Source organism: Hirundo rustica, chromosome 3 (assembly GCF_015227805.2).
Source record: "Hirundo rustica isolate bHirRus1 chromosome 3, bHirRus1.pri.v3, whole genome shotgun sequence".
Lineage (NCBI taxonomy): Eukaryota > Metazoa > Chordata > Aves > Passeriformes > Hirundinidae > Hirundo > Hirundo rustica.
The window spans coordinates 76,420,102-76,564,280 of record NC_053452.1 but is presented as its reverse complement, the minus strand read 5'-3'; the positions used below and the strand labels follow the sequence as shown (position 1 = coordinate 76,564,280).

General features: G+C 38.7%; 2 protein-coding genes across 4 annotated transcripts; both read left to right on the top strand.

Moving 5' to 3' along the window:
* The first annotated feature begins 58,251 nt into the window (after window positions 1-58,251).
* UFL1 (UFM1 specific ligase 1) lies at window positions 58,252-80,496 on the top strand. Of its 2 annotated transcripts, none has more exons than XM_040059494.2 (19): window positions 58,252-58,359; window positions 59,044-59,189; window positions 60,032-60,060; window positions 60,834-60,931; window positions 61,742-61,856; window positions 62,092-62,222; window positions 62,890-62,948; window positions 66,738-66,884; window positions 67,977-68,152; window positions 68,877-69,056; window positions 69,381-69,501; window positions 71,863-71,985; window positions 73,670-73,790; window positions 74,682-74,845; window positions 75,911-76,041; window positions 76,183-76,263; window positions 77,024-77,109; window positions 77,548-77,728; window positions 78,434-80,496. In XM_040059494.2, the coding sequence occupies exons 1-19, from the start codon at window positions 58,283-58,285 to the stop codon at window positions 78,644-78,646; spliced, it is 2,379 nt and encodes a 792-aa protein (XP_039915428.1). In that variant the 5' UTR covers window positions 58,252-58,282; the 3' UTR covers window positions 78,647-80,496. The 2 variants fall into 2 exon arrangements, with proteins under 2 accessions (XP_039915428.1, XP_039915427.1); XM_040059493.2 differs by having other exon boundaries at window positions 73,661-73,790.
* Window positions 80,497-83,761: 3,265 nt separating this feature from the next.
* FHL5 (four and a half LIM domains 5) lies at window positions 83,762-114,717 on the top strand. 2 transcript variants are annotated; one of them, XM_040060747.2, is made up of 7 exons: window positions 83,768-83,941; window positions 84,900-84,940; window positions 96,533-96,714; window positions 106,679-106,853; window positions 109,106-109,275; window positions 111,362-111,548; window positions 112,839-114,711. In XM_040060747.2, the coding sequence occupies exons 3-7, from the start codon at window positions 96,556-96,558 to the stop codon at window positions 112,988-112,990; spliced, it is 843 nt and encodes a 280-aa protein (XP_039916681.1). In that variant the 5' UTR covers window positions 83,768-83,941; window positions 84,900-84,940; window positions 96,533-96,555; the 3' UTR covers window positions 112,991-114,711. The 2 variants fall into 2 exon arrangements, with proteins under 2 accessions (XP_039916680.1, XP_039916681.1); XM_040060746.2 differs by lacking the exon at window positions 84,900-84,940 and having other exon boundaries at window positions 83,762-83,941; window positions 112,839-114,717.
* The last annotated feature ends 29,462 nt before the right edge of the window (window positions 114,718-144,179 follow it).

Here is a 144,179-nt window from a genome sequence, read left to right as displayed (position 1 = left end):
GTGGACGAGGTCAAACAAGTGTTAGGTACATACAGCAAAGAATTTAATTTGATTTATTAAAATGTTCTTTGTTTTCCTGGCCATCTAGCTCACAGTACAGGTATGTTTGTGGCACCTTTCTCAGGCACTGATCCTTCATTGTCCAAACTGGAGAATGTGGGAAAATGCACCATGGGTCTTAACCTCAGTAGTACAAACCTTCTTTTAATGGAAACCAGGGTCAGGCAGACGTATAATGTGGTTCATGCCTATCTCCTTTGCCAGCAGGGAGCAAGGTTGTGGCTTGGATGTGCATCTGCTCTGAGGAGCTGTGAACCTGTCCCAGATCCCACAATATTCATATAATGAAGTGTGAACTATTTTGGTGAGAGCAGAGAAGATTCTCTGGCACAGCCTGTCTCTTATCCCCCAACCGCATTTCATGCTATTTTGGTTTTTAAAAGGTTCTGTGAAACCTCAGTGTGTTGCATAATTGTGTTAAAGATAATGCAAAAATTAAAGCACACCAATTCTGAATTCAAAATCAAAGCAGCCTAATACTTAATGGCTTATAAGCTTTGACATTTCATAGGTCTTCTGGGACACTTATGAAATATCCACTTTCTTCTGTGAAACTCGGCTGAATATTTTACTGCTATTCTGTATTAACATTTGTACTATTTGAAGGTTTCCTCAAAGGATTTAAAAGGATTTCTGGTAGGCTGCACATATAATATTTCCTCCCCCATCCTTGTGTTTTATAGCTGCTTACAACCAGTGAAAGGTTTACACTAAAGGACACAATGGTCATAAAAAGTAATGAGCCAAAATTCAGAATTCCTCCCTACATAGAACCAAGTGCGTGTAGCCTAGTAATTACTCCAGTGCAAGACATTATGTCAAAGCTTCTAAGAGCTCCTTCTTGTAGCAGCTGCTAAATGATTAATATTCCATTGGTAGATTTCACAGGAGAATCTGCTAAATAAAGGAAAGTTCAGTGTATATGCAAAGTTTCGATTACGCACGATTTGGTTTAGAGTCAACATACAATATTGCATATTTCATGGTTCCAAGAGGAGTGCAGCATTCATTAAGAAAATACAGATGGTCTTCAGATAGCTAACAAGATTTCACAGCCATTTCATTTCTCCCTGCTGTGAAACCTGGAGAGAAAATAACAGTAACAATGAACTCACTACGGCTGAACCTCAAGGCTCATTCCTGCCAAAATATCAAAATCCTGAACTGATGTTAGCAGTCAAGTTCCACCAAGTTTAACAGAGCTAAGCTATTTGCAGGACTTTGAAATGTGTCCCTCTTTTCTCCAGCAATACTTTTCTCACCTTGAGAAAATCCAGCATTTTTTGAGGGTGAGACCGTCAATTTATTGTGAGCCTGAATAGCCAGCAGCGTGCAGTTGTGCTGCCCCAGGAGCACAGCAGCATGAATCTTCAGACTCAGGGAATGAGAATTCAATCCTTGAGAGATGTCTTGCTTTAGAAGAAAACAACCAAATTGGCACCACAGTCAGAGCCATGCACTGCCCTGCACTAATACAGGGTGGAGTGAAGGGATGAGGGTCAAACACTCCCTGCTGCACTGCTCTGCACAGCAGGACCTAATTGTGCCTGAAATCTGCATTCAGCAGGCTAATATCCTGTGGAATTTGGGGAAAAACAACAGATAGCAAGCATGGTTTGCTGGTCTGAATCCATTCAGGAATAACTGACTTCTCTCAAGTTTTCTTGGCTAAAAAATAAGGATTTTAGAATTTTTTCCCACATGATTTCTGCCTGCAGTAATAGAATGTTTGATGAATGATGCAAGTATGAACACTGAAAAACAAACAATGGACTACCGGAATTTAGATCAGGAAGTTAGTTTTACCTTCACATTGTACTCTTAAAAATATTATGCCTTCTGCCTCCAGTGTGTGTGCTTGACTTCCCCTCTGTTATTGTAATGCATTCACTATTTTTCTCCTGGAGCATCTAAGAAAAAGAACAAATACCTTGAACATGCACACAAAGACAGATATATATTACTGTCCCAAAAGACCTTCCACAATAAAATGAAATTGGGATATATAAAAACTTGAAAATATTTGGAAAAATTATGCTTGTTAAACCAAAGTCTCTTCACCACTGTGGTGAGCTGGTTTGACTAGAATGGAGTTAATTTTCCTCATAGCAGCTATATTTGCCTAAATATGGGCCTATATTTTGAATTTGTTCTGGAAACAGTGTTGATAAGACAGGAATTATTTCAGGATAAGACAGGATTTTATTATTTCTGAATGGTGCTTGCACAGAGTCAAGGCATTCTCACTCCATCTCACCAGTGAGGAGAAGCTGGGGGTGCACAAGTTGGGAGTGCACACAGCTGACCCCAACTGACCACAAGCATATCCATTACAACATGGTGTCATGCTCAGCTTATAAATCGGGGGGGGAGGGGGGGGGAAGGAAGGGATAGGGGACATTTGGAATGATGGTGTTTGTCTTTTCAAGTCACTGTTATGTTTGATGGAGCCCTGCTTCCCTGGAGATGGCTGAACACCTGTCTGTCGATGGAAGATGTTGAATTAATTCCTTGTTTTGCTTTGCTTTTGTGCATGGCTTTTGCCTTACCTGTTAACCTGTCTTTATCTCAGCTCATGGGTTTTGTCACTTTTACCCTTCCAATTCTCTCCCCCATTTCACTGGGGACAGGGAGGAAGCAGCTGCACAGGGCTGAGTTGGCCACTGAGACCACACCATGACAAGAACCCTCAAGTATACCTATGCTGTATTCACACTCCAGGATGCAGCACCGGGCCTACGCACAATTAAATGAAAATACTAGCTTAAAGCTACTGTTGCTCAAATAGAGTTTGGTCTCACACTTGCTCTCAAAACATGGGGCGTGAGCCATTATTTATGTCTTCAGTGAAGAGCTTGTAATCTGCTTAATTTCAGGATATGCTGGACCTTTTGCAGACAGCCCTGAGCTTGTTCTGCTTGAACCTGGAGCTGGCAGAATGCAAGCAAGGTCCCATGCAGAATTTCCATAGCTTTCTTAGCCAACACTTTGCTCTGAGCAAGGCTTACTGTATTAATCCAGGCATGGTGCTTTCAGTTTAAAGCTGGCAAGTACAATGTTGACTTATAGTACAGGTGAAACAAGCTTCTGTAAAAGTACAAAAACATCTCTGCAAAAGTATATGTTTATAAATATTTATGGTCTGACATTATTAGCCAGGCTGTCAGGCTGCAGGCTCTTACTGATATTTTCAAATCCTACTTGAATCTCAAGCTTAAGGGCTATAGCTGTCGTACAGAGTGTCACCCATGCAAATGCAGAAATTGTACTGAAGACAAGTTTTTCCATAAAAACAAAATCAAAATCACTGTCTACTTTGTACGTATTCTGAGTAAAATGGCTGTCTTTACATTACCAGGCTGATGTCTACATCTGCATTTATCCATATTGCCTTCCTAGGGGAACATTCATGCAGTGGTTCTGCAGGAGATATCCTGAGAGGCAGAGTAATTTTGAAATATGGCACAGATTTTTTTAGTGTCTGTGTGGACCTTGAAGCTCTGGACCCCATTGACTTAGGCCACTGGATTGGGTAGAGAGACTGTGACATGATCTTGCCAGCTATGTCAGCTTCTGTGTTCTACTGCAGGTTAGCATGTAAACCCTATATTCTTATTAGGTAATTCTATTTTAGCATCTCCACACTGAAAGAGTGAAAGGCTACTGCAGACTCTCTTACAACTGTCTATACATTAGTTATGGTTCTGGTGAAATCTCTATAGAGATTTCTCTATAGAAATGAAAGCCTGTCTTCTGCTGCAGTATTAATGCAACATTTCATATATAATATTAATTATATATTATACTAATGGGATATTTTATATGCAGCATATATATAGCATATACTTGGGATATGGTTCAATATTTTAGTGGAATATTATCATTTAACTTTACCTTTAAAGCCTTCTACTCAAAAGCAACTCTATTCACCTGGCAGGAAATTTAAAACAAACAAACAAACAAAAACAACAACAACAACAAAAAAAAACATGCCCAAACAAACTCACCTTAATGTTTAAATCTAAATATAGAGTGAATTCTTCATTGGTTACAGTGAAACACAGAATCACATTTCCTGTCTCTCTAACATACACATAAAACGTCACTTTGGTTAAAACTTCATTGATGAAACATCCAAGATTATTATAAGTCTGAGAGTGTAAGTATTGCTTTGGGACTTTTTTTTTTTTTCATTTTTGTCTTTTTGCAGTTTCTTTTGGAATTATTAGTTTGTATGGCTTGAATGTGAAAATAGCTATACCAGTGGCAACCACAAGTCTTCTTAGAACTCCTAAAAATCTCTGCAGCTTTCATTTCTCTGTGTGGTGTACTTTAACTCAGTGTGACCTGAGTGATTGATTTCTAGTCTGATTACTCATGTGGGATTCAAACACTAATGTTGCTAAAAACTTTAGACCTCATCATGCTACCATGCAGTCTCCTTACACACTTTGTTCTGATCTAGATGTAAGAAAAATCCTTTCAAAGAATAAAAATCCCATCACTTGTTGCCATGTCAAGTAGTCATGTTGTTAAAACCTTCCTCAGCAAGCCATGACAGGAATCGTGCCTTTGTAAAAAGGAAACTGAGACCAGAATGAAGCCAGAACTGCCAAGAGAGATCTGGTGTTTCAAAGAGAACCAGTCATGAATTCTAACTGTGCTGAATGAAATTACCCTCAGCCTGTCTTGCCTATGAAGCACTCCACTTACCTACAAAAATACTTTAGTACACTCAACAAGTATGCCAGGTTTTCTTCATCCATTTGTCTTTCCACTCAAAATACATGTCATCTTGTTATTACAGTAACAGTATTGCATCCTTCTCAAATAGACCCAAATTCTTAAAGAATAAAAGGAGTTTGATCTCAATAAATCCAGATAAAGGAGAATAACCCCAATTCAACTTTTGGAAATTACCCAATGAATAATGGCATAGAAGCAGCCTGGAATAAAGCAAGTAAAGTCACAGATTTTTCTGGAGCAACTTTGTGTTACTGTAATTTTTACTGTATGAAAAAAAACAAAAAACAAAAAACCAACAACTAAAACCAGCCACAAACAAACAACTAAACCCCAAACCAAAACCAAACCATTAATAGATGTTGTATTATATCAAACTTTTTGATTTAGCTCTTGTATGTTTGGCTAGCTCAATGAGTTCATCTTGTACTAGATTTACTAATATTTACTATTCAACAAATTGTGCAAGCACAAATCATTATCAGAAAACCCGAAATAATTATGACACAGAGAACTACAAAAATATATTCCTTGTTTTTGTTTCCCAGATTTATATAAGAACTCCATTGAAGTGCAAGATGCATTGACTATGTTCTGGAAAGACAATGAGGTTAAAGAACCTGTGTATGTGTATCGATAAATAATAAAGAAAACTATTAACCTCTGTTGTATGGGTCATTTTTTTCTTCAGTGATATCATCTGTGCATTTTTATTATGGCAGTTATGCTATTGCCACCAGATTTAAAATCCTATGTGCCTCATATCATTAATTATTTTTAATGACAATTAAATAAATATACATGAAGTTAGAATTACCAATATGTACAACCATAGCACTAACCATCAAGCTTATATAACTAACATTGTGAGTATGAAAGTTTAAGCTTCCAACAAAGGACAAATAATTTATATGTCTAATTAATTCTCCCTCAGCTTTACATGTGCATGAATACCACATAATACATGCGCTCTCCTACCTTCACAGGTTTTTTCTATACACACGCATGTTGTCTGTGTATATACATAAGTAGCTTGAAATAATTATGGACAAGAGGCCATAATAATAGTCTGTTCATCACTGGGTTATTTTTGTCAAGAGCAAAGAAATTGAAACTGAGCAGTCCTGGAATTGCTCGGAATGACTCATGACAGTGTGAAAGTAAATTATATTCTCCTCATCTATTGAAATGGGGGTAGTGATATTTACAGTGTCTGGTTTGGGGTTTTTTTATGAAGTGATTTGGAGATGAAAGGTTCAGTTTCACACTGACTCCTTCCTTTGTGCCAAAAAAGTGTCTTACATTTCCTTTCTGTGGAGCCATATGTCCCACAAGGACAAAGATTTGTGTGTCAAAGTGCTCTGCAGATGCAGTCCTTAACATGATTATTAGGTTAACAACTATGTGAAGCTGCTGTGACAAATTAGAGCACAATCTTTGGTAACATTATCCTGAGTGTCACTGTGTGTGTGTGTGTGTGTATATATATATATATATATATATATATATGTATGTGTGTGCGTGTGTGTGTGTGTGTATATATCCCTAGTGTTAATATTACCTTCCTGTCTGATGTAATTCTGTTACTGTGTTTTTGTTTAACTTTTAAAAAGCATCAGAACTGGGTTTCATAAAATCAGTGTCAGGAACATATCATCAATATATGTGAATTCTGATGTCTTTCAGCTCCAGGAACAGAAGTCTTCAAAACAATTTTAAGTGGAAAAACTTTCTGTAATTGTAAGAAAAAGTTGTCTCTTATCCTTTCTGTGGATAAAACGCCAGAAGGCTATATAGCACTTTCAACCATATAGCCTTAATTGCAACACATTACACAGTGGAAGTACTGGCAGCTGTACCACCTTCTCAGAAATTATGTAGTCTGTGTCTTTGTCTCAGCAGATGGTATTTTTATGACCCACAGTTCCTATCCTATGCTCAGAAAGTCTAGAGGAGAAAACAGAAATCAAACAAAATTGGGAATATAATTCTTGTTTTGCATTTCAAAAGACAGTAACCAAAGTTTTTCAATCTTAATAATAGCCTTAACATTAAGAATTATGGAATTGAATGCTCTGGTTTCAGAGACACACAGTAATAGTGACTGCCCTTTAAATACAGCTTCACATGGAAATCCTGTCAGTTCATGTAGGTGCCCTACCAAGTACTAGTGACTTGGGCAGAAGAACTTCAAGGGAACAAGCATTGTTTGCAAAGAAAGCCTGTATAAGATCCTGGAAAAACATGCCACTTCCTGCTATTCACTTTTTATAAGGCTGAGTTTTAGCAAGAGTTTTCAGCATCCCACATCAATTCTATATATTATGGTCATTTTAATGTATGAATAACAGATCATATGAGATTGTTTCACCTTTACAAGTATGGATTTAATCAATCAAGACTTCTAAAATATATGCCTTTTTTATCTTATCCCAACCTATATGTTTAATCAAATTTCATTTTGCGTTCATTTTGACTGGAGTGGAGCCAATTTCCTTTATAGCAGGTAGAATAGGGTATCATAGGGCATCATGCTCATCATATAAAGCTGAAAAAGGAAAAAGGAAGAAGGGTATGACCTCCAGAGCGATGGCATTTGTCTTCCCAAGTAACTGCTATAACTAATGGAGTCTTACTTGCCTAGGGTTGGCTGAACAGCTGCCTGCCCATGTAAAGTGATGAATGAATTCCCTGTTTTGATCTGCTTGAATGTGCAGCTTTTGCTTTAGCTGTTAAACTATCTTTATCTCATTCCCCAAGTTCTCTTGCTTTTACTCTTCTGATCCTGTCCCCATCCCACTGTCAGAGAAGTGAGAGAGCAGCTGTGTGGGACTTTGTTGTTGGCTACATTAAACCATGACACATTTTGAACTGATATTTTGAAAATGGGATAGATGATTCAAAATTAATCATCCATATATTCAAAGATAAGCAACTGAGCTTAGCTATGATAAACAGCAAAAAGACTTAAAACAACAAAAGACTTAAAGATAGCTGCATATCTTTTAGTTCATTATTAGTATGTGAATATTCTGGCTGATACTGTACCCTATTTAATAAATGCCTTTCCCTAGATGTACAAATACAGATGCACCATCACACATTCAGTTCTGGTCTTTATACTGCTGTAAATCTACCATAATTCTTCATTGGCAATCTCTTTGGATTTCCATCAGTACAACTAGAGGACAAATATGGACACCCTAACTGAGTACATTTCATAAGGTCCTCTAAAACTTCACTCACAAAACTGTGGACAGCTTCTACCCCTTGATCAGCTTGTGAGAAATAGAACAAAGCAAACAAGTAATTTCCCAGCTGTAAGGACACCTAAAGAAACTGTCATTCTGATAAATCCCAGAGTACTTTTTGAGTAAACAACTGTTTATGTTTAAAAGCCACAATGTCATTGTAAAGAATTCTTTCTATCCCACTCATTGCTCATGGTTAGAGCTAATTGGAAGCCGTTTTCTCAGTCTATTGATGATTAATGAGTGGCATTTTGTTTTTTTAAACAGAGTATTCTTTCATCCAATGTGGAAAGGCAGAAGAAATTAGTGGCTTCTTAACTTAGAATTTCAGAGCAGAGAATAATTTAAATGGTGAAAAGGCAAAGGAGGGGACACACAGCAAGCATTATTTAAACAAATCCCCCACTGAGATCTAGGAGAGTTTGAGACCACAAGTAGTAAGCAAAATCAATTAATTTTGGTCTAACTCAAGTAAAGTTATTGATTTTATTCAAGGATTTGATCTTCCACGCTTGTTAGTTGCCAGCATGAAAAATTAATCTCATTTGACAGGAGAGCATTTGATACAGAGATTTCAAGACTCTGAGTTTAAAAAGTAGAGGGTAAAAACACTCCGTATTTATATACCAGAATTGCTTGGTGGTGTGTAGGATGTCTTTCATTCCCTCTTTTTAAAAAATATAAAACCATGAATATCCATACAAAGTTTAGCTTTCTTGCCCAGCACTATACCTCTTTTCATACTGTAAGCACAAAAATTATGACCAATCCATGTGTTTGAATAGATGTCTTCATAAGCTCCTCAAAGAATGATGAATAATGCCATTCACATTTCTATAATCTACAACCAAACTAGAAAAACTGGTCAAAAGATATGTCCAAGAAGAAAAAGGACAATAAAGAAAAATAAAAGTAAAAAACCCAAAAATGTTAAGTGAACTAGATCTTGATGGAACTTGAGGGATGTTATTGCTTCTAGCTGTCTCTGTAAAAGGACAGTTCACTCTAGCCTTTATTTTGAAGTTACTGAAATTAGCAGATTTCATATCAAGACCTGGAATTTCATCTCCCAAAGATCAATAAAATTTGGGAATAGCCATCCATATCATACAGATCCTGGTTTGGATTTTCTGTACATCTTAAACTTGCCCTCCAGTAGCTCCGGATGATGTAGATTTTGAAGAGAGGTCAGCAACGACCTTGTCTTGAAGGAAGAATTAACCAGAGATGAATCTTTACATTTGTGCTTCAGGATTGTGGAGAGGCACGCTCCTCATTCTCTGCTGCCTTGCATTGTGTGAAGTCATCAAAATTCCACGTGTACAGAGCAATATGTAAATGTTCATAAATGATAAGCATTGATGAAACCCACCACTTGAACTAGGTATGAAAACAGTGAGCAGGAGGAAGCCTTATAAAGTTTCAAAGATAATATTGTTGCAGACTTTTCCACTTTAATTCATTAGTTTTTATCTGATCCAAGTAAATTATTTGTTCTGTGCTGTTATTGTGCTAACTTCCAAGGTTTATTTGAGAGCAGGCAAAGCCTTTCTGTCTTATCACCTGAAGTGTAGATAAAAGATTGTTTATTATCAACTTGAAAACATAAATGATAGCTGATGGTCTGAGAAATCACCATAAAGCAGGTATTCTTATGATAAACACATGCCCACATCAACCAGATAACAGTGACACCAGAAACCAGAAAACAGAGCTGAGTTTTCCCTCTCAATCCCAAACGCAACCTCTCCTTTCCAATGCTAAGGCAGGGTACCAGGCCACTGCCCAGGACCTCTCATCTACAGCAACTGTACTGTTCCAGTGTGAAGCAAAAATATCTCTCACTTCATGCAATCGGATCAGACCCAAGATGCCAAGCAGGCAGAGGTCCCAGGCAGCACACTGCTGAGAGTGGTCTGGATATGGCTCACTGCTAACCACAGCTATTCCAGAGGCCTGAAAAAAATCAGCTTTCTTTGCTGCTGCCAACCAGGAGAGGCTGAGAGGTGAAGGCCACTGCTTATGGTGCTCTGACTTCCATAAAAACTTCAAACCCTGTGCTCTGGCATTGCCATCCCTCTTGCTTCAATTGAAACAGCAAGCTGGTTTCCCCAGAATTTCTTCCTTGACTCCTCATCCACCTCTGTCCCCTTTCTTCTGTTTCTCGTGCTGCTGTGGCAGGAGTAACCTGGGGTCAGTCAAAACCTGAACTGCCTCTTTATAGCAGCATATTAAATTTTGCCAATAATGCTGAAAATCACTGCATTACCTCTGAAAAAACATAAGCTCAGAGCCATGACTTACTTCTCTGCAACACAGCACTGAATCCTGCCCTGACCTTAAAGTATGTTCTAAACCTCCTGCCTTCAAGCAGATTAGCTGGGTTTGAGCATACACTTAATTGCTGTCTTGAGCTAGGCTAGATTAAACCTCTAGGTCTGTCAAAACAGAAATATTTTAAAGAGCACATGAAAAAATAATCCAAAAGAGGGACACTGTGAAATTCCATCAGCCAGAATTAATTTTTTTTCCTTCTGTGTGTAGAAAGTGAACTGGGTCATTCCGCATTCAGTGACTTTTTTCTTACAAGCTTTACCATGCACAGCGATTACTTCTCTAGATTTAGATCACAGTCAAAGGAGGTTTAGTAATTTAATATTTTAAAATGAAGTGGCAGTTCAAATTAAAGGGGCACAAATACTGTTTGAACATGGCAAATGCTGATCATATAATTACATGGCAATTAATTTTCATGTGGTATCTGTGTTATTATGAGATAAATATATGGCTTTTCTGTCTTCCAAACAGCACAGCGGTTTACCAGTTAATTACTTTTAGATCTGCTTAGTGTAATTACACTGTAATCCACAAAAGTCTGTACATATTCTGTCATTATTTCTTGTTTACTAATAACAGCACACAACTGCCTTAGGTCAGATCTCATCCTTTCCTCTTCAGTATCCTGACACTCTGGCACGGATGTATTCTTCTGCAGAGGAAAAGGAATGCAGGAATTTAACAGGATTTCTTGGGTTCTCCACATCTTATATACAATGTGCAATTTACTCTAGTTCTGCTAAGATTTCTTGCTCTGCAATGTAATGAGATTTCCATTATTGCTAGAATTTGAATTTTCTTATTTTGGACCTAGGATGAAGAGAGGGGCTGAATAGCTTTGCATCCATCCAACTACCATTTCTTTCCTGAGTTGCTTTATTTAAGTACAACAACACTTAACTCTCTCTGTGCGTCTTCCAAACTTCACGTATCGCCAGTCATGAAAATATCTCTGTCTCAGACAAAGAAGTAGTTCAGTTGAAGAAAAAGAAGACAAAACTCATCAAGCAACTTCTCCATGTCCATGAGAAAGATCCTCCCACCTGCAGCTGGAAAAGAATCTAGGGAAGGGCAAGAATGTGCAGTTGTTCTCTGTTCTTGCTGGAGTTCAAATTTAGCAGGCTGCTGTTCCAGTATGAGAGATTACAATGATGAGCATTATCCCACATGAGATATGAATGGAGAAAAGACATATTAAAACTACAGTAGCTCTATATAAGTTGTGCCTTGTGGTTTGAATATCTGCTATGGGCTCAGTCTGTGTGTATTGTTCTTACTGCGCAAATGCAACTTTTTGTCAGGGGGAGAGAAAATGCTGCAAGGCATTTACATTTGCATTTACATTTATTTACTGGATCCCCTAAATCACACTCATGCTTAGATATGTAATTTAAGCTTCCCTCATTTCTGATGTCTTATCTAGGGCATTGTGCGTTACCATGTTTTGGTAATGTTGCTTAAACATTATATTAAAAAAAAAAAAAAAAAAAAAAAAAAAATGGGCTGAAAGACAGCATAACTAACAATGGGAATATTTAATCTATTATTAAATCGAAGGGGTAGTGTTTAGGAGGTTTAAGATTAAAATTTTAGAAGATACCCTTCCTGATGAAAGCAAATCCCATAGGAACAGATTTTCAACAAGCTATGTGAGAGAAATTATTTTCTCTAGAGTCATGATTCATAAATCATCTTCAAGGCAAATCATTGTGACTTCTCTGTGGTGGCAGTCCCAACATCATAAACTATACATCATCCTAAAACAAATGGAAGCTTGTCCTTGTTAATGGCACAATAATTCTAGATTTTTACTCAAATAAGGAATTTTCAATGTATCCAAACTTACAGCATCAGACTTCAGAAAATCCTTGTTATTATGTTTCACTTGCTAAAGTCAACAGTGTTTTGAAAAGCCTTTTAAAATGTTAATTTATGCACTGGAAGTAAGACATGATTCACCATCTGTCACAGAAGGTCACTGGTTATATTTGGATCCATTAATAAACTCATAAGTTGAAGATGAGTAAAGGTGAGCCACCCTCCCCCCCTACTGGAGGAAGCTGGCCCAAATCTTTGCCTTGTTTCAGGGCCAAACTGTTAAAGCTCATTCTGACTCGGAGAAATCGCATAGTATGGAAAAGATAAGTCAATCACTCTGTCCGCAAAGCAACCCAGGCAGATGGATCCCTGTTGGATTGCAGGTCTGGCCATGCCAAGCAAGCAGGATGACACCTTACCTTCCTCTGCCTGTGGAGTTCAACATGAGCTTCAGGGGACTCACAGAATTTAAAACCCTCTGAGGGCCTTTGTGAACAGCTCTTCACTTTTTAAGTTTGAAGTCTGAGCTAAAAGGTTCAAAGGCGGCAGAATTTCTGACCTTCAGCAAGGAATTGACATCACTTGTGTCTCTCCCTGACTTTTCCTGATTGCATCACTGTTAAGCACTTCTGCTTCCCTCCATGTTTCTAATTGGTTTGTCTGTTGGAGATATTTACACCAAAGGGAACTGCTTTTCAGCCTAGCATTATCTGAGCAGCACAAGAGATCTCGGACATTACATTAGGTTTATTTTTATTTTATGAAGTTACAGAAATTACAATATAAAAAAGTGGCTGGAAAATATACATGTGAGTTGACTGCTTACTTCTTTTGAGAGTTAACATTTCCTATTTGTACTAATCAAACAATGCAAAAAACCCTCAGTATTTGTAATAGTTTATTTTAGAGATTAGAAATAAAATTGTATATTGCATTGCTTTACATCTCATTTTTATATAAAAGCAAGAATGGCTTAACTATGAAGTATACAGGTGCTGTGAGAGAACTAGGGACAGTAAAAGCCTCAACAGAAAGGCAGGGAGATGTCAGAGGAGATGCCTTGGGAAGGCTGACCAAACAGAGAGTGGACAGAGACAGAGAATACAGTAGATATTTATTGTACACCTTGGGCAGGACAAGACCCTGACGAGGGCTACACCCAAGGTGGACTAAAAGTGGTCAAAAAAATGGATGACGAGTCACAAGGTCTCACGCTTTATAAGTTTTGGTCCATTTGCATATTGAGGTTAAATTGTCCAGTTACAGCTTCAGGTTGTGAAGTCTCATCCTTCTTGTTTCTGTCTTCAGCCCACTGTTGTTTATGCTTTTGGACCTGAAAGTTTTCCTTGGTCCTCAGTAGGAAAAGGATTTGTTTTGTCTGCCTACTCTGTGAAGAGAGCTTACTGGCACTTAATACGAGGCTCAGAACTACACACCTAGGCAGCACAGAATCTGGAAAACATGAAAGCTCAATCTTAAGGCTTCAGAGCCAGCTGAAGGAAAACAAGACTTGGTTCATTCCTCACACCCACATGCAATGACAGTTTATAAGGACTGTGATGTATTTCAATGGCTTTTCTGAAATTTGAAGAGGAGAGGTAATCTGGAGATAAGAGAAGCTAGAGAATCTGCTCAAAACCTTATCCAATCTTCTCCATGAGGAAATTGACAGAGATAAACCTCCAGTGGGAGAAAGCTAAAGAAGGATTTGGGTGGTCTGTTTTAGCATTTTAGTTTAAATCAGGAATGCATTTTTTAAAAAAAATCTCCAGATTATAGCCATTTACTATACTTTGGTTCACAATGCAAAGCAGACTCAAAATACAGGAACAGGATTTATTTCACTGTATGTCCAAAACAGGGATTTCTAAGTTTAAAGGCACAAGCTGACATCAGTCTGAGAAGGACTCATTACACTTAACAGACCACAAAAGCACACACACACATACACACAAAAGTATTTAGATGTATTTTAAATCATTCTTTTTTCTCCTCATGGAGAACATTCAAAATTAACTGGAAGCAGGAAGAGATCCTCAGCTTCATTATTCATTATTCAGTCCATTATTTTGGAGGAATTGTGCTCCAAAGTTAAGGAAACTGAAAGCTGGAGTCCATCAGGTAAGTAAACTGTAAAAAAGCTGGCAAATTTCCAGCTGATGGAAATTATCTGTCAAGAATAGCTCATGAGATCTATCCCACAGTTTCACTACAACTTCAGAGAAAGCATGATAGAGTATCTCAGTAGAGTTACTGATTCCACATGAAGAATAATGTCTGTTAACCTGGTATTGAAGAAGCATATCTTTCTAGTTTATATTAAACTGTTACATTATGAAGCTTTAAAATTTGACTATTTTCCCCCTGGAGTTACAGATACTAATACTCATACTCATACTTATACTCATCTGTTTGAGTATCTGGAGGCCTGTTTTAAGAAAACTTAAGGAGAATCTAGATGGAGGCAACTTGAGGTGACTGTGTTATGGATAAGGATTTATCTCACCCTTCTGTTTCCTGTGACCATAAATGACAAATCAAATTTAGTTTTTCCATGTTAATTTAACATGGTTGGGCATATCATAAGAAATAAGGATCTGTAGTTCCATACCGTGCCTGACACTACAGTGATAATATCAGTAGGATATCTCAGTAAATATAGACCTGAAAACTGTATTGAATTTAGTGTTGCTACTATTGAAAAATTCAATAAAAAATCAAACTGAAAATTTGCAAAGCATAAAACATTTTAGCTTAAAAGAGAATTAGCCAACATATTCTTTGTTGCTCTTCATCATCATTTTGCTTTGTCAGTCTTTAATGGCAATCTGTCACTAACAATATCTGGCATACAAAAACCTACCACACACTTAAATGTAAGACTGACTGTGCATGTGCATATATTGACATGAGTGGGAAAGAATCTTTTACACCAAAAGCCATATACACTCAAATATATAGGTACTCTGAAGTGATTCGACAAGACTGTAAATAAAGCGGTGTTTGCACATCCTTCACAGGAAAGAAAGAGTGGGAGAGATTCAGCCTCAGAAGTCTCTCTCACTACATTTTGTCTTCCTGTGAAACTCAACCAAAGAATGAAGGAAACAATTTCAGCCACTTTCTCATTTGCCATTTTTCTCACAGAATGCTTTGCAACCTGGACAAGCCCATCCTCAGAGATTTCTCCTCTTTAGGCAGGTACTATCAATTCCTTCCTCTCAAAGCTCTCATGATAACTATCACATTGCCATTAGGATTGATCCAGTCTTAATGATCAGTATCTAAGAATGGGTTTTCCTTCGCATCAAGGTTCATCCATTTCTCAGTTTCATTTTCAGAGGAAGAGGTTTCTGTGATCTTGTCTCTTTGTGTTCATCTGTGTACCTACCTTTGAAAAAAAAATCTCAACTCAGAGGCCAGTTTCTACCAAACTTAAAAAAGAGGCAAAAGTTCAAAGATACTTCTGACTTGCTTGAGGGTTGGGATGAGGACAAGGTAAATAGAGGAGACATTTCCCATTTCCACATCAAGGCAATTTATCCTGTATCAGATGTCAAAGCAAACAAACAAACAAAAAAAAAAATACACAGGAAATAGTGACTCTATTCTTATAAGGGAAACTTCTGTCACCAGAAAAATATAACTAATTTCCCTTACTGTAAAGAAGGGATTGTGACAATTTAGTTCTGAGTGCATAAAAAAAGAGACAAGCGATTATAGCCTTTCTCTTCATGGTAAAAAAACCTTTGTTTATCTTGGCCTGCATCTGCAATGAGAATCTCAGAGCATGAATTCTGCAAAAACCAAGGACCTTACAGTAAAAATCAAGTTCATACTGCTCTAGAGAAAGTGAGATTTTATTTTATGAAGACACAGAAATTACAATATAAAAAAGTGGCTGGAAGATATATATGTGAGGTCTCCTTTTGAGAGCTAACATTTCCTTTTTGTACTAATCAAACTATACAACAAAAAAAACAAAACCAAAACCAAAACCAAAAAAAACCAAACAAACAAACAAAAAAACCACCCTCAACATTTGTGAGTAGTTTATCTTAGAGATTAGAAATAAAATTGTATGTTGCATTGCAATACACTTCATTTTTATAGATAAGCAAGAATGGCTTGGCTATGTAGTATATAGGTGCTGTGAGAGAACTAGGGACAGGAAAAGCCTCAACAGAAAGGCAGGGAGAGGTCAGAGGCAGCTGAAGGAAAACAAGACTTGGTTCATTCCTCATGCCCACATGCAATAACAGTTTATAAGAAGGACTGTGACTGGCTTTGCATCATGTGTCAGTTTTCCTGCCTGCTCAGTCTTTATTGCTGTCAAATTTTATTGTTCAGACTGACATACAACTGAACACGACTTTAAAGGGTAAGGGCATTGTATTCAAGTGCAGTTCTAGCTGATTTAAATCAGGAAGTTGCAGCACCCCTGGTTCCCCCACCTGTTGTCTCCCCAACCCTTATAGCTTCCCAAGCACCAGTAGCACCAGAAGCAAACATGAAAACTACATGATTGCAGTCAGAAGATGGAACCCTGACATCCCTACTATAGCCAGTTTAAATTCTGGTGGAGACACTTCCTGCGAGCATGTTCAAATGCAGCTAAATGCAACAGAGAAGGATATCCAACATGCAAGGGCAATATTAGGTGCGCAAGCAATTATGCTAAGCAGTATTCATGTCCACTGACCATGGTCAGAGAATAATTGCTTTTCATCACAGATTTTTTTTCAAAGGTGTCTCATTCTTTTCCTCTACAATCGAGATCTCTCTCTAAGAGGCCCGTGCAATACGTGCAATAGTAGTTCCTTTGTGCTCCATCTTCATAGTCACAAGGTCTGGATGAAGGAGTTGTATGCTTTGATTGCTAGTCACACCCAGACATGATGTAAAAGACATTTTCCTTACATTTACATAGAGCCATTTGTGTTTCAGTTTGTGCCCCAGTGCCTCTGAGCACCAGTGAGAAGAGTCGGCTTTGCCTTCTAGCACTGTCCCATCAAGTACTTGCACATATTGCCCAACTACATCCCTTCCTCAGGGCTGACCAGCCCCCACTGGAAAGACCTTGCAATCTCAATCCTCTTTGCTACCTTTTTCTGGACTCTCTTCTGCCTGTCTCTTGCACTGTGGAGGGACACCTGGACACAGCACCCCAGATGTGTTTCACCTGTGCTAAGTAGAGGGGAAGGATTGCCTCCCTCCTCCTGCTGGCAGTGCAGAGGCTGTTGGCCCTCCTCGGTACAAGGACACATTACTGTCTCATGTTCACACTGTTATGCACCAGGATCCTCATCTGTCACCCAGACAACCGTCGATGGCAAAAGGCAAGAGCCTGCTCTTTGTCTGGGGTTGGAAATTATAGTTTTATTCGGTCCAGAGCTACTTTAGCTCCTTTCCCGTCCTCTCCGGTGCCCGAGAGAGGAAGGCCCTGCCCTTCCCAGGGCTTTTTCCCCAGGGGGGCCGGGCCCAGAGGCAGGGACAAGCCACTGCTCAATCAGGGATAAGGTGGGAGTGGAACAGAGTTGGGTTACATTCCAGTGTGGGGGATGGGCGTGGCCGAGCAGGGACAAACCACGGGATACAGTTTCCAAGGGGAACAGGGAAGAAAACATTACAAATCAAATTAAACACAATATAAACCCAATTAATGCATTACAACACTCATCCCTTCCCTGCAGAGCTGATCTCCATCTGGTCAGCCACCAGCATACACTGGGGCATAGAGCTATTCCTCCCCAGCGGCAGGACTTTATATATCCCATCAAAGGATTAGAATGTAAAAGAATTTAACACACAGAATAAGGCAGCTTTATGCACCTCGGAATATTACGTACTTGAGAGGGCAGATGCTGTCATGCTGTCATGCAGGTAATTTTCATACTATTAAATAAAGACGTCTCTTATGTTAAGACTGATTGTCACCTCTTACAGAAAACACAGAAATCAATAGAAATAGCTCAAATGTTGCCTGTCCAGTGTGAGCGCTATTGCTTTCTTAATGTAAGACTGAAGGGGGGAAAAAAGTGGTACTGCTTGACAAAATCCCAGTTTAGTTACTCAAGTTAAAATGTGAGAATATGTGCAAAATAATCTAATTTTTTAAATTTAAAAAAATTAGATTATTTTTCAATTTTCAAGACTTCCATTTGAACAGGCCTAAAATAACAGATTATTAAACAATTTTACTCTTGCCTTTTCCCAGACTAAAATGGGGTAACAGAACCAGAACTCTGATTCACTAAGATGGTTAATGCTTCCAACCCCCACTAAAATTAGCTTCTTACTAGATGGAGTCCCAAATGTTTTATATAGAATACCACAGAGGGAAGCTTAACTCAACTTGCTTTCCATATGGGAAGACAGACAGGAGACTGACAGAACATGATACACTGGGATTCATGTGGTGGTTGGTTTGGGGCTTTTTTCAAAATACAAATATGCTTTCTAACCGCTTTCTTTGGGGGTTTTGGGGGTTTTTTTTGTTTGTTGGTTGGTTGGTTGGGTTTGGGGGTTTTTTTTGTTGTTTTGTTGTTTATTTGTTTGTGTTTTGGATTTGTTTGTGTTTTGTTTTGTTGTTGTTTTTTCAAGGTAGATTTAATTTCAACTGTTTCCATCTGTGGTGCTTCATTCAGGACAGATATACCCACATCCATAGAAATGTTTAGTGTGAAAAGATATTAGGACAATTTAGATGAGAAAAAAAACACCTTGATGCTTTTACAATGAGCCTTGGAAGCTCAACCCTCAGTGTCTGAGACAGCACCTGCTGAGCAAGTGTCATCCTCTCAGGCACTTGGTGTGAAAAGTCTCGTGTTTAATCAGCCCTTTACTATGATAGGCATGGAAAAAGTTGTTTGTAACCACATGCAGAGTGATGCTTTTGACAACACACCCCCAGTTCCTTCCCTTGTTCCTTCGCTCAGAAATACCCAGCCACCGACCAGGACACACAGCGCTTCCTGCCTTACTCCTTGGCCTTGGAGAGTTGCAAAACCAGCTAGGAAAACTGTACAGAAAATTCCTGAATGCTGTCCCAGAAGCCTGAATAAAACATTTCCATGTCTTTCCATGTCACGACAAACCTGAATCCAGAAAGGGGAGGTATGAGCCTGGTGGTTTCCCATGGGTCTGTGGCCTGTCCATGACCCAAGATGTTCTGGAAACATGAATTCTGATAAAGGATTTTCCTGTATATTCCTGCACATTCCAAAGTTCATTCCTACATATTTATCCCATGTAGATCCTTTGGTGCATTTATTAAAGTTCATCTGTGGCTTTTCCCTTTCCTTTAATGCAGAACTAATCTGTTCACTTTCTTCACATCTTTCTATTTCACAAAAACTATAGAGTATATGTTTCACATCTTTATCTGTCAAATTTAGTTAAAATTTGCCACAGAGATTATGTGGGTTTGTTGCGGAGGAAGCCAAGAGCAGCTGACAACTAAGCATTTTCTGTGTGGAATCTGGATAAAAATATCTAAAAACATATAATACTCTCAGGAATCATGAAGCTTTACGTATGCTAAATGATGGAATTATCTAATTTTTACTTTTTTTACAATAAAGTTAGGGAAAAAAAAAAAAACAAATGCTCCAATTTCCCTATGAAAATACAACTTCGTTTATTTAATACTTGAAATTTTTGAGTGAAGACTCAATGGCAGGTTTATTTTTAAGGAAGGGGTTTTCTCCCTTTCTTATGCCAAACTGTAGAAAGCTACTAGTGTTAGAAACCTTTGTCCCTTTAGCTTAAGTACTGATCCAGAAGTCAAAACTGCAAATTGCAGTCCACTTACAAAGGCAGAACTGAACTGTGCAAGTGTTAAGCTTTTTAATCTCTGGAATGTCACACGCCAGCTCAAGTTACTATTCATTAAACAGGAGCTGTTAATGTTATTTGTTGACAACATGAGTTATCACTATTTGACAGTCATTATCTTGCAGCAAGGCTCTTTAGGCTTTTTTGGACCCTTTCTCTGGGATTATGTTGTATTAATCTTTTTCTGTAAGCAGTAGCTCATTTATCATTCGAATTGGGAATTACCACAGAAGCTTAGTTTCCTACTGAGTTATTAGTTAGGAAGTAAGAGGGATGTAGTAGTTTTGGATGAAGTTTGGACCACCCTATCTTTGAAACAGAGTAAAAAACTATATTCTCCACTATTGTGTGTTATTTGTTTTCATATTGTATTACATTTTTATATTGGGTTTTATGTTATAATGTTGTTCTGTACTCCCCTGTTCTCCTGGAAAATGTTATGTCCCAAGGTTTGTCCCTGCCCTTTTTCCCCTGTCAATCCTCCCACACTCCTCCCAGTCCCCTCCTACGGGCCCTGTCTGTCATTCAGCTGTTCCTCCCAGCTTCTGGAGGGTTCAGGTAAGGACATCGAATGATAGGGCAGGAGCCAAGGAGGTTCCTCCCTTTATGTTCCCACTGGTTTCCTTGAATATCCCTCCAACACTGTTCCACTCCCACCTTATCCCTCATTGGGTGTTGGCTTGTCCCCTCCATTAGCCCCTCCGCTGTAGATAAGCCTGGACCTTGAGGCTTGGGGCATGATTTGGTCTGAGCTGTGGACCGAGTCAGGCGTCCAAACAGGACGGGACAAAGACTGGAATAAAGACCTTGGATTTGCCCTCTGACCAAGTCTGACTCCTTTCCTCTGCCACCAACGGGGTATCTCTCTTGGATAAGGTGAAAAAGCCCCTTTGACGCTCCCCTGGTTTCTAGGACCCGGGGGAGTTTTCCTGTCTTGTTGCAGTCTCGAGCTAGCCTGGGCGAACGGAGCCAGCGGCTCTGAAAGAGACAAGCAACACTCCACATAGACTGGTAGCTCCCCTTAACAATGTTTTAAACACGGTTGCATTACTTTCACTGACCAAAGAGTTTTTCATAAAAGAAAGAAGGAAAGGAAGGAAGGTATGACTCCTAATGTCTGCAGAATTCATCCCTTAAGTAGTAGGAGGAAGAACAATGTTAAAAAAACATTTAGTGGGATGATGGAGAAGGCAGGAATAAGATGATCTAAGGTAGTCTGTGACTCAGGCTGCTTTTTCAGTAGGGTTTGTTAGCCTGTGAAGTATCACATTATACTGCAAAAATAATATAAGTGAAAGTTTGAATTTCTAATCCTTTAGCAAAGCAATTTCTTGTTCTAAATCAATGTCAAAATATTGAGGAATTTTTTTTTATTATAAAGTTCATAAAATCCCTGATTCACAAATAGCTAAATATTGTGTTATGAGTCAGCTTGACATTAATTTGGATTATCTGTCATCCCACATGGTCTCACAGGAGCTGTACCATCCCCAGTTCACAATCTACTCCATAAGCAGTGCTCAGTGTCAGGACTTCATCTTTCACAGCGCACTGACACTCGTGATTCTTCACAGGTTTCAATCAAAAGGCCTAAGGCACCACAGGAGTTATAATCCATCTGGGCAACACAGATTACAGAATGCCTGGAGGCAGGACTCTAACCACCTAATGGACAGATGTTATGAAATTTCACTGACAGGAGGAGATGTTGAACTGAAGCTACTATTCCAAATCTGACAAAAATAAGTGTTTAGGCATTCCTAATTGTTTTCTTTTCTTTTTTTTTTTTTAACTCGTCAACATGAAAACATGGTTTTATAGAAAATGTATGTTGTCTAGAAGTCAGCCTCCTCCAACTAAAAGAAATAAAACAAAATTTTCTTGTCCATCTCCCGGTACAGTGCAAGTTGATGATTTTAGACTAGTGCAAGAGAATGTGAGATAGTTCTAAAGAATGACAGAACTTTTTCACTTTGATTCTTTGGTTGTGTAGAGACTTTAGACAAAGCACTGCCACAGAGAGGCAGGACAGGCATTAATAGCTGGACTATTTAAAAAAGCCATTTGGCAGGATGTCAAGCAATGTCACTGAAGCATTCTGATGTTTGATAACTCTGTAACTGGAGTCATCTATTTAGGCTAGATTACAGACTGATTGAAAGCAGCTAATTCATCTGAGCAACCCATTTGTGTGAGCTACACAGAATCACATCAGCAAAGAACCATTTCATATCAAAGCATAATAAAATTGAGGGCATGTTGAGAACCAAGGGTCACTGAGGTGTTGCTTTAAGCTTTATCACCACTTAACAACAAAGGCAATGGAAGATAATCTTCTAAACAGTCCAATATGAAAATTGAAGATGAGAGGTCTTTTTATGCTCTTTGATACTTTTCCTAGGCAGTGCTTTTTGAATACCAAACTTCTTTCTCAGAAATTAATATACTTTACAGAATCTTTTTTCTGCTTGTTGTAGAGTTTTGTATGTTTGGGGTTTTTTCCTATTGTTTTTGAAAATGTGGATGATGTGATGTGAAAATGTTCTCTCCTGTGGAGACCATGAAAGAATCACATCTCTTTTCTTACACAGCATCCTTTTCTAAGCAATTTTACCCTTTATTGCACCACGTTTCCTATTTGATGTAATAAAGTACTCATTTGAAGTAATAAAGTAGCTCCTCATTTCTTAATCATGCCCCTTGCCTTTGCTGTTATGAAAAGGTTGGAACAAGACACAGGTAAGAGAGAATTAAATTATAAGAGTATACTTAATGTCCCTTGGCGTGGCCTCGTCAAACAAATAAAATTTCATTTTTGTTGAAATTACAGGTTTGATTGATGAAGATAATTGCACAAGTACAATTGAATAGCTAAGTATTGACATCTGAAATACTGATTTAAAAATCAGCTGTATTTATGAGCAATGAATTAATCATCCAACTAATAAACCTCCAAAAGTCAGTAGCTTAGCACTTCTACTAAAACAGACTAGCATAGTCTTTCCTGTCTGTGACAAATGCAATGCAATGCAAAAAGCATTATAATTTTGTGGTAAAAACTGTTACAAAATTAGAACATCTCACAACAGAGCATATTGTCCTTCTCAGTCAGAGAATATTTAAGTCTATACATAAAACAAGAAAAAGGTATTGAGACCATTTTAAGTATGACTGCAGTAAGGTAAGAGATTACATTGGGATATGAGAAATCTGGGTTGAAATCCAATTTTTAGCCTGAATAAAAGAGAGAAATTTGTACTTAGACTCTCACAGTTCCTAAGAGGTGGATTTAACAATACTCTGGAATATAATTCTGTCATCTGTAGTTTTCATTTTCACAGTTTTACACATTTCTGAATCTAAGAAACCTCTCTGTAATACTTATCAAAATCAGCACAATATATGAAGGACTTTTAATTACAACATATTGGTATAATCCAGTGAGAAAGGTCTTGAAAAATACTGGCCTATGACTATATTCTATGGAAATTTGCTTGGGTATGAATATACAGCTGGCACTAATTAGCATCTTCTTCAGTGATAAACTTATACCTAACAAAATTGTGTGAACTGATGCAAAGATGAGTGGAAGGCTAAATAATGGTCATGAAACACCATCATGGTTGGTCAATTGCTCAGTAAACTGAGTCCATTCAGGCAGAATATATTACACTAAAATATGTATGAGGCGTAATATAAGTAGTACAGAAAGAGGGACTATTCTGTGGCCTCAGAAGCTTTGAACAGGGCTTAGGACTCCCACTGAGTTAACTACTTCAGTTGAGGATGGACGCAGGCCCTGTTCAGGCTGCAGATGACTCTTTCAGGCTGTATGTGTGTTTCTGAACAATTATATTAATTACTAAAGATCTCTCAAACTGGACAGAAAAATTGAGTCATTCAAATTGGAAAAAAGTCTTACGTTTGTAATTATATAAACAGAGGGGTAGAAATGAATTCATCTCCCCTCACTGTCTTCAACTGAGCATTTAATATCTTCAAGAGAAATGTTTCAGCCCAACAGTTTTCTGTTTTCTTAGTAACATAGCTTCTGTGTCCTTGTTGCCAGATGAAGATATATTTGCACACCTGCTGGGTTAACACAATGCTTATTCTTCAAAACCCACTGGCCTGTGTAACCACACAATGCTTATTCTGTTGGATCATGTTAAACATTAACCAAGGAGAAGAATGGAATGTAACCAGCTCACTTATGCCGAATTTTCACCAAGCAGCCAAGTACGACTTGGGGTCACTGACCACCAGGGATCATGAAAGAGACCCCCCGGACAGGAAAACGCATGCACAAAGGGGGGGAATATATGTTGAAATTTTTGGGGAAATGATTATCAAATGTATGTTTATTTCAGGAAAATCAATGAATATGTATGTAAAACATAGTATAAAAACTAAAAGAAGTTTTTTCTGTACTCAGCATGCATGATATTTTGGAGAACATATCCCCTCGTGCATCCCGATAACTAAAGAATGCCTGCTTCTTAATGTTACCTAGGTGTTAAGGAGGGTTTTTTTACCGATTTTTGGTAAAAATCTAAACTTTGATTGCAATCCCGTAGCAAGGGAACAAGTTATTAGCCTTCAACACTTCCAACAAAATGAAATGTTGCCTCTGGCACTAAGAAAGCCTGGATTCCAATGGACTTTTAAGCTACATCATGGATTTCTGGTGTGTTAAAAAAAAAAAAAAAAAAATTAAAAAAAAAAAACAAAAACAAAAAAAAAAAAAAAAAAAACCCCACCACCACAACAACAACAAAACAACCACACCTAACTCCTGCTAGGTGTTCAAGCCCCTTCCCTTCCCATCTGAATTGGCTGGTGGCTTCAATGGATGTGCTCCTAGAGGTGACTTTGCTTCAGCTTTTATATATGCACGGTACTATTTCCTACACTTTCCAGCTGTTTTCGTGAAAGTAGAGAACTACCCTGAAGTTTAGGCAAGCAAATTGAAGCTGCCATTTGAACCTCAGTTTTAGACAACTAGTGATTCTGTTTCCGTGCTTTAGCACAATAACCACTAAATGGAAAGCAGTAGGTGTTTCTGAAGGCCTTCAGAAGTTATTGCCTAGCTTAATTTTGTGCCTAAACTATGGTCGTCAAGATCCATCTTCAGAGAGATCTCTAAAGCACCTACTTCTCTGCCTTAACTGTACAGGGAATTTAGCCAGATGCTTTAAGAACACCTCTTTGCTAGGAGTGGAAGGATAAACACATTATGAGTTTTCACTTAAATGGTTGTCAGCAGCAGCAGCTGTATGAAAAATTACGATAGAAGTGCAGAATCCTGAAGTCTGTATTAGCACTGAAACATAAATTTATCATAAGAGCCCAAGTATTTCTTTCCATAGCAAGCATATAAAACAAGCTTGAGCATATTTTAAGTTAGCTGACATCCAAATTTTTGGAACAAATTTCTATTGTAAGGAAAATTGTGTAAAAAGTTTTTCCCAAAATCTAGGGGCTTTTTATTATTATTACGTGAGATTATTATAGACATCTTTATTTGTCTAGAGAGCAGGGCTTAATAAGTATCAACACCACTTCATCACATTTTTTAAAGTTAATATTGCCACTTAACATTATTGCTGAGAGGCTATTGCAACTTGATGAACTGTTCCAGCAAGAATCCAACTGATCACTGAACTAGTCTTAAATATGTCAGAAGACTTGCTGACAGCAAAGCCCATGCACTGAGATGATATAAATCTGCTAGACATACACTTCTGTTCATTATATAGCTCCACATTTTCATTTAGTGTTCGTAGAGAATTTCTTATCCTTGGGCTACCTGCAGTTTAGGATTTGACTTGGATTTGTTTCCCTCTTTTGTCTGTGCAATAGCCCAGAGCACAGTGCTTTTTCTTCCTGAATTTTTGATGCTCTTTCCAGCACACTAGCCTACGAGGGTTATTTTCTCCATTATTCGATCTTTGTCCTATTTCTTGGCTTCCTCTAGCTTGATACACTTGTTCCAAACTGATGGCTGTTTTACTTCAGTGCTCCCACTGAAATTCAGTAGGAGATAACTTTATAGAGATAAAGCTGTTTCTCTCATAAATCTCCCAGCAAACTGGATTCACATAGTCCACAAGAGATTCAGCCTTTGATTAGGGATTTCTTTCTCTGATATCATATAGGAATATACAAATTCTTAACCATGCACATTTTCAAACATTTTTTGATCTACAGTTTTTCTCCCAGAACTCATCAAATTGCTCTCTCCTGTGTTCATACAGCATTTCTAACAATGGTGTCTCACTTACTTGCTTTCATTTTTGTCTCATGAAAATATTTAAAAGGCATTATCAATTTTTCAAAACTTTATCACAGGGAGCTCTGTATACACACTCAACTCTTTCATCCATTACTTTTACACAGAGATATTTGTATTTATGGTTCAGCCTGAAGCTGTGTGATTTTTGTTTTCCTCAGGACTGTAGTGTTCAGCAGTTTATCAGTGTCTTCCCAAGCAGGAACATCAGACAACTGAATATAGCTACTGTTTTGCTTGCATCACTTGTTAAGTAATATATAAGAAGATTCTTTTTTCTTATGGCCCATTGCCTCTTTATTAAGACTTGGGTATATTCTACAACAGTAGCCAGCATTCTAGGCACATGTCTTCTCAGTCCCTTTTCCAACAGCTTGCTTTTGCAAGCTGTATGGTTCCTTCCTCTAATGCCTTCCCAGAATTTGTAATTATTGCAAAGTTTACTAGAGGGTAAACAAGCAAGCAGCAGCTATGCCAGTATTCAGTAATTTTCATTCTCCTTATGGACCAATAATTTACTAATTCCCTTTACATTTTCAGTACATGACTTCTCTTCTCTAGTAGGAGCTGAATAGCAGCTGATAGTGGAAAAAAAAAAATTGAAACTCTCTGGAAATGTTAAAAACTCATTTGGAAGTGGGAATCTCAAAAAAAAAAAAAAAAAAAGACACCTTAGGGTATAAGGATCTACCAGTCTCTTGGTATCTTTTAGTGGATCTACAATTTCTCTTGCTGTTTCTGTACTTGGCACACAGATAACATGGACTGACTCACAAAAGAACTCTGCATTTCAAAAGCAGTAGAAATACAAGAATGCTATGATTTATAATTAGACCACACACTAGTGAGGTTTTACATGTAAGGTAATTGACTACTCTATGAGTGTTTGAAACTCATATGACTGAAGCCGTCAACACTTTCAACATTACTATTCATAGCATTAACTAACAAGTGAAAAGTACTGCAGGGCACTACAAATAAGTGTAAAATATCTTTAGTACTTTCTCAGTCCCTGCCTCAACCTGTCAAAGCAATGTGTATCTCAGATACCTGAATAAAATAAATGGTAATCACATATTATTAATAGTATAAAAACCAGTATAAACCCACCTGTGGGAAGTGAAAGAAGGTAAAATATGAAGAATTGACCAAGAACGGTGGTTTTTTTCACAGACAGGATCTAATTTGAGTTCATTAAATGGTACTCACAAATGGTTAGGAGGAACACAGGATTCCCATTTGGTAAGTGATGTTCCATTGAATGCAACAAGCAATCATACATGCAAATTGCAGCTTCATCACACCAGCACCCTTTCTCAGGTTGATGCTGTTCATTTGGCTGTACAGCTGTGAGACAGCACTACAGCATCTAAGCTGTTCACTGAACTCTGAAAATAGTCATCCAGCACACCAGCTCCTCAGATGGGATAAGCCACTGAGGGCCCTTCTCTGTGCTTCTGTTTTCAAACTAGTGGCTGGAAACTCTGAAACACTTTCATAAGTATTTCAGAGAACTTTCATAAGTTCTGAAACACTTTTCATTTTCCAAAAGTTAGAAAAGACTAGGTTTCTTTTCCATGCCTGAGCTTTAAACGCTTTCTTGACTGAAGATCAAGACAAAGAAGGGAAAGGCAAAAAAACAAAAACCAAACTCCTTTCTTTCTATCTATCTCTGTTCTCCTTAAGTTTGCTCAATGATATTTTTTGTTCTGCAAGTGAAACCACAACAGTAACCTTACTTCAACAAGAACCACCAAAATATTAGCACTGGTGACAGAAATAGAGCCTGAGATTTAGGAATAAATTCAAGATTTATTGTTCTGTTTCTCTTTACTCCATTTTTTATCATAAAATTGTCACAATCATATGTCTTTCCTTGAAAATATTGTGTTTTGCCTCCAGCAATCCACAAATCACAAACACAGATTGCTGAGGATGTTACTATCTTTCTTTCTTTCCTTCAGAAGTAAACTTTTTGTCTGATATTCTCTCCGCAAGAGAAATGATCTAGCAAGTGTGGCATGCATTTATTCTGAGTTAATATGATTCTATCATGCACTTTGCCCATGAATGATTTTCTGCTTCATTGACTTTGGGTTTTATGTTTTTTTAGAATTCCTAAAAGCTGTTGGTAATCATCAGAACTTTTTCATTACTGAAGATTCTGGTGGTGTAAATTATACTGAAATTCTCCTGGCCAGCGTTTTCCATTCCTAGCGGGTAGATCCTCAGAGATGAGTGGCTATTAGCCACTGTAAAATGAGCATGAAGTGGAATTCAGGTTGTCAGAACCCACATCTCTATGCTTGCAAACCTGAAGCCTCGAGCAGTAAGCTCTGTCTGAATTGAAAGGACTTTTTTTTCATGCACAATGGGTAGCACCCTTCAGAGTTAACTTACACATGCCAGTAACCTTCACCAAATTACATACCTTTTCAAGCTTCTCGTGGCAGATTGGCAAGGAGCCATAGACAGCTGCCTCTCTTCTGTATTGTCATACACTACTGGATAGCAGAAACAGGACCCCAAAGAGCTGGTCCTTTGTTTTGGCCACTGTGTGTGTCCTTATTGTGAGCTACCTCTATATTTGGGCATCTTTTTAACTTTTTTTAAGCTTTCAGCACATGAATGGTGATAAAGTTATTCTGGTTACTGACTAGTGTAATTTTCTGTGTAGGATTTGCTAAGGAAGAGAAGCAATGGGCAAATCTTCATAGAGGAGTGCTACTTCTATCAGCTGTACACAATGATGACCAATTCTATTTTTGATAGAAAGACAGTGACCTGTTGACAGTATTTTTCCCTTTTCATTCCTTGGTTGCTGAAATGGAAGAAAGTAACCAAAAGAGTTTAAATTGATGAGAGGACGCAGGATAAATGAACAGTTGTGATAACATATAAATTAATAGGATGTGCAAGACTTGTCACACACGGTGGAAATTCCTTATTTCTTGTCACACCCAATCATCTTTGTAGGCCATCACTGGACTCTCCAGTCTGCCCATGTCTCTCTTCCAGGGGCAAGGCCAGAACTGGACACAGTACTATAGATGAAGCCTCACCAGTGGTCAGCGGAGAAAGGGAAGGATCACCTCCCTCGACCTGCTGGTAATCTTCAGCCTCCTGCAGCACAGGATACCATCACCTTTCTTCCATGTCAATGCTGGAAAAAGTTAGAAGGGAATAAAATCCTTGTATCTTCTCCATGGAATACAAAGTGCTAGGTACTTAAATCTTCTCATGAAAAAGGAATGAAACATTAAGGAAAAACAGCTCATCAGTGGTCATTACAAGTGAATTAATCTTCTTTATAGCATCCATAAATATTTCTAATGCATTAGTGTTTCACACATTGAACTCAGAGATGAGAAAACATAAATCAGTAATACATCCACTATTTTCCAGTCATCTCATAACAAAAAAAAAATCCTGTGTACCTTACAAAAATTGTGAGACTCTCCACATCCTACAGGGTTGAGAGACACACATAAGGTTACTTGCAGGAGGTGGTAGGAGGAATTGTTAGTAAATTCAGTTCTCAAAGGACAGGTTTTACAGTGTTCCTAAGCCACCTGCCATCACAGCAGACCAGTTTGCTCCTCCATGTACAGTATGAACGGAAGACGTATTCTAAGGTGTGGTACCACGTAGGTGAGAAGGGTATGCTTGTACTCTTGAGGGGTCTCAGTCCTCCAGCATTGCCATACAACTATCCATATTTTACTTTATCTCATGTTTCACACTGTTTCTGCCTTGATTATTTTCATATTCTTTTTCATATCTCCATAATATGTCCTAATTGAGAATTCCTCTCTCCCTTTTTAGAGTCCTTTTGTTGTCTTTGTGCAGCTGATGAATGAGACAGATGCAGCAAGCAGAGAGCTGTCTCTTCACTTTGGCTCTAAGCACAGAGCAAAGGTTTGGAATTTAAAAGAAATTAAACTTAACCAGAAACTCCTGAATGCATTTCATATATATCCATAGTAACAGAGCTCACAGCAGATTTTTTCACTTGGTCAGCCACCCTGACAGTGGTTGCTATGGATGTTTTGATGGTTTCTTTGCAATTAAAAGGTTTTGTAGAAACTGATGTTTCTGACAGTACATTGTTTCTCTGAGGTGAATTTCACATTTGACTACCTGCTATTACATTATTCTACACGTACGAACATCCATGGGCACAAATCAAATGGCAGAAGATGCTTATGTCATTCAGGATGTTTCCAGTGCACAGTTAATGAAAACACTCCACAGGCAGATAATAACAAAAAGTGAATATGGGCAGCTTAGTTCAATGTAATTGCAACCCATCGCTACAATTACTGTCTACATGACAACAAGGTATCACACAGCCTTGCAGCAGGTCAGAATCTAAACCTTGCCTTTGAAGATGAGAAGGAAACAAAACAAAACTAAAAATTAATAGCACCTGATATTTTCACATTATTATATAGCACAATGGGACATTTTGTGGCTCTTCATTCCAGGGCAGGAATTAAACTGGAGAATGCTAGGTCCAAGTGACATGTTTCAGATTTGAAGCACTTATAGACAAAAACCAGCCTATATGGCTCTAGGACAAAATTAATGACTCCAAAGGTGCAGAATGCAGCCATTAAATAGTTGGTACATTAACAGATTAAATAAAATTTGAATTTATAGGACACACACCTTTTATTACTCCAAATCTCACTTGATTTTATTCATGTCTTTCTATGTAGCCATTTAAAATTATATAAGCAATTAATATTAATCAGGTTAAAAATTAATTATTCAATCAAACAAATCTTCCACATTTTTCTTCCCTCTAATAAGTCTTTTGTCCTGTATGTGTTTCAGCTGAAGAGCATAAGAATCATTTGGAATTCAAGCTTTGTTTCTCTTAAATATCAGGAAAAAATTACTTTTTTAATAATAAATAAATAAAAACTAATACCATTTAGGCATATGCAAAAATCAACAAGCAGTCATGCATGTTATTATGCAAATCAGAATATTTCCTCCCCATTTATATTTTAATCATCAATGACTAACTAGAAACACATTATGGATATTCTGGACACAAAATACCTTTTAGTACCAGCAATTTCATCATCACTTGTGGTCATAGACTAAAAATGAAGATAGAATATGGGAAAAAAGATTGCTTTGTGGAATCATTAGAACTGGTTATTGTGTGGATTACCTAATTAAGTGCTAGGTAGTTGCCTACTGATTGGCTTTGGACATTAGTTAGTGCTGGTTCCAATCAGCTCTTCAGGCACAAGTAGCTAGAGTAGAACAAGACAGTCATTTGGAAACCATCCTGTTGAATGGGAGCAAAATGAGTTTCTTTTTCCGGGGGGGGGGGGGGGGGGGGGGGGGGGGGGGGGGTGGCGAAATCAACCTAATATACCTGGGGAAATCCAATTAAAAACAGATACAGAAGTACTCAGTCTGGTGGAGAAGTGTAGGTAGGATTAACAACATAGAAGTCCCAAGGGCAAAATCTAAAAGTGAACGAGACAGGGTTTGGCAATGTGATATGGCTGCAAAACCAACTGTACTAGGGCTACAGAGGTTGAGGAGGGTCTTGAGGAGAAGCTGTATGAGGAGCAGCGGAGGTCACTTGGTCTGTTCAGCCTGGGTAAGGGAAGACTGGAGACCTAATGTCAGCCTACAACATGAGGGGAAGAGGAGGGGCAGGCACTGATCTCTTGTCTGTAGTGACCAGTGACAGGACCCAAGGGAATGGCCTGAAGCCATGTTAGGGGAGGTTTAGGTTGGATATCAGGAAAAGGTTTTTCACACAGAGGGGGGATGGATACTGGAACAGGCTCCCCAGGGAAGTGGTCACAGCACCTGCCTGACAGAGTTCAAGAAGTGTTTGGACAACACTCTCCAACACATGGTGTGACTTTTGGGGAGGGTTCTGTGCAGGGCCAGGAGTTGGACTGATAATTCTAATTGGTCCTTTTCAGCTGAGAATATTCTGTGATTCTGTGATCTATCTTCTGAAAATTATTAAGAATTGGAGTTATCATTTATATGAACTTCTACAAATATGATCTAATTAATATTTCAGACCATGAGAATGAATAACAGAGTCTACATTGCTATATGAACATAATTAGTGCAATTATATGTATCAATTAGTGCAATTTTGATACCTAATAACTTTGTCTTACCAGAAGAGACAGAATATAGATAATTCAAATGTATGAAGTTGTACCGAACTTTGGGAAAAGCTGAAGATCAAAATCAAGTGTAGAGAAGGCTAAATCCTCTTTTGCCAGTTTACTTAAAATTTTAATAGCAATGTGTGTAAAAAGAATTTCATCAATATTCTCCAATAAGTTTAAATAAGGAAGCAATCTTTCCTGAGTGAAACAATGGCTAATCAAAAGCAGCCTAAGTTTTCATCTCCAGGCACTGCATGAAATTCAGAGTGTAAATCTTTGATACTAAGTGAATGAACATACAGTGATGATACGGAACTTTCATGACAATGTTGAAACATTTTACAACAGGAAACAATATACAGTTGTAATTTGTTTCCCTGAATGATTACTCAACATACAGCAAGTTTTCTCTGAGTTATAGCTATTTTCTGATGAAATCATAACTAATACTGAAAATATCACAGCAAATATTCTCTTGATGAAAGCTTCAGATTATCTGTTTCTCAAGTGCTCAATCTATCTAATAAATAATCTTTGAGACAATAAAGGGCACAGGTATATGTGTCTTCTGTTGTTAGATTTTATTTTCAACAGAGAATCGTTACCTAAGATGATTTCAAGATGTAACATCAAGGAAAAATACACAGCATTCCCAATTTCCAGTAACAAAAGTCCAGGCTTCTCTTGTATTCCTTGAGCTAGATTTCTTCAGCTAATCATTAAAATATTTTCCCATATTTTCCAGCACCTGTCCATAAAGAAAAATGAACACTGTCTCATCATAGCTGAGAAATTGAACAGTGTATAGTACTTACAAGAATCTACATCATTCAGAAGAAAACACCTTCTTGCTCAAAATAATAATCTCTGCCAGGAAGTTTATATCACTGGGGGTAATATGCATGAAAATATGCAGGCATCTGAACAAGTTATGCAAGCATAGGCATGGGTGAAATGACAACTGATTAAGAAGGCACCTCACAATTTCTGAAATGCTGGATTCCTTATGACTATGGCAGCACAATACTGCACTTTCAGACAGGAAGACTGTATTTTGAAGGAATCTGAAGAGATAGGGAAGAGATAAGGGAGAGTGGCACAAAAAAGTGAAATATTCTTTATTTTAATTACCACTGTTCTCTTAAGAGTTTTGAACAAAAGAAGATAAATCATAAATGAAACAATACCCTCTCTTCAGTACAGTCTTAACAGAAATTTATTCCTGCCAATGACTTTATCTAATGATTAAAAGGAAAATTTCTTCAAATATGCCATCTAGCACAGCCATAGTCCAACCCACAATTCCCTTACAAGTTTGAAAGTAGTCAAGCCATTTAAATAAAATATGACATTCTACTTCATTATGTAGCCATGAAAAAATTTCAAATACTATCAATAAGGGCTTAACCAGAGAAGACTGTGTTATATGCCATTATTTCTAAACAATTCAGGAAAAAAAAAAAAAAAAAAAAATATTTGTGTGGTTATTTACTCCATCAAAAGCTTCTCCCCTCAAGTCAAATTGAATATATCATAGATTCAAATTCATGAATACTTAATCTGATTCTGTAGTGACAGCCCTACAAGACTGGACTTTCCTATGGATGTACATGTAACTTGCTGAGAGTTAAATAAAAAGTGCTACTAATAGCAGTAGAAAACTACTCATAAAGAGATTACAAATCTAGCAAAAAAGAACTGGGGTTTTATTGTAAGAAATGTCATTTTGCAAACTTCTCTATCCATGTATCAACGCAGCAAGTAGTGTTAATATTATTCAAAAAGTATCACTTGACTCAACACAAAGATGGTCCTTAAAACCATGTGTTGCAACATGATGGCCTCAAAACTGACTGATTTAAGGACCATGGGAATTACTGTTTTTCTTTTAGAGTGCAGCCCATTTTGGAATTCTGAAGGGCAAACATGCCCAACCTAAACCCATTCAGAAGAAAACACTTTCTTTCTCAAAATAATAATCTCTGCCAGGAAGCTTATATCACCTGTGGTAACATGCATGAAAATATGTAGGCATCTGAAGGGCAAACATGCCAAACCTAAACAGAAACCCATGTTTCTCCCTCAAATGTTCTTTCTTCAGTCAGTTTTCTTAACGTCATACAATATTGTCATAGTGCAACAGAAGTAACCTTTAAAATGGAAGTAAGAGCTTCAAACAAAGAAAAAAAATACCAAGAGATAATACAATATGATGATCTGTGACAAAGCTGGAGAAAGAAATTATGAATATATGTAAAATCCACACTTAGAGAAACTGCACACTGGGACAGAGTACGCACACTGGCTAGTTGGTAGGGTAGATTAACAAAGCTACACATTAAAAAAAAAAAAAAATACAACATACAGAGTTCTAGGTTCAAGGGGCTGAAAAATAAAAGTGTGAACTGCAAAAAGACCTCTATACTGAGAAAATCTTTTCTGCACAACAGAACAAGGGTTAAACTTCCTTGCCTATAAACTCCCTCTATTCTTAGGGTTATGGTTGGAGTTAAGACTAAAAAGAAACTCCAAGTTTCATTGACAAGAAGAAGATCCTACATTTCAAAGAGCTGAGACTGGATGGACAAAATGGTCCTCAAATATTAACACCCATGAGGTGAGACAGTGTCTCTGTACATAAGGAAAGAGAGGAAGGGAAACCCCAGAGGCACAGCCTTGAGGACTCTGGAAAAGCTCCAGCAAACCAAGGATGGGCTGATTCTCATATGGAAATAGTCAAGTCTGGCAGTGGAAACAGTGGCACAAAGGTCAGAATGAGGTAAGGTTTTAACTTGTGAGAAAGCTGATAGCACCACCTGCAAAGGGTAGGGGTTAGGTCCAAGAAAGAAAGCATAAAACTCTAATTGAAATAATGTTGCAAAGCAAAGCTAAAACAAAGGTGGTGGACAGCAGGGATGGGGTGGTAGAAGAATTAGCAAATTCCCTGAAAAATTTCTCAGCTTGGTCTTGTCTGGGAATATGGATGTGCCTAGGATTTGGATTATTACTCCCTTAGTATTAGGTGAAAGAGAAAACCTAGATCTCCCACTGGACTGTGGCTGCAAACAGGCTGAAAAAGTGGGGGAAAAGTTTTAAAATTAATTGTCCCCTGAGAACATGTTCATCTGGGCCATGACACTGGGTCTTAAACAAAGGCTCAGCTAAGGCCAGGACCAGTATTAAGGGTTAGGGTATTGGTTGGGAAAGGGACAAAATCTACAGCAGTGCTTAGACAGAGGCTGCAAAGGGGCTGAAAAACAAGGCTGTCAAAAGAATTGTTCCCTCCAAATGTGTTCATCCCTGCTGTGGCACTGGGCATTGAGCTAGGGTTCAGCTAAGGAGAAGGCTCAAGTTAGGGGAAAAAGTTAAGTTATTGAAAAGAGGGTCCGGAAAGAGATCCCCAGCTGAAAGTGGGGTGGGCATTGCAAAGGGGCCACCCAGAGAGGTGTAGGTTTCTCTCTTCTTCCTATATCTTTCTTGTGGCAGCCTCTTTGAAGCTCTCCTTCAACTGGATTTCTGTGATTATTTTTCCTTGACTCGTAAGAATCCCGAGTGATAAGGTGACTGCTTCAGACCCTGTTCCTGCTTCTATCAGAGGCTCCAGATTCCCGAGAGGAAAATTCAAGTCTCAGCTGTTCCCCTTCTTAGAAGATTTTTCAGTGTCCTAAACACAGCTATCCTACAGTTTACTGCAATTTTATTCCTAAATATAATCCCAAACACAAAATAAGTCTAGGCATTTTCCTTCTTAGCTATTACCCAGAAAAGGATTTACTCCAGGGGGAAATCAAACCTACAGGGTTTGGTTTGGGGTTTTTTTCAGACAGCCCTTCCTCTGTACCACTCAAGCTGTTGCTCTAGGCTTTTCCTCTCAATCATTAGAGTTGTAAAAGAAGTGAGTGGTGCAAAAATAATTGTTTCCTTAGGAATTTTTCATCTTCACTAGCAATTTTTTTTTTTCTGATGTTCATTTCAGGGTTTGGGTTAAGGTTATTTTTGATTGAAAGTCCACAGCTAAGTTTGGTCCCATCTGGACAACAGCTGACAAAGAAACCCATGAGCAGACTCTAATATTCTCCTTGGAAGAATACTGAATCTTTGCATGCAAAACTGTTTTTAGTTTATGCATCAGTCAAGCATTTGTATTAGTGCCAGAGGAGGTTTAGAGACAAAGAGATATCTGAAATGAAGTTATAGTGAGGCTGCAATGTATCCTCCATTGTTAAGTAAGAATTGATTCTACAGCTGGAGAACTGCATCATATTTATCTGTTTGTCTGAATAGAGAGGGATTCCTCTCCTATGTGCAGGCTAGGCTTAAGGCACTCTGTTATGCTTGTTGAGGAGAAGAATTAACCCAGAACTTCAGGGAGACAAAGTCTAGAAAGAGAGTTCCCAGAAAGAATTGTGAGTTTGAAAAAATAGTTTTCTTTTGGCCAGTTTTCAGTAAAAAGTCCATCTGGTCATTTGTGACACTCACATGACATGTAAGATTTGATGTTAGTGCTTTGGTCACTGTTGTGAGAAAGAAATAATCAAATGACACTTTGGAGATATCTTTTACAGTTAAGTAAAGGCTTACACGTAATTTTTTTTTTTTTTTTTTTTTAGAAATATTGGTTCTTTTTGTTTGAAATATTAGCCCTGTCCTAGATCAAACTACAGTTATTGTCTAAGGCTAGAGCTGCACGAAAGAAATATCAAAACTCCACTGTCAGGGGGGCTGGTAATGGATAGCAAAAGAAATCTGATATTCTCCCATGAGGAAATTTTTGTCACGACTGGGCTGGCATCCATTTTGCTGAGGTTGCCCTTGCATTGGGCTTTTGTTGAAAGAAACAGTGGATTTGCAGTAATTTTTTTGAACGTGTAAGATGTTTCCATTTTTACTCACCTCAAGTAACCAACAGAGTACTGGTGGATTCTTGTGCTTTGCATGGTACCATGAGTAAGGATTCCTTGCGCTAACCACAGACTTGCAGAATAGGCATATATTCACTTGGGCTAAGTGCAAAAATTGTGGTGGACAATGTTACAAGGTCCTCTTTTTACAATGGCCTTTTTTTCCCCCATTTTCCAACATACAGCATCAAATACCCTTATCTTGTTAGTATTCTTTAGAAAATGAAAAACCTACATGCTCTTGTTTTGTATTATACTGTTTTCTTGAGTATCTGTTGCATTACATGCATGTTCACACACAGGTCTGCTCCAGAGATTTCTGTTAAGATCTGTAACAACTGAAAAGCCTTAGAAGCATGAGTAGTGGTTAGAATGAACTGGATTTGTTTTCAGTGACTTTTGAGGAAATAAACAAATCTTACATAATTATTATAAATATTTTTTTTATTGTATAATTTCATTTACACTCAGCATCACAGTATCTATGTGTTTATGTTTGCTATATGCTAAAGCAAAGCATCAAACCAACAGCTTCATGTTTGTAAATCTAGCACACATGACATAGCTTATATTTGAGAGAACATAAATATAACATTTCTTTTGCTTCTGGCTACATGGATAATCTTCCATAAACAAATTGTGGATGAGTGAACAATGCTAGCCTGAACATGCCTGTTTAGGAGATTTTTTTGTAATAAACCCCTTCTTTTTCAGGGAGATGCTTATGCCTTAGGCTCTCTGCAGTAAGAACAAGAATTTAATTTTCATAACTTGAGGGAGCTCACATTCTGTTTTTCAGTTTAGTTCACTAAGAGCAAGAAAGACTAGCATCTAAATATGACCATAAAGATTAGTCCATCCATACCAGGACCTGATTGAGACCTACCACACCTTCCTGTCTAGGTATAAGCAAATGAGTGTAGGTGAAACAAGGAGCCTCTCTGAAAGGCTCTGACCTTAAATAAGAATGGTTATGGCAGCAATGGTCATGGGAATAATCCTAGCAGTATTGCAGTGACAGCTCATATTTAGTTTACTTCTTGAGACTACTTTCAACGAAGCTGACCCAGTTTATACCCATGTTGCTTCTGCTTTATGAGCAGAGCATCCATTAATCAAGCCAGAATTCAGACCACTGTTTTGCCTTCTCCATCAGGCATTACTCAAAATCCTCTTTCACATTCTGCTTACAGAACTTCAAAGCTATATTTTGAGTAAAGTACAGGAGCTTGTCTATGAAATGACTGCTATTTTGTATGACACTATTTTGCTGAGCCTCCCCATTTAACCTATTTTCATTATTATTTAAATGTATGCATATGCAAAGTTCTTAACATCCTTATCTTCAGTATATATTCAAAGGAAAGCATAATATACATGCACTGTGCTCCATGTATAAAATGAATCCTATAGAACTGCACGGTATCAATGGTCATATCACTAATTATTACGATGAAATTATTACAGAACAAGAAAACATGTCAAAGCAGCATTCACCTAGTTGATGTTGAAAAGATCTTCAGATTGTTTTCCTCTTGTCTAGAGGATAAGATTGAAGCAAATGCAGATATGCGGTGATGCCTTAAAGACCTAGGAATAAAACAACACACTTTTGAAACAATATTAGTATTCCAGGTAATATGAAGGCTGGTCTTTAATGGAGACCTCCAGGGGTAGATATGAAAAAGCCAGCCCACACACGGTAGATACAGTTTTATAAATTAGGAAAATTAGCATAATTGACAAGTATTCACAATAGGAAGCGTAGGTGATGAGGGAATTCCTCCTTCTGGTTAAACCCTTTCCTGGACACCCTCCCCACTGCCCCCCTTGGTAGTACTGTACTTTGTTTATGAGAAAAAGTCTGGGAAGAGTAGTTCATCCTTGCTTCCCAGGTAATTTAGTCTTGGGCCACAGGGCTTGGAGCCTCTGGAGGATGTATTTTGTCCTTCTGCCTATCAGAGGAGGAAAAGTAATGCAGTTAGCTAGGAACTATATAACTATACAACAATAGTCTACAGCGCTGTGAACATATATAAAGGCTACAAACATATAATACTTAAACAAAATACAAAAGCAAAAATAATTCTGGCAACAGTGGCACATTCTGTTGCTCTGACTGCACAGGAATTCTGAGGATTCTACTCTGTAAATGTATGCATACCCAGCCATGTGCTAATCATAGAAGCAAGAATATCAAAATGGAAATTCTAAACACAGGTTAACAGCTGGAAAAAAGTATCTGCACCATTATTTTCAAGTCCTTGTCTGTTTGGCATTAATGAGAAGAATAGATACCTCCTGAGACAAATTATATTTTTAAGGATATATATGAATTTCAGTACCTGTTATTTTTCACCTTTTGCAGGTTACAGAAAGTAACTTTCTATTTACATAGATGTGGAGACAAGTGAGCAGGAGTGTTAGCTGAGGGCAAACAAAAGGTAATTGATTTTGCTTACATATCAAGCTCACCCCTATCTCAGCACCCATTCTTGAACACATAGAAAGTAAATTTAATCCTCTGTTTTAATTATGTGTCTGTACGTGTGTTTACAAACATAGTTAAGGGCTTGGACTGGTGACCTAGCTACTCATCTTCAGGTTTTTATTTTCTCTGAGTAACAATAGTGCTGTGCTGCATTGTAATACCCAGAACTGTTACAAAATAAAACTATTTTGAGACTGTGCTCATTTCACTCGGGGATCCAATTGTTCAGGCCTCAGGCAGTATCTGTACAAATGATGTAAAGAAATGATTTAATCTCTACAAGGTATCACTGGAAACAGCTGGAAAAAGATTTTCCCAGGTAGTGAGAGTGGTCAGCTCATTCTGTATCAGGGCACAGGCTTGTCCATGTACTTGCCCTATGGCAATGGAGCTATAATTAGAGCTGTAGCTGCTGCATTAAAAGAGATGCTGTTATACTCAAAGTCCTGTTACGGGCAAAAGGGAACATAATATATAAATGGAGCTAAGAACCTGTTTTTATTCCATTTAAAGTTTTTCTGCTCTAATAGTCTGAGTTAGATAATTAATTGTCATGGTCCTCAGCACATCAATAACTTTTAATTGCTTTGACCTCCATCCATGCCCATTGGTCCAAGAGATGCTGTTAAGCTTCTTGCCTGAATTATGCTGTAGGTATGTTTGTGCTCAGCTCTGACCCTAGCTTGGTTGCTTGTTGCTTTGTGTATCTCAGATCATATTTAGTCTGCAGTAACGTCCACCATACCTATGCTTCTGTTAGAATGAATGTTGTCCCTCTGCATATCGTTATACCCAGCTTGAATATTAATTTTTTGTGGTGAAAAATACTTAAAGAGCTGTGCCCCCAGCCTGGGCTTTTATTTCCCTGGTAAGGTATCATCTGTTACAGCATAAGCAGCTGTAATAAGAGCCAAGACACAGAAGCACACCTTACCTTCTATGGCAGCAGCAAAAATGCACATTTTCTACCCAAACATTGTCTTTTCTGTTTCAGACTCAGTACCCTGTGCTGCTCTCCATCTGTGCCTTGAGCTACAGTAAAGAACTGAACCATCATGGAAGCTCTGTTAACATGCTGATATGAGTTCTTTCAACACCTGTACATTAAGTACACTACTAAGTTTTATAAGATGAAAATAAACAGCAAGAAGAAACAAACAAACAAAAAAGTGCTTTAAGGAAGGCTATTCTACAATGGTTATCAGCTGAGACATGTTTGAAATAAGCAGTTTAGACAAACATCTAATATTCACTCACAGATGCTGCCACCTAGAGTCTGGCATGATGACACTGTGAACACAAGGATTATAGAGAAACTTTCAGGCAGGAATGTTCAATTTGTGTGGAGGTGTTGGGTTTTGGGGGGATATGTAGCAGGAAAAGGCGAAAGAGTAGCCAAGCAAGCAGAAGTCAATTTTAGACCTTGAAATTTGTAAGTGTCTCCCTTCTGTAATGGTCAAAGTTGTATCTTAACACTGAAAGGTGGAATGGTGGCACTTAGCATGGGAAAACAAATTGAAGCTGCTATTCCATTCATTTATCACAATACTTAAAAAAATAGATTTATTTCCAGTTCAATTTCCAGGTCTGAAAAATAATGGTTAACAGAATAAGAGGTGTTCTAGTTGAGCAACCTTGCCTTCAATTTTGATGAAAAAGCCTGCCAGTTCTCAAAAAGTCATAGAGAAAGCATATCTAAGCTTCTTTCTCTCTCCATCAGTACAGTATTGCAGAAGACAAAATATCCCCATGAGGAAGCGTAACTGGAAATCCAAGGCAGACAGGAAAATGAGCTATCCTGCTATGCTTTAGAAATTGCAAATAGCAGCAACCCAGTTTCTCAGCTAACCTGAATGACCTGGCAACATTTCCTACAAGACGCCTAATTCCATGCCTGGACTCTCATACTGTGTTATTTGTTTAGAAATAAGCAACAAACCTGGATCTCAATTTGCTCAACAGGATATGGTTTGATTAAATATGTCTGAATGCATTTGTAACAGGATTATAGATTTCAATAAGGAGTAAGCAACAATCATTACAAAGCAATACTTTGTCATGCATACTTCAGCAAGCAGAACTGGGGCAAAAAACGGGACTGTGATGGAAAAGTCTCTCGTGTCTTTTTCCCTCCACAACATTGTTACTGCTTCTTCACACTCTGGTACTGTTTTTTTCTCAGGTTCATATTATGTTTTTTTTTACTTTCTCTTTGCTGGCCTGTTGTCAAATTGATAGCTTCTAGTTCCACTGACCTCTGAACGTAGTGATGTTCACAGTAACAGGCTGATCTGCAATTCTTCTGCCTGCTAGTGAATGACAGTGATTAGATCTTTTATTTGATTGCTGATGCAGAAGGGTAAAGCCAATTGTCCCCATGTTGGTAGGGTACAGCTTGACTGAACTAAACCAGTACTGCCTTACTTTGTGTCTGTGTTGCATGGTGGAGAACAGGCTTAAGAAGACAGTGTCTGTTCAGTGAGCCTCACGATCCTCCCAACTGGTGACAGCTGAAAGAGCCAAAACACAACATCTACTGCTCAACAGGTGAGTAAGCCTCACTTATATCTGCTTTGTCAGGCTGAAATAGTCCTACTGCAGAGCCATGCACACAAGGATTCTCTCGTCTCCAAGAAGCACTAGACCTAAGACTGGTTTGGCCCCTTTCTGTAAAATTAAGGGTTCACAACATGCTTTGTGGTTCAGTTCCCTTCTAATGAATGGATTCATATCTCTGCTGCCTGCAGTAGACACTACTGTCACAGAGACACGTAACAAAGTGCAACTTACAACCATGCACCTGCATTTTCTTTCCACCAAACAGGATGACCTCACTCAAAATGGAAATGCTGCATGGCCTGTACTGCTCTCCAGACTATCACCTGGAAATCTGAAAAGCTATCACCTGGCATGGACTAAAATCATGCTAGAAAAAGAGTTAACAGTGCTGGACTTCTCTTGGATCTGTGTCCCAGACTTTAATAGTTTTGTGTCCTCAGAAAGCAGGAACTCAAGACAGCGGTGAAAACAGATGTGCAACTGATTCTGAATAGGATGCCGGTTTAATCAAATACTGTTTGTTAACTATGGTTTAAGTGCTCATATCCTCCTGCAAAAAAATAAGAATGCTGAATGGCAAAGGTGAAAACAAGACAAAGCAGCTTATTTTCACAGGCTCCCTCTAAGGACATTGTTACTGAAACAAAAAATAATCACTTAGGATAGGCAAGAGAGTAAGGTCCTAAGGTGTTTTACAAGCATGCTGTCAATAAATCTATTCAGTCCCATACAATATCATAGAATCACAGAATCATAGAATGGTTTGGGTTGGAAGAGGATTTGGAAGATCATCTACTTACAACCCTGCCTGCCATGGGCAGGGACATCTTCAAATAGGCCATGTTACTCAGAACCCCATCCAACCCAGCCTTGAACACCTCCAGGGATGGACAACTTCCCTAGGCAACCTGTTCCAGCACCTCATCACCTTCTCAGTAAAGAATTTTTTCCCAATAATTAATCTAAACCTACCCTCTTTTGGTTTGAAGCCATTCTCCCTTGTCCTGTCACTACACACTCTTGTAAATTTTGCCCCGTCTTTCCTTACTGGGAAGAGATACCTTTTCTCCTTATCTATCATTGTGGTGGTTTGTGATGTCTATTATTAGATAGACGTCTGGTCTGTTAGTGTTATGATCTGGCAGTGGATTGCACTTGCTCAGATTTTATTCCAACCTACAGAACCAGTCTGCATCAGTTTGCACTGTACTGGAAACCCCGTTTGCATACACTGCTGTGCACTGGCACAAACAGCATGGAAATGACTCAGAGGCAACGCACTACTTATAATTTTGCCAAATGGGGCAGTGTATCGGCAATTTTGTTGCATCTGCCATAATATTCAGGCCAACTTTCTCCTCTGCAAGGGAAGGAAAACTGTATTCCAGACCAGATGAATTTAAAAGGAAATATGACAAATTCTGCCCATTCATTCCACTCACTCATTTCTATTCACTAGTTACTATTTTATTTATATCTTTTAGCATAGTGAAGATCTGGTGCCTCTTAGTTCCATTATTCTGGACAGCTATTACCAACCCATAGAATTAAATGCACTACTATGAGAAAACCTCATTTCTACAAGAACAGCACAAAAATATGCAATTGCTTAGCCTGGACTCATCACCTGGTTTCTTGTTAATCTTTTATTTGATGGAATTAAATTTAATTCTTTCAAATGTATGGGGGGAAAAAACCGTAAAAAACATGCTGGAATTTAGAGTATAGATAGAGAAATGGCAAACCAACTGAGAACAAGAACAAGAGAAAGTGAGAAAGAATTCCAAAACCTCACAGCAGACTCACATGATGAAGTATCACTAACTGCATCAGAAAGGAGCTGACAATATCCTACAGACATATCTGATTACTTCAGCAAATGAGAGAATAGGAAGACGGATTGCTGACAAGTTGCAGTGACCTGAGATTAAGTTATCCTGAAAATCACTCCCCATAGGGGAAATTAATTTTAAAGTTATAAGTATGTTCTGAAAAGCACCCACCTTTATGCCATTTTCCAGGATCACACAGATTGTGATGTTAGAGGTACATTAGATACAATTGTCAAAGGTCATAAGCAAAACAGGTCTTAGTTAAATAAAAGGTTATTAGACCAGACAATATCACTGAAAATATTCCCTTCAGAAGGTATTTTCCTTACATCTGAAATTGAAACCTGACCTGAAGATCCTCCATTCTGCCCAACTTCCTAACCCCTCTCTAAACCTCTCTGCTTCCTACTGGTCACCCACAGAAACCCTCCAGGAGAAGGACATCAGAAACCTACAGATCAGGAGCAAGACTAAGTATCTGATGTGTAGGGTGGCCTGTAGTGGTGTGGGATTTGGTTTTGGTTTTATTGTATGTGCTGTTAATTTGTGGTTCGTTCTATGTACCCCGGTTTGTTCCCCCCAATGGCCTTTCCCTGTTTTTCTCCCCTCCAACCATTATGTGTCAATCCCCCACTCCTCCTCCTCTGGGATCTGCCTGTCATCTCAGGGCCTTCCCCTGGAGCTAGAAAGTTCTTCCAAGGGCATTGAGAGATAGGTCAGATCCAGAGGGGGTCCCTCCCCATCAGTTATGTTTGGTTTATGAAAATACCATTCACGAGTGTGACCCCTCCCGGGTGATTTCTGATTTGCTCACCCACTGCCTCTTCTCCTTGTTCCACCCCCAAATAAAAGCTGCTGGCAAGCAGCCTGGGGGGCTCTGCCTGGGCAGTTACCTGGAGGTCAGGGGGTCCCATGCTGGGGCTCCAATAAACTCTTGTGACTCGCTCAGCAGAGTGCACCTCTCTATCTCCACCATCGCTGCCTGCACCACCTGTGCCTACTGCCGAGGTCGCGTGGAGCCAAGACCCCACAGGATCGGATGAGCTGGCACAGCAGCTGTCCATACCTTTCCACACCACGGTGCCTGAGCTAGCCCGGGCGAGCGTGGAGATCACGCTTAAGGCACCGCAACAGCGTTTAATGAGTTCAGGACAATTCAAGCAACCAGCAGATTGAAAAAGAATGCCTTAAATGGCCTGTGTGAGTCTTCCGTTCAATTTCAGCTAAGCTGTCTGGCTTAACATTGCTATACCATGAGGGAAAAATGTCAGTGGAGCCCATATTCACTTTATTTTCTCATCAGCCCCAAAAACCCATATTCCCTAAGGTTTTAATTTATATTGTAATACTATTTATAACAGTCTTTTTCTCCAGAGTTAAAACTAATAAACAGGGAAGTACAAATATGGTGGGATTCAGACAGGTATAGCATCAACATGTATAATCCAAAAGGTAGGTGCTTGGGAGAATTAAATGCCAGCACTCATCAGCCATAATAAATTATTCTCACAACACAGAGAAGTTTTAATGCTTTAAATTGGAATACATTCAAGTTTTAGGTGAGGGTTTTAGGCGGTCTTTAGGGGGCTGGGTTTTTTGCTTCCTTGTTTAGAGAAAATAGGAAGTATTTCCAAGACTGCATATTGGAAGAAATATTAATTTCCCTTCATCTTACAGGACGAGAGAAAAGAGTATCAGGTCTGTGTTCTCAGTAACACTCGTCTGCTTCCACTGAGTAATGCCAGAGCTGCTGTATTCCATGTGGCAGTATAACAAGATCATTGCAATGTCAAACGGCTCATATTTATTTCACCACCTCGTTTTTTAGTGCTAGTCTAGGTAACAGTTTTGATCTATAATTCCCTGGGTGGTTAAAAGCCACTGGTGTTCTCGTACTTCTCACCAGCAGCTGAAATCTACTAAACCAACAGCCACGGCGAGGTGTTTGCACGGCTGGGGTTTTTCAGCAGTCATCCTTTGCAACCTACCCTTGATTCAATGAAGATGAAAGGCATCTGACTTTCAGCTAACAGAGTGAGGCAGAGAGCATTTTTCAAGGGATAGGAAGGCAATCCCAGCAGGATTTCAGGCACACAAATGAAAACGTTACTGTGTTTTCTTTGGGAAGACAATTCGTTACGGAGCGAGGACATTTCACACAGTTCATGGACACACACTCCTCCACCCTACCCTCAAAGGAAGGACTTCACTGCCCAAATGGCTGGAAAAGCAGAGGCAAATACTACTCTGGGTTTACTGAGCCATTAGTCCCCAGTAAGCCGACACCCATAAGACTGTGCTTAATGCAGACACATGTTCACATGCAACCTAGCTCCATAAATAAAGGACTGTTTCCTTAGCGTGTCCTTATTAAAGCATTTTAATTGCTCTTTACCTGACATATCAGCTACTTGCAAAGATTCCAATATTTTAGCACATTTATTCTTTCCTTATATTAATATCTGTTTCAATTTTTTATTCAACTGAGAGCTGAAGAACAGAACAATGTTAGTGCCTTCTGGGCTTGCCATAAGGAGAACTGAGATGATCAGTAAAAAATTCCCAGTAAGCACCCTGCCAAGAACAGAAGTATATATAAAAAGGATGACCAACTTTCTGCTCTAGGCCAGCTGTGCCTCTTCAACACTTACAGCTTTACTACTGCTGACAATGCAGTACAAACAGGGAACAAACAGCACTTGCATCTCTTGGCTAACGGTAGACTGCATGATCCATACCAATTCAGTCCTGCTGGGAAGCACAGGCAAAAGACTTGCAAGAATTACAAATTCTGACTTTTGATTCAAAGGAATTTCTATGACAGGTCTTGCATTTTAAAAGATCTGTTCTCTGGGAATGTGACCCTTTCCATTGTATTCATGTATCATTTTGCTCAGCATCTGTGGTTTCAGATTTCCCTTTGATTCCTCTTCTACAATGTCAGTCAGTTTGATTTGGCATTTATTCTGCTCACCTCTGGAGTCAGAAATTCTAAGGCAGCTGGTTAGCCATGGAGAACATAATAAAATTAAAAACAGCAAACAAAATCCCAGAAGGGAATAGGTTCACTACTTCAGGGGTCTTGCATTTTATATAAATAAGCAATGCAATTTAGATTCATGGAATGTGAGAATCCAAGCTCTGACTCCAATCTGCAGATGTTACAGAAAAGAAACATGTTTAAGTGGGTAATTATTTTGATGTCAGAATTAACTTATAAATGCATAAGTTACTTGTCAATTTTCTTCTACTTTCAATCAGTCTTCACTACTGTGAATTTATTTTCTATAAGACAGATCTTAGAGTTTCTGAAATGTTTGGGAACAAAAGGCTGTATTATCAGTGCTAAGCTAAGCTACCCAAATTCATTGGCACTTATTTTACAGATTTCTTCTGTGAAAAATCCAGGAGTGAAATCATGATACTTACTTGTAAATCATTCTAGATGTTATCGGCTCAATGGTTATAAACATTACTTTGATCTCTGTGCACTCTGCTTTCCAGTCCTTTAAAAGTTATTGCCTCAGCTACCTGCAAGCTGTATCTTTGTCATGAAACCCACACACCACATAGCCTATTGCAGAATAATCAGAGGTTCGTAAAAGCATATTTAATCCATTGGCACACGTATTTTCTTTCATTAGGTATTTCGCACTTCATGCCATGAGGTTTTTTACTATATGGAACTAGAATGATGGCTTTAAGAAAGGTCTAGGCCCCTGATTTCCCTGGATGAAATTTGTTGCAAGGAGAGTACGAGAAGTTGCCAATTTCTGAGACTGGGAATAGATTTGAGTTCATTATACAGCACTTGGATTAAAATATCAGATTCTGACTACACAATTAAGTTTCTGTAAAGTCCGCGTCACTTTTTCTCCATTTTTTAAAACTCCATTCCCACAAGATGATTTTTTCTCCATATTATGGTGGATTGACCCTGGCTGGATGCTGGGTGCCCACTGAGCCTCTCTGTAACCCTGCTCCGCAGCTGGACAGGAAAATTTATTTAACAAAAAGCCCATAAGTCAAGAGAAGAACAGGGATCACTCAAAAAATTACCAGCATGGGCAAAACAGGCTTGACTTGGGGAAATTTGTTTCATTTATTACCAAAGAAATCAGAGTAGGATAATGAGAAATAAAGACAAATCTTGAAACACCTTTTCCATTTATGCAACCCTTTTTCTTGGGCTTATCTTTAATCCCAAATTCTCTTTCTCCTATGCCCCCCAGCAGCTAGGGAGGACAGGAGATGGAACTGTGGTCAGTTCATCATAGGTTGTCTCTGCTGCTCCTTCCTCCTCAGGAGGAATTCCTCACATTCCTTCCCTGTTCCAGGGTGGGGTCCCTCCCATGGGAGACACTCCTTTATGAAATGATGAATTATGAAAACTGGCATATTACTCAGACTTTAATTCCATTACTTTCATTTTCTATTCTTGATAGAATATCAACCTCCATAGCTTCAACCCTCGTAGCTATTGAGAACTCATAAGGAGTGAACCAAAAAAGCTGTCAAACAAGAAGGCAAATAAAGAACTGGAAAAAAAAAATTCTTTTAATAAAAAATAAATTTAAAAATACAGACAGAAAATTAAAACTCATCATTTTGGAGTCAAGTTCAGGTTCTGCTGAACATTACAGACAACTATTGCTCACCCATTTGTCAAGGAAGTTAAGTGGCAGGTCTCTGTTTGTGGCTCTTGCCTACAGCACTCCAGGTCACTGCTCTCCTGAAATGCCAATTAAAAAGCAAACAGGAGCCAGGTGCAGGCATCTCCCAGTCTTGTGGGAGATGACTTTTCCCAGCAGGTTCCTTCTTTTAAAACTAAATATGCCCCCCCAAAACCTCATGGCCACAGCTCACATGTGTAACATGTGTGTAACATAACACCATTGGTGCCACATGCTCACTCTGCCGATGCCAACCTCACAGCAAACTCAAGTAAAACCATAACTAGATATTGGTTACCAATTAAATAGGCATTTCTAAATTTTATCTGGGGTGACAGTCTCAGTGAGTGCTGAATAATTAAATGCATCACATATTTTCACTGTCCAAAATGCATTTAAGCTATTTTAAGCAGCTTTGTTATGGATTCTCATGGCTGAGGAACGGACAAACTCGAACAATTTCCTGTGATACTGTTTTGAAGGCAACACCAAAAGACCAGTAGAAACATCTACCATCTGTAAGCTAAATCTGAGTGTTCAGTGTTGGTGCAGATTCAATGAAAAGCTCAAGAGCTTGTTGGCACATTTACGGCATCCCACATTCCCATTACCAAAGAGAAGATTAATATCATCAACTTCAGTCAACTCAAAGTTGATTACCTTATAATAAGTAAACTTAAGCCCTATATGTACAGAGAATGAATGAGGCACCTCCAGTGGATAATTCATCTAACCCTAAATCTGGTGTTTTAGACAAGATGAACCACTCCGTGCAGACACTTAATTCCACTGACTCAAAACACAGTGTTTGAACTTAAACATTTTCCAAGATTATAAATCAGATAGGATTAAGGATGCATAAAACAACTATTTTCTGAACTCTGCCATCAGATAAATATATAGGCAGTTTCATTGGGAATATATGTCCAAAAACACCTAGAAAAACAGGCTTCATAATGACAGGCAGATTCCAAGTGCAAATATTTCAGAACTTAAAACACAGTCATTATATAGCATGCAGTTACTAATATCAATAGACACGATAAAGCACTACCCTATATATATGAGCCTTCAGTAAAAAAGATCCATGACTTCTCAGAATTCTGCTAATAGACTTCTCAAATATCCTGTCTGAAATGAACAAAATGAAATTTCCAAGGAGAGGAGCTGTTGACAAGGCTACAGTAGTTAGAAAAATGAAACTAAGCAGGAACCTGACATTTAAAGGGCCCAAATTATTTGTGGTTTTACTATTTAAATTTTACTATTCATTTTAGTATCATTGTGCTTGGAATTCTGCACACACAATATTGGACATGGTAATTGTCCAGTTTTCTTATTCAGCAAATGCAAAAAGTACTGATACTGTAAGTATTTCTCATGAGAAAGGGAATAAGCACATCACAAAAGAAAAGAGCACAGAGGTGCTACAGAAATAATGAGGCAGTTGGTTCATTAATACCTCAGACCAAAGTTGTAAACTCATGGTCAATTAACTGGTGATAGCCTTTCTGTTAAAAGGTTCATCACCACGCCCTGTCCCCCCAAGTCTTTTTTTGGCTCTTCAGGAATTGGAAATTCCACTTCTGATCACAGTATTTTGGGGCTATCCTAGGAAATATTTTCTTCTGTGTGTAAGCTGAAAATAATGGCTGGGATTCCACATGAGGTTAAGAAAGCTGGAGAGTAAGTACAGACATCCAATGCATATAAAATTCTTTCAGCTATTCAAACCACCTGCATAGGGCTCGTAAACATGACACGATCCTTGAGGAAGACACATATTTCTACAGCGGCTGTGAGAGAGCAGAAGAAATATCCCACAAAACCTAAATGACACTGGAGATCTACATATATGCAGCTGAATCCTTCCCAAAGGTACGTGGCTACTTACTTAGGGTCTCATTGCAACTAATAAAGATCTACCCAGCATAATCTAAGGAGCCTAGAAAGCATCATCTTACTGAGTAGATATTGACAGCTTGATTTCCTTGCCCTTCAGTAGACACCTAATATTATTTCTGATGTCATAAGCTATTCAAAACTCATGATTCCCAAATATGACACAGGACTTGGGGAACACCAGTGTCCTTCTGGAGTGGTGGCTAGAGGCCAGCAGGGTAGCTCTCAATATCTCAAAGAGTACTCAATATCTGTACAATCTCCTCTCATGTCTGGTCACCTGAAGCTTCCTCTGGGCTTCAGTGACTATATTGACTAGATGCTAAAAAAAAAAAAGCCCTACACTATATATATATATATATATATATATATATATATATGGGCCATTGATATTATATATATATATGTATACATAATTATATCAATGTAATTGCTGGCTCTTCCTTAGACAACAATCTAACAATGAAAATCTCTAAAACCCATCCTAAAAACTGAGGAACATTGTTTTGCTACTTTGTACTGTCGCAGACGTTTAGATATTCTTCCCAAACTGAACCTCCATTTTATTATGTGATATATATCTATAGCCAACGAAAGGTCAAATTTCTGCCCTAGGAACCTGCAGTCTAATAACAAGACAAGACATAGCAGATGAAGACCAGTGAAACCATGACACATTTTTATATGTCAAGCACTCTTTGCACCCTAGCAATTTATTAACTTCTGTAAGAAAACAAAATTTCCATGAAAAGTTCCTAGGTGGCAAACTGATATAAAAGCTTTTTCACTATTGGAAATTAAACTTAAAAATCCAACCTCAGAAACAGAGTTAAACAGATTGTTTTTTTAAATTGTAGATTGTATCTCAGTTGTACAATCTACTATTCTTGACAGCACATCCCTCTTGACATCACAGTGAAGGGATTAGTAACATGAATTCATTATTATTATTTTTTTCCTCCTTTTTCTTTTTGGCTTTTAATTCTCCTATTACTCACCAGCAGCAGTTTCTCTGTGCCCTTCCATTAGACTGACACTAAAAGATGGTGACTTCTGTAGGGAAAGAGTGAATTACTTATCCAAAATATTGAGACAATGTGCCATGTGGAGAAAACAGAAGAGGAAGATCTCTACAAACTAATTTTCTGAGATTTAACATTTACATCAGTCCTGAAAAAAAGCAATGCAATAAGAAATACATTGTGCAGAACACCAAAATCTAAGGCATATTTTTCCCCTAAATATCTGACTTCTTTTCAGTAGTTATCATTGGAGCACTTAGGAAGATTATTCTACTCAATTTTTGCAGGTTCACAGGAAGATTCTTTTTTTCCTCAAACCTAATATTTGCAGATGCAGATTTAGCAGAAGGTTTGAATCTTTTTTTTTTTTTTTTAAAGCTATGTTGTTTCTAGTAGATGGATGAATTCGCTTCTCAGTGTGCATTGGCATTTCATAAAGATCCATCTAAAAGATCTGTTTGCAGTGTGTGTAACACAAATGCACCCTCAAACAAAACAACATAGAACTGAATGAATTAATATGTTGAGCTAAAATAGAGTTGTTCTGCTTGAGCATGCCTATAATTTAGAGGTTTGGTGCTGCTCTAAGTTGAAACAAACAGAAAAAAAAATAAAAATCATTCTTGGAAGTTTTTCTCTGAAACATACTTCTACTTCTTCTTTGAGTCTGTTTAATTGATTTTCTAGAAAGATGTTAAAATTAACTTTTTCAAGTAATGTTATTGTTCAGTTCACAAAAGAAAAGCCAAAGCATGGGATTGTTTATTTCACTTAACAATGTAAATAAATTTTGGTAAGAGCAGTGAGGAGACGGATTAGCATAGTATGCAAGAACACACGATCAGGAGCATTTGGGCTACTGCAACCTAGCAGGTTACCACACAGGGAAGATCTCCTACAGTGATCCACACCCTGGATATTTTAGGCAACCGAGTTTCATCTCCTTAGAAAATTCCAGCTGAAACCCAGTTCAGTTGTTTGCCTCATAATTCACATCTCGAAGTAGTTACAGAACCTCATTGTTCTGTTGTGCCAAATTTGTCCCTAGCTTAATTATAGCTTTTCCCTGAAGATCAGTTTTTTACCTTCTGATAAAAGATTCAATCATAATTCAGGGTTTTAAAAGCAAAGATCCTTTGTGTAAAACAGACCCTCCATTCCATTGTCATAAACTGTACCTACACATCTCACAGGGCTTCTTTTTTCTTTTTAACTTGGACAGTTAGAATTGTACATGATACTGATGAGCACTGTTTTTCATCAGGGCATTAACACTCCCATCTTTACCAGAAATATCTGAACCCAACCATCCTTGCGTCATAGTAATCCTTCTCACAAATATTATACATTTTTAGGTCACACTCATTCCAGGGACTAATTCAACTGAACAGTGACACCACCTAATGCTCATTAGGTCAATCCGGAAATTAGATTAAATCATCTAGATAGACTGATTCCAAAACAGCTTTCCAGATGGAAGAGAACATGAGGGAAAACCATAGTTACTACTTGTACTTTGAAATGAGGAACACCTAGGCTCCTGTGAAGAGATACGAGCAAAGGCAAAGCAGCGATCTGAAGTTTCTATTCCCATTCAGGGCTGAAAACATCCCAAGGAGGATGGGAGAGTGAGAGAAACTGCAGTCAAAAGCCACCTCTCCTGTAAAGGGATGGAAACTACATGGTTCAAAGGGGCAATTTCAGAGGTCAAGACATGACAGGGAGACAGGTAGGCTTGAAACCTGGTTCCTTCCTTTCCATTAAAATTCCCCCTCCTGTGTGAAATACAGAATTCTACGCTTTTATTAAGTTCTCTCCCATTTTATGGCAATGGATTTCTAGCACCTTTAGTACCTGAATCCACACTGTGCTCTGAGCTGGCACTTCTGCTGATGTTTCAGTGCCTGTCAAGAATATGCAAAATCTCTGTTTCCTGCTTTAGGATGAAATTAGTGACAGCTCAACTACAACATAATTCTCATACAAAGGAAGCATCGTATAAAGGTATTTGAAAATATATCACTGGGAAAAAAAGCACTCTGGGGATAAAAAAAAAGTTTGTTTTCTTTTTATTTGCATATTTGTCCACAATGCATTTTTAAATTATATTAACAATAAATCTGTACTTCTATCTTTAAGGGCTTTTATTTTAATTCTCTGCTTTTAAGTGCTACTTAAGTATTTGCTTGCCATTGGATTTTGAGAGCTTCTGTCAACAGACTCCTTAAAATTTTCTCTGTTGCCTTTGATAGTATAAATGCTTGTTTATTTATGTAACATATATTTTGTATTGATTGCAATACTTCACAAGGGCTTCTAGCACACTATGAATAAAAATTTTATATACTACTTCAGTGCTTTGTTCCATGATAGCTCAGTATATCAGAGGAAGATATGTGTAATGCTTGCAGTGTCTTACTATGACATGTTATACTATTACTGACAATTGATCCTCTATTTAGCATTAATCAAAATATACAGCTGAATGATTAAATGTGGGCATTTACAGTGGCTTTTGGGTTTTTTTTTCAATTTGTTCTACAAACATTTTATTTTTAGCTGGACATATGGCTGAAAACTGCAAGAATACATGTCTCTTCCCTTGAATTATGTTCACAGATCAGGTCAAACAAATGGTTACTCTAAATTCTGCATATTAGGTTTAACCATTCCTCAGAAAAGATCAAAGGTAGTTTTGTCAAACACAATGTGGTAATTTTCTCATTTGAACACTTCAGTACATTTAGTCTTCTGATTCAAATAGAGAGAACTACCTTCCCAAACATGGAAATAAACTGAACTCAGTACTTCAAAGCTTAGAAAAATTCATTAGCTCTATACATATATTAACAGAAAAAGCTACTTAAAATAGTAAAAAACCCATGGTACTTATATGAATATAATTTTATGAGTACATGTCTGAACCACGATAATAAAGTGTATGAATTAGGCTGCTGCTGATGCATTTAGTACTCTTACTTGTGAGATTTTCCACATACACATGCTGTTTAATACCCTGTATCTCTAGAAATATTTTACTCAGGGAAGATTTTGTTATTGATATAAATATTCACTGCAAAGAAAGAACCAAATGAGTACCAGATTTCCCCTACCCACTGTTAGGCAGGTAATCACACCAATTAATTGAAAGTGCATTGTTTCCTAACTGAACCAATTATGCAGAAAAGGCTGCCTGAGGTTGAGCTAAGCACCCTCCCATTAGCACAGCCACAGTGCAAATGACAGGAAAAGAGAAAAGAGTGCAGTGAAAAGCAAAACTTTCTTCTATTTATAACTGTGCATTAAAAAGGGACTGTGGAAATGAAAAAAGCCAATGCTACTCATGACACAAACAGCCAGGGTGAAAACCCTTCTTCTAATGAAAGTCCAATAGCAGTTACTGTTTTAAAAAAGCTGGTGTTTTATCCTGCCAGCTCTCTCTGATAAATGAACCTTAGGCACATGTTTCTTCATCAGAATAATCCTTATGAATCACCACATCAAAATTGTTACTAATATTTTGTATACCAGCACAATAAAAGAGAAATGAGATGAGCAGCAACATTTTTCATTGCTAAAATCAAAGTAAACACATTAACAAGCAAAACATGATAGCTAAACAATTCACATTTACAAACTCACCTGTTTGGTAGGAAAATATGTCCAGCAAGTTATGAAGATAATATCATGACATATGTGGAAGGAAAGAATAATTTTTAAAAATTCTAATTTATACTGCATTTCATTCAGTTTACAAACCATTTTCAGACATCCCATTACACAATTATTTATTGATTTCTACCTGCATAATTTCTATTTTTTTCATCAAACCAGTGGTTACACTGCTATTTACTGTCTTTGTCTTAATTCCCCGAATCAAAAACACAAGACTGCACACAATTCCCATGTATATATCAGATAAGATTCCATTACAAGGTGTGACACTGCTCTTTCTGAGGGAAAGGAAAGTATACTGTGCATATCAGAATTCGTTCAATTCATTTTTTATGCCAAGGAAAAAGTTTTGTGATAAACCACACCTCTTAGAAACTTTTTTCTTCTCTATTTTGCATTACTATTTCTAAGTATTTTCTATATACTCCTAAAAATACCTTATGTAGTAAAAAAAAAAACCCCACACTTTATATCTATTATATTATAACATGAATGCTAGAATACAAACCTTCATAACTTACTTTATGTCATAAAGACAGCATTGATTCATTTTGACAGGAGTTAGAACCTCATCATTTGCTTTTATTGTCGCTGATTAAGAGAGGGTAATTGATATTCCTGGAGTGAATCAGTGCAATCCTGTGCATGCCTTTTGTAAGAAATTATTTGCTTTGTGTCAATGGAATATAGCCATCAATCCATATTATAATAATTATGTAAAAGTTTATTTAAACTTCTGCTGTCATTATAGCTACAAAAACCTTCACAGTTATTTTATATACCCACAACAATGAAACAAAAACATTTCTGCTACTGTGATAGCTCTGGAATCAGTGAACTCAGAAGGACTGCAGAAAAATAAATGGTATCAACTTCATTTTTCAGTATCATACACATGCATAAAATAGATGCTAACAACATTAGAGCTCAGTTAACTGCAAGAGGTTTGTGCAAGTATAGTAAAATGAATGTTACCCTATTTTTAAAACAAGATTTAACTTAAAAGCTCTCTAAAGAAAAATGATTTCTACAGAAAAAATAAAATAAATTGCTACTTGAATAGCAATTAGGTATAGAAAATATTAATGCATCTGTTGTGCATGTGTACATACATTGAAAGAAAAGGACTCAGAACCTGCAATTTAGAAATATCAAATGCTCATAACTGTTGGGCATGATTCATCAGCTCCTACTTTGCATGCTGGTGGAACATAATTCTAAGCTTAATTAAAAAAAAAAAAAAAAAAAAAAAAAAAAAAAAAAAAAAAAAAAAAAAAAAAAAAACCACCACAATAGTCCTTTTCTATTTACAGATGACTATTTCTAAAAATCTTGGAACTGTCTTGAACTGAAGTCATCCACAGACAAGTGAAGGTCCCAGCCACTATACATCACTTTGGGATCTAAACTACGATGCCCAACTTGGCCAGTCTGGTGATTCAGATTTTAGCTGAAAGGGATTCTCTATTGCATGGTAGAGTATACAAATAATTAAAGGACTTCAAATACATTTAAGATTAGGTAGGAGGAATTTAGCTGTGAGTCCCAAGTTCTTTTTCATCATGTCCCCTATGGTAGTTTATTACTATATAATCTTCATAAAAACTGCCCCCAAAGTTGCTATGACATTTTTTCCCTAGTCTTCCACTACACTACTCCTTCACAGAAATATGCCTAAACCAAGGACCTGGCTAAGCAATCTCCCTTGCTGTCCTTCTTTGCCTGCAGAGAAACGCAGACACCTCCCTGCTGTAATTAGTGAACTCCGTTTAGGATCCATGTTTTTTGGCAGAGGGACACTTTGAGGAGCCTGTCTCGCTGACTGCAAAGACTCCAAGACCAGTCCTCAACAGCAAACATCAGATGCACAAACAAAACGAATCCTGCCCCTATTTTTTTTTTTTTTTAATCTCAAAGAGAACGACCAGTAAAACTGAAGCCGCGTACTTTTCCCACTATAAATGCTGTTACAACTTACTATGCCAGTTGCAAAGTTTTTGCAAACTTAACCTGCACGCAGCACGACATGAACCCTGCCAGAGACATTTTCGTGTGTCTTTTGGAAGGCAGAGTCACAGAGCGGCTGTCAGGGTCAGTGAAAGCAGCGGCTACGCAGGAAGCAGTAAGAATTCTGCACGGGCAAGGACAGAGCCTCGGCAGCAGCTCGCAGCGTCCCGCTGCTGTCACGCCTGGGAGGTGCCAAGCACGGGTGGCTGCGCTCCCTGTGCAGCGCTCCCTGCCACTGCCACAGGCGACTCAGCTCCAAAAGGCCTTTAATCTGTGGAGATCACCTCCGCCCTGACAGCTAAATAAATTCAGTTTGCCCCTCGCTGCGTAACAGCGGTCGCGTTACGTGGCGGCGCTATTGACCTCATACCCAACTCGTGGTCTAAATTAATTTCAGGTTTCGGTAGCGGCGGCTCCTAGCGCGGTTCACGCTGAAAGCGGGGCTCGCTGCCCAGGCCCAGCTGCGACAGCGCTCGCCCGACTGCGGGCAGCACTGGAGAGCTGCTCCCGTGCCCGCCCCGCCGGGATGCAGCTGCCGGAGCCAGCCCCGACTGCGGAAATCGCTTTTTGTCCCTTTTTCCGTGGCTAGCTTTTGTTCCGTCCGTTTTCAATGACGGAGCCCGCGCAGGGGCCCCTCCGTGCCGCGGGGCGGCGCTGCGGGCGGAGGCCGGCCCCGCTCGCTGCTCGCCGCCGCCCGGCCGGGGCTGACGTGTCGCGGCGCGATGGCGGCGGCCTGGGATGAGATCCGGCGGCTGGCGGCCGATTTTCAGCGGGCGCAGTTCGCCGAGGTGGCCCACAGGTGAGCAGGGAGGCGCCGGCACCGCCGCCGAGCCCGCCTGCGGCTCCCCTTCCCCCGCGGCCCCCGGTCCGGGCACTCGGCAGGGTCCGGCCAGGCACGGCCCCTCTGCCTTCCGTGTGTCACTGCCGGGAGTCCCGCGGGCCCTTCTGGGACCCCAGAGCCCGGGCAGGCCCGCGGAGGCGGCTGAGTGTGTAGTCACAGCTAAGTTCGAGTAGCTCAAAATCGTCACGGCTCCACTGCTCGGTTTCTTCCTTCTGTCTGCTTGACCGGTTGAGGTCGGTGCCCAGAACTTGTTTTTGTTAAAGCAAAACGAATTCGAAATGCGCAAAAGTTTTTTTTTAAAAAAAAGCTCACGGTAGTGTTATAGACACGAATTATCTAATTAGTGTTGTTCCTAAGTTCACCAGCAGGTGCATTCTCAGAGCTGACAGGGCTGATAGCTGTTCAGGAGGCGGGTGAAAGTTTTGAAGAGATGACCCGCCTAAGTGAAGCCATATGGATGATTTGGTGGGTGATAAGCAGGATACAGACATTCATTTTTTTGTCCGAAAAAGTATATTTGCAAAAAACTGCAAGCAGTCTTCATTGTACTTCCTGTGTTTAGTATGTTTGAAACGTCAATTTAAAGGTCGTTTTAGCAAGTACTTCCTTAGAGTAACTGCTGACTCCTTCTGCTTTTGATAGATTGTCAGAACGGAACTGTATAGAAATTGTCACAAAGCTGATCACTGAAAAGCAGCTAGAAGTAGTGCACACACTTGATGGCAAGGAGTATGTCACTCCAGCACAGATTAGTAAGGAGATCCGCGATGAGCTTCAGGTTTGTGGTGGTAAGTGTGGCATTTTCCTTCTTCCTTTGGATTTGGAAGTTAAATTGGAGGCTACAGAAAGAATTTCAAAGTTTTCAGTACCCTTAATCTTTCAGAAAAAGTCAGTTTGCTTCATCTACACGTTAATTCACCTACTGCTCTTTTATTTTCACTTCAGATCTGTGTCAAGCTTTTAAGATAAGCATATCAAGATATGTTTTTTGGTTTATTTTCACCCATGTGGAATTTCTGGCATAAAAATTGTATAAAAATCCTTTTAAAGGAAATTTGGCATTTTGATATAGTTTAGTACCTGGCCAAGGTGTTTGGCCTTGTCTTGGAACTTCAAAGTCATTCTCCTCTCACACCATTTGTAATAATAATATTTGTAAATTGTCATCGACAGGTCTTTTATTTTGGCAATGTGAAGAGCCACCAGTATTGGAAGATGTTACTTAGATATATAGGGAAGCAAGTACTGTTCAGACAGCTTTTTATCGATGGCTTTAATGAGCAGGCAGTGTATTGTACTTTGAGTTATACTTAAGGGTGAATTTCACAGCGTCATATGTTCAGAAAAATCAGCTTCTCATTATGTCCATACAGAGTAGCCAATTTCAGTTTTGCCATTGTTTATGATACCGGTGGGACAGCTTGGACTGAATTAAAATTTGCTGTTAGTTTGTAGTTAGTAATGTCACGCAAAGGTAGAAAGTTTTCGCAATCTCTGGGTACTCGTGGACTAGTTTAATTGGTCTGCAGAAAAAGCAATTAAATATTGTGTGCACAATGAGCTGTACTATATTCTAAATCTGTTCAAATATGTTTCATGTACTAAAAGTGTGTTTTAACTTTTCTTGAAGGTCGAGTTAACATTGTCGACTTACAACAGGTAACTTTAGTAATAAAAGCTTCATACTTCTTTATTTTCTTTGTCATGTATAGTGTGAATATGGAATTCATTAGCTATACTCCAGATAAGTTGCTTTTTTAAAACAGAACAAATTTTATTAAGAACTGGTAGCTCATGTCAGGGTACTACAGATTACTTATTCAGTCCATTTATTGCTTTATTGAAACCTCTCTGTTTAGTGATAATCTAGGATTTCTGAAATCACTACTGATATGTAGAGTTTTTGTTTATGAATTCTTTCTTTGTAAACTAAGGAGGGCAGACAGAAAATAAATATGTTATCCATTTAAATTTAAAATTGCAGGAGTGTGCATAATTAACTTTGCTTCTCTCTTCTTTCATTATTTTTGAATCTTTTGAATCTTCTCTCTTCTTTCATTATTCTCTTGTCTCCACTAATCTTTGTCCTGGAGTAGTCTTCCTCTCTGGCTAATTTTCCCTTCAGGCTTGAACAAAATTACTTGGAAACAGAAAACCTTTCTGAAAGCCAGTTTCCTTTTTTCTCTTACTGCTTTCTGGGTATTTTTTTTATTATATAGGCCACTTTAAACCTTGTAACTGTTGCAAAGAGAGGGGTTTTTTTTCCCTAAAGCATAGCTACTTTATTCCAAAACGTAGATTAAGTGTGTTTATATGCAATAGTATAACAAAATAAAAGCAGCTTTCCTCAAGGTACTGGAATGTGTAATTAATATCTCAAATTTTGAGAATGAATTTCAATTTAAAGTTCTGATAAGAGGTGTTTTTTTTAGGTAATAAATGTGGATCTTCTACACATTGAAAACAGAGCTAACGACATTGTTAAATCTGAAAAAGGTATTCAGCTTGTACTGGGACAGCTTATAAATGAGTGAGTACCTTGAGGAGCAATATGTATAATTCATACCATATTTATTTTTTAAAACACAAACTAAAAATAATGTCCACCCTTTGTTGCTGTGAAATATATTTCTCTTGGCTGATCTTAGAGCTGCTTGGTGATGATCTGTGCTACTTTAGATAGGTAAGGCGCCTCTCAGCAAAGCATCCAGTGAATCCATGGTGTAAAGGCCCTACTGAGCATCTCTGTTCACTGTCCTGCATTTAAGAGGCTTCATTTCTTACCCAATGTCTTTGTGTACAGCAGCTAGATCTCATTTGCTCTCTGGTTTTGCTGTCTGCCTCAGCTATTGACAAAAGTTCTACCTCTTGTTATACCACACAAGCCTAAGATGTTTGAGCTAGTTATTTCGCGGCTTCCACTAAAGTAATACTCTCATGGGGTTGTCCTTTTTATTGATTAAGCTTCAGGATCTGTTCTTGTCAAAGAATCTGAAGTTCCTGGCTCTCTTGAAATAGTCAAGACTTGTCTTGCTTACTAAAGCTGTTTTCCAGTTTTTATTGACATAATGTTTCCCTCTTTCTCTTGCTTGAAATTTTCATACAAGTAGATAAATCCCCTCTTAATACTTGCTACGGTATGTGCTTAGCAGGCTTTAAAAAAACCCACATTTTCATTTACACTGTTCTCCTTTATTAATTTAAAATAGCTTTCAGTTTATTGTTGCAAAGATGTAGCAGAGAGGTATATTAAAGGAGGTCCGTTATTCAGTATGTTATCTTGAGGTTGACTTTGAAATGTCACACTTAATGTGTTTTCTTTTTCTTGTTTTTACAAAAGGAGTTATCTGGATCAATTAGCAGAAGAAATAAACGATAAACTCCAGGAAACTGGCCAGGTGACAATATCAGAACTCTGCAAGACATACGACCTTCCAGGAGACTTCCTGATACAGGTGATGAAAGCCACCAACCTGGCAAATGCAGAATTGGTTGTGACCACCTTCTTTCTTTGCAGTACCCATGGCTTTAAGTCCCTGTGTTGTGCAAAATTAATACTAAGGTTAATTCTTAGTTTTCATGATGCATCTGCAAACCATCCTTCTGTTTTCTGCAGTTTTCTGTCATTAGATACCCATATATCTGATGGAAGAAGGCATGCTTAGAAAAGCTCAATTCTTCTATTTACAGGCATTATCCAGGCGCTTGGGCAGGATTATTCATGGACAACTAGACCAGGAAAACCGTGGGGTGATTTTTACAGAAGCCTTTGTGTCCCGCCATCGAGCACGCATTCGTGGGCTGTTCACTGCGATTACTCGGTAAATTACAATGCCTGCAACAACATATTAAAATATTTTTGCCATAGGTCTTTATGGGCCAGATTCACTGCTGATTGAAAAAGGGAAAAAAAAAAAAAAAAAAAAAAAAAAAGACCTGTGGATGGATTCTCCTAAGTGTAGCTGAGTTCCTGGGACCAATTCTCAGTTATGTTAGACTCACTTGTTAGAAACGGGGACGCTCTTTTGAAAAAAAAAAAAAAAAAAAACCCGAAGTATAACAATATACACTATACAACATACCTTAGTGTTTTGGCTGAAGAAAACGTTAATCTATAGTTCTTTTGTTACTTTGTAGAATATCTGTCCTCTTGTCACTCCACTACTCCTTAGTCAGTTACATATTGATGTGGTTGCTACATGTGATAAGTTTTTCTTATTAAATCAATAGATTTTTGTGTCGCTTTTTAGGAAGAGGAAAACTTAACAAAACAGAAATTTCCTTACAATAATTATCATTGCTTTTGTGTTATCACTTCACAGTAATTCAAAATTAAAACCTTGTAAGCTGTTTTAAACATCAGTGTACCCTGAGGCTAAGATACTACATAGTTCTGTTTATCTGTACTAAGCTCTTCTATTTCTGGATTCTCCATGTCAGTTTCCTATCAATAATTTGTACTGTTTTGTTTTTCTTTTTTTCCCCAAGGCCTACACCTGTAAGTAACTTGATCACTCGGTATGGATTTCAAGAACATTTACTTTACTGTGAGTTTCATTCAAAATATTTTGTGTGTTTGTTAGGAAATCCCTTCTTCATTATTAAAACTGTGCTTTCAAAGAGTGTTTTTAGTATATAGCCTTAGTTCTGAAATAACAGAATAACGTGTTTCCCTTTAGTGTAGAAAGTATTAAACCCTCTGTGCTGTCCATAACTGAAGGGATGTTCTCTGTATCCAAAACAGTGAAAACATTTGTTGACAAGATGCCTCTGGGGGTGGAATGATGCAAGAAGTACAGTACTTATTTATTCATCTCTTTCATTATTTGCTCTTAGCTATTGGCAGTTTTATCAGTGAAGCACACAAAAGGGGACGGACTTTATGTAGCCAAATGGCATTAATTGCTCAGGATTTTATTTACTGACTTTTTTCTGTGATAATGGAGGCTAAGCTTTTGTTATACTTTTAGTTAAATGACTTTATATGCTGAGAGATAAAACGTATCTTTAAACCATTTACTTTTCTTTTCCGCAGTTCCTTTTCTAAATAGAAATGCATAAAGATTCTCTATTCAGCTGCTGACATCTTTAGGCTCTACGTGTTTGTCACTTTGTGTGCCCTCTCCTATCTCTCGAAATGCTGCTTCAAGCATCATTAGTCTTCTATGCTGGCTGACCAAGTGATGCTGATCTTCTAAAATCCTTTAATGGTTTTCTGTCTCTTCTTCTATCCCTTAATGCTTCTTTCGATTGGGTCTTTTTGCCTTCAGGGCATTGCTCACTTCAGCTCCACTGTAGCATCTCTCTGCCTATCCTGTTGTTCTCTGCCACAAGCTTATTCAATAACAATTAAAATCCTTAAATAAAATCATTTAAACACTCTACTTTCACATCATCAATTTAAAATTTCCACTTTTTTTTTTTTTTTTCCTTTTATATGCCATCCAGGTTTTTATAGATTAAAGGGAAAATCTGTGAAATTGCATAATAATATCTCAATACCCAGTAAATCTCAGTATTTGGTTACAGTCTATTTCAGATAAGTCCTTCAAGTGCATCATCATGCTTTGATGATATACAGTGTTAATGTGAATTGAAGTTCTCATGTTCTCCTGACGCTTACCTGTGATCATCACAATATGTACTTCAAGTACTTCTGAGTTTTTTTAGTGAATTCGTTCATCTTTTTCTTTAGTTTTTCTTACTGTCTTTCATTACCTCTGCAGCTTCTAAGTTTCAAAGAGCCTTTTATCTTTTTATTCACAGCCAAATCTTATTGTGTCCCTTTGCTGAAATACCATTTCAATTATACAAATGTTGGAAACTTTAAAAATACCTTTTAATGACATTATTAGCTTTTTATCCCTGTTGCTGTTAGCAATATGTTTAAAAGTGGTCTTTGTCAGTTTTATGTGTCTTGCAGAATAAAACTCTAAGTTCAATCTCATATTTGTATCATTTACAAACAGCTTATTATTTAATTAATACTTGGGTTTAGACAGGATGTGTATTATTCTTTGGTTCTTTCACATAGATGTGCTGCTATTCATCTTAAGCTCCCGTAAAGTTATGATAAAAAGTAGTTTTAGAAATGAGAAACTCTTCAGGTTGTTAGGCAAATTAATCCATGAACACCAGAGGTTTATGTCCAAAAAGGAGACAGAGGAGTCCTTTTACTTTATTTGAATAAAGGGAGAGGCCATGGGGCATTTCCCCTGGGGTCTCAGTTTTTCGGAGGACGCAGCCTTCTTTTTATCCTAATTTCTCGGCCTCATTTCCCTCTCTCTTCCCCCATTGGCTGAGGTACTTGAGAGGTACAGACTTCCAAATGCCTAAGACCTAAGAGTCCTCTTTTAATGTATAACCCCCCAGCCAATTTTTAATTTTTACGGGATTTATGGGTTTTCCCCATTGTTGCTTTCATCTTTCAATATTCAATTTCATTTACAAACAAACTTATGGTTTGTTTGTAAAGGCAAGTATCTTCTTTTCCATTCATCAATCAGTAGAATCCTTCCCATTGTTTCTCTTACCTCTCAGTGCTAGTTTTATCTACTAGCAGACTCAGATCTTGTTTGTAAAGACAAATCTCATTCCTCTGAAGGTTCAAATACTAATTACAAAGCATAATGAAATCACAGATGTTATTCATTTCTGAGCATTATGTTAGTGGTGTAGGACTGACATAGAGGGACACTTACTGTCTTTGTCACTCTCTGATAGAGACCTAATAGGACACTACAAACTACTTGGTTACCTTTAAAAGTAAATGAGAATTTATACAGAAATCCTGTTGTTTTACAACAAAATACTGTCTAGACATACTTGTAGCAGTGGTCTGTGAAATCTCTGAGAGCACCTCCTGCCCTGGAGTTTTAGAGCTGGCACTTGGTAAAATACAGAATTTAATTGATATCTTCATTTCACTTCATTTCTTCTGACATCTTCTTTCCCTAAAGACCGGTTCATTTATAGATTTTTCAAACAATTTTGTGGAGCTCTCCGAAAGTCTTAATTCTTTTTTCTTAAAACTTTGTATAAAAAGACGTTGAAATTGCAAACAGAGAGCCAATCTGTATTTTCGGACAATTGCTTAAGTGGAATAGGTACATTGACTCTAATTTCTAGGGCAACTAAAATATTAGGAAGTATGAAAAACTAATTTTATTTCCAGAATTGGTCTTATAAGTTCCATTTTATTTGATGTAACTGAACAATGGCAGAACACAATTTCTGGCTCTTGTCTTAAATTACGTAAAGCTGTATCTTGTTTAAATCAGTTTCTCTTTCTGCTGCATTTTTTTCAGTGTAAGTATTGTTCAGCTTTGCTAGTGGCAGTTGTATTCAATAGCTGCTAGCTTATAGAAGCTCATCTACACTATGGTTATATCTGACAAAAACTATCATGATTTACTATGCACTGTTTCTTCTGGAACTGGGCTTTCAGGTAAACTTTCCTGCATAAGTGAGCTAAACCTCTGTGTGCTGTACTAAGCATCTTGTAGCGTTGACGGCTCCTTCTATTTAATGAGGAAGAAGCCTTGCTGTGTGATGCCATTTAATGTTTTGTTCCAGAGCAAAACTTGTATTTTAATGAAATGGAAATGAACATAAACTGAGTATTAAAAAAAGCCATCTGATAAAACTCTGAAAATTAGCAGAGTTAGCAAATGATGCCACTGATTTTTTAAAATATATCTCTTGTGTTACAAAAAGGCAGAAGCAAAACATAGGAGACAAATCAGGTATTCCTATGCAACTTAAATGCATTGAAAAAATATTACTTGTCATTAGAAGCGCCTAGTACTTTGGTACTCCCAGTTACCAATATGTTCTTTGTCAGCAGTATTTGTGTATTCTCAAGAGGTTATTATTGGTAACTGTGTCATACAGTTTAGGTAATGACTTTTCATGTCATTTCTATGTTCAGATCTTTTTTTTTTGCATTTTGGTTAACATGCAAGCAGTGAATTCAAAGAGAAATTATTAATAAAATGCTAGTACAATTTACTCTTCTGGCCATAGAAAGATTCTTCTGTGTCTGTGTTTTTTAAATTAAAAGCTAAAACTGCCCACGTATATGTTCAATAAAAAACGTTTTGATCCTGCCATTGTTGCTCACTCTTTGGAAACATCTTCTGATTTCCAGAGTTTTTGTGAAGAAAATCTCATAAGCTTTAAAAATAATTGATAGAGCTTGGCAATGTTTCACTAGAACAAGCACAAACTAATTGGTGGGAAGAAAGAAGAAACAAACTAGGGAAAATAATTACTATCTTTTGATGAATGGATATACTAACTTAGAAAACATCTCTTCATTTATTTTCCTCTTGTAGCTTTGCTAGAAGAACTTGTTAATTCTGGTCGTCTAAAAGGCACCGTGGTTGGTGGGAGACAGGATAAGGCTGTGTTTGTTCCAGATATCTACTCCAGAACACAGAACAAATGGGTGGATTCCTTTTTCAAGCAGAATGGTTACTTAGGTAATTAACCTGTATTCTTACAGATAAAATAGCTTTCTAAAACTAGTGTGGGTAGTTGGTCTTACCTTAATATAGCTTATGCTTAGAGTGAAGCCTCACAAGGAGAAGTAGAAATCAATGCAGTGGCTGATATTCCTTTGCTGAAAGACCATCTTGCTCATAATGGTGTGTGTTACTTTATCACGATGAACCGTATTTCAGCAGAGGGGACCATACTGCTAAATAGTAACTATTTCTCACAAACAATTACAAATGCTGTTTTTATTACTGCTCTGAAGACATTGATTAGCCTGTTCATCGTTAGACTTTTCAGTTCATCATGGCTGGAGTTGCAGGCCAGGTGTCCAGATTACAACCAAACTTTGGCCGCTAATAGTACAAACATGCAGTGCTCAGAAAGATCTTTTTTTTTTTCCAAAATAATATTTGTAGAACTGGAGTGAGTAGCACTAGTGTCCTGATTTGAATCCTGACAATTCTGTCCAACTTCAAGCTGAGTGATGCTGGATGATGGTGTTTTGAAACACCACGAGCTGTGGGAAAACGTGAGTCTGAATAAAGAGAGGAATGTCCCCTTATGGTCCCAAAGGGTTAGGCCCTAAGTAGCAGCTGTTCTTGGTGATTGAAAAGGTTCACCATAACTTAGAATAATGGTATTAAGTATTTCTGTAATACTGCTTGATTGATGGAGTGTCTCTCAGTCTTTGACTGTTTTCCCCACATCTTAAGTATAAACTGCTAAAGAGTTGAAAACAAATTGTATGTATTATAAATATTGTTTGTGCTGTGTTTTAATCCTTTGGAAAGATATGACTGCAAATATAAATTTAATAGTATAAGAATAAAAAAAAAAAATTTTCTAAACTCAGATCAAAGTCACATCTGTGATTTAATCTGCACACTTCTATTAACAACATTTGGATGCAGCTTGTACTGAACTAAGTTTTAGGTCAACATTAGTTTAAGGCTTCATTTACTTGTATAAAAAATACGTGTAATTCTTTATTTCCTGCTTTCAAAATAAAGTCATCCCATAAATCTTGTATGTGTATGAAGGAACTAAGTTTTAACAGGCATCTAACTGTTTTACAGAATTTGATGCTTTGTATAGACTTGGCATCCCTGACCCAGCAGGCTACATTAAAAAAAGATATAAGTCTGCACAACTCTTATTTCTGAGAGCAGCTTGTGTTGGTCAAGAAATTGTGGATCAAGTTGAAGCCTCTGTGGAGGAAGCCATCAGCTCTGGAAACTGGATAGATGTAGCTGTAAGTAATCCTTTCAGTTGTTGTTGGATTTATTTCTTTTTCCTTATTTTTGTGTCAAATGATACTTTATTGAAACCACACATATGCATAATGAAATTCTATGTTGCCAAAGGAAAAAAATTCTGTTTAATTAAAATGACAAGTAAAAGGGCATTATTTGCCCTTTTGATCTGAACATTTGATTTGATCTGAACATTTGATTTGATCTGAACAAAAATGGGAAGGACATACTGGCATTCAGTTTATAGATAAGTAAGACTAACTTTCATTTCAAAACTACTGTAAAAGTACTCTGTTGAGTTTTGTGTTTTGTTTTGTTGTTCTGCTCCTTTTTTTTGAGAAAATGTCTAAACTAAATGCTTACAACACTTTTGGTGCACAGAGGGGTCTTACCCACTTTGTCCTAGCTAAGTCCGAATTTTAGGCCTTACAGCACTACCTTTGTTGCTCTTAAGTCCTGCTGTTGTTCTATGTTTGGTGTTGCTCTGTAGCTGTTGAGCTTCATTTTGAATAAGTTGCCATGCATTTGTCCAGAGGTAACACATATTTCTAGAGCAATGTGGATTTGCCATGTTGGAAGATTTAAAATGGTTTGTACTCTTAAATTACTAGCTTAGTTTGAAAAGGACAATGCTTTCTGAATAGTTAGCAGATGTCAAATGGCCTGTGTCTGTTCTCTTTATCCACTTACAAGGCTGTTGTGTTTTAATTTTCTTTACCCTAGACTCTCCTGCCCAGCTCATTGTCAGTAGAAGATGTTGGGATTTTGCTCCAGCAAGTGATGAGATCTTTAAACAAAAGCTCTTCAGGTTTAGTCTTCAATGACACCATTGCAGTCAGTGAGAAATTTCTAAGCAGCTGTGCTGACCTTTTTTCTGATCTGATGCAACAGAAAGCAGAAAAGGTACAGTAGGTTTTTTAATGGTCAAGATGCAGTGCACGTTGAGTGTTGGAGTAACAACAATGCGACAAAGTCATGGAACTTTCTAATCAGGGTTATAATTTCTGTACATCTCGTCTGAAATACAACTAGAAAAGAAGGAAAACAAATGAACAGCAGGTTTCTATATTTAATGACTGTGATTTATATTCTGGGGCACTCAGGAAGCCCGGTCACTTGGAAAACATGATGTTTGATTAGTATACTTGAAAATGGCCAAATGGCTTAAATGTTTCTTCCATTGCTGTGTGTGTCTTTTTGCTATGATGTGTATGTTCTTCATTTTAGGAAATTAAGAACAACCCTGTTAATTTAATCACTGAAGAAGATTTAAAACAGGCTTCTTGTTTAGAAAACTCACATAGTAATAAAAAAGACAAAAAGGATGAAAGAAGAAAGAAAGCAACAGGTAAAACATCAATATTCAGCTTAAGCAAAACAAAACAAACTTGTTTGATCTTTGAAATACTCAGATATAAAGTTAGTATATTTTGTAGCCAATTAAATGCTTCCAGTCAATTGCTCATATTTAAGAAATCCAACCGCTTACCATTATACTGTGGATGTGGATACATCTCAAGTATGCCCATGAGAACTAATTTCAGAGTTAGAAATGCAGAGGAAGTACTGTAAAAGTCTCTTGAGTTAATTCAACACAAGGTTACTGTTTTTAGAAGCAAGGAATCCTGTGTTCATTTCTTATTTTATACAATAGACTGAATAAAACCAGTATGAGATCAGAGACCTCTGTGCCATGTTTTATAACACTGTATAGATAGAATTTTAGTCTCCATTTTTCGGGGATCCTGGAAAATTAATATGATTCTTATTATTCATATTGAACTATTAATTGCAAAATAACTTTGCCTAAATTGAGAATGAATTTGGGGGTTGGGGGCTTTTTGGTTTCTTGGTTGTTTTTTTGTTTTGGTGGGGTTTTTTGTTTTTGTGGGTTGTTTTTTTGTGTGTGTGTGTTTTTTGTTTGTTTGTTTGTTTTTGTTTTGTTGGGTTTTTTTAAGAATACTTGTCATCTTTTCTGAGAAAGCCATAGAATTTTCTGTTGTTTGTACATGTAACAGTTACTTTGAGATTAAGACAGTTTACTTTGAGGTATATTCTGGATTAAATTAATCCCAAACCTTACTCCATTTGTGTGGTGACTGTTTGGAATAGATTTCAGTCGAAGGAAGAATAAAAATGTTGGTTTAATCCTTTGAAATCCTTCTGATTTTTAAAAGAGTATTCAATCTGAAGAGTGTGAATCCTAAAAACTTTATGTAGCTCTTGTGCTGCTACAACACAGCGGAGCAATCTATGTTGAACTCACTTGCAGAGTGTTTCTCTGCTACTGAAAGTAAGAGAGTTAGAGTACTGCTGCATCTGGATTGCTTGAATATACTCATCTGCAAAATAGAACACTATACTCTTAAAAGAAATAGCTGAGTTGACAATGAAATTAAACTTATTCTGGCCACAAGAGATGGCAGGTTTTTCTAGGTCATAGCTAAGGTAGAGAAGCTTGGAACTTTAATTGAACTGTCATAATAGAATGCCTTCAGTTTCCAGCCCTCTGAGGAGTGTGAGCCTGTACTACGTGTCTAGACACATTCATACCCAAAGGTAACATGCAGCACCATCAGCAAGCACTACTCTGAAATGTTTTCTTATGGACTGTTATGTGCGTTACCTGAAAACATCCCAACATAGTGGTTTTATGTAATGTAATTACTGCAGTGTAGTCACATTTCAAATAAGTTTGTGAAAAGCACTAAATTTTTTTTGGCTATTCCTGCAAAGTGATGCTTAAAAATCCATATATGGCATGTAACAGATGCAGTTTGCTTTTTAAGTAATAGCATCTTGTCTTTGTATTTCTTTTTCTTAAACAGTAGTAGTTACATAATGTAGTTACGTGAAACCTTGGACCATATTTAAATGGAAAAAACACCTGCTTTCTCAAGGCATAGTGTATATGTGTATGGCACCATGGAATTTAAATTTCTTCCAAGTGAAAAAATAACAGAAGAGGCTTTGACAAAGGGAACAAAGAGCAGAACAGCTTGCCTTGTGGAGAGGGACTGTACAGCAAATTGAGATTCTGTCTGCAGTTGCATACATTGATTGCAGGACTTTTGAACAAAGTAATTTGTTATGTGTGCCAGAACTGGAACATCCCATTGCTCTATAAGTCATCTAGGAAAAGTCAAAAAAGTTGAGTGCTCTAGTTAATTCAACGTGTGCTTCCAAGAATATTTTGGATAAATGTTTATAGTGTAGTATTCTTTATCTGGAATTTAACAAAGTTTGATTATCTAAAATATTTTTTACAAACTCAGTTATTTAGCATCATTGAATAAAAATGCTAAATGCTTACCAAGATGGCTATTTTCAGCCGACAGAAGATCCCTCATTACATTATGGACTCTGGTGTCTCATCTGTTTTTAGCTGAAAAAAGACACTGCTTCTTTTTTTCTTTTTTTTTTTTTTTTCTTTTTTTTCTTTTTTTTTTTTTTTGCTTAATATGTGTGTTTGATATTAGTGTTTGTGTTTGTCAGACATTAGCTCAAACTAAGCTTTACCTCAGTTGCTTTTTTTTTTCTTAAGAAAGAAATTTATGGCGCTGAGATTCTGAAATATTTTTTGTAGGTTGTGTTTAGAATTAGGTTGTGGTTTTCAATCCAGCATTAACAAGTAACACAGATAAATTACCATGATATTGTAAACTTTTAAAGTGCTTTCCTGTGTACTAAGTAAGTTATTCCCCACCAGAGGGCAGTGGAAGCGTGAGAGCAGGAGGTGGTGGGAATGCCAGAGAGATAAAGATTAAGAAAACCAAGAAGAAAGGAAGAAAGGATGCTGACAGTGATGAAGAGTCACAAGGGACTGCCACAGGTTTGTCGTTTTATTTTAGGTACTATCTATTCGTATCTATTCAACATGGTTTTACTACTTGCTTTTTTTTCTACATGTCTGTTCTTCCCCCACTGTTTAGATAAGGTCAGCTAAAATGTCATGAAGATGAGAATACTATGTAGTTAAAATTGTATCAACGGATCTGATGTTGCTATTTAAATGAAATAGACTGTATACGTGTTCACTGTATATTTTAGTCTTTAAAAAAGAAATTTAAGTCAAAGAAATAATACCATTTTATATTTTTTCTTTTATTTTATGTAGGAAGTGCTGTAGATTTGGGGATGAATGTTACACTTGATTTTGTAACACCTGCTGCATAGTGTATGATAAATGAATGGCCTAAATTAAAAAATCATAGCAATCAAACAGTTTTTTGCTTCATAGGAATAAAATATACAGTCCAAACGAATGTTTTGATTGTTTTAATAGCGTTCCTTCTTGGTGCCTATTTCTACCTTCCCCATTACAAGAAGGAGCATGAATTATTTGCTAAGTAAAAGCCAACACTGTTAGACTTAGAGCAACAGTGGTTGTAAGTGGAGCAATTGTGTTCTTCCTTTTGTTTGATGGAGAACCAGAAATGTGTGCTTCCATTTTATATGTAGTGTCCAGACTTTAAATACTGACTGAAAAATACTTCTAAAATTATATTTGTGTGAAATACAGTGCAGTGATTTTGTTTGATGCTGCTCTCACAGAGTACTGTAGTTCACATATAAATGGAATTGTTTTTCAAGACTACTCAGTTACTGAGTAAAACAATGTTCAGTCACTTCTGGGTTTTGGTGTCGGCTTTCTGTTTTGCCCTTATTGGTGCTTGTATTGCTGTATTATAATAAATAGCTTGAACCCGGATCTCAAGGTAAACTCAGATGAAACCATTCAAATGTAAATAAGATCCTTTTTAAAACCTGATTTAACCTCCCTTTTCACTTGTTTATGAGCTCTGTACATTTGTTACTACTGTGGCACAACAAGGAACATCACTGATCTCCGTACTTAAGTGCACATTTAGCCTGTTTTAAGGTTCATCTGCATCAAGTCCTTTTCTGGTTCTGTCGTCATTCTGATCTCCTTCTTATACGTAAAAATTCTATGGCACCCGGGAAAAGTTCATATTTTGTGCAAAACCAAAATATAGATATACTAAATTGTATGCATATAAGTTGCTTTTATTACTGGAACACCTTGTCTGGTTTAATTTATCATGTTTCAGATTTTATACTGTAACCTCAAGTTTAGGACACATGATTGTGTACCTTACTAAGTGGAGTTAAAAAAAATAAAACAGCCTTGTGAAGTGAAATCCTTCAAGTAGGAACTATTCAGTTTTGGTGCTTTAAATTCTATTTGGTCTTGGTGACATTATGGTTTCCAAACTAATGGGCCAGGCAGACTGCAAAAAGTGTCACCAAAAATGCATATCCTCATACACTACTTCAGATGTCTATTACAGAAACTTCTAAGTGATCAAAAGAGAAATTTTGTCAGTTTTTCATATGTGTAAGATTCAACTGTCATGTATAGTTGTCCTTTTTTTTTCCATTGTTGATAATGCATTTCTTCTATGGTGTTTGTACTGTGTCTCATGCCACAGAGTAATTGCAGCAATACTAAATGGAGTGTTTTATTCAGTGAGTGTTGTTTGTAGCCACTACAGGTAGGAATAAGAAGGTGGAGTTCCCTTTCATGTCACAAGAGGAAATTGAGGATGTTTTAAAGACCCGCATGCAGGATTGCCCTGAGGAGCTTATTACAGAAATTGCTGAACATCTAAGAAGGTAATTTCAATAATTCAGCTCGAGTTAGAAAATTGGGGATTCACTTCAGATGAATCTACTCTTCAGTCTCTTTTCTTGCTTAGAAAAGGGTGCTTTGTTGATAGACATGAGCCACAATATTCTTTTTCTGTATAGCTCCGTGTTACACGTCTTACGTATTAGGTAGCTGTGCTGACACAGTGATGTGCTTCTGCTTAGCACTGCATGGTCCTGGGAGCTCATTTTTAGCTTCATGGGTGTATTTCCACCCCCTTACACTGATCCATGCTAGGGTTTCACCAGTCCCATCTTCTGGACAGCCTTTGGTATATGTTCATGTTTCCTGGTATCTTTGTCTGCACTGGTGCTTATGAGAACTGTGCAGTAAGTTATGTCAGCAAACTGAGCTATGCAAAGATGAATGACTTCTTTTAAAAGGTGTTCCATACCAGAGAGGATGTGAATATGTATGTTCAGAGCAAAAGGAACATAAGATAAGACTGTAATAGCTAAGCTTGAATAAACTTGGAGTGCTGTAGTAATTGCATCTTTAGAAATTTTTCCAGAGACCCCCAGAAATTTGTGAATAGCATTGCTTCCGGAAATCCTTGCATTTTTCACCTTGTTCCCATTGAGGAGTTGTTAAGAGTTAAAACCTTGGCATACATTTGCATACCATACATGTTATAACATTAGAATGTCTGCCATTAAGTATGTTTTAATTTCCTTGTGGCATATTTTTTCTGAAGTTCATCATTTGCCTTTTGTTTATCTCACCACTCTATAACATTCATGTTCTTGTCATTTACTACATAATGAGGTTGTTTTCTCTAGTGCTGATATATTTTGGAAAACATTGTACAGTTTCACACTTTGCTCAGTGTTTTCCCCTTTCTTCTTTCTTGTTCTAAGACCTTTGACGAAAACTTACCAGGAAGTTGTGCGTTCCGTTTTTACATCTTCAGCATCTTCCTCTGGAGCCAGCAGAAGACAGGCTATGAAGGACTTGCAAGAGGAATTCTCAAACTTGTACAACAACATTCGGTTATTTGAAAAGGGAGTAAAACATTTCACAGGTACAAAATACATACTTTGAAAAATGAATATGCTCCTTCAAGGATGTTTATTGCAGAATCTACATTAAAGGTCGGTCAGGAGCAAGAGTTTAAAAAGGAAAATCTAAAAAGAAAAAACTGGAGATGCGTTTGGTATCCTAACACTGCCTTTATACTGAAAATCCATTGCTTTGCACAGTAGTTGAAATACATTCTCTTTATTTCATATCCATATTCTATCTTGTGTCAAGATAACTGTTCTTTTCTTTCCTTCCCAAGTGTTTGTATTCCTTCCAATTTTTCACTGTCTAGGTGGAAAAAAAAAAAAATTTAGTAAGCTCACTTTATTCTGTCAGCTGTGCCACTAATTAAAAAATTGAATACCACCTGATTCTAAGAAGCTGCTGTTTAAACCTCATAGGTTTGATACTGAAAGTAGCTGCTGCTTGAGGATAGACTCAGATTTGTTTTGCACGGGGTTGCTTGGTAGGGTGTGACAGAAAAGTTAACATTAGGAATATTCTCTGCTATATTCAGCTTTCTCCTAGGATTTTCCCCTTGAATATCTTTTAGCAGGAGGAAACACTAGCAAAACAATCTGATATTCCTGTATTTGGAATATATGGAATTATTTCCCATTAACCTTTGTTCTTGGACGTGTATTCTGTGGCCTCTTTTTTTTTTTTTTTTCCCCCAAATTCCAGTGTTTCAGTCTTAAAGTCACATGGCTGTCCTTCTGTTTAACTGCTTGTCCTGCAGAATTTTCCTTTGCATCCTCTTGGCTTGATCAATAGCAGTGGTTCAGGAGGATTGTACAGGGACTAGTTTACTGCTTTTACAGATACATCTTTGAAATACTAGCAATGCATTAAAATGTTCTTACAGATCTGAAAGCTCACATTTTTCACTAAACAATGCTCCATAAGAATGTAACAGCAAATGAAGGATGTTACCTTCATGTATCCAGATAAATTTTCTCATACTACTCATGGTTGATAGAGTCCACAGTTAGGAAGGTGCTGTGGTAACATCATAGGAATCAGATAACTATGATAAGTTACTTTAATCACTTATTTATTTTCACAGATGATACTCAGACTAACCTTGCCAAACACCTATTGAAGACTCTGTGTACAGACATTACAAATCTGGTTTTCAACTTCTTGGCATCTGAGTCAATGATGACAACAGAAAATTACTCTACAATCACAAGTGAGGTACAGAATGAAAAGTTCCTTTTTAACAGTCTCAAGTAAATCAGTGATGTTTGTTCAGTAAGTAATTGCATCAGTTGAAAAATGCTTACGTCTAAAAGGATGGTTAATGTTACAGATTATTTCCATTCTTGTCCCATACAGGGCAGAATCAAGATTTTAGGTAAACTGCCAGAAGATACCAAAGGTCCTTTAACTAAACTGCATAACTCTCTGAATGGCAAGGTAAAGTTAATCAAGTTCAGATTTTCTGTTTTGCTCATACAATGCTAATAAATAGCTGACACACATACAGTAGTTCATAACCACTGCTGCTGTGAAGGGTGAAGGCAAAATAATCTTTTGTATTTGTGTATTGTGTAAGGCAGTGAGAGAAAGTGTGTTTTCGTATCTGTGAGTTTTCAGAGATGAAAAGGTGATCTTACATTTTGATACTGGTAGTCACCTTTGGCTCCTTGCTGCCATGTGGAGTCCAGTGTGCCTTTCATGGGCAGGTGACAAGAGTGAAAACTGAGTGAGAATCTCCAGTGTAAAGTGGTTGATGTTTCTTGTACTTTGTTCCCAGAGTTCTTGCTTGTTCTCCCATGTATTTATTAACTAGTAAAATTGCAGATATTAAAAAAAAAAAACCCAACCAAATATTGAGATTATGGTAGTTGTAGGCACAAGGAGAGTTATTTATTAATTATTTTATGCAAAAGGCCATACTGAGGTGTTATTTAATAAAAAATATATTTGTAAATAATTGTAAGACATATTAATTTTAATTTTAATTCCAAGACTAATGAATTAGTTTGGGTTAGTATTTAAGTGTATGAGCTGTTGTAAGATGAACAAAGGTAATTTCTACTAAACATGTTACTTTCTGGTTTTTTTATAGTTTCTATTAAGTGTATTCACAGTCATCTTTTGTGCGATTGTGAACAGTAGTAAACTTTTTTACAATCTGCAAGCACAAGTTAAATATTTATATTATTTTTAATAGAGTATAGAAGATTTTCTTTCGTGCCTTGATTCTGCAGTGGATATTTGTGGTATTATAGTGAAAAAAGGAGACAAAAAGAAGGAAAGGTACCTTAATTTTATTTATTCTATGAAATGTGGCTATATTGTGGCACAAATGCTGGGTGGTTAGTATGGGAGCAGTCATACTCAATGTGTAAGATGCAGTCCTTGTTTCCAAACAGCTTAACTGAAAAAAAGAAAGTCAAGCGGTTCTGAATCCATGGGAGAAGGAGAAGAGGAGAATTCACATTTAGCTAATTTTGTTGGCTCACTGCTTTCTGTGATATAGTGTATAAATTCCCTAGGGGTCTTTCAAAATCTGACCTGTGCTGGTGATAGTTTTGGGGTTTTTTTTAATTAATGTTTTGGAATTCCACATAAATAAATTGTCAGAAGAGAAAGTAAAAATAAATTTATGTTAAATAAGTTTTAGCATCTGTGATCAACTACTATATGATAGAATCATACAATCATATTTTTGTTTAATATATTCTTCTTCCTTAGGCAAGTCCTGTTTCAGCATAGACAAGCTCTGATTGAACAGCTCAGAGTCACAGAAGATCCAGCTCTTGTTCTGCACCTGACATCAGTATTGTTGTTTCAGTTTTCAACTCACTGTATGCTTCATGCACCAGGAAGATCAGTACCACAGATCATTAATTTCCTAAGTGGCAAGATCCCAGAGGTATTCTTTTCTATCTTTTTAAGGGGAAATTACCTTTTTTCTACAACAGAACATCAATGTTGTGCCTTACACTATTTTTGCTGCATAAACCTGACACGGTTGAGTTTCATGTATAAACATTACTTTATGTATAGCATACACAATTCCCCATGCCTGTACTGCATTGCAAACCTATCTTTTCAGGGATCTGTCATGATTTTTTTTTTTTTTTTAATAAAATTAAAAATCAATCTATTATTAGTCCTTTGACTTAACCATAGAGACAGGTCTGTCTTGGGGGGTTTTATATTTCGTACAACTGAACATTTTTACATCTTTCTGCTGAGCTAGAGCATGGTTGCTTTTTAAACTTTTCTAATCTAGTTTTGAAAAAAATATGTACCTCTTCAAATACATTGAAATTCTGTATTTTATACTGCCAAAATTGGTGGGTAATGTTTACTAACTGCGTTGCTTTCATGCTTCAGTGGTTAATTGTCCCATTTTTGCAGCATGGATGCGCTTTCAGGTTTCTGCCTCTTTGAATATCTCTCAGAATTTAGGTTGTCAAATACTTTATTAGAAATACATTTCTGTATCACTAACTCTCTTTGCCCAAGAATGGGAGAATGCTTTCTAAAAAATTAAATCTTTAGTTATATAGGTCTGTCTACCTTTTCTGTAACATTGACATCCCCTTGGTTTGTTCTCATTTTTTGCCCTCAGGATCAGCATTTGCTGATAGTCAAATACCAAGGATTAGTGGTGAAACAACTGACCACCCAGACTAAGAAAACGGAACATGGAGACAGTGACACAAAAGATAACATGGAAGAAGAGGAAGGAGCGGAAAGCATTCGAAAAGAGCTCCAGGAAATCACTACCTCTATCAAAGATCTTGTTCTCAGACCTCGGAAGGTTTCTGTTACAGAGGAATAAAATGGTTATTCAGCGCATCCACCTCCATGATAGAGTCAGACTTTATTTTCTTTTATGCTGAAAAAAAGGGACAACAGAAAATGTTTGGCAGATTTTAAATTTGGCCTCTAGTAGTTTGCAAGTCACAGCCAGGGAACACAGTTGCTGAGTGATGGTGGCAAATGGAATTTTGTTACTTCTACAGTGTACTTTTAACACTCATTAATGTAGGTGTGGCAGAACACATTTGTGGATGCTTTGGGTACGAAACCAGTGAGTTTTATTTGGCATCTTCATGTGAGACCTTAAGAAATTACTCTTCAAATAACAGTGTATTTTGTTCCATACACACACAGGCTGATTCTCTGATTTGGATTTGTAGTGAGATAAAGATTGCAGATAAGTGTCTATAAGCCTGTCTATCTTAATTTCAAATACTGGTTTTGAAACATACTCTGATACCTAATAGCACACCCCCCAAGGCCATCTTTACTCTGTTATCCGCATCTGTGGATGTTTCCAATTTCTGTTCACTGGACTGCAACAGTAAAAACATTTTGAGTACAAGTGGATATTGATAAACTTAAGAGAAGTGACCCATTACTAATATGAGTTTCAAACTGTACTGAAAGTTCATGAATATCAGCATGCTCATACTACTGATGTATTCTGCTAACGTCTGAAACAGCTGTTCATTTAAAACTTGTAATTCAGAGAAGGGGACACTCTTTTCCATTGGTATTTTGGGAGAGATAAATCCTGTTACACTTGCCATATTGTACATGCAAGGTGTTCATTCAGCCGACTTGTTGATTGCTTAGTCCAGTTCCCATAGCAGATAGAAGCATTTGTTTGCATTCTGTCAGCTCTTGAGAGAACTTGCGGTGTTCTGTTTATCCTGAGATTCTTGAAAATAATTTAGTTCATGATCTTTCTGTATAAACTTCATAGACAGAAATACTGCTTCCCTCAAGTGTTTTGCCAGCCTTATTTTTACATAAACAGTAGTTTATGTCTTCAGGAAAGTGCAAAAATGTGAAAAATTGAGTTCTATCACTATTAATGCCATCATTCTTGTATGGCAGATATACTTCTAATTTATTTTTAAGGGAAGATCATTTTCAAACAGGAAACATATAAGTTCTATTACTTCAGTAATCCCCATTGATTTCATGTATGTAATTTCAGGGTGTTTGCATAACATCAAGGTTGAGTAATAAGAGATGAAAAATGTTCAGTATCACAAAAAATGTCATTCACCTATCCTTGCCAAAATTGATGCTTAAAGAGGGCAAATTCTGCTCCATTCAAATTTTTTTTATTTTCCAGCATTTCACATAATCTGTGAGCTTAATCATAAACATAGCCAAGCATGAAATAGAAACAGCTGAAAATTGAAGAGGCCACATATGGAACCCCAGTAACAGAGTGGCAAATGTTAAGGTGATTTTGGTGATGTAAACAATAGAATTTTACACATATTTAAAAGGCAGTAATGTTTAACAGTGTTCATGCGAATGCTGATCTTTTATCAGCCGTAAGATCAGTTGTGAATTGTAAGGCAGAAGCAAAGGTAGTTGTTTCTCTTTCCTTGGTGAGAGGTTATAACAGCTGACAGTAAAAGACAAGTGAGAAGTGGGAAATAAAAGATGGAAAATAGTCAGGTTGTTGAGCTTTGTTTAAGAAATAGTTTGTGTCCAGGAATAGGTTTGATTTTGTGTTATTTAGCCAGAGTAATTAATAAGTTCCTATAATGAATGTGAACAATTTTATATGACAATGAGCACTTTTGTAAATAGTATGCCATATGAAATTCTGTATGCAAATAAGAAATTATTTTAATACTATTAAATGATGAAGTATTTGAAGAACATTCTGTTGACTTCACCGGTGTTTGGCCATTTTGCAACTTGCAGCTTTCAAACAGCAATAAGTAATATGCACTGTTAGATTTAACACATCAATTTGGGTGTCCCTATATTTTTGTTTGATATGGTTTTATGCTGGCATAATAATGAACTTACTGCAGAATTTACTTTATCATGTATTCAACTTGCTGTATTCCAGCGTATGTTATAAGAATTTTTTAAAAATAGATTCTTTGAAGTAGATACAAGTTGATACAATGGAAGCACCACAGTTCAGTGATATCTCCTGGCTACTAACAGAATTCAAGGAGACATGGTTGGAAAACTGTCCCAGGTATTTTTTCTTGGTTTGGAAATACAGTCTTTAGTTTATGATACAGAAGTATATCTTCTGAAAGAGAAAGAAAAGGAATTTTGCTAATTCACAGGGGTTTTTTTCTTCTCCATAGGAGGAATGTATGTGGGAGGAAGAGTAATCTTGTCTTAGAAATCAGAGGTGCAGTTCCCAAAACAAAAATGCCCTTTGGAATATCTAGGAAAATGAAAGACACTACAAAGTATACAAATTAATGCTTTTACTCTGTTTTCAGTCTCTCACCTTCACTTATGGTGTCAAGACACCACCATTACATTTTTAATCTCATAAACTGACATGGATAGATGCATGTATGTGTCTATACACAACCACTTAAAAATGCTCTCAACCTTGTTTGCTGCTGCTCTCAGATGGGAGTGGATGCATTAGCAATAGGTAGAGTAATACCTGTCTCCACAACAGCCTTGCCTTTCCTTCTTTTTAGGTGGCAAAAGATGACTTGTAGTTGGTTGCTTACAGATATGCTGGGAATAAGCAAATTGTTGCTCTGTTAGAATTTTCAACTCTCCTTTCACAGCTTCTTAAAAAAATTTGGCACAGGTTTCTAAATAATATCACTGGGGTTTTTTGTCTGCATGAATCCATCTGAGAGCTTGTTGAGATAAAACTACAGTAGTTCTGTCCTCTGTAGGCTCACGAGTAAGGCTACTCAAGCTGTGGTTGCTCCTTGAATGTTTTTCCTAGTAAGTAACAGTAGGCCAAGAAATGGAAATTTCTACAAATCTGGGTAGATTGGGGTTTCTGATTTAATAGGAAGTTTAGTACTCACAGATGACAGAAGAGTGACTGTGGTGGGTCAGACTGAAGGTCAGCGTAGCCCAGTATTGTATCTCCAGCAGAGGCTAAAAATGGGTGCTTAGAGAGAAGAACAAGACGAAGTATTTCTCCTTTGAGTGCTTTCTGAGCATCCAAATCTAAGTGTCCAAACTTTTTGAACAACAATTGTACTTTATTATAGATAGACACTGTCTGCTAGCCCAAATAACAGAACATATTCAGTAAATAAATGCCAAAGATATTTTGTCAAGAAAACTTTAGGAATTGATAAGGAATGCCATCTCTTTGAGGTTTTGTTCTTTAAAAAATGAATATTCTAAATTGGAATGAGTAACTTGAGTAGTTTAAAGAGAACCACATTTGCTTTATGAATTTCCTGCACCCCCAACATGAAGAGGAAGGTAGGTCAACACAGGTCATGTTGGGAGACAGGTGAGTTGCTTTGTATTTCAGGAAGGGTTGTGGGAGCTGCAAGAGACATCATCTACCTGACAGTCTGAAGAAACAACAGGATTTTGCTGACCTCCTCCTTTGTACTTAATTTGTACCTGTTAGGAAAAACCCTGATTCTGTTTTAGATGTTTCTCTGGGCCTATCTTCTATTAATATATCTACAGCTTAGAAAAATGTGAGGGTAGTCTTTGAAGCATAAGGAAAGTGATGTGCTGTAGGACGTGTCGGAACTTCTCATCCTTGATGGTAAGAACATATTGTGTTAGTATTTCTAAGTGTCATTAGCTCTCTCAACAGATCTGCTTGAGAAATACTTCTGTCTGGATCTGATTTATGAACTTGAAAATGTACTTGGTTAAGAACTATACTATCAGGTTGGGTTTTTTTCTTTCTGGAGGGAAAGACAAGAGAAAACTATTTACAATTCTCACTCTAGAGTCAAATTCACACCTACCTCGTCCTCTCCTCAATCTGCTGAAATCAAAATCTTGAAAGGTGTTTGGTATAAATAAAGCTTATAGCACAAATTAAAATAGGAAGAAAGAAATCAATCTTGTTTAAGTAATGACTACATGTCTGGAGAGGTTTAACAAGACCACAAGAAGAGATCATCAGTCTTGGCAATCATAGTCACAGATCAGTCTTAACTGTGAGACACTATCTAGACACAGATAACCTCCAGAACATGTCCAAATTTGGCAATTTTACCAAAGTACTCAGATAACGTAATACATATTTAAACCATTCAAGCATTTCCTTCTTTCTTCTATCTGTGATACTAAACAGCTCCCACCCACTTGACGTTGTAGACTGAGTGATTCAGATCTATTGGCTCTTGGTTGTGGAAAAATCTGCCTCGAGGTCAGTTGTGGTTCATACCACAAGCAGCCATCCTTTCTTCACTCTGCCTAACTTTTTGAAATGGACGAAATAACCTTACTTTCTGCAGCATTTGATTAAGGTTCTGTATAGAGCTGCATGCAAAGTATAAGGACCCCTGAACACTGAGTGTGCAGGAGCCTGTCTGTGAAAGCAGGCCCCTGTTGGGTCCAAGCAGAAAGTAAAGGAGGTGGCTGTGACTCAAAAGCCAGAACTGGGAAATACTGAGAGAGGGCCTTAGAGGAACCCATTGCTGCCACGCTGATGGTAATCCTGTGTAACACCTTCCCACCTGCTGGAAAACATCAAATTGTTACAGCCCAGAAAATGCTTAAGCCATGACAGAACTTCTGCGTTTTGCTGTGCCCCTGAACACCTTTCCTGAGACTGGAGGAGGTTTTATCCCTTCCTTTGCCCCTTAGCATGCCCCCCCCCCACACACACACACACTTACTGTACACAACAATCAGACTTTAGTAGTTGCAACTTTTCTTTTTCTTTGCTGATTTACAAGCCCACATGAGGTCTTTTGGATTCATTATGCATGAACCAGTGTGTATCTGGGAATGAATAACGTTCCATCTTACTTTCTTTTTTCACTTGGCACTGAAGTTTTGCTTTTGAACATAAATGCCTTTTTCCTTTTGAGAACTCTCAGAAATATGTTCCTTTAAGAACCTCCTACATGGTATGTATTTGCAATTTGTAAACATAGTATGTCAAAGAATGATTTGACTCAGTGGTGAGGCAGCCAGATATTTGCATGTCATGAGGTCTAAGGGAAACAAACTGACCCTCAGCCTTCCCCCATCCAGGCAAATTCTGATGGGACCCTCAAATAGCTCTGGCAAAACGTTCTGTTTCTTTTGGATTTGATGAATGCTTGTTTCTGTGAAGACATGTAATTATTTCTTCCTTTATTTTCTTGCTCAAGTTACCAAGAGAAGCAGCTTAAAACTAAATGTGAGTATTGAGGCTTTTTTCTGTCGTTCTTTTATCTGAAAATCTTTAAACATGTTAGTATAGAAGGTATTCAATTTAATATTTTGAGCAAGCATGCAGGACGTTTTTCCTCACTAAACTGCTGAATAAATTAGATGCAGACTTCCACATACATATTATGTTTTTAGTTTTGTGTACCTAAAGAGATCTCACACTTAATAAATAATTAAAATTAATTTCTTATTAATTCTTTTCATTGTACTAAATGGACCACCCACTAATTTGCAGAAAGATTATTTGGTGTTTCCTTTGTAAAGAGATGAGGATGAGTTTTGTTTACTCCAAAGAACCAACCAACAAAAAAATGAGTAGGCTTTTTCCCATTACATTTTTATCTCCTAGCAAACTTTCATACGTATTTGCTTTTGCATGAAAAACTTCTAGATAGTGTCTTTTCTGTTAAGTCACTTGTTTCTAGGATAAGTAATTTCAACACCTAATGTGGATTGTTCTTGATTTTGGAAGTAAAACAGTTTTCAAGCTGATTTTTATAATAAATCAAAATATTGCTGTAAACAACAAGTATCATCTCCAAATTCTCCTTCCATAAGACGATTTGTGATATCTTTCTTTATTTTTAGGATCATAATTTTGTTTGGAATTTGCATTTAGAAATTAAGTTTCAGATGCCTTTTTTGTTTGTTTGTGTTAATATTTTTCTTCTCTTTGTGCAACAAGTCATTATTTGTACAGTAATAGAACAAACTGTAGTGGATTTATTGGATATATTAACATTATAACAGATTGCTGATGGTCATGCCATGTAATTTTACTGCAGGATCAGGAAAGTCACTCTGACTCAAGCATGTTTCCTTGGTATATCGAGAAGATACTAACGAACTTGCAGGGTTAGAGAAAAATTAATTCAAAAGCTGCTCGAAAGAGATTCTGATGCGTGGTGTCTCCAAATTATTTGCAGGCAGTCATGATTTATAAAGCATGTATATTTTGGTTGACAAGGTAAGACATATGTTCCGTCACCTCTGATCGATAATCCCAGATTTTAAATTTATTTTCCCTACCAGAGTTTTATTTTTCAAAATAACAGTTAAGAACTTTTAGAACTGCCTAACCATGGACAGACAGAAAGAAATATTTTAGCCAGCATGCCTCCAAACATCAAGCCCAAAATCAGAAGGTGAAATTCCAAACCTGTTGGAAGGAACAGCCCTCCTGTCAACTCAAACTCTAGGTGCCATCAAGGCTTTTAGATCGCCCGGAGAGTAAATATGAGCTGAGTTGTTCTCCACATTTCCCTGCCAACTTAGGGTAAATGATGCTCATAAATTAATCATTTCTAGTTCAACTGTTCTAGTAAAATCTCTAGAGCCCTAAATTTGGAAGCTGGCATGGTGAAATGCTGCTAATGTTCCACTTGGGCTGCTGCAGCTGAATTCATACCTCTGGGAACAGGGTATGCAGCTCTTATGAGAAAGAAGGCTGTGAGCTCCTTGTGTCATACATTTGTGTTTTCCTGTAAAAAGTCAGAGGGATCAAGTAAGGACATTTTTGTGGAAATATGCAAACATCAGTCCAAGGAAACAAGTTAATAAAACCCCATGACATAAATTCTGTAGCAGAGATAAAGGAAAGGACAAGACTCGCAGAGGGAAGCTACGCTGCCTTAGTTCCTTCATAATGATGGCTAAGTTTAATTTCTGCTAGAAATTGCCCTGGGGAGGAATTTATATCTCTCCTTTATAATAAGTGCCTCGCTCATTAACTTCAGCAGGTTTAAGCTAGTTTTTGTGAATATCCCCATTCTGTGTTGCCATGTAGTAAGTCAGCTATCGTCCCTACTTGTTCCCCTTTCTTAGACTTAAGACTTTTCTTTGATTCTGTTCATTCATGCTAGTTTCCTACTTTTCTTCCCAGCTATGGTTGCCTTAGAATTTGTTCAAGGCCCATGTAAAACGGCTAGTTAATTCTTGCACATCAGTGTAGTGTGAGTAATGGATCTGAACAGGCTGTCCTAGATGGTCGCTGGCCTCACACTCAAGAGGCTTTATCAGTCAGAAAAATATTAGTCTACCTTTAACGTGTCTTTGTACATGGGTATTAATAGCAAGAATGGCTAAGTGCCAGAGGATGGTATAGTCGTTGACAGAACAGTTTGAGTAAGAATATTCATCATAACCTCAGAGTCATAAAGGACAGTTTCAAAACGCACAACTGGAACATGTTGTTACTTCCTCTAAATTTGGAAATGTTTTCTACCTCTAGCACTGGGAGTTGACCAGTTGGCAACCTTTGTACACTGCTTTTAACTATCCTGGGCCAGTGCCATGGATGCAGCCTGATGCAGACCCATCTATTGGCAAAGGTGCAGTGAATGGCTTCTTTTGTCCCCATTCCTGCAGGTTTGCTCTCTGACCTTGAGGAAGTCAATTACTTTCCTTTGGCAAGTATTAACCTTTTCTGTAGACAAGTAACTCACAAATGTGTCTTAGGATTACTTTATTACTGTTAAGAAAGCATTCTGAAACCTTTGAAAGGAAGGCTGTAAAATACCTCAGAGGTTTAGGTTTTAATTTTATTTATCAGAAGCCCATAATAGTATTAGGCTTAAATGTGTTTACGGAGCTCAGTCTTTCTCAGGTGAGCTCTTCAAGTTCCAAATTAAGCCATATCATGATTCATTTATGAACTAAAACATGCAAAACTGTGACATAATTAAAGTTCCAAAAATCTAACTTGTACGGGAAAAAATATTTAGACTAAAAACTATTTCATGCTGGTCTTCTAACTGGGAATCTTTGTTTAGTTTGGTGATTGAAAATTGAAGAGCATTGAGAAATATTTCAAATTAAAAGCTCAAACTGTTGGGTTTGTTGGATTTTTTTAGAATACAGTAGCAGAATTCTTAATTTGATCACTTGCTTAGACTTTTTACTGAGAACTTTTAATAATTTTTATATAAATTAGCAAAAAGGGTTTGGATTATATTTGTTCCTTGGTTCAGTTTCTGCCACTGTGTTCAACTCTCCACCTCCTCAGACCAACCTTTCTCACCACAGCTGGTCAGAATTATGGTCTCTGAGCAGCATCCCCTACCAAAACCAGTCAGCTCCATTCTAAGTTTGCAAAGATGGTTGTTGCTGCATTCTTCACATCGTCACTAGAATAAGTCCACATCAACCAGACTCTATTGGTGTCCGTGGGCTCACTGTTCCACAATATCCTTGAGTTAAATTATGTGTTCTTCGTTCCACAGTGTTTGGAAGGAATGTCTTCATTCTTACTGAATTTCCACCAGCATTCTAAGATTTAGTGGTGGGTTTTACTTGTCTGTTGCAAATGTTGACTGTCTTGGGTGTTCAGATAAACTTTAGCCTTAATTTTCCTTCAATCAGATAAGGTCAATTCTATACTGGAACTGATTTTTAGATAGTGTGTATTTATAATCATAGAAAGAAATTCACTCTGAAAGTCATGGTGCCAAAAACAAAACAACAACAAAAAACTTTTTCACATAACAGGACATTACAAAAATCCCTGCAGGGCAGTTACTGAAGGGTTGGTAACCTCACATCATAATAAAGAAAGAAATACCATGGTCTACTAATTTTAAACCATAGCCACTTTTAGACTACTTTAAATAAGAAGAAAATATTTAATGTGTGGTACAGAGACTTTAAGGCTTAAGGGAAATGTTAGGATACCCTAATCACGTAATTGTTCTGTAGTCACATAATTGTTCTGCAGATTTCATCTCCCAAGAAGGCAGAACAGGTAATGTAAGAGTCACAAAGGCTTCAGGTAGGTGGCAAATATCACTGGCAGGAACCCAGGGCTGAATCTATGTAAGGACTGGTCTTTGTTGCTGCCACTGGATGTGAGGATTCAAGTTAAAATAGAGTCAGCGCCATGTTATCCCCCATCTTGTTTGACAGCACATTATCTACTCAAATGTTCAAAACTCCAGAGGTCTTTAATTAACACTTTTGCCTGCTTAATGGATGATGAACAAATCCACATATTTAAAGAGAAGAAAGAAGAAAAAAAAATAAAAAAAAGAAAACCACTGTTTTTCATTTCTATATTTATCCTAGTGACACTGTTATTTTTCTTCCCTGGGAGAGGACAAATAAGAAGCCAAAGATCTCCACTCCCTGCTCTTTTTTTTTACCAGCCCACCCTAAAAGGGTTCTCCTAAAAACATTCCCTGCCTTCAAAATTCCTTTTGTGAGACCACTTCTAAAACTGTTTTTACATAGTGTGTCCATACATCCTTTGAATGTGCTAGAATGAAATCTGCTGGATAATAGTGAGTATAGGACATGATGTAAAAGAATGTGTATATCTGAATATATGATCTATTTTTTCCCCAGCCCAAAAGCCAGCAGCATGTCCTTGATATATCTTCATAGATAAACTAATAAGGTTTTCCTACCCACATTGTATTTAAAGCACCCAGGGCAGGAAATAAAAGCAAGGAGCCACCTGCTGTAATTCCTCATCTTTGGTGATATGCACGCACAGCTGAATTACACTGTTTTGTAACTGCAACCTTGGTGCAGATGCTGAGATTTCATAACTGAATTGTTCATACAACTGCCCAATAGATAAGAGCACAACAACCTTAAATGGCAGAATTAAACCTGCAAAATCCAGAAAATACTAAATCATCTAATCTGACATCCATGAATTGAGATTAATTATTCAGCTACATTAATCTGCACACAGATACCAGTGTTCTAAGTGGTCTCTTTTAAGAGAAGATATAGCAGGTGGTCATGTAACACTTAGAGGGAAGCCGAAGGAAGGCAAATAAGTCTGTTGAAGAATACCCACACCATATTTTCATGTTGGTTGTTCGTTGTGAGCTGTCCTAGAAACCTTTCTCGCCATCTGTCTCAGTTTTATCATATAATCAGTTCATTACTGTAAAAATGGTAGAATACAAAGAGTGACACTTCTGTCAGATTTTATTTACCAGATTAGATGCTCCATGGTCTGTCTGCCTAGCAGATGCAATATATGCATATGTATTTTAATATGTTTATGCTGTTATTATTATCTCTGTATTCCAAACACAGTGCAACTGCAGAGCATCGTTAATGCTAAATATCATACCCATATCTACTGTGTTAATTGTCATCGAAAATCCAGAGTCCATAGGTAGATATCAGGCTGTTTCTAGCTCTCTTTAAAGTTTCTGCTTATTTCTTCTCTCCTTGTTGCCCAGAGAAGTTGTGGCTGTTCCATCCCGGACAGTGGTTAAGGCCAGGCTGGATGGGGCTCTGAGCAAACTGGTCCACTGGGAGGAGTCCCTGTCCATGGCAGCAGGGGTGGAAAGAGGTGATCTTTAAGGTCCCTTCCAACCCACACCACTCCATTACTACTTGATCCTGCCTCTTGGAATTGCCCATCTTGAAGCCTGTTTTCCCTTGGGAAGGATTGGAGAGTGACTCAGCAGCCCAAACATCTCGCATATATTGGGAAGACACTTGCAGTGCAATATTTGCAGTGCCCAGCCTTTCTTAGACTGTGAGCAGTCTAAGAAAACCCAGCAGTGGGTTTACAAACCATAATTTCTGTTGGTGTAATAAACAGCCTAGGGCCCGTCTGCAGAGCCATATCATCCTTATTTTCAGAGATGAACCTGGTAAGAAGGTGGCAGCCAGGCCTGATGGAACACTGCAAGCAGAAAAACAGGCCTATGGAATATTTGGCCTACAAATCAAAATACCTGGGAGCAATGATAACTGAAGTAGGGATCCTATATACCAGTGCTACTGACAGTATCCTTTGTTTCTCCTAAGATGTAACGCCATCTAACTCATCACAATCTCTTAACGAGGCTGAGACTAGAAAATTTCAGATTTGGTTAATTTTGTGAAGGTGTCATCCTTCTATTAAAAGAGTGCTGTGTCTCAGTTTATATTTTTCTCAGAAAATTAGGTCAGATTGGCATAGCACAGCTGAAGATAAGAGGAAAAGCCACTGCAGCACATACTTGATTATCACTTGGGGTATTTACGTTTGGGTTTGGGCAAAGAAATACTTCCTTTTTTTAAATAGGGTAATGAAAATCATTTCCAATTTTAGCTTGTTGCTAACAATACTGCTGCTGCTGCTCTTTATATTTTTGCTCATTTTATCTCTTAAAGTAGTTCTAAGTAGGTCATAGGCTTTTAAATAACCCTAGAAAAAGTTGTGCTGAATAGTCAGTTGTAGTTAATTTTTTTTTAAAAAAGGATTGTAATTCTTGTGATGCAACCCTTCTCACACAATAGAAAAGGAACTTCATCCACCTTGCTATTCCTGAAATAAAATGTAAGGATAAGGAAATCTGATGTCTACAGCTAAAACTTCTGCAAAGACAAGAAATTCCATCTTTTTTTTCCTTAAGGCCTTAAAGATTACTATCAGAATCGGCATTCCCTATTGAAGTTCCGTTACTTCTTGCTAGTGGCAAGACAGTTTTGTTTGGTGACCTCTGGGCACTTCACTCATCCTTGTACCACAGGTATCATTTCTCATTACTACTGTTTTCCTGGGGAAAGCTTTCAGTCCCAGAGGCCTGTATCACCCACAGGGAAGTGTGTCCCTGCCTGGGGGTGTCAGTGCACGGCCGCTGTTTCCTTGGGGCATTTCTGCCCAGCTGTGCAGGCATTTAGTGCAGGTGCTGTTCTAGCAGAGGTGATTCCAAAGTGCTCCTCTGATGCTCCCTACCAGTATCTGAAGGGGGCCTAGTGGGAATTTGGAGAGAGACTCTTCATCAGGCACTGTAGTAATAGGACAAGGAGTAATGAGTACAAACTAACAGATGGGAAATTTATTATAGACATTAGGAAGAAATTCTTCACTGTGAGGGCAATGAGGCACTGGAACAGGTCGCACTGAGAAATTATGGATGTCCCAGCCCTGGAAATTTTCACAGCCATGTTGGATGGGACCTTGAGCAGCCTGGTCTAGTGGGAGGTGTTCCTGCCCATGGTATTGGAGTTGGAACCGGATGATCCTTAAAGTCCCTTCCAACCCTTACAATTCTATGAGTCCATGATTCACACAATAGGGATGAACTCACTCAGATCAGGACTTCAGTGCATGCCTTCATTGGTAACTTCTACTTTCTGTTATTTAAGCACTTTTTGAAGTATCATTCATGATTCCCTAACCATGGATTGTAGGTGAGCATCAAGGCAAGAAAGGGTACTTAGAATAAACAGGCGTGTACAAGAGCCCTGTTTTGTTGTTATGAGAATGCTCCCACTCCTCTTCTAATGCCCATAAGAGAATACTGAGGGTTTGTGGAGACTTCTACCCTCCCTATTTTGCCATTCAGCAGTGGAAAATTTTCTGTGGTCCATCACACAATAGCATTGCAACTCCTGCTGCTGAGCCTCATGATCCTCCTGCCACCTCCCTTCTCCAGTTATGGGGAGGTCCCTCTGGTTAACAGCACATACTTGTGGTGTATCAGCCTCTCCTCCCACTGTGGTGCCATCTGCCAGTTCGCTGTGGGTGCCACCCTGTCCCATCTAACTCACCACTTAATTTGAATATTCTTTATCAGAGGAGCCCTTTGTAGCAGATGCAATCCTCAAGCCTGTTTTATGGTTCAATATGGGAAGTACAACAAAGAATACTGGCAGAATTTTACGTTAAAAGTTACAACAGTGCACAGCTGAATTATTTAATCACTTCGTTTTATTCCACATATTTGACAGTAGTCAGAAAGGAATGAGCTCCATAATGACCCAGGAGAAAACTCTGTCTCTACCAGACTATGTGAAAACCTGTAAAAAATGTTGGGTTTATTTCAGACAAAAAAAAAAAAAAAAATTAGATGACGACACCATTTGAGTTTGTATGGTGTAAACAAAGAAGACAGCAATACCAATTAAGGAAAAAATTACAAAATTCCTGAGATGCTTGATCCCCTAGTTAAGCCACAGCTCTTGCCCTTTTTGCCTGTAGTCATAGGGTGTGTAAGCACAGTACAATTCAGTACAAATTACCAGACCAACGTCTAAAATACCTGCTCCACCTTGATGCTCCACCAAAACAGTGTCACTTGTGGACCATGACACAGGATATTTGGATTGTTACAGCTGCATCCCGTTTGGCATAGGTCCTGGCTGCTTAAAGGAGAATTTCACTCACTCAGGTGCTTCCAGGACCTGACGCTGTATTACTTTCCTGTGCCACAGAGATAAGATAGTTCAGAGTTAAGATCTGTGTCTTCTTTCCTGTAGGTTCTTGGTTTGACTTGATTTGTGATATATGCCTCTAGTTCCTATTGCTTCCGTAGCCATTTTTAGAAAAGCAAATATTACAGAACCCTTAATTTATGTAAAAGCATGAGACAAAAATAGAAATTGGGAAAATGAAGTCAGCAAACTCATCCAAATAAGGCAAATCATTTTAAAAAATATAAAACATGCACTTACCTGAAAATAAACAAGGGCCCAGGGCAGCTTTGTGTCTTCCTTATAAGAGATCAAACTGTTTTTCTTACCCTTCAATGTTGTTCAAACAATTGTTTCCCATTTTTTTCTTTCTTTATACCTCTCTAAGAAAGAGCCCTATTCCAATAATTGTATGCTCTTAAAGAAAAAAATTATGAAGTTCAATAGCAGGTATATTTAGATTGGGAAATAGTCCATTAGAATTGTCACAAAGTTAAAGATGGGATATTTTTACCTGTATGTACATATCTGCATCCATATGTATATGAATGCCTATACATACAGATACTATTTCCTTCCTGAGTAGTATGAATGTTTCTGGGCTTTTTATTCCTCTGTGATGTGAGGGAGATTAACATATATTTATAGAAAACATCAAGATAAATTTTTGAGTGGTATATTAACCTTTTGGCTCTGCTTTTTAGCTCCAGTGAGAAAACACACATTCTTTTCGTGATGATTCCATATTTATCAAGATTCACAACTTCACAACCATGTTCTTACAGCTTTCTTCACTGGAAGTCTTCTAGTGCTCTGCATTTTATAGGAAATCATTTGAGTCTCCAGAAAGTCTCTGTCCTGATTTGTTGTGGCTAAATTTTATTTTAATCTGCTTTAACAGCAGGCTGACTAGCTGGGGTTTTTTTATTATTATTTTCATCTCTTTTATCATTCGGTCCATGAAACTGCTGCATTCTCAAATCTGGCCCCAGGGACTCCAGTTACAATATCCTCATGTCCTTGGCAACATCTCCCTGCACCTCCTTGGAATATTCTTAACACTAAAAATTATACCATGTATCCCTGAATATCAGGTACATAGAAATCAACAGTATTTAGCTTCCAATTTAAAATGTTCCAATTTAAATAGTAAAGTCATCTTTTCCCAAGGAATATCAACACAGCAATCTTTCCCTGTGCCTAGGACTCAAGTCAGCAGCTGGAATGCTGGAGTCAGCATTTCATTCCATGAGAGTGAATAACATCAGATCTCCAGAGATTTCTTAACTGACCTTCAAAACAAAAAGTCTAGCTTCTAGCAAACTTAAAGTAAACATATTTCTCTAGAGATTAGGATCAAAGCACAAGAAAAACATTCTACTTAGCTGCGTGGCGCTTGTACCATTACTTATTCTTTGGAGCAAGGATTAAGTGGTGCTGGGAGAGACGAGGTTTGCCTTTTCTGTTGTGTTTTCTAATGGTAAAACTAGTTATCAAAGGTTATCCATACCCTTGCCAAAAGGTTTGCAAAAACCTTCATTCTTGTGCATACCATTGCTGCTCCATTCCCAAACATGGACTTTTATGTTGATTCATGGTCAGACTGAAGACTTTCAGGAAAAAGTCTTAGGCAACTTGAGCATTTTACTAGAGAAGCAGCCCAAGAACACCTCAGGTTTTAACTCTGTTCTTATGGGTACTTCTCTAAAGTCCTCAAGCAACAACTCCCATCTGGAGTTAACAGGATTAATAGCACTTTGCTCCCATATCCATACAGGGGTTTAGGAGGATAATTGCATTAAAAAAATCAGTAGTTCTGAAGTATTACAGTAGTGGGTCATGTTTGTGCAAACAACTTGCGCTTCCTGGAGCAGACTGATTTACTGGGGGAAAAAAGGCAATAATCAAGAGAACCACTTTTTAAAGAAAATTACTTGGTATGCAGAAACTTTGATAACTTAAAAACCTGATTGACATTCATTAGAATGAAAAAACAGAGATGTTTCTACGGATATGGGAAGCTATTTGTCTGTGAGCTTTATGCAACAAAAATGCACTATAAGTAACAAAGCTTTCATTAATTCCCTCTTTGGATTTTGCTGTTGCCTCTTTTAGGCTGAGATGAAACTCTGTCAGGAAGCAGGATACTGTGATCCAGCAAGGCTGAGATCAGAAAGGTGGTTCACTCAGGGTTATCCTCTGAGGCAGTTCATAACTTCAATTCCTACTAAACAAAAGAAATTAAAATCCTCTGAAACCCAGTTTCAAGCCTGTCCTGTGACCTTGACTATGGAGCACAGTTAATCACAAACACTCCTTGGTTGTGTCCTTAGACACCAGTTTATATTTCTTCCCTGATTCAGGGCAAAATGCGCAGAACTTTACCTTGACTTTGGTCATGACTGTGATTGTGCATTAAATGCACTGAGCTCTGCTTGGTTTTCATGTTCTGTAAATGTACAAGCTGATGGATATAATTTTCTCATATAAATGGGTTTATTTGTTACACATTCAAATCTCTGTTTAATCTTAAGTAAATGGAAGTCCAGATTCAAGCCCTGTTATATTGTTTTTCCTAGGATATCACCTAAAACACATCAGAAATATTTTTAAGAAAGCATGTTTCCCACTGATCTGAGTTCCAGATTATTTTATTTCCTTGCTACACCCTGTCTTGACTGACACAAATATTAAGGGTAGTAAGAAATACTGTATATCAATTCAATTCTAAAGATTTTCAATTTATAGGAGCAACAAGTTTTTCAATCAATTAATTACTTTTGGTCTGAAATAAGTATGACAGCCTCTCTCCCTGCCCTCTTTCCACTGTTTTACTACTACACATCCCAGAACAGATTAATAAATGCCTGACCTTATGCATTGGTGCCAGTGGAAACCTGCAGTAATTGTTTTTTTCTTGCAGCTGAAACAACTATTTTGGCTTAGAGCTTAGTGAAGCAGAAACACAGAAAAATATTTTATGCCTTTTTAAACCAGAACCATGTGTATAAGACAGTCAGTGAGTGTATGAAAACAAAGTGTGAGGGTGGAACTCTAAGTGGACTAGATGTAGGCTTTGTCATGGATAAGAACTCCCTCGAATCTTGTCTTCTGTATGCTCTTCCTTATTCTCAGGCTCTGCATCTGGTTAAGAGAAATTAATTTGTCCTGTTTTTCAAAGGGCAAAAATTTCAGCTGCCCAAAGTCACTGACACGTAAATATTTTAGGAGACCTTCCCAGCTGTTTTCAACTCCTTTAAAATTCATGATTGCTAGTGCTGGCTCCAGCTACACTGACTGATTTTAACGAAGAGTGCAATCCAATGACCCCAGCAGATGTTTTTGGGTTGTTTCACTGTGGACTTGCTGGTTTCTTCTTCCTTCATTTCCAAGAATCAAGACCCAATTTTAGCAAAGTGATGATGATCCTACCAGCAATAAGGAGACTGAAATAAGTCTTCATCTCCACAATCCTTAAAACATTCACTATTGCAGATCTATAAGCAGCTGAGGTTTGGATACTTGTCCATGCCTTTTTAGCCTGAAAAACTGAAGGATGGGAAATTCATACAACTGTCTCTCAATAGATTTGTGGTATTTCTTGCATTTGTCTGGCACAGAAATGTAAAATATCTCACATAATTTTGGTTCTGCCAGCGTGGAATCTGGCAATAAAGAAATATGTAAGAAAAAACAATCTTTTTCAATAATAACAAGGGAAAATTTCTTTGAGTTCTGATTTTGTTTGACTTATGTTTTAGTTTATTTTTCTTTGTATTTTACTCTTTTGCTCTCCAGGGGTATTTGTTTTTTGCATTATCCCAACTGTGCTGCTAATATTTGGTAGCATTGCAAGGTCACACAGTCATATATCCTGGAGTCCCTTGTCCTCCTTCTGTTGGGTCAGGTAGATGTGGGGGCATTTTGAAAAGAAAGGAATGAGCAGAAAGACAGGAGTATCAAGAGAAAGTCAGAAATACACTACAAAGTGCCTGCCTCTTCTCTTTGGCTTTTTAACTCTGCAGTTGGTTTCATTTCTGAATTATTGCTTCTATCTCCATTACCTGATTTCTGGATGAACCATATCTCAGAATCCAGTATATAATGCTCATAATGTCAGTAGTTGTACGTAAAGACTGTGAAGATGGCTTCATTTTCAGGTGTCTGACCTGAAATAGTGTTACAATAAGCTGAAGCAGCCCTCTTGCTCCCCATCATATAGGTAATACAATTCACAGTATATGTTGTTAAAGGCTACCATTTTATTGTCGAACAACCCAGCATTAAGAAATCCAGGGCACTGCAAATGACCAGGAAATGCCTGTCTAACTTTCACAGGTAATGCAGCATTACTTAGTGTTTGAGCAAGCAAATGGTCATGCACTGAATTACACAATTTTTCCATCTTTTGCAGACCACGTGGAGGGCCCCAGCAGGATGACCAGCAGCCACACTGACTGCCATTTCTGCCTGCAGTCTCTCCGTGGCAGGAAATACGCACTACGAGAAGAGAATGCTTACTGTGTTCCGTGCTATGACAGCCTGTACGCCAACCCCTGCGAAGAGTGCAAGCTACCCATTGAGTGCAACTCCAAGGTAAAGATTTAGCTTGCACTTTTTGTTCCTTGTTAAATCATACACAAATCCAATTTCTTTAATGGCAGATTTGATAGCCACCCCTTTGCATACCCCTCTATTGCTGAAGAGGGCTAAGCACAGCTGTTGTTCATCCACACACAGCAGAGTGAAACAGTGAAACAGTGCTATTTTCCCTGAATAGGAAAGCTCTGGGATCGAAGATGAGGAAATCTGCACATGCATATCCCCCAAGCATACAGCAAGGCAGTGGTGTATGTGTGGACCTCAACTAGGCTCCATCCTTCACCTCCAGTCACTCATTGCCTGCAGAGGCTGCAGAGTGCTGGAGGGGTGGTAGGGTGGCTGGTGTAATTCAGTGTATCAGGTTGATTGACACCTTGGAATTTCTGAGAGATGTTCATAGAAAACATATTTTGAGCATTGAATAAATTACTTTGGCTGTAGGTGCTGACAAGCAGATGCCAAGCTGAGAAGACAAAATGTTTATAATTTGCATATTCTCTCTGTCTGTTTTGGAAATTAAGTATTTTTTCATTTCTGAGTAGTTCCATGCTTACCATGCTCATCTCACTGGTGGAGTATTAGTTGGCAGGGTTTCTGACCTTGTCTTTCCTTTCACCTCTCCATTTTTTTTCAGAATATTAATTATTAATTCAAGTTCCTCTGTGGTCTTTGACAGGGTTTCTAGTACCCCATACTTCAATTTAGAGAACGTACACTTGACTTTGAATTTTAAGGTCAAATGAAACCTATCAAGAAGCATTTGTTTTGCCAAGGTCAGTGTGCACTGGTCACCTTCTCCCTATGCTCTCTTTGCCCGTGTTCCTTAGAAATAAAAGGACAGAAAGTGATTAAAATAAACCTCTTGGAAGGCTTTCCCAGCCCAAGCACTTCAAAGTACATTGCCTGAGTACAGGAATCATCCAAGGAAAATGCTGATTTGGATGAAGACACTCCTCAAACTCTCATCAGCATTTCATTCATAGCAATGCTGATCACGTAGCACCAGTCAGGTTCACCAGGAGAACACACGCTTTGAGTTCACTTAATTTCACCTTTAAAATCAAAAATTAAATAAGTGACAGGATCACTATGGTTGAAGATCATAAACAAAAAGCCACATCTTTGGATTGAGTGGGAGGAAAAAATGGGAGGAAAAAATGGAAGAAAAAAGCAGATGTGGTATGAAAGGAGTGCACCTGGCTAGAGACATCTAGAAAAGTGGCACACAGAGATCTACAGCTAATTGCTTCTCCTCTTCCGAGGAGTTAGAGTTTGGTTTTCTTCCTCTCCTGCTCACCCAGTCTTTGCCTCGGGCTGCTCAGGGCTGACTGCCTAGTTCCTGCATGAAAATATACTTCCCTCTAGCCACCCCCCGGCTCTCGCTAGCTCAGTTATTCAGGGGTTTTAGGGAAATATATTTCAGAGAGACAGAATAGAGATTTCAAAAGAGTGGCTCTCACCCCCAGCTTCCGTCCAAGCTTTATTCTCGATGTGATGTTCCAGGAGGCCGAGGAGAGAGAGAGAGAACCAGGAAGAAACAGGGGTATATCTAGTTTTTGGCCAAGGAAAGATATTGGCCCTGAGCCAATAGGGTCAGGAGTAGGTATGATAGGGAAAAAGGGTTGAACTACATAGCACAGGTTTCAGGGGGACTCTGAGGGGAAAAACCATTCCTCAGAGGAACACAACATCTCCCCCTTTTTTGTTTAAGATCATTAGAAGAAGAACATTAGGTTACACGGAATGTGGGTTTTCCCACCAATTACAATTGGTGGGGGAGCCAACCTGCTTTAGGTTTGCCAACTCTATGTGGTTGACTTCTGAGGTAGAAGGTATGAGACTATTGATAGCCTTGAAAATCAAACAGCGTAGTATCCCGAACGCTATTGTTACAAGGAAAATAATAACAAGAAATAACAAAATTGTTTTAACTATAGAAGTCCACCACCCTGTAAGTCCCCAGCCTTTGCACAGTTCTTTGATCCAGTCCTCAGATTCTTGCTTCACTTGTCCGATCAAGCTGTTCATGCTTCGAATGGCAGCATGGATGTTTGGAGCCTTCGAGGTCAGGTTTAGGCAACACAGTCCTTCAAATTCCTGGCATTCATGTCCATGAAGTAACAAGAGATAATCTATAGCAGCACGGTTCTGGAGAGTGGCCTGTCTGGTAATTTCCTCATCTTCTAGGAGAGAGCTGATGGCGGTGGACGTTAAATTTGCCTGTTTGACTACCCAGCACTCTAGATGGCCCAATTCACCTAGAGCTTTAGCTGCTGCGACCCACGGAAGGAACAGGGACACAGCGACTCTTTTTGACTTGGCCCAATGAAAAATTTCTGAATTACAATTTGGATCCAATTGGTCAGCACTTCTCTTTTGAATTTTGTTTGCCGATTTGTTTTTATGAGTCCATTCACCAATTAAAGTTTGGTTGGGTGTCAATACGGACAACCGCCCTATGGTACATGGCCCTCCTAAAAGCCGAGACAGAATTCCTGCCCATAATGGAATTCCTACCAGACAGGTGGACATAGGATTCTCTGTTGATGCAGTGGACAAACATATGTTTTCCTGCGGAAGTGTCTGTGCCAGGGTCACCCAGACATTTTGACATGGCTGAGGGATGATCCATGCAGTTGCCAGACTGTTCAGCAACAACAAGATGACAACTTGTATGGGGTTCATCACAGGGTTGAGTGTGAGGTAGGCTTTCTCTAAAAAGAAAAACAAACATTTTTAAAACATGTTAAAAGTTTCTGTTTCTGCTGGAAGGAGTCCACATCTAGGAAGATTCTTTTTCTTCCATCCGGCGGCGTCTTCTTTTGGATGCAACGGCTACTTGCCTCTTATCCCCTTCTGCTGGAGCTGGATTTTTAGGGACAAAAGGTTTCACCCACTTCTGGGGAATCCACCGCGGGCCTGAGGGAGTGGCCACGCACGCATAGCCACGACCCCAGGTCACGAGCTCATAGGGACCTTTGGTTTCCCAAGTTTCTGGATCTCTAATCATGACTGGTGGACGCTGAGACAATTTGAACTGATTGCCACTGTTAAAATGGCGTACCACTGGTGGACTCATGTTTTCAAATGAACAGTTCAGAAAATTGATGGTAAATATGGCTTTGCAGAGTTTCTCATGTGGAGACATCCACACAGTTGTACTACTCTGTCTAGCCAGGACCTGTTTGAGTGTCTGATGTGCTCTCTCAACCACAGCTTGACCTGTGGGGGAGTGAGGGATGCCAGTCTTATGTTCCACTCCCCACTGCTGGAGAAACTCCAGGAACCCCTTGGATGTGTACACTGGGCCGTTATCAGTTTTGATTTCTTTTGGAATCCCCAACACTGAAAAAGCTTGCACTAGGTGTTTCTTGGCATGTTCAGTCTTTTCCCCTGCATGGGCAGAGGCATACACTGCACCTGAATGTGTGTCAATGCTTACATGAACATATTTGAGGTGTCCAAAACTAGGAATGTGTGTGATGTCTCTCTGCCATACCTCACAACTGCCAAGGCCCCGGGGGTTAACTCCCATACCCATCGATGGCATCGCTTGGACCTGGCAGTTGGGACAGGAGGCCACAATGGCTCGAGCCTGGCTCCGTGTTAGCTGGAACTGACGGATCAGGCCTGGCACATTCTGATGGTATTGTTGGTGACTCAGCTTTGCCTGTTGGAAGATATCAGGGAGACGTGCTTTTTCAACAGGTGCAGCAAGGAAATCTGCCTGACGATTCCCCTCTGCAATTTCACCTGGCAAATCCGTGTGTGATCTTACATGCATCACATAGAACGGATGTTCTCGATGAGAAATTAAATAAATTAGCTTTGAAAGCAATCTGAAGAGATGCTCATTGTCAATTTCTTTGAGCACAGCCTGCTCCGCTCTGGACACTACCCCCGCCACGTAAGCAGAGTCTGTTACCAAATTAATTGGTTCCGAGAACTTCTCAAAGGCTCTTACCACTGCAGCTAGTTCAGCCACTTGGGGGGATCCCTCCACAAACTCCACATCAGCTTCCCAACGCTGAGTCTGAGGATTTCTCCAAGTCATCACCGACTTGTGGGAAGCCCCGGATGCGTCCGTGAACACTGTGAGAGCCTTGAGTGGTCTCCGACTCCTCTTCTCACGAGGAATGAGGTGGAATTCCTCATTGAGCAACTTGTGAGACGGGGCATGGACTGATATTTGTCCCCTGTAGCTGTCCAGAGACAATTGGAGACTGGCATTGCTCTGGAGCAAATGCTCAAACATCTCTTTGGTCAATCTCTTGGGAGAGTTCCTTCCCTCCTTAGAAAGTTTGACCGGAAGGTGAATACATGTAAAGTCACAACCAGCCAGCTCACACAATCTCACCCTTGCCTTCCGAATCAGTTGAGCTATCAATTCTTGTGGCTCAGTGATGGTCTTGGATCTTTGGTGAGAGAGGAAGACCCACTCTATGATCAAGAGTGAATCTCTCTGCCCTTCGATCCATTGAAAAATCAAACCATGCAAATGTGGCAGTTTTCCTAGAACAATGAATTGGAAAGGTATGTTTGGCTCACATCGATGAGCCTGCCTCTCTGATAAGGCCTTCTGTACTTTTTCGATTGCTGTCTTTGCCTCTGGGGTCAGTACCCTGGGAGAAACCAGCTCCCTCTCCCCCTTCAATAAATTGAAGAGAGGGTCTAAATCTTCATTTGTGAGGCCTAGCCAAGGTCTTACCCAATTCAAAGACCCACACAAGGAGTGGAGATCTGCTAAGGTTTTGGGATTACACTCAATTTCTAATTTCTGTGGAACAATGGTCTTTGCAGCTATTTGTAGACCCAGGTACTTCCAAGGTGGCATCCTTTGAACTTTATCTTCCTGCAATTGAAATCCAGCAGAGGTTAAAACCTTAACCACTAGGTCAAGCGTGTGTTGGAGTATAGAGTCATTGGGGGCACACACGAGTAGATCATCCATGTAGTGAAGGATGATGGCATCCTTTCTCTTGGCACATACTGGTGACAGTAGTGAGGCTACGTACTGTTGGCATATGAAAGGACTAGATTTCAGACCTTGGGGAAGTACTTTCCAGTGATATCTCTTCATTGGGGCTTCTCGATTAATGGTAGGAACCGAGAATGCAAACCGTGGGGCATCTTCTGGGTGTAGAGGAATTTGGAAGAAACAATCTTTGATATCTAAAACAGCCAATTGCCAATCTCGAGGGAGCATTGTTGGAGAGGGCATCCCTGGTTGGAGTGGTCCCATGTCCTCTATAATTTTGTTTATTTCTCGGAGGTCATGAAGCAACCTCCACCTGTCCTTTCCCGGTTTCTTTATTACAAAGACTGGGAAATTCCAGGGGCTTGTTGTTTCTTCTAGGTGACCTTGAGCCACCTGCTCCTCCACAAGCTCCTCAAGCGCCTTGAGCTTCTCTTTACTCAATGGCCACTGTGCTACCCATCTTGGCTTATTGTCCAACCACTTTAGTTTGTGGGTAGGGCGCTCCACAGTGGCTATTTCTAAAAATCCTGGGGTGTCTTAGGAATGACCAGTTGGACTCCCCACTGTGACATGGTGTCTCTCCCCCATAAGGGAGCCTTATAATCAGCAACGAATGGACGGACATTTGCCAATTTCCCATCAGGTCCCTCAATTTGCACTATGTTTTTTGAGATTTTTGCCATTGTGATTCCTCCTATGCCCTGAAGTTTGCCTGCCACAGGTTGCAACTCCCAATGTGATGGCCACATGCTCTCAGGTATAACGGTAATGTCTGCGCCGGAGTCGAGCACCCCCTCCACATGGAGGCGGTCTGACCCATGGGCTAAGTTACATGCCAGAGAAGGTTTGTTCTCCCCCACCACCTCTGCCCAGTAGACTTCCGGTGATTTTCCATCCGCTAGGACCTCAGCCGGAACAGGAATGGCCTGGGCAAGGACTTGCCCCTCTACCAGGTAGAACGGTGGGTGCATGCAGCGTGCCAACAGCATGAGGCCTGTTATCTTTCCCTTAATGGTCATGGGAGCTACCTCAACCTCAAAGGGTGTGTGTGCTGTGTCCCCAATAACAAAATACTCACTGTTCGGTTCCATGTGGTTAACCTTCATGTCCTGTGAAATGTTTTGCAGGTCCACTGTAATTACTGTCCAATCAGTAGATCTGAAATGAAAACCTTTGGTAGTCACGAGCCTATATCGGCCTCGAGGCTGCCATACCTTGTTAGTTGAACATTTGACATTTTTATTTTTCTGTACCCCCACACCCTGCGACCTGCCCTCCCCCTTTTTTGTTAAGAGAGAGACATTTGTCACGGTATGGCCTTGTAAATTTCTTTCTTGGCGCGTCAAGGAGATAAAATCTGGGCCGCGCTGTGAATTCAGTTTTTTTGATTTTTTGACTTGGGTTTCTGGTTTTCTGGGCAGGCCTTGGCGAAGTGTCCTGGCCTTTTGCAGTGGTGGCAGATGATGTGCTGCAGCTGGTCTGATGACATCGGTTGCCTCCTTGCTCCTGGTGCTGCAGCTGCCACAGGCTTTGGGTGTGTCAGTCCCGGATTCCTTTCAGGTGCACTGAAAAGTTCTGCTCTCGTGGTACAGGCTTCTATCATCTGTGCGAGACTAGGTGATGGGTCAAGGGGAAGGCTAAGAATGATTCTACGACAGGTCTCATTAGCATTCCTCTGAGCCATCTCCTTAATCAATTCTGCCTGTACCACTGGGTCTTGCACTTGTCTTTCCACTTGACTTCTCAGACGGTCCACAAACTGCAAGAAATTCTCTGAAGGAAACTGTTTAATGTTAACATAACTGTTCTTTATCTCAGGTGATGGAATCTGATAAAAAGTCTTTTCTGCAGCATTACAGATCTTATCTAAAACTGACTTGGATAACAACCGAATTTGCTCATTCGCACTAGATAAATCACCTTCACCACACAAATGATCATGTGTGATGTCATTGTGATCGCTGTCCTGAGCATCAGGAGTTTGCTGAATTTCCTGCAATACTGTTTTCAAAGCTTTTTTCCATAATCCTTCCCATAGGTCATACTCTGAGGGAGTTAATAGGCATCTGAATAAATCTTTAATGTCACTGGGTACCATCTCATTTGAATTGAAGGTAGCTTTCATCATGCCGTTAAATATTTCACTGGATCTCCCAAATTGTTTCTGCATTTTACACAGCTCTTTTTTATCTTGGTACGAAAAAGGCAAATACTCTCTACGCACGTGTCTTTTACCTACATATACTACAGGGGCCACAGATGGAACGCCGTGCTGATCGTTATTCTGAGTTGCTAAAAATCCTGTTGCTTCTCTATTGCGGAGGCAGCTCGAGGGTGTTGTCCCACCCCCTCCCAGGGATCCAGCAACAGGCAGTTCCTCCCTCCTCCCCTGGGATCCAGCAACAGGCAGTTCCTCCCTCCTCCCCTGGGGCCCCAGGCTAGGCTGCCCCTTAGCCCTTGCAACAGGGGGGCCACCCCCCCCGACTCCGCTGCTGCGGGCTGCATTATCTATCTCCCCATCCGCGCTGGGAGTAGTGATTGCAAGGGACCCTCCCCTCTCCCCCTTCGCGCGGCCGCTGGGAGGGAGGGGGAGGCACTGGGGAGAAGGGTGGGGTGGGGGATTGGGTGTGAGATATGGGGTCGGGGCGGGAAGTGGGGGGAAGAAGGGATAGTGGGAAGGAGGAATGCAATGCCGTCCGCCATCAGGGCTGACCGCATGGTGCGAACCCCCGAGGGTCTCATCCACGTGGCTAGAGCTCCGAGAGGAAAAAATTGCATCTTGCTGAGGGAAAACAGGTGGGAGAGGAGGGTATAAGGACGATGGGTGGGTTTGAGGAGCAGAATCCAGTATGGAATCAGGGAATCCCTGCTTCTCGGAAACAGGGTATTGCTGAGAGGTTTTGCATGGCTGTCTGCTGTTTTCTGCTTCTAACAGTTTCTTGCGTACTTGTAAGAATATTGGAATAAATGAAGAAATTTTGTTTTCCCCATTTTCAACTTTTAAAGTTATTAATTTTCCCACATCATCCCAAAATGAAACAGAATTTATATCTTGTAGAGTACTGTCTGGAATCTCAGCTGACAGCCAGGAAATAAATTTGATTAAGAGCTTATTTGGAAATTTTAGATCTGTTGTAATGTTTTTAAGTTGTTTAAAAGCACTCTTTTGATTTCTCGATAAACGTATGCCCATGTTTCTGATGTTTTAAAAGCAAACTGTTCGAAAAATCTTAACCCCTGACGTGAAAAACCAAAGACGCCGCCGCGTCCCGCTCGCTCCCGAGGTATCAGGGGCAAGGCGGGCTGCCCGCGGCTCGGGGCGGCTCTCTCTGGCCGCTTCTCCCGACTGCGGGGACACGGGCAGGGGGGTGTCCCGGTGCCGGCTTCTGTCCCGGGGCCCTCCCGTAGCTAGCCCAACCCAAAAACGCGCGGTTCTCCCCAGTACACAGAACTCAGCCGTTCCGCAGAGAAAAAATTTCAAAGCGCGTTACGCAACACACTCCGGCGCAGGGTCCTAAAGCCCTCTCACTATTAAGCTATAGGGATCTTCTAGCGAACCCCGCAGCACGTGTTGCAACGTCAGGGTTTTCTGTCTAAGGTCGATTCACTTTTGTAGTAAAAGCGAACTCCCGACCTTGTCCTGCCACCCCGAGCTGCTCGAAAACAGCCGATAGGGGCCAGGTAGTTGTGCCTCCCAAAGAGCTTTGTTAACCCCTTAAATAGGGAGTCCCTCTTCATGCGTGGGCTTATTAATATTTCATAACAAACCGACGTTGGGGGCCAACTGAAAATATACTTCCCTCTAGCCACCCCCCGGCTCTCGCTAGCTCAGTTATTCAGGGGTTTTAGGGAAATATATTTCAGAGAGACAGAATAGAGATTTCAAAAGAGTGGCTCTCACCCCCAGCTTCCGTCCAAGCTTTATTCTCGATGTGATGTTCCAGGAGGCCGAGGAGAGAGAGAGAGAACCAGGAAGAAACAGGGGTATATCTAGTTTTTGGCCAAGGAAAGATATTGGCCCTGAGCCAATAGGGTCAGGAGTAGGTATGATAGGGAAAAAGGGTTGAACTACATAGCACAGGTTTCAGGGGGACTCTGAGGGGAAAAACCATTCCTCAGAGGAACACAACACCTGCAAGCTTCAGAGTGCTAACTAAAGCAAATGAAAGTGGTAAGTGCTCAGCACCTCCTGAAACAAAGCATAGTATTTCTTTCATTTTTTGCTCTTTAAAAGGCAAGAACATGTAAAGGAGAACAAAGAGATCGGATTTGTGCCCTTTTCTGTTTCTTATTTACAAAAGAGCCCTGGAAGGGTTTATTTTTTTAAGCTGGGAAGGTTAAAGGAGGTGATTTTTTCCCTTGTTTTTCTAACCATGGAAAAATTGAATCTGCTCTTTGGTCCTTTTTTGAATTCTTAGTTAGGATCTCATACGCATACTGTTAGCTCTTTCATCACTTAAGCCCACTGAGTCTTAAACAAAAGGTTTTTTTCTGCTAAGTTTTTGGGTGGACTTCGATGTAAACAAAAGCAATGATTTTTTCTTAATCTTACTAATAATCATTTTGTTCTCAATGAGATTTTAATTGCTTGTTTTGTGAAATAACTTAGCATTATGTCATGTCAGCTGGAAGAAGAAGTAGTAACATTGAAAATACATAAGGCTCCTCTCCAGTGGTTTGAGCATGTTAAAAATGTCGATCACTCGTTTCCCCTTGAAAGACAACTGTAATAGTGTGATTCTTCCAATAAAAACATACCTCTGTGTTACACAAGGAAGAACATTCTGCCAAAGCAGCTCATAATGGCCTCTGCAAAGGATACACACAACAATGTGACATTGAGTACCTACACCTTTCTTGAGCACATTTCTGCTTGGATCTACCACTGCTCATTGTTTTCCATTTTAGTTCTGGAAGGAACTGAAGGATAAAAACACTGTAAATAAATGTTTTCATTAACACGAACTCACTTTCTCCAAGGATCTGGCCTACAAAGGCCGCCACTGGCATGAGGGATGCTTCAGGTGTGCCAAGTGCAGTCGCTCACTCGTGGAGAAGCCATTTGCTGCCAAGGATGAGGTCTTGCTCTGTACTGAGTGCTACTCTGATGAGTATTCATCCAAGTGTTTTCACTGCCAGAAGACCATTATGCCCGGTAAGACAACAGGGGGCCTTTGCTGAGAAGTGGAACACATTTTCAATAATAACCACCTCCTGGAATAACCAAGTTACAAGGTCCTTGACTTTCAGAGCAGCTTTGAGGTGACTACTCTTCCTTTGTGTGTAGCACTCTCCCAGCAGTGGGGAGAAGGCAGGCAGACACTTCTGCTCTATCATTGACGGGTCTTATGAATCCTTATAAAAATATTAAGAGTTCAATGCAAGGTAAAATGTGTTCATGTGATGTCCTTGATTCTGTTGCAGTTCTTAGGAAGCATATCTCGCTGTGAGCAAAGGTAGACAAACTGAGCTATTGTGAGCAGGAGTGCCAAATTAGATAAGTCATCTGCATGTTTCCCACATTGACCAGACCTTGTGCTTGTGTTCTTTATATTAGTGCCTTCACTCAGAAGTACTTTTTGTTTAAATTGTCAAAGCATGACAATTTGCCGTCAAATCATTAGTATCATTTTTACTAAAATAAATGCAAGTCCATTTTACAATATTGTCAATGTTTACAACAGGCTTACTTGCTGCCATTAGCAATCTTGAAAATTCTGTACTTTGCACTAAACTGCTTCTCAGCTTTTGATAGGTCTGTTCAGGACACACTCTAGACTTTTCATTGCTACTACATCAGTAAAGCTCATACAGCAGAGTGATTATCCAAAAGCTGCCTCTTCACAGGTGTCTGAGAGAAGCCACAACACTATTTGTTGCAAAAGGAAGTTGCTTGCTTAGGAAAGTGTGTCCCTAACTTTTGGAACAGAGAACATCAGTATATTTGTCAGTGAAGTTGGAATTTTATTTTTCAGTATATCTTAATGCCAAACAGTAAGATCCAGGCTGTGCAAAATTATAGCCTTACTATTGATACTAGATTACTCATGTAGTATTCAACCTGTAACACTAGTTTGTATTATTCCTTTTCATTACAACTAAAATCTGCATTAGTGGAAACAAATACTGTAGCAATACAGTTGTGTTCATTTTAAGGTCTATAAACTGCTTAAATTGCATATAGTTTACAAAAATGTTGTCAAATAGGCACACCTCACTAGATGTGATACGAAAAGTGCCAGAATACACTCAGGTATTATTTATTATCTATTTGCATTATTATCTTCTGGTGTATGTCCATGCTGCTTGTTTTGTCACAGAGTCTAAATCCTTGCAGCAAGTGCCTGAAGGTGTGAGAAACAATGCAACAGTGGCATGGAAATGCCAGCCAGTCTTTATATCATTAATTTCCTTCTCATCAGCTTGCTAGCTCTGTGTTGAAAAGACCTAGTTGTGAAAGACAGTGAAATTAGCCTTCTGATCACTGGGATGAAGCTGCAAACCTTTTGTCTCTAAACACAACCAGTAGTTTCTCCACTGGCCCCACAGTTCAGGGAACAGGTACAGTGGGATTAATCAGTTATAGCCGCAATCCTGTTCATGTGGAAAGAGTGGTAAAGCACCTTGCACCTCTCTGTGCAGTCTGATGCTACCGACAGGTAGGAAGTTATGGATGGAGATCCACTGGAAAAATTGTTTCCAGATATATGTGCATATCTTAGACTTATGTTTCTACATCAAGAGAAGGCACCTGCACACAGAGATAAAAGCTCTGAAACTCCTCTGACAAACATTTAACTGAGCAACTTTCTGTCCTTGTGCTGTATCAAAAGCACCTAGTTAAACATGATAAAAAGAATTGTTGGTCTAGGACAGAAATGGTGAGCTAGGAGAAGGCAGTGTATTGTGCTGTATCACAGAAAAAATATTTACTTTTAGAAAGTTGACAATTTAGGCTGATTAAGATAAATAATGCATTTATAATTGAAAGAGCCTTAGTTTAAGAAAGACAGAAGACAGGACAATAATAAATGTACTAAACATGCAACAAATTAATCTCTAATTTATAAAAGTGCTGTGTGCCTGAACATTATCACTGAGTTGGCTGGTTTGAGAGAAACTGAGAAATTCAAGCTTAATTGCAAAGAAACCCCAAAAAATTCATATAAGACTCTAAAAATCACAGCTTAGGCAATTCAGCACATCTTTTGCTGGATTATTATATGGCACTGGATGTGTTCTTGAAATTTCAAGTGCATTCTTAGAAACTCTGTTAAATTGAAGATAACTGTTTTCTTGGGTAATCCGATTCTGAGGTAGAAGGTCCAAAACAAGAGCATTTCCAACATTTAAAACATATATTACAAGACTATATCTGGGAGGATTGTTCGCTTTTTTTCTTTTCAGGTTCACGTAAAATGGAATTTAAGGGAAGTTCCTGGCATGAATCCTGTTTCGTTTGCCAGTATTGTCGGCAACCATTGGGAACAAAACCATTAATCACCAAAGACAATGAGAATTACTGTGTGCCCTGCTTTGAGAAGCAATTTGCTCACCATTGCTACGCTTGCAAAAAGGTAATTATACAATGCAAAAATGACCCTAATGAGACAATATTGCTCATGGAAAAAGGGCTGGATCATGTGAAATGTGTGGTGAACTAAGAGTAAGTTCAGATTCCCATTGACATTGGACACTGAAAGCCAACTGCAACAATGTCCACTCTTGTTAATCTAAGACTCATTATATCTGAAATAAACTTATTTGCCAAAACAAATGCTTTGGGCTTCTTTAGTTATTGATTGTGATTTTTAGCAAAGGTTAAATAAAAAGTTATTAAAAAGTTATTTAAAAGTTCTAAGTTAGATAAAACTCTTCTTTTCTGAAAATCTCTGATTTTGCCTTGGTAAACATGCCTCTCTTTCCATCATTCTTTAGATGTATTCATATGCATAATTAGCCACCTGAACTGAGCAAATCATCCACAATATTGACTATTTTTTTCTTGAAATGTATCAGGCAATTAGCAGATCAAGTAACATTCAGTTGTGATAACGCTAGTCAGGAGTCCCACTGATGCAATACATAATGATACCCTTGTGGGTGGCAGAAAGCTTGATTTGATTTCTTTTTTCCCCCAAGTACAGATAAATCAATTCTTCCCTCCCTCAGTTTCTCATGTTTTAAGATTGTCTCTTGTTGATGAAAATACTCAAAGTGTCATACTACTCTAGTGTGATACTTTTCTCTAGGGAAATGTTTTAAGCTGGTTTTTATGGCAGAATTTTACTTATTCTTTAGTACTTGCATCACTCTGGAAGCATTTCTTTTTTTCACTTCATCAAATAACTTATAATTTCTTTTAGTTATGTAATGATTACTTGTAAACCTCTACCTCGAACAAAAGCTTTTAATTTCATGAAAACATACTGCCTACTTTTTTCTTCAGTACTTTTATATATTCCCATGTCTCTACATCTAGCCTTTAATTTGCATTTAATGAACACTCCTACATAATCAGGAATTACTTCTTAAAAATTCTAGGAATGCAAATAGTCCCACTATGTAATAGCTAAAACCATTTTACTTCTGAAACTTGCATCAATTCCCATACATGAAAATTGGGCCCAAAGTGGTGAAATTGCCAGACCAAATCTTGAACTTTTATCAGCAAATTTTATGAATGGATATGAATGGAAAAGCAAATGGAGCTACAAAGCCCAAAACTGGAATGTTAAAGCTATCGGAAACAATTTAAATCTCTTTATTGCTTGACATGATGCTATATTATTCTTTATTTTCCTGAAACTCTATTCCTCGGGGAAAATTGATGGTACCATCATTTTTACTTAAGTTTCTTCAGCTTTTTCTCCTCCTGTTCCAACAGTATTCAGTCATTCATTCATTCTTTCATTCTTTCATTCATTCTCTTTCATTCTTTCATTCATTCTCTTTCATGTGACTTGATAGTAGAAACACTGTCTTACAGCTCACCTTTATCTTTATAAAAAATTTGAAGTACAGTCTTTCACAAATTCTGTGAAACCAGCTCTTTACCACACATATGGGCGCCAGAGAACAACTGGAAATTTTCCTCTTCAGAAATAACCAGTGCAGAGCTGTGAGTGAATTGCTGGCAAAGAGAAGTAGATGACACTGATAAACATGATTTTTTTTCTTCTTCTGACCATATAGATCTCCTTTCTGTTTTATTTCTGTTTCTTTACTGTTTTTCTTCCTATTTAAGATACTGTAGCTGTTGAGAGACAGCAAAATACTGGTTGGAGATTCACTATTATCTCAGCATCAATTCTCTCACCCACTGCCTATCACTAAGAATTTCTCTTCTGAGAACATGCCTGATTCTAAACATTTATCTACAGTATGATAGAAAAAATTCATTGAAATATAACATATTTTTTACAAATTATAAGGTTATACTGTGATAGAAAATTGTGAATAACAAACCAGTACCATGCGGCCTTCAACTGCGCATTAGTTAAATGGACAATCCAGATGAAAAAAAGTTGATGTGACCACCCTTTCTTCTCTTGTGTATATTGGAAGAGAGAAAACGAGTGGAAGTACTTACAAAGGATTGGACAATCCTTCATGATTCTCACCTTTGTTTCTTTGCTCTGTCCTTGTTTGTCAATACATTAGGTTATAACTTCTGGAGGAGTGACCTACCATGACCAGTCTTGGCATAAAGAATGCTTTGTGTGTGCTGTGTGTAAAACTCAGCTGTCTAGACAAAAATTCATTTCCAAAGATGAGTATGCATACTGTGTAGACTGTTTCAGCAAATTTTACGCCAAGAAGTGTGCTGCTTGTGAGAAACCTATTACAGGTGAGTCTCATCTTCTAGAGCAGACCAGACTGAAATGAATCATCAGTCTCCTCTCAAAGAAGACTTTCACTTTAGGGGAAAAAAACAAAAAAAAACCCAAACCAAACCAAACCAAAAAACAAAACAACAACAACAACAAAAAAAAACCCCACAAACCCCTCCCCCCCCCAACACCCTCCCATTATAATGGATGAGACTCTCTCTGTGCCACATGTCCTGTATCTTGCTAGGACTTACTGATCACACATGTTCTCTAACACAAACAGTGCTTTTATGTGCCCAGAGGAGATCCTCCATTGTTTGATGCAGTGTTTTCTGTAGTAAAATTCCTCCTTAAAAATATTTTAAAAGGCAGGGGTTTTTGCTCTTCCAGGACAGTACACACAAGCCCCTCTGTGATTTCTTCAGTTTTGTTTTTAAATGCAAATGTGATCAAACTGAACACAGATTAACTGCCTGCTGGTTAGTCACACCTGTCAAATTAGAGAAGATTGCCAAATGCAGCAGGGCTCTATTTAATGCATCCTTTTATACTTATATATGATTTCTAATTAGACATGGATGTCAGTGGTCCATGATAATTGAAGTTTTCTGAGAGCATTTGCTGGTGTTCTGCATTTTAATCCTATCACACGTGGAGTTGAAAAGTACTGCCTGATTCTTACAGATCCAAGCTGCATATGTCATTGGACAAAGAAATCACTGAATACCCGATCACATGTGCATGATTAAAAAAAAAAAAAAAAAAAAAAAAAAAAAAAACCAAAAACCACACCCTACAAAACAACAACAAAAAATCCAACATCAAAACTATTCAAATTCCCCCAATCCTCAAGATTTTATTTCAGATAATTCTGCTAGGAATCCCATTATCTCGTAATTTCCGAAAGAATAATCTTGAAGAAACTTAATTATTAAATTTCATTCAGAGTTGTATAGAAACTATATGTTTCAACATATTGCAAATAAATTTCATGAGACTTTTTTGGGAAGATCAGCAAACCTGAATGGACATTCTGATAAACTAACCTATTATGTTCAGAACTCATAATTGGATATACAAGCAAGAGACTTGTGTCTTTGTTTGAAATATTTCCCACTGTTTTAATTTTAAAGTTATTTTTCAATTCAGCCAATAAAAAATATTTCACACTATAGATTTTTGTTCATCTTTCCGCTCGCTATATGAATGACAACCTGATCACACCTCAGACAGTCACCTGTTGCATTACTGAACCATGTCCAGAAATACTGGGTTCAGATCTTGTTTCTTGTGCTCCTCTCTTTCAGCTCTCGGAGGTGCCAAATACATCTCATTTGAGGAACGTCAATGGCACGGGGAATGCTTTAACTGCGCAAAATGCTCGGTCTCCCTGGTGGGCCAGGAGTTCCTCACTCGGCAGGATGACATCCTTTGCCACAAATGTGGCTCTGCTTCATAGTTCTGCGGAAAGCTGTGCAGGTGCATTATTCTCATTCTGTAACAATGTAGTTCATTGGTCTGCTGTAAGAAAACCTGGTAAAAGGGACTACAGTTATTTAGTAATTCAAATAACTTTCCAACAGCAGTTTAATTCCACCATAGTTCTGAACTGCTTATAAACAAAAAATAAGCAACCATCCCATACTGGTTAATAAAATGATGCAGAAAAGATTTGTATATATTTTAGGCCTAACTGCAGTATGTTTTCCTTGTAACACACTGCACTCTGCTGTTAGAAGCTTAAAAATTTATCTTTTATCACCTCTGAACCAAGGAGGATTGTGTAAAGTCTGTTTGGCATATGAATAATGATGAGGCATTAGCACTGATTCACAGATGTACATCTTGGCATAGAAAACTGAGCACAAGCATTTTTCTATTGGATCATAACATTGAAGAGAACGCCTTATTAAGATATTCTTCTATACTTTGAGCAAAATAGATGCTGACAAAGCAGGCAGGAATTGTGAGTAGGAGATGCTTTCTCATTGAGGAACACAGAGTCAGAGAGGCCCATTCCAAGGGCCAATTCAATGGAAAAGGGTCACTTTTCTTCCCTTACTGGGATTGCTACCCAGCTAAGTCACCCAAAACACTACAGCACAGGTCCTTTCCCAAAATTAGGTAACTGTACTTAACATTTTAGGTATAGCTGCTCTAGAACATAAACAAACCCATATTTTCAGCTACTGCAGGAGGTAAGGATTGCCCAAAATTGAATAGTGCTGACATATATTTTCCCATAACTAATATGCCTTAAGACTGTTTCCGCTGTCTTTGCTATACCTTCAAATATAGGCCTAAAATATATTTTTTTATTATTTGACAAAAGAGCCAACTCACACTGGTCCCTTTAACCTTGTACTTTCCATCATTAAATACTGCTTTGCTAGCAATTGAAGCCATGTTAAAGACCTTACCTGCTTGGTCTTTGATTCATCGTTCATTCCTCCACTTGTAAATTCCTGCTTGTGGACAGCAGGCTATAAACTCTTCAGAACCAATTCCTGATTCATTTCACCATTAGCCAAAACATGTGTTTTTTAACAGCATGTCAAAAACTATTAATTGTCATTGTAAGCCAGGCAGCACTTGCTTGCAGTAAAGGGCCTTCGTTTCTAGGCAGCCAGCCTTTATATCTATCTGCTGAGCTCCAGCACTCAAATGTCTACTATTAAAGGTCATTGAGAGCTGAGTTACAAACATCACATCTATCTTCTTTCTTCTTCCATAGTGTGTGCTACAGTAGACTGGTTTGTCTAGAGAGACGTTGTGGACAGAGCAGTGATGTTAGGAATGGCAGGGTCTGCACTGTCCAGCAGTATGTCTTTAAGACATTCTTCTTTAGACTCTGACTTTGAGTGCACAGAGTTATTGTCTGCATGGCTAAGCCAGGGCCAAAGCACAGCTTGGAAAATGACTGACCAATGAGTACAGAGCAGTCTGTTGTCAGTCAATAAAATATTGACCTTTTGCTTTATATGGTGTTAACTTTTGGTTTTCTTCTTTCATGGTAGTTTTTATTGCAGTCTAAAGTTTGATTATTTTATGTTTTTTATTTTATCCCAGCTGCTTCCTTTTCTATTTACGCATCTCCCAGGGCTGACACAGGTCCTTGGTAAGGCTTAGATTCTCATAAATAGAAATATGTTTTATTGCCTTATATGTATAAATATATATAATACATTCAAACACACAGACAGAGTGGTGCACTATTATGTATGATATTCTAAAAATTTGCACTGAGCTATCAGAAATTAGTAAATGTTAATGTTCCTTAATTTTTTCATTAAAATTATGAATCACCATATTCGGGCTTGTCTGTGGAGTCTACCTTTTGTTTGTTTGTGTGAAAAAACATTCAGCATATGTCAAGAATGGGCCCTTTATTCAGTCTCCTCTGAAGAATCATACATCTTAATTACAAGTTGATGCAGGAATTACCAGGCATTCTCCTAAGACATGACAGAGTCGCAGGTCAGACACACTGATCAGGATAATCCCAGTCTTCCAGCCTTAACATTTATGAAAATGAAATTATTCTCTGACTCATCAACTAATTATATTTTTAGAAATACCAACTGAATTGTTTATTTCTTCTGCAGTAAATACAGTACAGTCAAATCTGACACTGAGCACTTTCACTTCAGAATATTAGTAAGAAATAAATGTGATTGCTATAAATAGTCTGAATAGAAGTCAGATTAGAGAGAAAATTGCTATTTCCTAGTCTTTGTCACCAGCTACCAATGCCTGAATATAAGTACAGTGATACTCTGGCGGTGGGCTGACCCTGGTTGGATACCAGGTTCCCACAAAGGCTCCTCTATCACTCTCCTCTGCAGCTGGACAGCAGAGAAGAAACACCACTCAAGGCTCGTGGGTGTAGATAAGGAGATACCTCTCAGCAGTTGCTGTGACAGGAAAACAGCCCTGACTTGGGGAAAAATAATTTATTTCTAATCAAATCAGAGTGAATAATGAGAAATAACACAACATCTTAAAAACACCTTTTTCCAACCCAGCCTTTCTTTTCAGGCTTAACTTTACTCCTGAATCCTCTACCTGCTTCCCCCACAGTGATGCAGGGGGACAGGAAATGGGGGCTGTGGTCAGTTCACCACACATTGTATCTGTTGTTTCTTCCTCCTCAGTGGGAGAACTCTGTGGCTGTGCCTTTCCGCGCCGGGCGGACGCTGGCCCCCGGCTGGCTCAGATCTGCACAGCGGCCAAAGCGTTTTCGGTCCGGGTATGCAAGCAGGTTATCTTTACCTGCTGGGCTCAGCTTCTCAGCAGCGGCTGGCCCAGATTGTGTTGTGACTGCGGCGGTAGATGAAAGGATGGCTCTTGGCTAAGCAGGTTTGAAGATGGTTTATTCAAGCCGAGCTGCGAGAGATCCGCAGCTTGTCCAAACTGCCGGCCAGAGAGAGTTTGAATTTCCCTCCTTGATCTTATAAGCGGGGGAGGGTTCGGGGGAGGTCACAACAGGATAGCAGATCAGGGAATTCGGGGGGTAACAGGGGGTGTCCACTTCTAAGCCTCTGACCGCTGACAAAAAGGGAAAAGGGAATTCCCCCGGGCACCAACCTATAAATTGATGCCTCCCTGGGAATTTCCCAAGCTGGGGAGGGGTCTCGAAGTGATAGACAGGATGCCCCAGAGCCGGGGGGAGAGGGGATTGACAAGGATAGGTGGGGGATGGAATGATTGACGTGAAACAACTCAAAGGGGATGGATTGTTACAGAACTGGGGGCACAGTGAAATGAACCATAGCATAAAACTTCCTATAAAAACTTGATAAAACAATTCTTGCACCGCCACAGAACTCCTCACCCCTTTTCCCTGCTCCAGCATGGTGTCCCTCCCATGGGAGATCATCCTCCATGAACTGTTCCAATTTGAGTGCCTCCCACAGGCTATAGTTCTACAAACACTGCTCTTGTGTGTGATCCCTTACCCGGGGTCCCTTCAGTGCATCCCTTCAGGAAGAGGCTGCTCCAGTGGGTCCTCCATGGGGTCAGCCAACCTGTTCCAGTGTGGGCTCCTCTCTCCACAGGTCTACAAGTCCTGCCAGGAGCCTGCTCCAGCACAGGCTCCCCACAGGGTCGCAGTCCCCTTCAGGCACCATGTCTCCGGCATGGAAATCTCTGGAGGCAGAAAGCAGATATCACCTCCACCATGGACCCCCGTGTGTTGCAGAGGAATCTGCTCTGGCATCTGGAGCACCTCTTCCCCTTCCATCTTAACTGACCTTGGTGTCTGCAGAGCTGTTTCTCTTACATGTTCTCATTCTTCCCTTTGTCTGCTGTTTCCAGAGTCATTCTCTTTCCTTCCCCCTCTAACCTTTTCCGCTCTGTCATCCCAGAGGCTCTACCACCATTCCTGATGGGCTCAGCTGTGGTCAGCAGTGGGTCCAACCTACTGGCATTAGCTCTGTCAGACACAGGGCAAGCTTCTGGTAACTTCTCACAGAAGGCCCTCCTGGAGCCCCTTGCTACCAAAACCTGGTCACACAGACCCAAGGGAGCTCTGCACAGTTTGGTGTTTTATACTTTTTGTAGATGAAACCAACTCAAATAGGTGCAGAGAAGGGCAGCAGGAGGAACAGTGTGTCTCTGTGGAGGACTGTAAATCATGAAGGGGATACTGTAAGTGGAGAGACTACATTTGGTTCAAGAGCAAATGCTCAGCACTGGAAACTGGAAATTGGAATGTGATGTCTGCTGCTGAGCAGTCATGCTGCAGGAGAGCCTCTTTCCAGAACAAAGAGGGGAAACAGCCATGTGGGCAGTTTTAAAGTGATGCCTGATCTGTGTGTTCAATGTCATATAGAACATGTTTGCCTGGTATAGAAAAACAATGAGAAAAAAAACAACATGATGATCAGCTTCAGTCTGTGTTGCTAGCATTGGATTTACTGCAGGATGACCAGGATACAGACTCCAGCACAATTCAATTTTCTTTACTAAACTTCAGAGGATGGACAATTTGGGAGAATTATTTTTAAGTACATTTTTTTTAATGTCATATGTTTTTCTTTAACGTTGTACTGTTTAATTTTGAAATATGTCTAGCTCTGCCCTGTGTATGTAGCAGCACAGCTCTAAGATAATCACATTGCTTTTGTTACAATCAAGCTAAAATGCCCTGAGGTGAAATGATGTCTCTAATGCCCTGGTCACGTCTCTGCTGTACTCATAGTTATCCCAGGGGACCAGGAGGGAGGCTGCCCTTTGGGACTAACTAAGAGTGAATAAGTGCCCTGTTACCTCCCTCAATAGCTCAGGCAAATGTTTGAGTTCCTCAACCACTGCCTAATTGTCAGAGACAAATGTTCTTAAAATCCGGAGACAAGCGCTGAGGTATTGTTACCTAGTGACCCTTCTCTATCCATATTTCTGAATGTCGCATTTTTTACTCTGAGGCAAGGTCATATTATGGGAACAAGGTATCAGCCTTTTCCTGGACAATTACTTCTAAAATCCAGGAAAGTTTTTGGTAGATGCTGTAGCAGGCACCACAGAGCAGTAGTAATGTTGGAATCCAGGACCGCTTCTGCATTTCCCAAACAGAGACATGCACACCAGAGCCATGGCTTATGTCTGTGATGAAACACAGGCATTTTTCATTCTCTGTCCTTGTGCCCTAATTCTCCAGAGAGAAAATCTGTGAGCCTAGACTGGGGAAGAGCTAGGACATAGCCTGGCCATGTCAGTGAAGTGGATGTCACATCACAGCTTCTCTGCAGTATCTCAGCACGTACAAGTTCAGCTGGTTCATATACTCTACCAGTGGACAGGTACCAGGTTTTCTTCATGCTGGCCGTGGCTCTGTGCTACCAGAGAACCTTTATGAAGGTGAAGGTAAGGTTTTGCAAGGAATTCTAAACTTGTGGTTTCAAACACAACCTGGGCCCGGCCTGTCACAAGAAGGGCTGATGGGAGGTGTCTGTGGGTGTGTACACGTTCAACCCAAATTAATTGACCGGCAATTTCAGCACCTGCTCCAAGGTGAATTTTTATGAATCTGACTTGATTCCATAGAATGGATGCAAAGCAGTGCATTGTATTTTAGGGAGTAAAAACTGTGATTTTTATACAATGGCAGATAACAATAGGTGAAGGAAAATAATGTTAAGTGACTGCCTAAGTGGAAACTGAGAGATTATTTCTGTAAACAAAAAAGTTGGATGGGATCCAGATGTATAGCCAGAACAAACTTGTTTACCAATCAAGCAGGAAAGCTGCAATAAATCCTCTACATTCCTATTAATATCTCAAATAAAACGTGCATGTGCATGCATGCTCATTCACCCTCAAAATATCAAAACTTGGATGAACTGAGTCATGAGAAACTTGGCAATTTAAACCAAAGTACAAAACACCTAGCATGGTTATAGACTACTGTAACGACAAAGTTTCAGTTCACTGTATTCAAAAGTACCATTATCTTGATCAGAAGTATCAGGTACAAGGCGTTCAATACCAGAGACAAAAGTACCAGGTACGAGTAGTTCAATACAAGAGATAAGTGGTTTGGAGGTCAGACAAGTTTGCACTCAGGGCCATAATACAGGTATGTTATCCAAATGGCAATGCACAGCCCAGGGGAGGATCTAGAGATATCAGCCTTGGCCTAGATCGTAAGGCTTCTCTTAGTCTGTTGGCAAGAACATTTGTCCAATAGCATCCACTTAAACATTTCTGAAGGCTTTCAAGTGTATTTTTCACCAAAATCCCTGGGTGAACTCCCCCCCTTGACTGACTGGAGCTTCTTGAATGTGAAGCCAGACATAAGCAGCCACACAGACCTGCCCACGATGCCCATTAGAACCTCGATTTTCTTAATGTAAACTAATCCCATGTCAGAAGAACCACCGCACAACATTATATCTGAGCTAATAAACCTTATCTCTGTCTTGAATGCAATTCAATACCTGTTTTTATTAACTTGAACCTCTGCTCTACATCTTTTACTGTCCTCTCCAGTAAGATATTCAAGACTGTAGGCAGTCACCTGATTCACTGCAGATTTTTCATAGCACCAGCTGAATTGTAAGTTATTGAATACAAGAAGCTGCATTACCACCACATTCCTGAGAAACAGGAGCCATGAGTCCCTTTCATGCATAGTGTGTGTGAGGCTTTGAGAACAAATCACATTAAACCAAACAAAAATCCCCCACTCAGCTCCTTTCTGTAGCCTAGGCACAGATACAAAGGCATGAAAATACTCAGATAAGATCACTTATAGAGCAAGCAAAGGAGCATGGCCTCAGATGTTTCAGGAACTGCCAGACAGAAGATTACCCAGCAAAATCAGGAAACAACTGATCAAGTTTTTGAGGTCTGAGATGTTTCACTCCAGTATCTCAGTGCTCTCTCAAGTCACTTCTTAGCTCACACCCAGCACCTCATGTCCTAACTGTCCTCAAGGGCATTCTCATCATTTCCACTTGTGACCAGGAAAATAAACCACTCAGTCTGGCACAATAACTCAACCTCAGGAATCTCATGAGTGACTTATTCATTACAGGATAGGCCCAGCTGGACGTAACAAAAGTCCCACCAGCCTTAGATAATTGCTCACATTTAAACACCAGTGCTCATTTTAAGAGTACTTTCATAGCAAAGACATTCTTCAAACAGGTATATCCACGTTGTTCCTGGATGAAAGTCCTCATTTAACATCTCTGTTTTCACCTTGGATTTTTGAATAGCTTTTGCTAGACTTAGTATCAAATAAATAAATAAAATCTCTTCCATCCAAGCCCAACTTGCCTGGATTTAAAAAAATAAAAATAAAGTGTAAAGTAATGCAAACAGGTTATCCAGTTCTGCTGAGTTATATTTTTTGTTGTTGTTTCCCAAAGAAAGAAAAAAAAAAAAAAAAAAAAAAAAAAGACTACTTATTTCTTGAGAACAAGATCTTTACTTATAAAAAAAGCAAATCAAGCTCTTAGTCAAACATTTTCATTGGAAGGACAGCAATCTAAGTAGAAATTTATGGCTATGAATGCAGATGACCATAAAAGGCTACTAACAAGAAGAATTTCTCACAATAGCCATCTTATTCCCTGTTAGCTTGATTCTTTTTTAATTGCTACAGAATTCTTATTGCAATCTTAACTCTCATCTGGAAAGCAAACCCCTCCGACTGACCAGGGGTGCAACGTCTGTAATTGGTTACCAGGAACTTTGATTCAGGGTATGTTCCCACTTGCCCATAAAGCACTAAGTTAAATGCCTTGTGCTGAGCCTTGTGCCAGATTTTCTCAGGCCAGTTCCTGCTTTCTTCTCACATTTTTGTTTTTCACCCTCAGAAAATTTCACCATCTTACCTTTCACAAAATAAAACACAGGGAAAATGCAATGTTTTCCCTATACTAAAGAAGCCTGAACCTTTTCTTTGGAGAGTTCAGGTGCTTCACTTGATTTTGGCTCAGGAACCTATTTGACAATATAAAAGAAAATTTCTTTCACAGAGATGTCTCCTGCCAAAAAACCCAGTTGTCCCAATTGCATCTCTGCATTAATTAATTGCATTTGCCCATTTTCCAGGGCAAATACATGGTCCAGTTACTATGTGCTCAGTGACAGGCACTTGTAAGCTTTTGAAGTTGGGGTACATGTCTCAGCTCCTATCTTGAAGAAATCTAGCTAGACAACTGTGAGAAATGATCCATCTGAAGCACTGCCATAGCAGGCTGCTGGTGACCAATCTGATGAGGTCAGCCTCTAGGATGAGCTCCCAGTTCTGTCATTCAAATAGTATTCAGCATAGAGCCACACAGAAAGCAGTGCTAAGAGTCCCAACAAGCATGGCCACCACAAATGTAAAAACCTCTCTTCTTCGTCCTGTTTAAATTAAGTATTTGTCGTTCCTTAAGACACAGTCTTGTCCTGAGCACTGGTTATTTGTTACTTGCTTTCTGGAATCAAGACAAGCACCACATTTCTTGCTGAAGGAAATTTCCTTTTACTTAGGTTAATTAAACATTCTGCCATACACAGTGTGAAAAGACCTCTACCATACATAACCATGCTGCTTGTCTGGGAAATCGGGAGTATCCAATTCCATCTGCAGCAGATGACAATTCTCTATGTGACTGTATCTACCCAAGATACAGTCCCAAGGATCAGACATTGATTAGTTGGGATACAGTTTTCCAGAGGAAAGTGTGCTTCTGCAGACATTCATACACTAGGGTGAGGGCATGTTTAGTTTCTTTCCTCTCAAGGCTGCACTCAATACAGATTTAGCTGAGAAATCCTCTGCAAAAAGAACACAGAAGAAGTTTCAGCATGGTGGTACACAGCCATGGTTATCCAGTACTATTTGCTGTAATACTCTGAGCAATTTATTTTCTCAGAACAGTAAACATGATAAGCAAGAAATTTAGCTCATTCATAGATACAATCAATAACACCATGATTTCAAATACTGGTCCGGATGGGAACTGTCTCTCTCCTGAGCAGCAGGAGAGAAGAGGGTTTGCAGACATGCTGCTGGACTCCCAGAGGCTGGGACAATGACAGGACAAGGGGTGGTGGGTCCCTTGAAAGGGGTAGAATGTTGTCATGATCTACCTGTGACAAAAGGACCTGAGATCTCCTTTGAGACTGAGTTCCCATGTGGACTCTGAAGGTGAATACTTTTTATCAGGCAACTGGGAAACCTTTCAAACAAACTTTCTGCTTCTCATTCTACAGCACCAGATGGGAATTTTAAAATTATATAGAATGAAAACTCTCAAGAATGACTCTCAATTGGCCCATTCCAGAAAGAATTGATGGGTTAAATAGGATTATTTTTACTCTTGAATGATTGCATAAAAGCGGTTTTCTTTACTAAAGTCCCTGATGAATATTAAAGTTTTCATCCAGTAATTGCTGGATGAAAACTTCCCAAATACAAGGGTGTGGTGTAAGCAACAAAAGAAGAGTGTATTAGTGAAAAAATAAATGCAGCAACAGCTATCAGAATGAGACAGAAGACAACCAAATAGGTCTGTTGCAGCTAGCTACAGGTTTATTTATGAGAATAATGCTTTTAAGTACTGAACCAAAAGCATATGTGTAATTCCTTGAATATCAAATATTAAACATGCAGAACACATTTTAAGAGTGACAAGCACAGTAAGAGAAAAGTGAAAGGAAGCAAATGAAATATAGGAAAATAATAGTAATGCATCAATCAGTATTGAGAGCAGAACTTTCTTATTTTAAAATTATGTAGCAATTTAGTCATGGAAAGATGATGTCAAATCTAAAGACTCTCTACATGAAACAGTAATCTTTAGCAAAAAACCCAAATAAGCAAAAAAAAAAAAAAAAACAACAAAACAAAACAAAACAAACAAACAAACAAAAAAAACCACAAAAAAAAAACCAAAAAACCCACCACACATTAAGAAAAGTCTATTGTATTCTCACAACAGTCCCCACTTGGTTGAAAAGTTAATAAAGTTCCATGACAATTTTAAATGCATTTCTTCTTATAAATAATTTATATATTTTCAGCATACTTAGTATTTCTGCCACTTTGGCCACATATAGTTGAGTCTGTGTAAAAGCCTATTATTATAATCCATGCTAGCTGAGATTATTTTCACTTGATGAAAACATTTAGTGTTACCATACAGATTTCCTCATCTTGTTAGCTGGAGAAACGGTAAATGTGTGCGCATATTTATTTCTCACTTGTCCTATAGACTTCATAAACAAGAAAGGGAGTTTTCTTTGTTCAAGTGAGTTGACGAAAAGAAAATTCTTCAATTTTTCTTAGTCCTGTCCAGCACAGGACATAGGACAACATTTTAGAGTCAGTTTGGCTACCCTACCTTATGGCCACTCTTACAATTACAAACTCAGTCCTATGTGACATGGAAAACAGCAGAAAAGTTGGTATTGCACTCACACAATTTAGTAGAGCTGTTTTTTTCATTCCCATATGGAAGATCTCAGCCAGATAGCAATAAGCCTGCCTTACCTCATTGCGCATAAGAAAGGCTGGTCAGGACACAAGCAGCTTGAACAGCTTCTCTGCTGTTCCACAGCACCAGAGAAGAATGAAAGTTAGTAGGACACCTACTTTTAATCCACCTTTGCAATCCATCCTCTACTGTGCTCAAACGAGTCTATGATAAATTATTTACCACTGCAGTGACAGATGTAGTCTGTCACACAGCATGTGCCAGCCACACGAGATGGCTCAGAGATAAGCACACTCACTCTGACCTGCTCAGATGAAGCTCACACAGCAGCCCCCCACTGTCCTGCACATCTGACAGGTGCTGAACAAGCCTTCAAGAGACCATTCTCCCGTGAACTCAAAACCCTGAACTTTCAGGTCATGCAAGAGAGGTGGCAGTTCTGACAGGCTTAATGAAAAACCAGAGCAAGTGAGTTTTTTACTCTCAGCCCTCTGGAATGACCGGAAACTCAACTTTCAGCATGAATAAGCAGAAATGCAGCTCATTTGCCATTATCCTTTACAAATGCAAAACTTTCTAAAGAAAGCTGTTGAAAGGATGGTCTACCAGAATTGGTTAAACATCACCTGCAGTGCAGTACTTTTCTATCCCACCACAGGAATCTGTCATTCATGCACCAGTCAGGTCAGCTATGGTACATCTCACAAAGGGCTCTTCATAGAGCCCATCAGTTAAATTCAGACAACTGCAAGAAACTCACTAAATTCATCATTAAGTTCATCATAAAACACACTCCACTTGCGTGGAAACAAGAAGTTCAATGTGATATACTTCTATTGTTTCTACATTTGGTTGAAAGTCATCCCTCATGAAATGGGGTTGCTTAGTGCTGCTACATGCTCCTTGGCAAAAAGCCTGTCAGAGAAAGTCCATCAACCCAAGAGCATCTGTAATTAGTCAGTACAATGCCATGACAGGTTTACTGCATGACATTGTGTGAAGGAGAAAAGCTACAATATTTCTCACTTTCCCACCAACTGTCAATCAAGCCAGTGGTTCATCATAGGTATCAATAATACTTGGTGGGTAACATTCACCATCTCTAGTGACAAAAAAAGAGATCAGCCTAGCCTGAGTCGGGAGCTCTGGCTTTGCCTGGAGGTAAGGCCTTGCTAATACTGACTAGGAGTACATCTCTTCAAGGATAAACTCTCACTGACAGTCTGTCAGCACACCTAAGATCTAGTTGTGTGTTCTGCTTGTAAAGCAGAAAATACAGTTGGAGACTGTCTTCAAAAGCTGAGGATTTGTGGCCATGTGATGAGAACTACTCAAGATCAAGAGAATTTCTACATTAGGCCTATCAGTACTGGCTAGCTGGCCTGGGTTTTTTTCTGAAGAAACAACAGCAGCAGCAAATATTCATGAATCAGTTTAACACCCAGGATAGGAGAGAAAATGCTTTATTATGGCCATCATAAGAGAGAAGATGGAGGCTTTTATGACACTGGCGCCTTTAGAATTGGAGTTATACTAATAAAATAATGAATACTGATTTTTCTTTTTTTCTTTTTCTTTTTTTTTTTTTTTTCACATTGGAAACATTAGACTTTTATTTTTAAATTCCAGAAGCACAAATCTTTATGTAATGATATTTGGCAGTTTTTCACCACAGCACTTCACAGTGCTTTAGAAACAATAATCACATTTTAAAGGTACAGAATAGCAGCTAAATAAAATGATTGATGTATTTATAGTTATCGGCAGTTGGGAAGCAGGGTAAAATGGGCACATAACTGCAGTTCTTTATTCTGTGGTGAAACAAATCTCACCTTCATAAAAAACTCAGCAAGCAAGATAAACAAAAGCAAAAGCTTTAGAAGCAGAAAGCAAAAGCTTTAAAAGCAACATGTAAAAAATATAGTTCATTTAACCAAGTAGACACATTTTGGGACACTTACTAGAACTGGTATTGCTTAACTCTGTGGATGACCCAAGTAACCAGAGAGAAAGTACCCCAGGAAGCTCTGGACCACATGCAATTAGAGGGAGTAGTTTACATGCTAGAGGGCTGGATTGCCATTCAGAGAGCCTATAGGAGCTGGGGACGTGGACCAACAGGAGTCTTATGAAATCAAACAATGGGAATGTAAAACAGACCAGGACAATGGCATGCACTAGAACAGGCTGGACTCCAAACTGTAGTTTGTAGAAAAAGGACTGGGGGCCTGGCAGACATCAAGCTGAACAGGAGCCATCAATATACCCTTGTAGAATAGGAGGCCAAACTCATCTTGGCCTGCAATAGGAAGACTACTGCTAGCAGGTGTGATGGGTGTGATGTTTGCCCTCGCTTCAGCACTGGTGATGCTGCACCCACAGCCCTGTGACCAGTTTTGGGCTTCCCAGTCCAAGAGAGACCATGCTAATCTGGAATGAATGGGTGCCTATCCCATCCTTATTTCTGAAATAGACAGTAGAAATTAGGACATTTGAAACAGCATGGAAAAATTCATTTAATTCCTTCCCTCTACATGAAGAAAAAAATTACTATGTCACATAATGGAATTAATAATCTAAGGGAAAAAGCATAGAAGAAAATGTAATTTTAACCAGTGTTCTCCAGAACCTTCTCTTTACGCCATCTGCTGTTTCTTAATCTCAAGTTGCTATAGGAAAGCTTTGACAAACCAGTGACTGTCACGCAACATTTTGCTTACAGACAGGATTAATCATTTCCTCCAGCAGCTCATTCCAGATACATCTCAGAGGCAGGAGCCTCCCACCACTGACATTTAATTAGGTCAGCCTGGGGTGGATTCTTTCATGAGAATGCACTGAGAGGGGCAGGAGTAGTACATGACCCTCAACAAGGCCCAGGTTTAGAGAAATGGCTTCTGTGTTGTCAGCCTTGCTGCATTCTGTTTGCTGCCAGACAGCCTGAGTCTGACCCAGATTAATCACTGCACTTGTGCATGTGGTCATACACAGCAAGTGTGACTATGCAGCAGCTGTCTGATGACCCTCTGGCAGATGGTCTTAGCCCTCACAGGCTGATGCATTACATTCCCATATTTTTTGAAATACATTGCTCCCATAGATGTTGATGAAGCTTGTCAGGTGCCATTCAGTACAGACATACATCAAAATTCATGGGGTTAAAATTTCTTCTGTATCTAAACTAGATCATGAAAACTGCTTCTGTGATGAACATAATCTACAGTCTCTAATTACAAATTACTTCAATATACACAATGTAGAGTTCCTGTGTTTTCAAGAGCCACTGCTGCTAAGCCAAACCAGTCAACATAATCTTAACACCATATTTGTGCTCTTTTTTAATAAAAAAGAATCCTTAACACCATTGATAAAGCTGAAGTGATGCTACTTGGTGCCCATTAATATGGACATTCCTTTCTTCCATGATTAAAGTTTTCTAGTTAATTTCTACTGATGTATAAGTCTTATCCTTGCCATTCATCCATACAGTGAAAACCTTACCCTAAATGGGACCTCAAGTTTGTGCTCCAACATCTTTAAAATAACCTTTCAGACAGTGATTCAGCGAGGCAATGTAACTTTCCAGATTTATTTGATCTGTATCTTTGGAGCAAACAGTTAAGCTGCCTGTCTCAGAAAGAAAATAAAGCACTTGAACTCTTGCCTTGGTCCTATTTTAGAGCTCTGTTTGCATGTTTTCTTTAGCATCTTCTGGGAACATTCTGTCTCCTCGAGGGCTATTCTACCAACATAGAAACACAATTTGATTGAGTTTTTTTCCATCGGCTTTGTCAACTTGATTTTTTCTTAAATACGCAAAATGCAGGGATATAAATTATGTTTGGCGTGATAAACAAATGGCCATAAATAGAAAATGTCAGCAACAGTTATACTGCCACTATATGTGAATACAATATCTGGCCGTGAAATAGAGCATCAGCTAGAGATGTTTTTAGAAAAGCTGAAAGATGACCAGTTTCTGCCTCACAAATAATTTTCTCCAAACTATCTAAATACATGAGAGACATAATAACTAAGTGGAAGATCACAATTTTATGGACTTCTCACTTCTGTGTGTTTGAGTTTTAATCATGCCTCATTGAACTTAATGGTATTTTGCCTTCTTAAATTACTGCTACAGGAAAGCAAAGGGAGCAGTTCTTCGGGTTTTGATAATTTGATCAGTAGGCTAAAAGTCATTTCAAAGCAATTTCAGTGAGCTGTAGCATTATCAGAGTAAAGAAAGAAATTTGTCTTTATTGACGTGAACACAGCAAATGTCTGCCAGAATTAGAATCATTGTTCTGCATACATTAACATATTTGTCACATTGCAGAATAACGTAAAACCTCACTGTAGAGTGAGTCAGTTGCACAAACACGTGGGAGAAATTAATTTATTACCAAAGGATTAAACTTCAGTCAAGAGGCTGTTTGTGAGAACCAAAATGGGACAGAAGTACAATAAGACTGACTGAAGAACGGGGCAAGCTGTTATTTGGACCACTGTAGCGTGTTTATATCGGATGTTCTCAGCTGCCATCCTCGGGATAATCTCAGTTGTAGCCAGTCTGTCAATATGAGACATTTGCTTTGCAGCTATGCCAGCCTTGGAGGCTGATCTTCTGCACCAGCCCAGAATGTCAATACTGCACCGACTGACTCTACCACACCAGAAATTATGGAGTTTTAACCACTTGTTTTCTCGTTGCTGAACAGCACTTACATATGCTAATTCTGGAGTAATTAAAAAAAAAAATAAAATAAAAAGGGGGAGAAAACACTTCATAGAATCATAGAATACCCTGAATTGGAAGGGACTCCTGGCCCTGCACAGGACAGCCACAAGAATCACACCATGTGCCTGAGAACATTTCCAAATGCTTCTTGAACTCTGACAGGCTTGGTGCCGTGACCATTGCCCTAGGGAGCCTGTTCCAGTGCCCAACTACCCTCCAGGTGAAGAAGATTTTCCTAGAATCCAACCTAAACCTCCCCTGTCACAGCTTCAGGCCATTACCTTGGGTCCTCTCACTGGTAACCACAGAGAAGAGATCAGTGCCTGACCCTCCTCTTCCCAACATGAGGATTTTGAAAACTGCAGTGAGGTCACCCCTCAGTCTCCTGTTCTCCAGGCTGAACAGACCAAGTGACCTCAGATACTCTTCATACAGCTACTCCCCAGTTTAGCCATTCCCTTTCTATTGTGGTGAAGAGACTGGCTAAAGGAAACTCAGCATACAACATCTTCATTTGGGTGACAAAGAATACTCATGTGTGAGGTAATGGTAAATTTCTGTCCCATTGGGATGGGACTGAAAGCTGTAGTATTTCTCAGGTGACAAATTGCCTTTGAGAAAAAGCCCGGCTGCCTCTCAGCTAGTGATCCTCTGGCTCACACAACATCACAAACCTGATCAGTACGACATAGCAAGAGCCAAATGACAGCTATCCATGGCAGTAACAATGGGTGGGGTGGCAGTAATATTATGTACCCATGGAAAAAACAAGTCAGATTAGCAGCTGCCATTGTAAGTTTTGGGGAAGAGGATGAAAGGGAGGTTTGAAACATAAATAGCTCTTTTAAACAGTCATCAAGCTCCAAATACAGTAAAAATATGTAAAGTAGAAGTAGCAAAAAATGAGTACCGCAGAATACAATGCATCTTAGGCCTGTATGAACAACAACAACAATAACAACAACACCCCAAATAATGAAAATCTATTCATTATATATATTTGCGTTAAGACATTTTATTTTAAAAATAAATGTCCTAGACAAAGGAGAAATTCTGAGGTAAGAAATCTGTTGATATAACAGCATTGCAAGAGATTTAGATCCAGCACATGAGCTTCAATTTGTCTTACCAGCAAATAGGCTCATCTTTCCTCCTGTTTTACTATATAAGATAACATGCATGAAAGAGCCATGCTTGTTCACCTACTTACTTTCTTGGTGAAAATAAGCCAGTCTACCTTTGAAGGTCTGAAGACTGAAGCAGATGACAAAAACAGCTATTCTCCATTCCTCTTTTCTCATAGTTTTTTTTCCTGGCAGAACATCTAATTAAGTTTTGCTTGGATGCAGTTTATGTGGTATTGAGTAAACAAACCCATGTATTTACTAAAGCACAAGAAATTTCCCATTGTCGGCTGGATCCTACTTAAACCACAGCCTGGAGCCATTGCTATATCCCATGTAAAACTGCAGGGAAATAAACATCTGAGGCCTGGTGGATGATGGAACTAACACTAAGAAGTACCTATAGTTAGCCAAAAAACACAATATACTGGAAAAGTAGATAAGAAAAATGGACTTTTTTTGGACCCAAGTACTCACTAAAGGGAGGGTGACTACATCATCACCAAAATAAGTGTCTTGTGGTTAATCCTGTGTTCACTAGGACAGTCAAATCCAGTGTCTCTCTCATTAAACCAATAGCCCGGATGTTTGAAAAAAAGCAGAAAAGCTCTAAAACATGCACATGCTCTAGCTGAAAGCTATCATTTTTTTGCTAACACAGTGGAAAAGGCCTTTTCTAGAGCCAATATGACCATCCCACAATTTGGTATCTAGCAATCTGGTATTCTCATCAAGAAGAAGAAATATTAACTAAAGAAAAAGACCTGTTGCAGTGCAATGGTATATTTATCTTAAATCTGAGGTCTATGTTTTCCCCCTTCAAAGTCTCCTGTAATTAAGTCTTTTCTAGCATGCAGAGAAACAACAATAACAACAAAATCAGATAATTGTTACAATAAGAAAATAATAACAATTGGAAAATGGTAAGTACTGTCTGAAAATTGTAAAGTTTAATACAATCAAGGAGAAAAAGGCATAAGACAAGAATAACCAAGCTCCAGGCAAGATTCACAGAGACGAGTGATGCTCAGTTCACACTAAAATTAATGAAAAACATTTTAAAGCCTCTTAATAAAAGAATTTTACCTTTTAACCTACAATGACCTTTCCCCTAATTTAATAAAGGAGTTCTATTATAAAGTTCCTAAAAAAAGATGCAACAAAATGCCATGATAAAAATGTATTTGAAATACACCTGAAATAAAATGAAAAATAATTCTTCATGTTCTTCTCTATATGAGAACATTTATTCCTAGGAGTAAGTGTTTCCAAGTTTCTTAACTAGATTCTAATCCTGGAGTGGGGACAATATCATTACAAACCATTTCCAAACACTATTAGTTTGGGACAAAAAAATGAGGCTTTTGCTGACACCACTTTTCTAGGGAGACATCTAAATAGAACATAAAACCTCATTTCAGTCAAACAAGATATTCTGTACCTTCTTCAGCTGTACTGAACAAATGCACATCCTTCCAGAATGTATGGCTTCCTAAAACATTCAGAAAAATTGAAGAGAAATACAGCTGAATAATACCAAATGCAGCAGACTGCACTGGTTACTTTCACCCTAAAGCCTTGACACCTCTAATTATCCACCAAAGTTCTCTGTCCCTCCTCCTACATCTTTCTCCAGCCTCAACTGAATTGCTCCCAGGTGCTCTTAAACTTCCTATATCTTTCCATATCTAACCATCCCTCATTCCTCCTGCATCTTCTTGCAGTGCTCTCTAAGCCATGTAGAACTCACCTTCAAACAGGTGTTAAGAATCTTCAAAGTTAGCTGAATCCAACCCATGTGAAGCATTCAGTTTCCAAATGGCTTTCTCCTGTAAAAAGGCTGTACAAGAAGAAATCACATTTTGGAAGTTAGCTTGTAAAGGTGCCTTGCTTTTCAAGTTCAGTGTTTTGAGTGACTGAGTACTTAACTGTGTCTGATTATGGAGTTCTACTTCTCCACACTCCAACTTTTCTAAAGAAATTTACTAGGACTCCAGGCACGTTTGTGTACAGACAAGTAATTTAAAAATGATGAAATGAAAGTTTTGGGGAAAAGGACTGAAAGGAGCCAGCTCTGGTAGCAGAGGTTTCAAAATGCCTTTTCCTCACCGATCTTCCTGTCAATTTGCCAAGGAACTTAAAAAAATATAAATCTCAGAAGTATTGTCAATTGAGAGTCCAAAATTGTAAGACCTCAGTCACGAGATAAAAAGAGTTAAAAAAAAAACCAGGAAGAACTAAAAGATCTTTTTGTTACTACTGTAGCTTTTGTTAGTATTCAGATTTCAAAGTCTCCAGTAGTTTGATTCCAGTTGGGAGAATACTTGTCTGTAGCACAGAGAAACTGAAATATGTCTTATCTTTTGTAAAATATCTGATATTCTCACTGAATCAACAAAAAAGTTGGTTAATAAGGAAAAAAATATAAACCACATGCCAGGAAGGAAAATGGAGAATTGTGGCAGTACTGATGCCACTTCTCTCATCCTTCCCAGAAAGGCATGAAAACCCTTATGGTTTAGTTGACCGTGAAAAGACAAAAGGAAAGCACCAACATCTGCAAAGAGCTGCTCCTTTTTAATTCCTCTGCAAGTTACAGTAGTCAGAGCAAAAATGTCCCAAAGACTTGAGTTGGTACCAAAGTGCCACCTTTTTAGGTCTTTTTGTTGCCCTCTGAGTATCAAGGAAACATCCCTTGATTTCTAGAAGGCTTTGAGCTGGTTTATCTGGACTTACAAATGAACAGCTATTATTAGGGTGGCAGCTTCAGCAGAGTCACCCACCAGCCTTACAACCACCTGTCTTTGGAGTGCCAAGACCAATCCAATATCCAGGCAGGGTGGCCTCATTAAAAGCATCCTGGGATTCCTCTCTGTTTGTGTGCCAGCATTAGGTATTGTCCTCGAAACTAATGAGGTCTATCTCCAGATCCGAGGCAGGCTCATCATTCTCAGTCTTCCTGAACTGACAAATCTCCCAGGGACATAGCATGCTGGAATAGCTAACTAAGGTGCTAAACATTACTATAGCAACAGGGGAAAAACAGAGGCTGAGAATATAGCTCAGCTATATATTCTACTTCTTTTATCATTCATACTCAATCTTTACACAAATGTAACACAGTCCTTTGGTATTATAAACCTTCCTATTTATTACAAATAAAGTAAACCAGTGTTACTCAGCATGATTGCATTTACTTCCCTGGAGATTCACCCTGCACATTCATTGACAGGCTCCCTTTCTGTGTCAACAGAGAAAATTAAACCTTTCTGGCCTAAAGTGAACTGAAGAAGAGTAGGAAGCAGCATGACAGAATGTATAATGAAAACATTCTTTCAATGTAAATCATACAGCTTCTTTTTTTTTGATGAAGCGTTTCATTGTTTTTTTACTGTAACTCGCATCACATTGTAAGATGCAGGAGGGAGATAAAAATGCTGATTTTTTTGTGGTTTTCCAGCTTTACTCTTTCCCTGGCAGGTGTTTGAAGGAACACAGGATATGGAGTTTTACTTGACAGCATGACAATTTTTGTATGTAATAGCCCCAATAATTTTTTCTTCTTTCATTCTTTTATTCATTTAAATGTACAATGTTCAATGAAGATAATTTAATCTGTCAAAGAGTGTGCTAAAGGGTACTCCAATACCTGGATTCCAAAATTGCCTGGGACTAGGAACCAGACTCTAGATTTCCCCTTTATGTGGCAAAGATTATGCCAAAATAATAGCAGTATCTATCTGAAGAAAAATGTCTCCCTTTTCTCTGTTACTACTGTGTGGGTTTCTGGACTGAATTCCACTCACTGTTCTGGCAATTCTCTTTAGCTTCATAACACTCTGCTGAACTTTGCCATAAAGAAGCCAGAAAGAAAATCCATTTGCTTTCTAGAAATATGAGTTACATCCTTTATTTTTTCTGTTGGCCTTCAGATCTCCGTAGAAGATGGTGATGTAAGTTCCACATGTGTGCCCTGCAATGACTTCTTCTTGTGTAAAAAAAAAAAACCCTTTAAAGGTTGTTATTATTAACTCTCTATATGGAGAATGTTTCATGGAGGTATAATTTTTGGATACCTCAGATTGGGTGCATATTCTAAAGAGAATTTGAAAATTTATCTTTAAACTTAATAATCTTGTACTCTCATATTTGGAATAACCAGCATTTGCTCCACTGCAGAGATATTTTTTTTTTTTTTTTTTTTTTTTTTTTCCACTTTTGTTTTAGGTGGTCCTTTCAATATTAATCCTTATAATGTCCTACCCCACTTATTTGAGTAACTGATTCATTAAGCTGAGTCAAACACAATGAAGGCTTTGATTTGCATAAATTTTGATTATTTTTAATTAATGGCTGGCAAGATATGACTAAGTTATTTAATAAAAACAATGCTATAATTCATATTTATTGGCTACAGTATAAATCTGGGAAAAGGACGTAATGGGTAGAGGAAAATTTTGAAAAAAACTTTGCAACTGGAAATGGGTCATAAAAACTAATATACCTTGACTACTTGTAAAAACCTTGAGAATTTTTCTGTTTTAAAGGCATGTGTGTGGTATATATCAGGTAAAACTAATTCATATAGCACTAAGGATAACCGTGGTATTACTTAGAAAAACTCTGAGCCTGCCTTCATAATCAAGTAGTTGCTTCATCATCTGCATTTTTGAGAGTAAATTTACATTCCAAATCATTGAAAACATTCACTGTTTATAAGTAAATACAGTATAATCAGCGAGAGAGAAAATTTATGAGAGTAACTGCTGAAGCAATAACAAAAGAAAATGCTACATGAACAGAGAGACACAAGAGTCCTGGAAATAGCAATCTGTATTGTGCCTCTTCCCCCCTGTCCTTCTCACCCCAGCTCATCCACATGCTCTGCGAAACAGATATCAGTTAATATGACTCATCTGGAGCAGGGTCCATGTGGATAGGTCAACCTGTTACGTGCATGCCTTATTAGCCAGAAGGTTGCTATGAAATAGGAATACAATGACTGAGCTGTGCCTTCCTCAGAGAATTCATAAATTTCTCTTTTATTCTGATATTTGTTTCCATTAGACTAGTAGGAAAACATCTTTGCGCATTCCATAATTTTTCAAAATCAGTTAAATGTATCCAACCTCAAAAATAATGGGGGGAAGGGACTTGGCAAAGGGATCAACGTGAAAATTATATAAAAGTCACTTCTTTTTTTTAAGGAATTCAGGTCTAAAAGGATTATAAGTTGAAGCATTCATGCTGTTTTATTATTATTGGGTTTTTACCCATCCCAAATGCAGAAAAATGAGTTGTTGATTAATTTCTAAAGTAAACTAGTTTTTCACAGCTCATAACTTGAACCCTGTCTTGTAGTGAGCCCTGAGTCTGTTGCAAGCCCCACGAGACTCAGTGGGGTTGAAACGTCTTGGATAGAAATATGGAGCTGCCTACCTAGGTTGTTTTAATGACAATATTTACTCAGCCAATATTTCTTTGGTAGCTCAGCACCTCATAAACTGCAAGTTCTTTATTTTCACCTCTGTGAAGCACAGAGGCTCCTAGTTTACACATAAGATACTTGTAAAAGTTACCTCCACCAAGAGAGATGACTGAAAAATCTTTTAGCACTGTTCCAATAAATTTTCAGAGGCCAGGTGCCTAAGAAGACATGATTCTTCAGCAAGTCCTTGATTTCTTTGTTCTGCAAAGTTGAGCAATTTAAATGCCCCTACTGGGGCAGGCAGTCTGCATTTAAATATGTTAGGGTACCCCACTTTGTCTCCAGATGCCACTCCAGGAAAACACACACCTCCAAACCTACTCTTCTGTATCTGTCTGCTCCACACTGATGTCTTGGTAACCAAGGCCATCCCCACTGGCACTGGGCACCTACATTTATGTACCTATGTCCCACCATAGATGGGGGAATTCATAAGAACCAGGAATTTCGTATAGATGAGATTCAAACATATTTTTAAAAAAATATGTCCAGAATAGGCAGGAGCATTAGAAAAAGTACTGAAGGACTCCAAATTTGTGAAATTTTTAGGGTCTGGGCATGAAGTGGGCATGTTTCACGCAGCATTCACCAGAAAGATACTGCCCACACTGAGAGCTGTAGACATGAATAATTTTATAAGACTTGGCTTTATCACTGACAAGCTAGGGAAGATCTGTATACTTGAGCTAAAATGATTTGATTTGTCATAAAGAACATCTGGAGAAAAGGGAGAAGAGGAAGAAGTTGGACCTCTCCTTCCCATCACCTAAAGCACTGGCCCATTCAACCTTACAGCACACTAGCCTGAAAAACAGTATCATAACAGTACCAGCCCAATCCCTACTTGTTTGATTCTTTATTTTGATTTTATATTTTCTGTCTTGGAAAGGGTTCTCAGAGGTGTCTATCATTATATTAAAGAAGTTTAAAGAGAATAAAAGGGATACAGACATTTTGGGGAGTGAAAGACAAAAGCTTGAAAAGAAAATTGTAGGAGGTTAAATGGGAGTTTTTTGTGCAATTGGGAAGTACCACTCAAGAAAGGTCTTACTTCCTTTAGTTCTAGTACCAGAACTGATGACTGTGAAATACACTGGCATTGCAGAATGATTGGTAAAAGAACTGAAAAGCAAAATAAAGTAAGGCAGCTCTTACTTTCCCTAATTAAAACAGTTTAGTCACAGCAATTTACTGTCATGATTGATGCAGCAGCAGCCAGGCAGATGTGGTCTATTAAACTGTTCTGCTTTTGCCAAGAGGAATTAATTCAGTACAACTGGATTTTATCAAATCTTCATTGCATCTAAACATCTGCATCTAAATCTTCACAACTTTATGGCATTATTTACATTCTTTTTTCTAAACATTTTATTACCAGAGCATATTCTATGCTTTAAGGTATTTATAAATATGCATTCCTTTATCTGTGTCCCCTCATGAGAACATAGGTACACTGTAAGGCTTTGTCTAGATCATGGTGGCAATTATTTCAATCTCACCAAGAACCAGAAAAATCAAGAAAGCTACATTTTAAATGGCACTGGACCTCCATCTAGTGAGAAGAAGAATAATGCATGTTTTTATGTTAAAAGATTTTTGTGAGGGGAATTGTGTTTAACTGCCAGAAGAGGTGTGGATATATTTGCTTAAGATACAAAGGAAAATGTTCTATTTTATGCAAAAACCTTCACAAAATCCATAATTTCAGTTTAAGTGTCAGTGACTGCTCATAGATCTTAGTAAAGTAAACAGACATTGATAAAAACCTGCTGTAGTCAGACACGTGAGAGCTGATCTTCTATTGTAATGCCATGTTCCACTGTCTCTCCAGTCTAAAGACTGAAAAGGCCTCTTGAGCCCCTCTTCTGAGGTGGGGAGGTGTTGCCACCCCATTGTACAGATATGGGTGAAACACACCGTGCAAGGAGTTTAAAGGTTTGAAGATAGGTACCTACCGATCTTTCCAGATATGCCTACATCTGTACTTTTAAGTCAAGGTGTTAAGTGCCTGATTCCTCCTAAGCATCATGGCAGATGGCTGTCTGCACGTATTGCCGCATAAATTCCTGTACAACTTGTCCTGAGTTGCCAGACTGATGCCCTGTTCTTCTTCCTATCTGGAAGGGAACAGAACTGCAGAGTTAGTATCTTCTCACTGATGCACCTGCAATAATGACAGTCCAATATTACACAGGGGGTTTCATCAAGGAAATATAACAAACATGCCTCATGACATCACTGTAAAAATTTCGTCATTTGATTCCATAGCCTGGACCGCACTTCACTTTAAAAATTTGGGATGTCATCATAAAATCTAAGGCAAGATACAAACCCATGTTCAAAGCAATGCTCAGTTCTTGTTTTAAAGGTGACGCCACTACACAAACAGGAGCACTGAGTAAAGCCAAAGTAAACCCCTGGAAAGGTCTACTTAAAAAAAAAAAAAAAAAAAAAAAAAAAAAAAAAAAAAAAGGCAACACATGTATCACTGAACAGTGTTCATGACTTGAAATTACAGATCACTGAGATACATTTTATGTTTATCCAGACTGCAACTCTCTAAATAAAAAATTAAGACACTAGCCATTCAATGAATTACATCTAGACATCTAGACAATTACCAAGGCAGCTTAAAAAACCCTTTAATGTGTTGAGCTCTTAACTTGCAGGATCTGTATTTGGCACACAAATCTAAGTATCCGGCTTGGCTCACATGGATGCCTATCACAAAATCCTGTCTAAAACTGTGTCCCTTTTTTTTCTTCATTTGGTTCTGTGTATTAAGATTCTCCAGACTGTTTTTAAGAGCACTGGGAAAATTACTTTTCTTTTGCTGTGGAATTACTTCAGGGTACCAAGAGATTATTGGCATTCTGTTGATCGACTGAGTGGGTTCTTCTCATGAGGGCCTTACAACAGCCAATGCCTTTGACAACAGGATGAACCTTTAACAGGAGGGACATTGAGCAAAACCAAGGTTCCAGGCTGTGTAAGAACGGGCAAGGCTTCACTGGGGCTTGGCCAGACTCATCACTTACCCATACTACAGCTGGATTTCCTCCACTATGCTCTCACCCTACTGCCACCTGGCTTTAGATTGTGCTCATTTTATAAGCCCTGAAAGTGCTTTCCCAGTGCAATGGTACTTGTTTTGCCTCACCCTCATCTTCCTGATGTAGAAATAAAGTCCAGGTGCAATTCATTAGCTCCTAGTTAGTATCATTCTCCATTTTGAAGACCAGCATTACAAGAAAAATATGTAAAATCTTAATTTTTGAGGAAAACAAGGTAACACTTTTCTTTCTGATTCCCTAAAGTTTCCTTGCCTGCCTTGGTACTTCAAGAGCTTTTGCAACCCTGCTAAAGTTCAGGAGAAAAATACAAACACACAGGATAAATAGAACAGCTTCAGCCAGCTTTATTCAATTCCTTCCAGTGTTAAAATTTCAAGAATTTATAAATCATGTCAGAGAAGGTTATATAATTTACTTATCTACAATAAAAATATATATGTATGCATATATCATTAAAATTGCCTCTGATGAAATAGTGACAGTAACATGAATAGCTATTTCATGAATATTGAGCTTTGCTACATGTAAACTGGAAATAGGAATGCATAAACAAATGTCAGATGCATCATTAATGACATGGCATTTTTTCTTCCTCTTTCTTAACTTCCTGAATGCTGTGAAGCCCACATAAGCCTTAAGAAACTTCCTGTATTATTGTCAGCCACAGACTTGACATCTCACTCAGAATAAAAATATCAAAGCAGTGTGCTTCTTTTAGTTGAAAAGATTCTCTTTATTAGCAGGAGATTTGCACTACCAGATGACATTTATACCTTCCCTCCTTCCCTATCCTAATTTAAAACATTACATTTCAAGGCTGCACTGAGGTAATGGATCAAGAACAGCTTATTAACTGGCATAACACAAAAGAAATCTGGGACTGAAATGAAACAGAAAGGTTGCAAGAACACAAAAAACGTGTACATGAAACTACTGATTTCCTGAGGCTCATTGCACCTTGCTGTTACTCCTTTTTAAGCTCCTTACTTTGTCTGCAACCACCACTACTTGCACATAAAAATATTCTTGTACACTTAATAGAAGGAAAATGTGCTAAATTCTGAGGGCTTTATATAAAAAAAGAATCCATCCAAACTTCCTCTTGAAACTGAAATGCCTATGACTGCAAAGAATCACTTCACCTGGATAAGGTATCTGAAATACGGCCATAAGATTGCAAGGTTCTGCAGCCACATGTACAGCTATATTCTGCCTTCCTCTAGGTATGCTTGGTATTCAAAGTTACCTTAGTGCTTTGTTATCTTGTGAGGGAATAAGGAAGGATTGTACATGGCGCACACGTAAATCCTCACATGGAAACTTATCATTGGTGTATATATGTTACTTAGTTATGTATGGGTATTTGCCCATTTTTAGTACAGCTGTTATACTTCATTACTTCTTAAATTCAAAAGTGAATTATTATTCCTTTGTTCTGTTTTCATTTATTTGTTGGAATTTATTCTATGTGAATGTATTATACCACGCTGAAGTTATAATTTACTTTTTAAATTTAAATACCCTAAATATTATGCATGTGTGGATTTACTTAAAAGCCTATAAGATAAAAACAGGGGGAAATGTTCTGAATATGCTATTACTTTGCTCCCAGCATATGCAATGACTTTTTGTCATTTTAATTTCTTGTGATTTTAAGTTCCTCAATACATTTCCTTTTGTCCAGTTCAGAAAAGCTACTCTTACACACAGCAGGCTCGGGTGCGATTCTTCACAACTATTTTTAGGATGAGCTTGCACTAAGATTTATACCATTCTCTGGAGGCGTCTGTCTCTCTACACTGCTTAAATTGGCAGGCTGTGTGATTAAACTTCTAATTTGGGCTTCTCAATACTGGGTTTAGGCACAGGCTGTTCTCAAGGGTCCTGACCACATCACCTGCATATCTGGCATCATTAAGAAAAGCACTTCCTTTCTTACAAAAAATCTTCTCTGCACAGTGACAATTTATTAAGTCCTTGGCCATGGGAACCGCAACATTCAGCAATGCCTGACCTCCATGAGAAGACTTTGGCCACTTCAAATGGATATCTCAAGCCACCTGCCTGTGATTTTCAACGTCCCAGATCAGCATCTCAACACACAACTTGAGTTCAGCAGATGAAGACTGCATATGTGAAGAGTGAACATATACAAAGCCCACCTTGCAACGCAACGCTCCCATTCAGGAATTATGAGCCAAGAGGATGCTACTGTAAGTACTGCCAGGAGATAGTCTCTGTTCCTGTTCCCTCTTTTTATCCCAGATCTTGACAAAAGAGATATCCTTCATTTTTTTCAGTTTTTCTTAGATGATTGTCAAATATCACAGCACTTTATAATTCAGATAGGGATGGAGAATTTTAAATATTTTCCTGCTTCAAACATGAAAGCCAAAACATTTTTGATCCCTTGATTCTTAACCATCCAATGACAGAATCACCTAATTTTTTAGATTTGAAAAAAACCTCTTAGATTATTGAATCTAACATTAAGCCAGCACTGCCATATCCACCACTAAACAATGCCCCTAAGTGCCACATCTTTTTAATATCTCCAGGGGTGGTGACTCAACCTTTTCTCAGAGCAGCTTGTTCCACTGCAGCCCTTTTGTGAAGAAGTTTTACCAAATATCCAATCTACACCTCCCCTGGAGCAACTTGAGACTATTTCCTCTTGTCCTATTGCTTGTTACCTGAACAATAAGGTCTCTCCTGAGCCTCCTTTTTCTCCTCAGCTGCTTCTCAAAAGACTTTTGCTCCAGACCCCTTGCCAGCTTTGTTGCCTTTCTCTGGATACACTCCAGCACGTCAATGTCTTTGTGTAGTGAGGGGTCCAAAACTGAACAGAGGATTCAAGGTGCAGTCTCCCAGCTCAGAGGGGCTGGATACCCAGAGAACAATTGGTCTTGCTGCTAAAGGCTGAGGCAAAGAAAACATTAAGTACCTCAGTATTTTCATCATCTTTTGACACTATATTTTCCCCCACACCCAATAAAGGATGGAGGGTCTTTTTAAGCCTCAATGTGTTGCTGATTTATTTATAGAAACATTTCTTATTGTGTTGTACAGCAGAGGACCAATTAAATTCTAGTTTGGCTTTCTTCCCTGTATAACCTCACATCATCCTTGTAGTCCCCCTGAGCAGCTGCCCCATCTTCCAAATGTCATAAACTCTTGTTTTTTTCCCTAAGCTCCAGATGAAGTTTTGTTCAGCCAGGCTGGCCATCCCTGCTGGTTCATCATTCAGCACAAGTGAACAGCCTGCCCCTGTGCTTTTAAGATATCCTTCCCGAAGAACATCCAGTCTTCTTGAACTCCTTTGCCTTTCAGGATTATCTTCTGATTCTGTCAGCCAGGTTCTTAAGGAGGCCATGCCTGCCCCACAGAAGTCCAAGCTCACAGTTCAGCTGGCACCTGTCCTTACTTCTCTGAGAACTAAAAACCGTCATTTTGTGGTTGCTGCGTCCAGCATCACCCACCAGTCCTTCTCTGTTCATGAGCAGCAGGTCCAGAAGGCAGCCTTCCCTAGCTGACTCCCTCACCAGTTGTGTTAAGAGATTATCTTCCACACATTCCAGGAATGTCCTAGACTGCTTCCTTTCTGCTGTGCTGTGTTTCCAAGAGATATTTGGTAAACTGAAGTTTCCCACAAGAACAAGGCTAGTGATTGTGAGACTTCTGCCAGCTGCATATAGAACGATTCATCTATGTCTACATCCTGTTTGGGTAGTCCCTAACAGACTCCCATCATGATATCTGCCCTGCTGGCCCTCTCCCTGATTCTTACCCATAAGCACACAACCCTATAATCACCATCATGGTGGACTCACATGTAATCCTCTCTCTCGGTTTTTAGTTCCGAGATTCAGGTGGTTTTAGAGTCTTTTTGCCTTCTGCAAAGCTCTGAGCCAAACGTAAAAAAAAAAGAGACAGAGTCTTCAGGTTCTGATTTTTCAAGGTTGTGCACTTTGTTTATTGTTTATCTTACAATTTTCTCAGTGCCCAACAAAGGTCTGTGCAGCTGCTCAGGCATCTGGCGACTCCTCCAGCACTGGGCTGTTGCTATATTTTATACTAATTGCTACGTGTTCTTTATTTATCATTATTTGCCAATACCTATCACTTATACTAAAAAGGTCATCTCTACTTTGACCCAATCTCTTTGAACTACTTTGTGCCACCGTCACTGCTGAAAATGGAGTGAGGGAAGAAAAAAGAAGAAGCAGGACACAACGCCCCAAATCCTCCATCTTGCTCCCATTCACTTCAATACTAAAAACCCAAACCTACTGTTTTTTCACCCTGTGATAAGCTAAACTGCTATCTTTCACACTCTTGTGGCTTGCAATCCTTCCCGCAGTGCAGGAAGCCTTTCCCATGGACTGAGATCAAAGCCAATGTCCCTCTGGACTCTGGGCCAGGGTCCCAGACCCCCCTGTCCAGGTCTCTGACCCTCCAGGGCAGCCAAAGGAATGCCCTGGACTCCAACACCTCTCCTGGTGGAAGAAACCCTGCTGCCATGGTCAGGAATACCTTCTACTAGATCATCTTACTCAGAGCCCCATACAACCAGGCCTTGAACATTTCCAGGTATGAGGTATCCACAGCTTCCCTGGGCAACCTGTTCCAGTGACTCACCACTCTCACAGTAAGGAATTTCTTCATATATCTAATCTAAACTCACCCTCTTTCAGTTTGAAGTCATTATACCTTTTCCAATCACTACATGCTCTTGTAAGAAGTCTCTCACTGGCCTTCCTGTAAGCCCCTTTAGGTACTGGAATATGCAATAAGGTTCCCCCAGAACTTCCTCTTCTCCAGGCTGAACAATTCCAACTCTCTAAGCCTGTCCTCGTAGGAGAGGTGCTCCAGACCTCTGATCACCTTTGTGGCCCTCTTCTGGACTTCCTCCATCATGTTCATATCCTTCTTAAGTTGGGGGTGCTAGAGGTGGTCACATCATTCCAGGTGGGGTCTCAGAGTGAACAGAGGGGCAGAATCCCCTCTCTCACCCTGCAGGCCATGCTCCTTTTTATGCAGTCCAGGATACATTTGGCTCTCTGGGCTGCAAGTGCACATTTCTGGCTCATGTCCAACTTCTTATCCACTAGCACTGTCAAGTCCTTCTAGTAAGGGCTGTTCTCAATCCCTACCCTGCCCAGCCTGTATTTGTGCTTGGAATCACCCCAACCCAAGTGCATGACCTTGGCCTTCTTGGACTTCATGAAGTTCCCCTGGGCCCATGTCTCAAGACTTTCAAGGTTCCTCTGGATGGCATCCCTTCCCTCCAGCGTGCCAACGGCAGCAACACAGCTTGGTGTCACTTGCAACATGCTGAGGGACACTATCCACATCACCAACAAGGATGAACAGTGCCAGTTCCAGTACTGACCCCTGAAGAACACCACTTGTCACTGCTCTCCACTTGGACATCAACCTGTTGATCACATGCAGCCCTTCGAGTTTGACTACCCAGCAAATTTGTGTAGTTCACTTATTGAACCCATGTTTCTCCAGTCTAGAGACAAGGGTGTCATGCAGGACAGTGCCAAATGTTTTGCACACTTCCAAGGAGATGATGTCAATTGCTCGGACAGTACTCATCAATGATGTAATCCTGCCACAGAGGGACACCAAATTTGTCCTTAGTGAAGCCATATTGGCTGTCACAAATGACCTTATTTTCCGTGTGCCTTAGCATATTTTCCAGGAGAATCTGCTCCATGATCATGCCAGGAACAGAGGTGAGACAGGACTGTAGCTCTCCAGGTCTTCTTTTTTCCCTTTTCAAAAATGAGGTTATGTTTCTCCTTTGCCAGTCACTGGACTGTCACAGCTTCTCAAACATGATGGATAGCATATTAGCCCCTTCATCTATTAGTTCCTTCAGGACCTGATGGAACAGGTCTCATCAGTCCCATGGAATTTTGCACCTCCAGGTGCCTTAGATGATCTCAAATCTGATCTTCCCCTACAAGAGGCAGTTCTTCCCAGTCCCTGACTTTGCCTTCTGTGACTCAGGTGGTGTGGCTGAAGCGCTTGTTGGTGAAGACTGAGGCAAAAATATCATTGAGTATCTCAGCCTTCTCTGCATCCCAGGTAACCAGTTATCCTCTTTCCTTATAGAGAGAGCTGAAATTTTCCCTAGTGTTCCTTTTATCATTGACTTACGTATAAAAACTTTTCTTGTCGCCCTTGATAGCCCTGGCCAGAACTATTCTATCATAGTTTTAGCTTTCCTGACCTGATCCTTGTCTGCTCAGAGAATTTCTCTATATTCCTCCCAAG

Coding starts and splice junctions, on each gene's coding strand:
- UFL1 (XM_040059493.2), top strand. CDS start 58,283: ATGGCGGCGGCCTGGGATGAGATCCGGCGGCTGGCGGCCGATTTTCAG. Junction 69,502..71,862: donor AAGAAGAAAGAAAGCAACAG/GTAAAACATCAA, acceptor ATTCCCCACCAG/AGGGCAGTGGAAGCGTGAGA. Junction 77,729..78,433: donor TAAGTGGCAAGATCCCAGAG/GTATTCTTTTCT, acceptor TTTTGCCCTCAG/GATCAGCATTTGCTGATAGT.
- FHL5 (XM_040060746.2), top strand. CDS start 96,556: ATGACCAGCAGCCACACTGACTGCCATTTCTGCCTGCAGTCTCTCCGT. Junction 96,715..106,678: donor CCATTGAGTGCAACTCCAAG/GTAAAGATTTAG, acceptor ACTTTCTCCAAG/GATCTGGCCTACAAAGGCCG. Junction 111,549..112,838: donor TTGTGAGAAACCTATTACAG/GTGAGTCTCATC, acceptor CCTCTCTTTCAG/CTCTCGGAGGTGCCAAATAC.